The sequence below is a fragment of the Amia ocellicauda genome, chromosome 10 (assembly GCF_036373705.1).
Source record: "Amia ocellicauda isolate fAmiCal2 chromosome 10, fAmiCal2.hap1, whole genome shotgun sequence".
NCBI classification, from domain to species: domain Eukaryota; kingdom Metazoa; phylum Chordata; class Actinopteri; order Amiiformes; family Amiidae; genus Amia; species Amia ocellicauda.
The window spans coordinates 30,720,890-30,865,068 of NC_089859.1; the positions used below are offsets into that span (position 1 = coordinate 30,720,890).

The 144,179-nt window shown below is 38.8% G+C and overlaps 4 protein-coding genes across 11 annotated transcripts in view; 3 read left to right on the forward strand and 1 right to left on the reverse strand.

The window, feature by feature from the left end:
• The first annotated feature begins 578 nt into the window (after nucleotides 1-578).
• pag1 (phosphoprotein membrane anchor with glycosphingolipid microdomains 1) lies at nucleotides 579-36,152 on the forward strand. The gene is made up of 8 exons (XM_066715892.1): nucleotides 579-846; nucleotides 22,114-22,145; nucleotides 23,980-24,200; nucleotides 24,656-24,707; nucleotides 26,513-26,609; nucleotides 26,939-27,504; nucleotides 31,028-31,054; nucleotides 31,409-36,152. Exons 3-8 carry the CDS (start codon nucleotides 24,058-24,060, stop codon nucleotides 31,748-31,750), a joined length of 1,227 nt encoding a protein of 408 aa, XP_066571989.1. The 5' UTR covers nucleotides 579-846; nucleotides 22,114-22,145; nucleotides 23,980-24,057; the 3' UTR covers nucleotides 31,751-36,152.
• Nucleotides 36,153-37,875: 1,723 nt separating this feature from the next.
• Nucleotides 37,876-76,051, forward strand: znf704 (zinc finger protein 704). 3 transcript variants are annotated; one of them, XM_066715889.1, is made up of 9 exons: nucleotides 37,876-38,788; nucleotides 44,905-45,110; nucleotides 64,337-64,440; nucleotides 65,408-65,649; nucleotides 68,878-68,978; nucleotides 69,543-69,810; nucleotides 70,218-70,325; nucleotides 71,269-71,366; nucleotides 71,628-76,051. In XM_066715889.1, the coding sequence occupies exons 1-9, from the start codon at nucleotides 38,531-38,533 to the stop codon at nucleotides 71,737-71,739; spliced, it is 1,497 nt and encodes a 498-aa protein (XP_066571986.1). In that variant the 5' UTR covers nucleotides 37,876-38,530; the 3' UTR covers nucleotides 71,740-76,051. The 3 variants fall into 3 exon arrangements, with proteins under 3 accessions (XP_066571986.1, XP_066571987.1, XP_066571988.1); XM_066715890.1 differs by having other exon boundaries at nucleotides 37,876-38,737; XM_066715891.1 differs by lacking the exon at nucleotides 70,218-70,325.
• Nucleotides 76,052-90,623: 14,572 nt separating this feature from the next.
• Nucleotides 90,624-130,303, reverse strand: tpd52 (tumor protein D52). 5 transcript variants are annotated; one of them, XM_066715897.1, is made up of 8 exons: nucleotides 130,158-130,303; nucleotides 99,946-100,064; nucleotides 99,606-99,769; nucleotides 98,959-99,060; nucleotides 97,707-97,733; nucleotides 96,025-96,066; nucleotides 94,394-94,442; nucleotides 90,624-94,180 (listed from the first exon to the last, which is right to left on the reverse strand). In XM_066715897.1, the coding sequence occupies exons 1-8, from the start codon at nucleotides 130,174-130,176 to the stop codon at nucleotides 94,058-94,060; spliced, it is 645 nt and encodes a 214-aa protein (XP_066571994.1). In that variant the 5' UTR covers nucleotides 130,177-130,303; the 3' UTR covers nucleotides 90,624-94,057. The 5 variants fall into 5 exon arrangements, with proteins under 5 accessions (XP_066571994.1, XP_066571990.1, XP_066571991.1 ...); XM_066715893.1 differs by lacking the exon at nucleotides 130,158-130,303 and adding an exon at nucleotides 106,448-106,707; XM_066715894.1 differs by lacking the exon at nucleotides 130,158-130,303 and adding an exon at nucleotides 106,448-106,693 and having other exon boundaries at nucleotides 99,621-99,769.
• A 3,207-nt stretch (nucleotides 130,304-133,510) lies between these two features.
• zbtb10 (zinc finger and BTB domain containing 10) overlaps nucleotides 133,511-144,179 on the forward strand; it is a 17,804-nt gene continuing 7,135 nt past the window's right edge. Inside the window, exons 1-2 of one of the 2 annotated variants that reach the window (XM_066715899.1) lie at nucleotides 133,511-134,536; nucleotides 143,131-144,043. In XM_066715899.1, the coding sequence (XP_066571996.1) occupies nucleotides 133,790-134,536; nucleotides 143,131-144,043 (1,660 nt within the window). In that variant the 5' untranslated portion in view covers nucleotides 133,511-133,789. The remainder of the gene's footprint in view (nucleotides 134,537-143,130; nucleotides 144,044-144,179) is intronic. The other variant, XM_066715898.1, reaches the window with a different exon arrangement.

A 144,179-nucleotide genomic window follows, 5' to 3' on the forward strand; every position in this document is an offset into this window, starting at 1 on the left:
AGAATACAAAATTCAATTCTGTATCTTTTTCTAATGAATGCATTTGCAAAGTTAAGAGTTCAAGGAATTTAGCTTAATCAACTACTGGTAATGAAAAGGAAGTGGCTGTTTATCCCACTCACTAATGTATGGATTCCTGCCAATGTCCTGCATCACTCCATAAATCACACTGGAATGTCCACTGAGGTTAAGGAATTCTTCAGGAGTATGTAAGAAGTCTATTGTATTTCTACAGGATTGTTCTACAGGATTGTAATAATAATAATAATAATAATAATAATAATAATAATAATAATAATAATAATAATAATAAGCGAAAACTCTAATTTGAGGTGCTAACTGGATAAGAGCTCCAGTTTCATTCATGTGCGATTTAGCAACGTGCATTTCTCTTGACATACTGGTGATGTAATCGGATTTACTTGTTGGATTGTGTTGGGCGCCAACACGTGTGCCGCTATAAATAATTTGAAAATCAGGCAGCTCGGCGAGACTACATTTCCCAGAGTCCACAGCGCGCCTCCTTGACAGACGTCTGCGCCACGCCCCCTCCGACCGCGCTGGAGGACAGGAGGAGGGACACACACACACACACACACACACGGGCTGAATGGCAGCGTCGGTGTGCAGTGTAGGAATCTGCATGTTTGAACATATTATAGTGTACAGGGCTATCAGACGCAAGTCCTTGTCATTGAAGTCGAATATATTGATACTGATCGTTGATTGCTTTTAATTTTTTTTATATGAAGAGCAGGTTTCTTGTGGACACCCCTGGGCTGGAAAAAAAACGGAGTTTAAACTTAATAGAGTAGCCGACTGCAATTGCACAGACTGTCGTTGCAGGTAAGAGGTGTTTTTTTTCCCCCTCCTTTCCCATGATCCAAAAAATGCTTTTCAAACTTTTGCATAATGGAGACACTGACAAAGATGTCGCGTTGCTATGGGAGCACGGTAAAACCTGAACTTGGCGTGCGGCTGTGCGGCGGGGCGCCTCGGCGGGCTGGCCGGGACGAGTACTGGGGGGGACGGGGGTCTGCATGCACTGTATGGTGGGGATTGAGTGATGGAGTATTTGATAATATCAAGAATCGCGACTGGGGGTGGGAAAAGGCAGACTTTCCTTCTTGCGGGTCTTCGGGTTGTCTTCTTAACCAGACCGTGCGGCGCAGCCTCGGTGACCACGGTGGTGCAGCTGCAGGTTCACGATTTCCGTTTTTGTGCAGTTTTCCGTGCGTCTTCGTACCCGTTGTCACTGAGTGAATGCACTTTTTTTGACACGGTTTGCCAGGGAGCAATCGACCCCCCTCCCGCGCACAGACGCATGTATGACACACACACAACCCCACCGTGAGCACTGGACGATACTGTACAACCCCCCCTGGGATGCAGGCAAGAGATATGCAGGAGTTTTGGGCTGAACTAAAGAAGTGCTTACCAATGCAGACCCTACAGCTGTCCTGCATGATCTGTGTTTTCTGTTTAAAAACATTTCAATTCATAAAACCAGGAGCGTAGTAGTCTACTACAGTCATTGATTATATCATAGACTATCCCCAGAGTATATGTAAATGATGCACTCCTTTTTTATGCTTCTCATTGGTTTTATGTATGTATTTATTTTTTGTAGCTGTAAAGCACTGCTATATATCAATGTTCTTTAGACAAGTAGTCTTTTTTTGGAATCAAATGAAAATGGCCAGGCTTCAGCCAGCCACAGCCATTCCTGTCCTATAGATCCATGCCCACGCATTTCTTATAGGATTGGGCTCAGACTGGAAAAGCCAATCCAGTCTTCTTCACATGTTGTGATTTTGAGGTCTTGTTGATTCAGGCGGTGTCTCTGCTTCAGGTACCTGTCAGGATGAAATGTGAGGCTGCTTTTTGATGAGTCTAACCGCTGGTGTTCGTGTCTGTATAGATAGTCTGTGGTCTCCTGTCACTGTCACTCTATTACATGTGCACTTTTGACTTTTACCCATTGATCCATCAGGTATTATTGAACTGTTCTGCAGCTGACTACATTTCCAGTAAATAACTGTTTACTGCTGGTTAGACTAGGCTTTGTACCGATCCCTAAAACTGTATCTGCCATGTATCTACGGCTGGCTGGCGATGTATGTATGTTTGTTGGTACTTAAGTGATTTTACAAAATATTTCTGCTAGTCCAATACAGACCATCAGTAGCCTATATTTTCAGTGTTAAAAAGTAGGCTTAGAACTCTTTCAAAGTTTATTTCATTAAATAGGGAGTTATCCACTGATGACTAATTGATTTTTATGCTGTAGGCAGGAATTTGAGAGATTTACAGTCAAACCACATGAACAATTCAGTTAATATGCAGCCTATGTGCTTTTGTTCATTTAGCTGTTCACACGTTATTGCTTTCACTGGCAACTCTTTATTATACCTCTTTACTTAGTCAAAATTTTGGCATTTTACTGCGATGACAGTTAGGGAAAGTTTCAATGTTATGCCAGGGAGTGTCGCTTCTGTTTGTGGATACACATTTCCATCCATAAACTGCTATGCAAGCTCAAAAACAGCAATATCATTCATGAAACCCAAGAAGATGGTGCTTTACATATTGCAAAAGAGTGATTTGTTTTTACACTTATTAGGATATATTTTAAATGCCATGTCAAACACTAGTGTTGATAAATAGGCCTATATCTTTTTTTATGTAAAAAGAGAAAAGACCGAAGATTGTTTGACTAAATATAATAACTAACTATTGAACAAGATGCATCTCTGATTTGAATTTTCACTTTAATGTTCAAAACAAAACAAACAAACAAAAAAAACCCTCAGCAAATGCTCTGATGCACCATTTAACAAGCTTCTCTGATGATAACACAGGAACCTGTTTGAATATTTGTTGGTTGCTGTATTAATGCTGAGCAGTCGGCCCCAGCTGGAAAGTCTTTGTAAGCTTTCCAATAAACCCAATGGATAACTAAGTTCAATCAAGATCTCCAATATTATGGATGGATAATGTATGATAAAAATAATACGTTATCCATACCAGTTAATCATTATGAAAACACTTTTTAAACAAAGCAGGAGCAGTGCCAGATGACATTCTTATTCACTGTACCTTTCAAATAACAAAAGAGGAAGTATTCAGATACAAAGTTATTTCTGGAAGTATTTTCCCTCAACTGCATTTACAATAACGCTGGCTAAGCGTTATGTTTTGTTGCAATGGGTGGAGTGCTATAAATCCTTTTGTCCACGTCTTTTTATTCATGTCACCCAGCGTAGCTTATATAATCTTTGTTTGGAACTCGGCAGCACAAAGAGACAGTTTAAAAAAAAAAAAAGCATTGATTTGCTTAGAGCTGTTAAGCACATGGTAATGTTGGACCTCATTTCAATTACCATGATTTATATTTGAGATCCTGTGCAACATGGTATTACTTTTGACAGGATGAAGTGATGCTGTTTGTTAAAGTCTGTTCTTTGAAAACATTTTGTTACTGGTAATAAGTCATAGTCATCTATTATATCATCATATAACTGCATTCAAATCGATTACAATTCTTCTATTTCTTGGCTAGTATGGGAGAATCTCTAGGGAGCTGAGAGGAACATATAGAAGGAAATCAGCTAGTTTGCAATGCTGGCCAGAATCCTAGTATTCATTTTTGCTTTCTGTGTTTGCTTTCTTTTCTCACTGTGACATTCAAGGTTAAGGTTGCAGCCCCATTTCCTTTTAAGATGAGACACAGTGAAGGAATAGTGATGTGAAATCTGGGTTGTAATTTGTGAAACCAGGATATATGGAATAATGTCATCTTTTCAGACAAGTCCTTTCTCAACCTGCACTGCAAACATCAGGATTAAAGAGGCATCCTCCGAGTAATATTCTCCCTAGGAGCACTGGCGCAGTGTGACTGGTGTGTGATTGATTACAGTGTTGTTGATTCTCGGGGTGGATTATCAGTGGTTAGTTGGCACTGAATCTTTCTCCTGTCAAAATGTTTGTGGTCAGGAGCCTGCCCATGAAAGACTCGTAGAGCTATAATCATGCTGCAACTCTCTTTCACCTTGCACTTGATGGTCTACTCTTTATGCTGAACTCTGCCATATTGTAACATCATCTTTGACATCAAGATGATACAGCTGTGACAAACGGACAACCACAAAATAGCGCAGACAAATATACACACACACCCATAAAAAAACCTTCATATCGTGTAGTTCCAGCTTGTGCTTCACAATTGGACTATTGCAGACTACTGCTCTCTGAAGCCATATGTAGACCATGAGTAAGGAAGTACTGTGGTGAAACTGAACAATTCCTCTTTTGAACCTTCTTGTTTTAATACACCCAGACCCTGTCAGAGCTGTGTGCTGATACCGTCCCCACAGCTGTTATGACTATTCAGTGACACTCTCTCCTCTTTCTGGCCACATCTGTGCAGGGCTGTGTTGAAGTGTAACGTATTGACGTCTCGTGGTCTTTGTCAGACTGTCTGCATGTTGATGCTTGCCCACAGTGATGAGTATTGAGGACATTGTTTTTATTAGCCAGTTTTCGTTGCATTTCATTGGATCGTGTATGACAATAAAGCCATAACCTCTACATTTTACTGTCGTACTGCAGTCAAAAATACCCTCAGGGCTCTGGACTCTGGCACAGGGAGATGTGGGTTCAATCCCAGGTGGGAGAAACACTGCTGCTGTACCCTTGAGCAAGGTACATTAGCTCGATTGCACCAAGCTGTAAAAATGGGTAATTGTATGTAAAAAATTATGATATGCAGTAACAATGTAAGTCGCCCTAGATAAGGGTGTCTGCTAAGAAATAAAATAATAAAGAATTCTATATCCTAATTTGGCCATTCAACAGAATTGGTTTCAAAATAAAACGTAATTGAAAGCAGTAGCGGTATTATGCACCATTTTAATAATAGCAAGTACTCACAAATGATGGGTTCTGTGGCATGTTTATTTTGAAGCTGATAACTGCTGTGCATACACGTCCAGCCCAACACCTGCTGCTTGTCTGAACTCGTCTTTACTCTCTTATCACTGGGCCCTAAGCAATTCCCAGCATAGAAGAATGAGCTTGTAATCACAGACTAAAGTCACCACTGCAGTGTGTTTGCCGTGCGTTTCTGGAGTGATCCGTTATTACGTTACAAAGGGCGGAGTGGTGGTGGTGGGGTTGTGACTTGACTGTCACACATCAGCCGAAAACCAATGGAAAGTGCCACAAGAGAGAATTCCTCAAGGTTTCTGTAACGTGAGTCTTTTCAGATAGAAGCTAGTGGTCCTCATGGGAAAAGCCTGTTTGTTACAATTCCAGTAATATCCTCTCCACACAGTATGTTTGTGTGGCATAGGGGGACTAGTCTAATAAGTGTAATTTGCTGGAACCATTGAGTCATGTATGGTTTGAATTAATAATCAGATAAAGTTCAGTTACATCCAATTTTATTCACTTCTAACGAGAAACCTTTTCTGACTTGAGCATGGTCAATCTGGTTCATTTTCCGTAGAAGGGTGAGTCTCAATCAGTTTTGCTTTTTCTTCTGCAAAATATGACACATTTTCTTTGCATTTTCCTCCAGCAGTTGCATGAGGTTTTCTTTTTTTTCCCCTCTCTCGCCCTCTGTTGTGTAGCTATGGTGCCAATTGTGTATTGTGATGTAAACCCTTCCTCTTGTATGGCGCTGAGACTTGAGGGCTTGTATTTCTTGTGTTTATGGAGATTGTGAAGATAAATACACTGTTTGTCATTTTCCACATTCTGAGTCAGTTGATATCCTTGTCTGCTGCACAAATGCTGGAGGATAGAGATTTCAAGATTCAGTGATTTGATGTGATAGACCAAAGGCACAAATCCCATGCATATTTAACTCAGCAATTAAGTTTGCAAAAACAAAACGTATGTATGCATTTCAAGTGGCCCTGGTGTATTTTTGAACGGTTATAAAATTAGAAAGATAACAATGTAATATTCTTTATATGCAATAGCCTTTACAGTAAGGCTAATAAACACATTATTTCATTAAAAAATATTAAAACTTGCTACTCTGCTTGCTTATTAGTATTACAATTATGTGCTGTTTGAATGGTGTATAGAGATCTGCAGCTCAGCTACTAATTATTGATTATTCTAATGTGTCAAACCCCCGAAGGGATCTCATTTAGTTTCTACTGATATTCTTTGCGAACAGTTTGTGACATCACCCTTAATAAGCTGCTCACATTTCTCCCCCTGAAACAACTCTTTCTCCCTGTACACACTGCTGTGTTAGTGTTGAAATGGGGTGGAAGTGCCTCCTGAGAATGATGCCATAGTCATGTATGAGAGAATAATTTTCAGTTATGAGCAAAAAATAAATATCTGCACGTTGTCCTCTGATACGACTGTAGGGAATTGTGGGCTTTGCACTGGGAGGTGAAACATATCTTCAGTACAGTCTGTCAGGGTTTTGTTAGCACAACCCTTATCATATTTCTTCTGCAACATTTCTGGAGAACTTGTAATCGCAAGAATCTGGGAGGTTTCGGAGCACTATTTGTGTGGGCTTTGTCATCATAATTACCTTGACTGCTTCACACAGCTTGTATTTTATAATTAGTTGTCCCCTCCCTTTTCCCTTTCCTAATCTGTTGCAAGGAAACGGGTCTATTATTGTGCTAACGCAAATTAATGAAAAAAAAAGGAAAATTAAACAAACAATAGGCATTTTGCCAAGTACTGTGAATTAGTCGAGTATTTCAATAAAAAAAAAAAAAAAAAACCTTTCTATGGATATTAAGGGCCGCTACTGTTAGCAGTGTCATGATCTGTGTTTGTCATCTTAATGACAGGCGCTCTTGGTGTTGGAGAGAAGCTGCAGAGTCATTTGTTACATACACAGTAAGTCTGTGCTTGAAGGTAAGACTATTACGAGGCCCACATGGTTGTTCAGAAATGCCAGTCTGAAAGGCTTGTCCATGGGGCTCCACACAATTGATTGCCAAAGAGACGCTACTCTCAGAATAACAACTTCCTTGGGCCACAGCAAAGTGTTTGGAGGGAAACACTAAGTTCCCTGTCACTTTTGAAGTGCTTTGAATAGGAAAACGTGCCGCTCCTATGAATAAATCCTGTCCAGCTCTGAAGACCAGAAAACACCTAGATTTTGTTTTGAAGTGGACATCCATCTTTAGAATGATTGATACATTGCCTTTCTCTATCCCCAAGGAATGGAACTTAATATTAGCTTTCACACCAACTGGGTTTGATTTTTATTGATTGGTCAATTGGTTTGGTTCCCCCCGCCGATCCTCACTCCAAGTATTGAATCCCTTTTCGATAACTGATAGGCAGATAATTACTCCACTGATTAAAGTCAATATTTAAAGGCATGTTAAAATGACTGTAGACCTGTTTCTCAACTGTTAGATTCATGGAAAAAAATTGTTTTGGTAAATGTCACAAATAAGGGTTTTGGACCTAAAAACAATGCAAAGAGCAATTTTGTCTTGAGTAACAATTTGGATGCTGTGGTATGAAATCTTGATTACAAAGGAGCCTAAAACAACAGTATTGTTACTATGGTTATTTTTTTTCAAATGATTTTCCACTGTGGTTTCAAATAGCAGAATGTGTTATTGTTGTGTGACTACAAACATGCACAGTGGTAACTGAGGTTGGAACAACCAAGAGAAGAAAATGGACACCTAGCTATAACAGCAGGTTGCTTGGTCAATTTCAATGTAGGAAATGCCTTTAAAATTGTGAAACTGTTTTGCTTTTCATTTTAAACTGCTGTTATAGCTTTTATTGGACATAAAAACAATTAAAATAAAACATGCAGTGAAGAAGCATGGTGAATAAACCCATGACATGAAAACCATACTAAACAGACTCTCCAGAAATATGTTGAATCATTAGTGTTGCAGAATACATTCCAGCTTACAATGGTCTGACCTGAATACTGAGGCTGGGACTGTTCTTGGAGCTCGTGTAGCTGCTTGTTGACGTGTGCGAACAATGCCGTATGAATAGCGGGTCTATGCCATCAGAACACCACAAAGTTTTTTTTGTAAAATGTAGGAACAGGAGGAAAGTCATAGGTTTAATCGAGATGCCTTCTAAAACGTCAGGGCCATGGATACAAGACCATATCACCAGGACTGCAGACTGTTTACTCCCTTTATGCAACCCTGCTTTTAATGAGTACCTGTTTATCACTCAGTTGGAAATCTCTTTAAAAATGTGCAGCATATAGCCAGCTCTACAGACATGCGGTTTCGATTTTCATCTGAGCTATAAGGAGACAAACTGAATCCCTTTATTGCTTTTCTGATTGCAGTGTTCCCCATGGTTTTCTTCCAACTGAACCTTTGTCTTTGAATATTCAGATTGGTGTCTTTCTCCACAACAAGATGTAGATTAGCGCTTCATTTTCTGACCTTAATTGTAAATATTTCAGGGTGCTTTTTAAGAAAGACACCATGTCGTTAAAAGGAAAATGTTAGTCTATTTCGTTTGCCTATACGAACGTCTAAAAGAAAGAAGCATTGACAGGAAGTATATTTCAACATATTGAATGGCATCCAAACACAAAATGAAATGCAAATGTCAGTTTGTGTGTGATACGTTTAGGTGCTATTGTGTATTGATTGTATAGTACACATTTAAAATAAAGGGTAAAGGCAGAATGAATAAATAATGATCCCAGTAGATATAAATAATTGTAGAAATGTTTCCCTTTTTTTAAATATAATCTTACTTTGGCATTATTTAGTCAATGTAACTGAAACATTCAGGTCATGCTTTTTATATTTGTCTTCTGAGAATTTTTTTTGTAGAATTTAGCCTAATCTGTATATTATCTACTGCAACACACAAGGGAAGTTCTTATCTACATGTTCTTTTGCAATAATTATCATGGAGACCCAAATACTGAAATATTGATAGTCCAAGAAAAATGCAGTTTAGTGCCTTATGTCCATTAGTCGGAAAACTTTTTTTTTATCTTGGGGGTGTAGAATTTATACATAGATTTAAGTCTGTTAGCTAGCCCTAAATCTTCATCTATTTTTTTTTTCTGCCGGGGTACGGTTAATCTAGCCTGGATTAATACACTCACTGAGCTTTTCTTATTGCTCTATTAACGGGACAATTCATATAAGTTAATCATCTTGTTCAAGTCATATTTCACAGGGCCTCCTTTCCCATTGTTTCTACTAACTTGGCTGCAGTTTGTGTTTGACCGTGAGTACAAAAAAATGAAAAAAATAAACGGGACCAGAAATTGTGTCCTGGTTGCCTGAAAATCTAAATGGACTTCTGCATTGCAAATGCATCAGCCCAGTGTCAGAGTACTGCAGCACTTGTCTCGCAGTGTGCACACTGAGCTTCGTATCTCTTTGCCAGGCTTGGATAGAAAGTCCCTGGGGTACAAGGTAGTTACTGAAGCTTATTAGAGATATTTCACTTTGAAGCTTATGGAAACGGATCCCCACTTCCGACATGAAACGAGCTATCACTCAGCAGGTTTAGTTATGAGATCATTTTCTAAACATTTCAAAGGAATTGCCTTCTGACCTCTTTAAACCAGCTTTAATTTCCCCCTCCAGTGTCATTAGGAAATTCTACTGGGTAAGATCCAAGACACTTGGCCCTTGCAAAACGCATTCCGCTTGTCGTCTTGCACACCAGTTTATAAGCATCCATGCTGGGGAAGTAATAGTGAAATTTTCTCTCTCTCATTAGCTAGTGGTATAAAGAAGCCTAGCAAATCATAAAAGCTACTGTTTCTGCCACATTCATAGCCAATAATATGGCAAGCTCCTTTATAGCAGGTGTTACAGGAACAAATGAACATGGAAACTTTGGGAGCATGTTTAACACTGTCCGGCACCATAGTTTAGGATTGGGGCTGAAAGGATCGGTGTAAAATGTATAATATTGATCAGGCATTTTAGAATCTAAATTGCTCAAAGATGACGTATGCATTCTCTATCTCAACTATTTTCCTTTCTTTCTTTACTAATTTGGATAGTGCTCTGGCAACTTCCTATTGATCAATTTTGTTGGTTCTAATGTGATGTCAATACCAAGTGGTTTTTACTCTTGGCATCTCCCCTCTAATTGCACAAGACACATTAGTTCTTTATTTGGAACCAGAAAGTGCTGCTTTTGCAATTGTAAGCAATAACATGGTTTCATTTCTGATAATCGGTGTGGTCTGGCAGTTTAAAAAGGGACTTGATTTTTCACATGTGACTGCGCAAGGTGGGAAGCTTATGCATTGCCTCTGTGTACACCAAATTTCCAGAATTACCCTATAGCTTCAGTTTTAAATATGACTATGCTTTTTAGTCATGCTGTGAATGATAATTTCTTCTCAAACTATGTCAGTAAATCTTATATGCATGTGGTTAATGTTTTTCAACAGGCTGCACTTTATGGTTTAATGTCTTCTTACTGAAATTACATTTTGGTATGGTTTTCAAAATTATGTGATGGCACTAACAACTTATTTGCCTTGGAGTAAAGCTTTTCTGTGTATCCCTTCAGAGAAGTACAACAGTGGGAGATAAAATAGGCCACACTGACACATTCGGGGAATATACTGTATTTTTCAATCTATAATCATCTGCTAATTAAAGAATATGGTTGGAGGTTAACTTTTTTTCCTAATGGGTGAAGTTTAATATTGATTAATGGGCTTTCCAGTTCATTAAAGTGGAAATGAGCACTGGAGGGATACTCCATAGAGGCTGTTCAAGGTCATATGGAAATGTGAATAAGCAATAGACAGGATCTCCACACCAGTGATTCCACCTATATGAGTAACAGGTTATGATTTAGACCTCTGCTCTGAGCACTGACCTGATTTATGGTCTTGGCCTCTGGTTTAGCCTGCTTTCAAACCTGTGGGGTTATAGCTGGAGATTTTTTTTCCCCCTTCAGAATTGCTTTTGCTGTTAACATAATTAAAATAATTGAGAACATTCAAGAGATGTAGTTGCTAAGTTGTTTTTGTTTTTACAGTCCAGAATAGAGTTTTGGCCCACACACACATACCTATTTATATTTAATGCTGTGCAGATTACAGTGCTAATTGTCTTGTGTATTACAGAATCATAGGTTCGTGTGTTGATGGCATTAAGCAGCAAAGCATTAGACAAAGCTTCTGGAGACTGTAGACAGTCGTGTTGATAAGAGCGGCAAGGATTAGGTGAGTATTAAATAGACATAAATACAGAATTGCTCTGCCAGTATTGAGGTCTTAAGACTGGGCTGTATCTGGGAGCCAGTATAGGCGAGCTTACATGGTAACCTCCTGGGATTTAGCTGCCGTGCAAACAGATGAAATTTACTTACGATTGCTTTTAAAAATTAAGTAATTTACAGATGCATGTATTTTGAGCATTTGTTTATAATTTAGTTCATGATAGGTTAGGCACATAGACTGTGGTTGTACATAAGGTAAAGAGTGTTTTTTGTAATTTAGTACCATGACTCCCAATTCAGACTGGGACTCCTCTGTGAAATGATGGATGGCAGTTTATAGGTGGGGAGCAGAAAGACTGGGTCACCCAAGCAGGTCTTTACACCTCCCCATCTGCCTTTTGACCATGGAAGGTTTTCTCCGTGTTGACCATTAAAGTTACATGAAATCATCAAGCCAGTCTGTAAGAGGCCAACAAGAGACACTGGTGTTCTCTCCAAATGATCTAGTGATAGAAAGAGGTCAAAACGAAAGCACGCCAAAATGTATCTGAACAAATCTAAAAGAAACCACTTGTTAGATCTTGCCAGTGTTTCACAATCTTATCAGTTGCATTATGTAGATAAGACCATGAGTTGCTTAGCAGTGCAGACAATACAAAGATCTTCCTGGTCAAGCTGCCATGAATGTATTTCGAGTCCAGCTCAAGTACAATAACAAAGTTGTTTTTTAGCCCGGTGAACACCTGCATATATTTGTACCTTTTACTGTAGGGGTGTTGATTTTGGAAATGGTTCCCCTTAAGTGCTGGAGGTTCTTGCTTGTTTCACTCCATTTTGGATTGAAGCTTACTAATCAAATAGCCTACTTTGTTCTCCTTGAATTCATGCTCACACTCTGACCATCCTTGTGTTTCAGTCGTTTCTGGGTATACAAGTAATGTCCTTTAGGATATTTTATCACAATGTTCTGCATTATTTATTTATTGGGGGCGATGACTAAAGAAAACTCACTTATTGACCTTTTATATGGTGGTCATGGTGAACTGTTTTGCATTCAATGAAAAGTTAAAAGAATTCTGTGACTTATGTGTTCTTTGCATACATAACCAAATAAATATATTTACTAATCTATGAATTACAGCTGCATCTGGGGAGCTGGGAGGGCCATGAAAGCAAACCTACTCCAACATTTCAGAAATGTTTCAGAGGCTTTTTAAGATCAGCAAAGCTAAACAAAAGTCTTTGCCAAAATAAACATTTGTGTTAGACACAGCCTGAAGTAGAAAGACACAGATATGTATTTTCACAGCCTATGTGAATAATCTGGGACTCCCATGACAGTTCTGCTTCTGGGACACACAGCAAGCTCTAGGAGCTCCACAGATGTTTATGGTCATCAAAGTGCAGTATTGTACGTGTGCACAATAACATCATATCATTATTAAATAGTAACATCTATCTGTCAGTCTGAGCAGTGCACTTATGCTATTTTGTAAACTGAAACCTGACCGATCATCTTGAATAAACTTTCAAATTTACATTTAAAACGGCGATGGCCTTGTTTTAAAAGACTAATTTTCCTCCCAGACATATGGACACATATTAAAAGACAAGCTTCTGTTTGCTTAGCTTTTGCTAATCTAGTATATCTTTCTGTCCAAAAATACTATAAAATAATGGTCAACAATAGATTTCTTCATATGACTTATTACTTGTATATGTGTTTGCAACCAAGTACCAATATAAACAGTATATTTGTAATGTTCCAAATCTTGCTTTCTGTCATCCTATATCTTTTTATAGTCTGTCTGTCATTTTAAGAATAAACAAGACCATTAAAAAGGTTTCCATCAATGGCAACAAAGGAATGTTAATATTTCTTCAGCAACATCTATAGTGTAGGGCAAACGATTGTGTCGGGACAAGGCTCCTCAGTTCTGGTTGCTAAGGATTGTGGTAGGCCTGTAGGCCTTATTGGTCTTGTAATATCATGAACAGCTAAATGCCTGGTGAAGGGGGAAAAACATGCCCATTTAAGTAAATAATGAATTGGATGATCTCATTCAGAGCTCAGGTTGAATGAAAACCAGAAGCTCCTGCAGTCTTCAATTACTTTTAGTAATGGAGTTAAGGACAACTCCATTAGATCATGAGCTGAATTTAAGGTTATCACAGACGACACATTCTCCCTGTGGAGTTAGATCCTCTCCTCTCTCCTCTCCTCTTGCAAGCTACGTGTATGACAGGGAGTGGTGGCGGATCACAAAACATGCAGGTGCATTGAAAACCAGAACTGAAAACTACTGTACAGCAGCTTAAGGTCTATGTTAATTATAGTGTCAAGTTATGGTTTGATTCTACCTCTCAGACATTGAAAAGAATCAACAGAGCAGAAATCCAACAGGAGTACAGTGAGAACCACACCAGATTTGCTACAGTGGCAGAGGTCAACTGTTGAGTTTTGGCGCTGTGCTCATCTTGAGCCTGATCCAAAAACAGCACGGTTTTGATTTTATTGTTTAGCAATTTTGTAATGATTTGTTCAAGTGATTTGATAAGCAATCCACAATTTTAGGCTTTCTTCCTCCAATCCGTAGCAAATGTTGCTGACCATTTTAAACCGTGAACAGCAGATCTTATCATTAATTTAGGACATAGTTTTAAACCATTGCTGAAGAGTGTGTAACAGATCTTAAGGCCCTGTATGCTCCCCCTGGGTGTAATTCGCTAGTACAGGACTCTTCCCTAGTTGATGCTGGCAGCAGATGTGATCTTGGCATTTGAGGAACATTCTTTAAACCCTTCAGGATTCCCTTGCATTTCTTGGAACGTAGTGAGGTTTTATTTTTGTCCCGTTAGGAATGGTTAGCCAGCAGGTTTCCTCTACTCAACCTTCTGTTTCATTGGCTTCAAGGCCACAATTTTGTCGAGTTTAACCTTGAGAGTAATTCCTAGAGAGAGCCTTGGCGGAGCTTTCTGAGGAATGCTTCTTTAATCACCTGCACATACACCCTGTTGACAGCATCGGCGCAGGCAAACTCATCTTTCATCCTGTTTATCTTTATGAGTTCAAATCCACTAGGATTCATAATGGCTAAATATGCAGGCTAGCAGCTGGCCGTGCAGTGTATTTAATCCAATCAATATCTAGCTGTCACGGAAACAGGGCTCTTTTAAGGTGGTATACACAGCCTTTTTTTTTTTCCTGGTGTCTGGAAATGCATGATTTCTTGTCCTTATAACATTTAATGAAAGGATCGGCTTCATGCTAAAACATTAATGAAAATATTGATGACTACATGTGGGGATGATTGTAAAATATCCTTGATTCTGTTTTAGACTCAAGCTGCTTAACAAAAGAAAGAAAAAAAAAAAAAGAAGGAAGCTTTTTGACCACCAGTATATTCGGCTCATTTGGAGTTGTCCCATTGTGATACCCTCATTATAATTTTGTATGCTTTTTTAAGGAACTTGCTTTTATGTTTCTCACCATTGAATAGGCCATTAATCCCTGTTCCACTAGTTTTCTCACACTATCGGGGGGAGAAAAAAAAAAATCGTACATCCGCAAACTTCCCTCTCATTTGAAGGGGCGAGGCTGTTTTCGAACGTTCCTGTCACGATGCAGTACTATTTAACTGCTAGAGTACTGTGTAATATGTTTTTGTTACAGATCATGCTGTATGTCCCTGTGGTAAGGCTGTGGTTGTGGCCAAGCTTATGTGTACTTAACTTAAAAAACTCACATTGTACAGTTTGAGAGTATGTTGTGAAAAAAACAAAATGCTGTGAATTTCTGACAAATCTAATGCACTTGTACCCTTCAGTCTGTTTAACCAATCAGGGAAAGACCTCCTTGAATGTTCCTAATCTCCATTTTCCATTAATTTCCTGCTGGACCACACGTAACAATTCCTTCCAAATATGTGCACAGCCCCTTGCCTATCCTCAATATTCTGGAAAAGTCCCTAGTGGGTCAGAGCATTGCCTTTCATTGCCCTCCTGGGATAGATATGTAAAGAAAAAAACAGTCGATGGTGGCAAAAGCAGCGTGTGCATTGGGCAGTCTGTTTCATGTTTTGTTATTAAAACTGAAGTCTGGGCTTTGAGTTCCAGCACAACTTAGGCCTGTTACAAATAATTAAATAAACGAGTTATCATTTTGAAGCTGGAATATCTCTGAGTGATAAAGTGCAGGAGCCAAGCAAAGGTGGACCGCATGATTGCACTAATAGCGAATAAACTGGCTGGAGATGGACTGTTTTAATGGGGGAAAAACGGGCAAATATTGAAACATAATGGCCTTTTTAATGGGAGGATTTCTTGAGAGCAGTTAACGCATGGCCTTTTTGTGGATAATAATGTAGCCACTTTGATGGAATAACTGCATCACAAAATGAGATTGGGGCGATATATCAAGGGCAGTGCCATCTCGCAAAGTGCTGTAAATTTAACAGTAGGCCACTACAGAAATTAGCTTTTGTGGTCCATGAGTTGAAGAGTGAGAAAAATAAAATCAATACCCCTCTCTCTAAACATAAGTCCTGGAAGATATGCAATTAAATGAAAGGTCACAGAGTGGGAGTGTGGTTTTGCGTTAATGTAACTCCACTTGGGAAGCAGTTTGAGTGCTAAAAAATGTACAGCACACCTCCAGACAGTGTAACTATCCCTTTCCACATGTTTGATCTACTGGACGTGTTTGTTTTAATATTTAAACCCTAAACTTATCTTTTTAAAATACAAAGGTGCTCTGGGATAGAAAATCTTTAGATATTCCAAGAGTAATATTGTTGTCACAGCATTTAAATGCTTTTGTCCTGTTACCAAGATTAATGCAATTGGACAACACTGTGATTGGAGTAATGAATGTCAGATTGCCTATGAAAACATATCACCCACAGATGCCCACATTTCTGTTTACTGTGCATGAAACAGGCTGATGTTATACTGAGGTGTCACTGACCCTTATGTAAACATGCAAATTAAATAGAACTAGTTCCTTATCAGGTCATGATGCATGTTTTTTTCTCTCCCTCTGATCAATGGTTGTTTACTATAGACTACATGCTTGGGGAGTTGATGTCCAGCCATTAAAACAAATAAGCTCTATTCCAAGATATACATTCAGAGGCTTTACTTCTACATAGCCCTTAAAGGGAGATTGTTTTTGACTTGCATCCTGAACAAAGAATTGGTCTGGTGCATTATAAATTCAGCCTCTGTGACACCTCAATAATAAATCACATCAAGCAAAGGTCAGGAACAGCATCAGCATATTTGCGCACTATCTGTTCCCCCTCGATCAAATCAATCACAAGATCCAGAAAGATACAACTCTTGGCATATAGGACAGCCATGTGTCATAAATCATCTGGCTACTAATGTAGTTGAAGGGGCCTTGTAAAAAGTCTTCCATTTACAGTTAATTTGTCCGTATATGTTCACTCTCATTATTAATACACAATTCATTTTCAGTAATGTGCAGGAGATGATACAGAATGTAATATACTCTATACTGGAAATAGAAATGTGAATTCGGCATTTTGGCTCATTCTATCGTATCTCTTTTCTGAATTAACCAAGATCATTCTCCATTGAAAATTCAATGTATAGAACTCATTGCTAGGTTCTGCAAGGCACTGCTCTGAAACTTTAGCTGTTTTTTAGCTGACAATATTTACTTCCAATGTTGATCTCTCTGAGAAAATATGAGTAAAATATACTTTTGGGTTATAATGATGGAATATTCTGAATACTTCAAGTTAGTCTTAATTATGTTGACTGATCTTAATCTCGGCTCTGTTGACTAATGGATCCACGCAAAGGTCCTATGTTTTAGGTGAAGGATTTGCGGAACAGTCAGAACTTGAATTGAATTGTCATGCAAACAGTGGCAAGCTTTAATCATTTTTGAGATTATATCTTATCAAATAACTTTGTCATGTAAATGTATTCAATGATGAAGTCAGTCTGAGGGCCATCTTGCATAAAGTACAGAATTGGCCTCCTCAAACAAAAGATTACATGAATGTTTGCAGTACATTGATACCACCTTGGAAAACCGTGTAACAACCATAGAAGTATGTATGATTTCCTACAAGGTGGAATTTAGCATCTTTTAAAGCCTGAAAAAAAGTAGCATTGTTTATTTTTCTTCTTACATGCAACCATATATAAAATGTCAGCCCATACAAGAACTTAAACTTTAAAAAGTCTTTTGACTAAATATTTCCAGCCCATATTTTGTTCCTCCAAATATAACATTCAAATAAGCTTGTCCCATTCATAGAAATCTCCTCTGCAGGAATTTTAAATATCTTTGTCTTGCCTGTGTGGGCGGTGTTCTGAAATCACATGTGGATTTTCCCTGTGCATCCCAATCAACTTCCTCAGCTTAATGTAAGCCACTGCAGTTTGTTCCCAAGAAAAAAAAAAAAAAAAATCCTATAAGCAAGCTGTGTATAGATTTGCTTAGGAAAAGTATGTTGGATAATTTCCTTGCTATGTTGAAGTGCCAGTTGGAAAATGCTCAAGTCTTAATTTGCGTTCAGCATGAGGTAATCATGGTGGAACAGCTTCGAACAGCTGTTGAAAACAGAAGTGAGACTAGCTGGGACCCAGAACACAACAGTGGTTGTCGTCTTTTTCGTTTGTTTTCCACAGTTTTGTGATCAGCTACCCTTTCACACATATTAATAGAAACTGCTGTTCTCATGTGTGAGGAACTCTGGTATATGTAAGAAATGTCAGAGCACAAAACCCAGATTTTCCTCTGTGGAGCTGCATTGACTGCTGCCACCTGTTGAGGTAGATCATAGACACAGTACTTTGTATAAACCACAGGCATTAGGAATTCCCTTTGAGGACATGAAACCTAAAACAAAAATGTTTTCACAAAGGAAGTTGGGAAGTGTGAGTCTTGTGTGCCTTATATGGATCATGGTCATGTGCAATGTTATGGTCGATGCTTGCTTTGAAATCTGCAATGCTCATCAAGTTGGTTTTAGCAATTCAGTTCTGAAATGAAAGTATTCTGACCAAGAGTTATATCTGTATTCATGTGACCTTGATTTTGTGTACTTTGAGAACAACATCCAAAAAAAGATTCCCTTTTGACTTTGTCACCGAAGGACCCTAAGGAAGAAAGTAGCCTAAGTCTCTGGGAACAAACATTGAGCTATGGGCGTTGGTAGAAAACACGATCGCAGTTTTCCACTGAGGGCTGTGACTTCCTGTTCTCGGCTCATTTGGGATTGGCCACAGCAGGGAGGCTGCGTTGTGGATCTGACCTACTGTAGCTGTCTTTTGGTTCAATAGCTGTCTGGTTTGCATAGGTTGAAAGGGCATATGAAAGTGGTTAAACAGTAGCTAGTATTATAATCCATTGTTAATTTTGAAGAGTCCTTTCATTACACATTAAAAGGCTGGGAATGACTAACTGAAGAGTCAGAGCCTTTCTTTTTTTTCCACCCTGGTCGAGAATTTCCGCCCAATTTAAAAACCTGAAATTCTGCTCTGCCTCGTCTCTTAAGTTGATTGTATGATACACAGACCTCCAAAAAGTTATGTTAACTTTTGCCAACTCTTCTTTTTCTTTAACCCTGAGAGAAGAACAGATTATCAACTCTCAACAGTACATCAACACTTGACACAGACCACATTGTTCTGCAAAACTAGACCGAATAAGGAGCTGGTTGATGTTTTGCATACAGAACTAGAGGCTGGAGATGGAGCAGAAGCACAGACACATGCACAGAAAATATGTAGGTTCTTCAAAAGATTAGCTATTAATATCTGGCCCTTATTTGTGATACTTAGGTTTCAGATAGTACTTTTTAAAAATATCATACTGATGTGACTAATAAATCCAAATCAATGGTTTCTGCATAATTCGAGTGTAAATGTGTCCTTTAACCGAAACCGATAAAGTTTCTTACTATTCCACAAAATGTTAAATCAGCTGCAATGGCATGAATATAATGATTATTTGAACAGCTTGTGCATTAAGAAGGGAGTGAAAATCATGTGTTTCTGGATGTTTGTGTGCAAATGTATGTATTTATTTATTTTGAGGCAAGCATCGGTGAACTTCCTTCTTGTTTTTGAAAGCATTGTGCTTCCTTGTATTTGCGATATATTCTCTAATCCAATTACTTCTTAAAGGTCAACACAGCTCAAAATATTAAATCGCTACGTAACACTTTTATTCTTATTAAGTTGAAATTAGTTCAACTTAAAGTAAAACATTAACTGAATTAAAAACTGCAGTTAAAGTTGGCAAACATTATTAGTTACACATTAAATTGTACTTTTGGATAACAGTATAATTTAACAGTTTGTGCGTCATTTATTTATAATTTATTTTTAAAAGTCATGATTGTATTGACTTTTATTAACTAAATACTCATTTTTCCTCCACAGCTTTTCTCTATCTGTTGTATTGTTTCAAAGCTCAAAGGTTTCTCTGATAACCAGCAAAAGGTTCTGAGTGCCTAGATCTTTCAAAACTCTAGGCTAAGGTGCAGTTTACTTCCTTTTACATAATTAGACTGCAAATAATATCAGTTCCTGGTTGGACCCACAAACAATTGTTTTTTCAAAATACCACACATTTGCATAACTGAATTAGAATTGTTGCTATCATGTCAAATTGCTAGGCTGAGTGTTGTGACTATACAGAAAACAGTTGACGACTCACAGAGAGTCAAAAGAGGCAACAGAACGTTAACGCTCCCAAAATATCTTGACTTCTTGTGCTACACCAAGTCTTTTCAGCAGGAAGCACAGATGTACAGAGAAACCGCTTTTGTTTTCGACTTTGCAATCGATGGGTGGGTTTTGAGTTAATCTGGACATATGTCATGTGAACTGAATTTATTTATTTATTGGTTTATTTGTTTGTTTATTGTTAATATATCGGCAGCATCCTTGGAAAGTGGTCTATGAACTTGAACAATTGCTGTATTTTAAAGAACTGCGTGCTGTTGTGCACATGATACCAATCAAACCGAAAAGCAGATGTCACGCAACCGGTTTTGATAAATTACAATAACTTGTAAAATGGGAAACGGCTCAAACTATGAGAAGGACAACAGAAAGGCATTAATTTTTGAAAAGCCATTCTATTTTGAATGAAAAGGGGTTTATTTTCCCATTCATTCATTCAGGCTTATGGCCAGAAGTGTGTTAATATTCCTCATCCTTAATAGGCTGTTAACATTAATTCCACTCGAGAGACGTGCACAGAAGCCTTTCATAAATTTGGCCCAAATTAGTGTTTTTCGTTTGTTTTTTTTTTAATTGTGGCAAACCTTTTTTTAATTTATGCACATTTTATATGTAAGGGAAATCTAATTTCATGCTGGGCAAGTAATCAATGGGCTGAGCGTTATCAAACCCACAACATAATGTCACTTGATTAAAATAGTCTGTGTTAATTGCAGAACTAGCTGTAGGCTGAGGACTGTGGTATAGTGGGGAAGGGATGCCCAGGCAAAATTGACCAAATACAGTCAAAACCCAAGGGAGGGCTGGGAGGAGGCACATAGGAGGGCTGTGTCCCCTCAGCTGCACTGAAAATATCAGAAGAAATTAAATTACTTGCAGTTGATTACATTACCGTGATTGTATGCTGTCAGATGACTCTGGAGCACAAACTGACCTACACAGAGTTTCCCCGGGGACGGTATTGAGCTTTTCGTTACAGGACTAAGGTGCAGGATTACCCCTGTGCAATCGCTAATGAAAAGATTACTGATGGTGCCTGCACAACGTGGTAATGCATTGATGAATTGCAGAGGGGAGTGATTTGCATGTCATTGATTAGACTGCTCGCCTGACCTCCCAGAACTGATTTATAAAGGCCTCGGCAAACAGGATGTGTGAAGCAGCTCCGCAAACTGCATTTATAACCGCATTCGGAAATTGGGAAATCTTGTCAGGTTTTGCCCTTTTTCAATTTGATTTCAATTAAACAGACGAGCTTAAGTTCTCGAAGGATAAACACGTACAAGTATACAAGTGATACAATTGGGGTTTGCAATGGACCTGCTGTATGTTCCTGTAGAATACCTTACAGTAGATGATCATAGAGCAGACGTTTGGACTGAGCTTGTCGATCAGAGTTAAAAGTACATGAGAAACTATTTGAGTTTTTGACACTTGGTCCCATGGCCTCTGAGTGTAGCTGTTCACTTGTCTGTTTTGTTTTGGGTTTGTATTATTTTTTTCACATGAGAATAGAGCTCTGGACATGTTCTCAGGGTCTTCCAGCTGTGCATTCCTAATATCACAAAGCTTACTTGGCTTCTTCAAAACTGCCTCAATGATACACTCTATGATTGTTCACTCGGCACATCTGAATCCAATCAAAAAGGCACCCAGTGGTTACTGCCACACTTTGGTAACAACACCGGCTCGTAATCTCTGACTCAGAGGGAATTACATGCAGGGTGTTTTTCGAGTCTGTAACAATCAACATTCAATGTTTATTCTCGGGCCATGCAGTACTACACTAAAGCAGCTGTCCCGGATGAGAGAACTAATAAACCTACCACTGCTTTTTGCTAACTTCTTTAAAACACTTTTAATAATAAGATAGGCCAGGGAACAGGAATACAGAGTGAGGTAATGCATGCTGAACAAGAGAATCCTTACTCACTCAAGCTTGTTGAACTTGTAGTACAGTAATAGTCTTTTTTTTCTTTTCCAGCAGCTTTGAAGGAAGTGCTTGTTCACTGCATGGTAATTAAGGGAGGGATGTGTCTCCAAAGATATAATGCAGCATGATGTCATTCTGTTATCATATTGGTTCCTGGACGCATTAATTGCAGTGGGTGAAACATGTTGCAGGAGACTGAGCCACAAAGTACTTTTAATCGGTTGGAGTAACTTTCTCTTGTTTCTGTTTTCCTTCAGGAAGGGAGATCCTAAAGGTTATTCATTTGAAGGTAAGATCATACTTATTTATATAGGAGTGTGTGTTCCTATATGAGGTATATCTTTTGTCAAATGTGTCCTGGTTTATGCTGTTAATGCCATTTTATTTTTCATGTTTGTTGATTAACTGCTGTATTTATTTGTGCCAGCGATGAATTATACTCAAGAAGGAAAACTATTATGGCATTCCTAATCCCAAACAGCTTGTGCAGGAGGCAAAATGCTTTCTGTTTTTAAAGTCATTATCCTGCTTTTGAATATTAAATGTTCTTATTTTACATCTGGATTTATAGTATTAAACGCATAGCAGATGAGATGAGATAGTTGTTGTTATTTTGTGAGGATTGGAAGGTGTTGGCCGGACCGCAGTTTTATTCCTGCAGTATAAATATGATAGTTGCGGTGCAATTGTATGTCAGGTTGCCTTGTGAAAACATGCCTGTGTAGCAGGATTCAAACTGAGCTTTCGAATATGTCTCTAGCTGGGGGAACCTGGTTAGTGACCTTGGATCACGGTTGTAGGTTTTCACCGTTCCCTAGCAGGGCCCTGTAACAGTAGTGACCCAAACGTCAGTGCGCACATGACTGAACACCTATTAGTTTTCAGGCATCAAAAGCAACATCGGCAAACCCATGGATTTGCATAGATCTGCTGCAAAATAAAACCCTGCCCCTGCTCCATGTTGTTTGTTTGCAGGGCAGTTGTATTTTAATGCTTTTGTTTGGTCTGTGCTCAATTAAAACGGATAACCCCTTTCACTGTTATCTCTTTTAATTTGATCATCAGGACGTCTTTCCATTCATACCAGTGACAGTCAGTGTGTGCTGCTCAGGGTATCAGTTTATCTCAGTTTTATTGGTCTACAAATTATATTGGATGGGGCTGGAAATCGTCAATTTGAATAATCTAATCCCATACCTCCTATGGACCTGAACATCAGATAATCAGCTCTGAATACCACTTTAACTTTATCTTTTGGCCATCTTGGGACTTTGAAATGACAATAAGTCTATTAGTGAGGAGGCTCTACTGTATAATGTAGCCATTCAAATTGATTTTTAAATACCAGTCCATTTGATTTGTATGCTTATAATGTTGCATTCTAGAGGATCTGTATCTGGAAAGTCCTAAACAGATTTTGCATTGTGCAGAGCTCACAATATCCCCAGATATCGGAGGATCGTACCCAGTTTTTTTAAGAGATGTTTCCAACAATTATGTCAAAATAAATACATACTTGTCTTACACTCCTCGTGATCAGTTCAAATAAAATAAACATGTATCATTTTGGTCAAAATCAAAACAGCTGTGTATGACTAAAAAATTATGTATATAATGTTATAGTATTTTTTACAGTACACTAGTATGTGGTATTACAGTGGCACTCCATTGCAATCCTAAAAAAACAAATTTAAGCTGTGCTGACCTCTTGTGGACAAACATGCAATTAAAATCACAGTTGCAGGTGCGCCTTACTTTTAAGAACATACTGAGAGTCTATAAAAAGTTCTCCCCAGGGCTTATATTGCAGATGTCTGCAGATTGTTACTTATGGTTGTCTTACTCTTTTTACTTTGTGTGGTTTTAAAACTACAAAACTGTATACTCTTGTGTTATGAGGCAGGGTAAAAGATACTAAATGGCCTATATCATTTAAAAATAAATGTAAGATATTTTGCTGAATGAAAAAGGAACGTTTAACTTTTCATTGGGTGCTGGTTCATGTGAAGTTCTGTATTTTCAGTTCTTTTAATGAATCAATAGGATTTTCTCTATTTTATTAGGAAGCATGCATTTTCCCAGCATGTTCAATGTATGTATTTATTTATTTTGCTTATTTGTAGGCATCGCCCTGTTGGCACAGCTGTAGAGCGCTCTCCACTGATGTCCGCGTTCTCCAGCAGTTTTCCTGCAAGTCTCTGATGGCTCCTCTCCTGAGTAATGTGATTGGAGCGGGCGCGGGGGTCCTGGGCATTGGGCATGTGGTGGCCGTGGGATTCATGACAGCAGTGTTTGCCGTCCTCCTCCTGTCTCTCCTAGTCCTCCTGTGTGCCAGCTGCCAGGGGTAAAAACATCCACAGTTAAAGCTTACCCCTTCCCTTCAAAATGCAATCTAGGTTTCTTTCTGTAAACTTGTTGCAATCGAAATAAATTGTTGTGCTGTGTAGACCTACATCAGGAGATCTCTGTTGAAGGAAAGAGTTCTGTTTGGTGCTTTGACTTTCAGATTGAGTGAGAGATGCGCCTCTTATTAGTGCTTAACACTATTGTACATGAAGCTGGAGAGAGAACTATGAAGGATGTAGATATGAAGGTTATGACATGTAATAACAGTCAAAATCCCATTCCTATATTAAGAATACGTAACGTTCTGTATATTTGTTGACAAAGACACTTGATTTTATATCTATATCTACTGTATATATGGTGCACCATTATAGAAATGTTTCTCCTTTTCAATACCTTGTTTCTCTGAACCTCAGTGTTGATTGATTTCTTTTCTTTTTTCTTTTAAATTAGACAAAAGAAAAACAATGGGCCCGTTGGAGACCATGAAAATCTGATGAATGGGGTTGGTGTTTCTTTCAAACTTTGAAACTATGTCTTTTCCTTATCGCTTATTGTCTATCCCTGTTATTTAATGCTTACTCATCTTGTGACTTAGGATTCCACAGGGTTGAATATTATTTAAAAAATGTTGTGGAAGTTTCGGTGGCAGTGACATCTATACTAGCGTTACACTCCTTTGTAGCATTTTGATAGCCTACCCATGTCCAATACATAAGACTGTTCAGGAAATCACTCTCCCAAAGTAGACTGATTTTTCTATCACACTTAACCTATCATACTTAAGTAGATGTTTGAAATCCAACTGTCCCAGCCAGTGGGCAAATGAAAAGCTCTCAAGGTGTGACAAAACAGGATGAACGGTTTTCTCCTGTATCTAATGCCATTGAATTGTCACACGGCAGCTATAAGGACCAAAGTGGTTTGTGAAATGCTAGTTCAGTGCTCCAGTCATTCAGCAGAAAATTGAAGGCATTATCTGTGCCCAACCCGTTACACAAAGTGTTTGATAAGTCAATCTAATCTGATCTTACTGCATTGAAAACGGAGCATTTCACAACAGTTTGTCTTAAATGCTTAATTAATCATATGTACATTCATTTAATCATTTTGGTTAAAATAGAATTGATATAGCACTCTTGAAACCCCCAATATATGAAACCTATTTCCTATTTTAAGATTTTTAAGACACAGAAGAACATCTCATGTCAACTTAAAACGGAAAGTAAGCTTATTTTGATTTTGAGCCAAGATATGTGCGTCTTCTCAGTGGTTATCATTTCTATCGAAAGAAAATAAATATTATTCATTCATAAGTTTGCATAAAGAATTTAACAGTTTAATAAACTACACACGGATGGATTTAATGGTTATGGAACATTACATTACTTGGAAAGCCTTCATGAAATCATGTAGACTAATAAAAAACAGAAGAAGGAAGAGCAATAACTCTCTAGTATGGTGTTTTATAGATTAAAGCACAGCAGTAAAAATATTCCTAACATCCAATTCCACACAATCATGTGAAAAGCTCTACTGAATCCAAGTAAGCCCAGCTAAGTTAAAAGCAATTGATTATGGTGTTGTGCACACTGTCATAAACTAGAACAGAATTTCTTCTTATTTGATACATCCTGGTATTAACTCTTAAACATTCTGGGGAAAATACAGCACCCCTGGACTCTTGTACTGTGAGATTGTACAGCCCCATGCCCCACTGTCTGCCAATTCACCAGCCTCACACACCTAGCAGACTGTAATTTGACAAAACCACAAGAGGGCACCAGATTGATGCTTTAGCACATATACTTGCACTTGCATTGACCTCAGAAACACTGACAGGAAAATTGCTTATGATTATGCATAACAGTGATATGTGAAAATACATTATTATTTAGCACATTCAGAAATGTATCGCCTTTAGAAATCAGCTAAAGGACTTAAAGTAATTATCTTTAAAAGGCTTTATTCCATCAAAACGTGGAGTTATTACTCATGCTTGCTTTGGCCTACTGAACTATAAAAAGTAATAGACCCAATAATAATGGAGTATTAAGCATTGTGTATCCTTAAGAAGTCTGTGCAAATCTTGAATATTAATCCACACCTTTGCAACTTTTCAATTAATAATCAATATGTGCTTGTCATGCATGATTTATAATTGATTTCTACCTCCACAATTCACTTTATTATCCTCATGTCCATTTTGACCAACAAGGCATTTTTATGTTTTGCTTTTGTGGTACCCCCAAGACCGTACAGAAACCTAATTCTGACCACATCCCCAGTAACTGACCTCTCTTCTTGCAGGTGTCCGAAAGAGAGAGACCTAGCAATTCTGCTGAAAGCCCGGGAACTGATATGGTAGCAAGTAGCTCCCATAATGGGCCATTAACCAGTGGGACCGGTGAGTTTAAATGTCATTTCATACACACGGTATTCCAAACATCTTCTTAAAAGTAGCTCCCTCTTGAGAAAGTCTATATCTAGAGACCAGTTTCTATAAACATAAAACCACAATCGTATGCATTTTATGTTAAAACTGTCAGTACATGGGGATTTATTTAATTAAATGTCTTGAGTCAACCTGTTTAACTGGTAAAAGTATAGGTTTCAGAATTGCACTGGTTAATCCTATTCACCTTTTTGGGGCAAAGACGTTGACTGTCATGTTCCGCCCTTCCGCCCATCGGTCACATGACACAGAAAAATGTGTTTATAGTCTGTTGTCTCCAGTTCTTTCAGAAGACACTGAAGACAACAGTCCCCTGCCGTCTGAAGAAGGGGTGTCCGACCTGCCAGAGGCGCAGAACAGCCTGGGAAAGTCCCTGAAGTGCCATCAGGATCGAGAGCTTCCCAGGATTCCCCCTAACAGCACTCTCGAGGCCGCTGTGCCTGCGGGTACGACGGGCACGACCATGGACACCACGTACGAGGTGGTGAAAGAGAGCACCTCCCAGGATGCTAACATTGAGGACTCCTTGTACGAGACTGTGAAGGAGATCAAGGACCAGGGCCTGCTGAGTAACAAGTGTCCAGCCCCAAAAGATGATCCAACAACTCACCTGTCTCTGAGCCCTGGGATGCCCAACGGGGTCCCGGGGGCAGTGGCGGCAGAGTACGCCTCCATCGATCGCAACAGGAAGAGCCGCCACAGTCCCAATTCAGAGCATCTGTGCAGGACCGTAGAGCAGGTAGAGGAGCAGCCGCCACCCATCCCGGACAAGGCCTTGGATGAAAATGAGAACCAGCAGGCGCCCGAGACAGAAGGTGCAGGACTGCAAAATGGAGAGCCAGACAAGGTGAGACCCTCCTCAGGGTGGAAAAAAACAGTCTGCGAACTGTGGAAGTTGAGCTATCATCTTAGCTTGTTTTAGTTATTCGAACTCATCTCCCACGTAAAAAAAAAAAAATCTTGCCTGACTGATTGTGTCGGTTCTACTTCTGTCATTCGGTCTTCAGGTTTCTGCTTTGAATTCTTAAATGTCACGGCTAGCACGGGAGTGGGCCACTTAAAAAAAATCAAAGGGCAGCAAATTAATATGGTTTACATGGTTCGTTTGACTTGAATGCACGTCAAAATGCACCTTTTCCTGCTTCCTTAAAGGTGAACTGAAAAAGTGTTTCTTTAAAAGCGTACTTATCAACAAGAGACACCATGGTACCTCATTAGTAATAAGATTTATTACCCTTTGTCTGATCACACGCTTGTGCATTTTTATACTGCGCATGGGAATAGAGGTTGAGGCTTTCCTTTCCGTGTGAAGCGACACCGTCGAGATCAGCCCGCGTGTGTTTCAGCAGAGTATGGTCACTGGAGATGTACTTATTTATGAATCATTAAATGTCGAGACCCAGAACGTGCTACGGCAGACGAACGCGGCATCATCGCAATACCAGCGAGAGGAGAGGGCCTTCTCTGTTGATTGTTTTTCCGAGAAGTACGGCTCAGGTGTCCTTTGATGATACCTGTAATTGTGATATGAATGGTAGCCGGGGAATAACCAGAGCATAAGTCATCACTTTGGTGTCGCGGAAAATGAATTGCTTGTGCAGGGGGCTCCTACTTACTTCGAGTAAGCCTTCGGGGGCTGTATAATATATCATATGGCATTTAATATGGTGGAGCTGTCTAGTTATACACTTGGAGAAGCAAGTGCTTTAGCGGTTCCTGCTGTGCTTCCCCCAATGCCTTTCTTTATCTGTCTATTGGCTGTCATGCTGTTCGAAACATGTTTATCTGTAAGGGCCAAAAAACTACCAGTTTTAAAATGGGACTGGCATTGGCCATATTGCCATAATATTTAGGATTATTATATATTATAGCAATATGCCCTTACTGCCCTGTACTTACATTACAGTTTATCTTCCCCATAATTAAGTATAGTAAGCAAATGGATTTTGCTATACAACTAGCATTACATTCTGTGAAATTAGTTTAACATACTGTATATGCTCTTTTCATGTTTTTTTAATACTTCTAATTGGAATCCAGAACACTCTTCTAATTAGCTAGACAAGGTATTCACACTGTAATGTATGCAAAGTGCTTTGATGGGTTAATTGTGAAAATGATTAGGTGAAATACAGCCAGCCCTTTTGCCCTTGAGCCCTGGTCTCCTGGCAGCCTGTGAATTAATGGAAGTAGTTTCCGTGACCCTATGTGAGGTTGGAGAGGAATCAATCAGTTAATGGTTGATGGATTCTCTGTGATGCACCTCAAACACATCACTTGGATATTAGGTATGGAAAAAACAAAAGGAGAAGTAGAAATAAGCAATTAACTTTTGTGTGTATATGCATTATAATTACCATAACCATTTCATAGAATGAGGTCTTTATTGAATCCCGTTCTGTGTTGGCCTATGCATTAAATAAGATAGTGACAGAAAAACACACTTGCTTTAATGATAGGTGGTGACCTAGACCGAATCAAGATTTGACCCTGACCGTCAATTGCAAAATTCCAATTCCAATCTTTGATGGCAGTTTATTGTTTGGATGTAGATGCTTCTTACTGCCTAATACAAAACTGTCAATGAGCATTCTGGTTTTATTTGAAGTGGGCGGTGTTGGGCTAGGTCAGTTTGTAGGGGGTCTGGCCAATCTGTTGTAAAGACTGATAAGATAGTTGTATCTTGTGTCTTTCTCTGGTGGTCATGGGTTTTCTAAGATAAGCAGGTTTTGCTGTAGACGTGTATAGAATTATCTGAGGATTTATATATCCTCTCAGAAATCAATGTCTTCTTGTGGGAAGAGTACAGGAGTAGCAAATTACTGTTGCACTGCCAATTTAGAGCCATTATGGTGCAACTATGATTCACTTCCCAACAATATGCTCTCTTGGCTCTTGGTAGGCCTTGAGTGGTGGGAGGAAAAAGGATTCTTAATTGTGCAGTAAAAAAAAGTAAAAACACATCTGACACTGATGAAAGGATATGTCTGGTTAACTACTAATTTAATTGAAATAAAACATTGTATTTAAATGGATGTCAGCTTGATTCACATTTCATTCAAGTATAATACAGTGATACAGTTCTGTGGAGTGACAGAACTGTAATAGAGCAATCTCTTGTACTCAAGTTCTGTTGTGTGAGATAACTCCGAGGAGATCGCAATAGGAGACCTCATCTTCGCTCATGCTCACGCCTGGAGAATTTCAGCCGCCATCATTTGCATTCCTCAATGACAAAAGAAACACATTGGAGAATGGTATTCAAACCCGTTTTTGCAGTCTACACAATTAGCCAAATTAGACAGCCAATATAATTAAAGAAGTCTTGACAACAGACCAAGGTTGGAGGGATACTGGGAGCCAGGCCAAAACCGGCCCCCCACGGGATGACAATGCACACACGGTGGTGTTGTGGAGACGGGGGTCATTTTCAAAAGCAGAGCATGCCAGCATTGGGGCCATGCATTTAATTAGCACAGAACCTCGACAGAGAGGAAAACACAATTGCTGTGGAAAATCATGTCAAAAATAACTACACAATTAGTGCAGGAAAAATTCACCTTAAATGCAAACCCCTGCAGGACAAGACTAGGGTAATTATTCAAAGCAGTGACATGCAGTACCTCCAGAAAGTAGAGGGAGGTCTGTGGCCCAGTCTTAAAACATGAATTGATGAGCGATGTGATTTGCTTTTGTTGTTCCACTTCGAATTTAAATTATGTGCAATAATTTGATAGAAACATAAGTTTCGATGTAACTTAGATAACGGTCTTCTTTGGCAATGTCATAAGAATCATGGATCACTTGTTCCTTAAAAAGTAAAAAGTAAACAGTTATTATTAATATTTATTTAACTGGAAAATTAGTCCTTAGGAGCAGAAGCATTTTGAATTATAGATACACAGCACATGACTGATTAAACATTTACAATGTCAAATTCATTCTTTTTATAAAACAACTTAATTTGTACGTATTAATAAAGTCCAAACCACTCGTAGTAAATGTTTAAACGAAATCTGTTCAAATATTTACCGTAAGCTTCAGTCTACCCAAGTACCACACAGTATATGACCTCCACTTTAAAAGCAGTCTACAGAGAGAAGAACCTCCTGTGATATAAATGGGTTAGACCAGTTTATGTTAATGTGTTATTAACATTTTGTAGAAACAAATGTCAGGTGATTTGTCTGCTTCATATCATAACTGAAATACTGTTTATCATTTTTAGGAATGTATTTTCTTTTAAAACCTTACCAAATATAGCCTACATTTTATTTTATTTCTCTGAGTAAATGATGTTAAATGACTGAATAGAGTGTTTTGTTGTTGTTAAATAATAAAACTCATCTTCACAATTCTCTGTTTTTCAGGGAAAGCTTTCACTTTCACAGGAAGAGGTTAGTTATTCATTACTTACCCCTTTGTTTCTTCAATCTGGAACTGAAACCAGCAAGAAATTAATTACGACAATTTAACATCACTAGTTATTGCGTCTGTTTTAAGGCACATTACCACATACTTATTTTTAGACTTCAGACGCACACAAAAAAAATCCAGTTTGTTTACTTTGTAGAATCCTTTGGACACTATTTTTGTTTACATGTTGATGTATATGAAATCATGAACATGAACTGAACACGGTTTTCCAAGACCTAGCTGAAAATCGGAACCAGTCATCTTGTTTTATTTTGTTCTTTTGTTTGTCTTTTATAGATACAAACAGACATAACCCTTTATTCAATGTTTTTTAGATCTCGGCCATGTATTCAACTGTGGTAAAGCCTTCCATCAGGAGGAGTGATCCAGGATACAATTCTATTGGCGAGATTAACCGCTCAAGACCTTTGTCCATGTCCAGCGATCTATATGCTACAGTGAAGGATGTACATAAAGAGCCTGGTTCTGAAGATCCACCCGCCTCTGAAGATTCGGCTGCAGAAAATGTGGATCCGGCCTACGAAACTATAGGGATTTTAACACAAGGGGGCAAAAGGACAGAATCGGACGCGGAGGTATCTGCCGGTGCACAGAGGGAGCCGGACTACGAGAGCGTGGGGGACCTGCAGCTGAGTAGGCAGTGCTCAAGACTCTGACACTTTTACAGTTCGCATGTGTTGGCCTGCATTTGAAAGCGCGATTTCTGTGCATTCAGTTATTCATCTTTCTAAATTGTGCTTCAGAAACGAGAACTCTTTTCAAGGCTGATTGTGAGAAAACCAGAGAGTTACAAGACACATCACATATCAGTCCTTCATCACCGAGCTTAGAGGAACCAAGAACTCTAATTGCTTTCCCCATCAAACTCTACGTCGACTAAGAAAATGGTCAATCACACCATAGCACCAGTGAGAAAGATGTATAAAAAGTACAAAGTCAAATGCTGGGAAAACATAGTTTATAGGAACTAGTGTAAACGTTATTTTGTTTGGTTTTGAACCCTGAACAGTTACTTTAAACCACTTCTATTGCCCCAGACAGACAAGGAGGACTTAATAGCAAGAGACTTGTCCACTAAGAACAGAAATAAACTTTTGGTTAGTGCATTTGGAAAGAAAGAATGAACAGTCAGAAAGTGCATACTATGAAGAGCTGAAAAAAACAGCAAATGTTATCTATATAAAAATGTGCCATTACTATCTTTGGATGGGAAAAGCTAGGGAAACTCTCCTGTTGAAACCAGGAGCAAAGAAACCTGAGGGCAATTGGTAAAGGAGTTATTTTGGCCACTCGGTGGGTACTGTATTGGAATCCCAGAGGTTTTGATGGAATTACCCCTGTATTTTGCTTGAGGGGTATGAAGAGAGTTCTAGTAGGGAACATGTTAGGTACGCTAGAGAAAAAAAAAATTGGATATTATAATGAGCTTTTTTGCAATTGTTAGTGTACAGAAACCAGATTTGCCACCTCTTTTGAAAAAGTGTCACTGGAAAATATAAGAATACAGTATGCAAACATAAACAAGATGATTATGTTAAAAGATTTGTATATTCCGATTATAAAAAGAGGCCAATTCAAGCTTGCATGTTTTTGTTTATCTAAGTTCTAGCATTTACTTGTTATGAATTGTATGATTTTTAAAATGCAAAGCTATTTGGTTTGTATGGGTACAATTATTCCTCCTGTTGGACTGAACTCCATTAAACTACAGTAGTTGTGGTACTGTATAAATGCACTATTCTTAGTTTGCGATGGTCAAGTAATGACAATGAAAACAATCTATATTTTTTTATTCTTCAAATCTAAGCTGTGTGTACTGGGGAGGAATGTATATCTAGATAATGAAAACTGCAAATAGTATCTTTGTTGGTTTGTTTATCCCAATCATTTCTGTGCTACACTGACTGGCTTTGTTGTTTTCTTATCTGGCCGTATGATTTAAAGGTGAAAACATAATGTCTTTCTTTGTAGAGCAGCCATTAACTTTGAAAATGTTATCATTATTATTAGTTTAAAGTTATAATGTATAATAAGTAGATTTAAAAACATATATTTGTGAGCTTTAAAGTGTTTAATTTCACAGGACATAACCGCAACATTAGAGATGCACTACTTTTCTATTTTTACTTTGACAGGAAGCTGAAGAATGATTTTTTTTCGACTATTGTTTCATCTTGGCACACTGACCCAGGATATAATTGGATTTCCCTGCTACTATCACCCCTTTGTTTTATGTGACTTTGAATGTGTGGCAACATAAGACAAAACAACTCCTTTTGCCTGACTGCCTCTATTTTATTGTTTTATTTGTTTCAATCACATCTTGGTACTTTGTGTTGTGGCAGTGGCCATCTTTAATTTATACTGCTGGAGAATTATTGTAATGTGAAGGTACTAAATGTTGTATTGTATTATTGTTCATCCATTATCCGGTCTTGGTTTCTGGTGTTTTCAGATGAATGCCAAACTTGTTTGATAACGGTGTATTATATTATCTGTAACCCAAAACTCATCAATGGCAAATCTGTTTTTTACTGATGTAATTGTGTTACTTCTGCACACAATCAACTGGTCCATATCTCTGTGCCAGCAACTTTCAGAGCGTTCGATATACACCGTGAATGAAAGGTGTGGAATGAAAAAGGAAACTGAATAAACAAGAAAATAGTCATTATTACATCTAATTTTCTTACTAAACATACAATTTTTGTGTTCCATTTTTAAAGGTAGGATTCCTTCTGATGATTCATAGCCATCGAAGGAGTGACCTTTTTGCAGTTTCCTTTTGCCCCTATATATAAAAATGCTACATGTTGATGTGACAATTTTCCATGGTAAAATTGATACCATGCCTTGGCTTTTAAATGGACTGTTAAAGCAGCGCCTATATTTTTTGGAGATAATCTCTGCTGAAAAATAGAAACCACTTGAGCTGTCTACATTAAGATCCTGGCGAGCAGAAGGTGAAATCGAAAAGCTCCCTGCATTGCAGAGTGCAGAGTAAGCGAGAGAGGACCTTTTAAACTGCAGAGTGAAGATCAAGTGTTTCAATTTAAAAATGGGGTCCATTTTTCTACCGTTGGCAAACTGCCTATCTAATTAATTTAGTATGAGGTCAATAGAGTGCCTTCAGTTTAATAAGTGAAAATAAGGCTATATGTTTATGTGAAATGTATAGACATAATAGGAAAATAGCTTATGAATTTAGGATATAAAATGTGTTCCCATTATTAAAACAAATATGTATTATAAGTAACGGAACTATTGACATATTAAAATGTCCGAATGACAGAGCCTTGGAAATGAAAACATAAAATAAAAGAATAACAGTTGTGTGGAAATGTTGTTCTACTGAATCAGATGCCAAGTCTACAGTAAAATATTAATCAGAAATGGGCTAGAAATGGCCCACTGGAATTACGATCACAAATTTAATATTTATACAAGTAAAAATTATACTATTGACAACAAAACTACATTCAGCCTGTAGTTCATACATGTTTATGTTCTATATTGATTTAAAATTAGTGTGTTTATATTGATCTAATAAAGTAAAACACATTGACTGGTCTTGAGAACAATAACCAAATCCAATGAGACTTGGCCGTTGAACAGGGTAGGAATCAAAAACAGTAACTAGATTTTAATTCCAGGCCAAAATATATATATTTATTACCATTAATTTGAAATTTGAAATATATAGCCATTTATTTGTATTTCCCCAAATGTCTGGAATTTACTCATATAGGCAAGTTAAATATATGTTCAGATTACAATTAATCTATTCTCAATGGGTTTGACACCTTAGATGATTAAATATTGTTTTTATTATCTATTTGAAAATGGTTTGATGGCATGCTTAAGCACAATGTTAATGCCTTTTCCAACACATGTATCCATATGACAACTGTATTGATGTGTTGTTGATCTTAAGATACATTAGTGAAGTATTAAATATTAACAAGTTCATGGAGATTGTAGATTTAATTCAAGTGCATATTTTAAGATTTTGGTAAGTCTGTGAAATGAGAAAGTAATTGATTAATATTGTGAAACAATATTTAATAAAATGAGAGGTACAATGAAACTCTACATTAAACTTTTTTTTAATAACCCATCCAGTACAGCAGTAAATGGACTGCATGCTTTGACATTTTCGCTATGGCTAAGATATGACGAACACAAACCACATGGCTATTGCCACTGTTAAAGTGTGTATATTAGACCTACAGCATGTGTAGAATGCATAACAGATTCAAAAAGGCATTAAAACATAATTGGGTTAACAAATCTATATACTTGTTTTAAAAAATACTGTTTCCTGAGAGGAGGATCTGTTTTTTCAATGCCGGTACGTAATTCAGATTCACTGTGGTACGCTAGATTGTCATTGTAAGTTATACCATAATTTTTATTTGCAGAATCATAATAGTAACACCTAGTTTTGCATCTGAAACAACAGTCAAAATGAAATGTGCTCAGAATTCGCACTCATGGCAAGATGGAAACAAGCAATTATGACCAAACACTTTCCAAATGCAAAAACCACACAACCCCAGACAATGCCACCAGTTCAGAAGCCAATTCTTTACATGTACATGGTTATAGAAACTATGGCTAATCATTTTCCTTGTGAAAGGACTCGGCTCTATTTGTTTAAATTTGGAACATTGACTATGCATTAGGAATGGGGGGGAAAACCATAGATTACATGATTTAAGGAGTGGGGAATAGCTGGGAGTTTCCATTTGAGCTGGGCAATCCAAACTGCGGTAAAAGTTACAAGACGTTAAGTCTGGAAACAAAGCCAACTCACTAAATTAATATAAACTAGTAAGTGGTTTAATTCCTTGTGTGCAGTGTGCCAAATATAAGTTTCAAACAAACCACTAATTGATTTTGTTTGTATCATGCACTGCATTAGATGACTGTACGTAACATAAGAACTTTTAATTTGAAAATGTTTATAGTGTTTATCATGTTAATCAACTTGTTTGTGTTTTGGTTGGTTTGTTTTTGGTTTGTTGTAGTTTATTAAAATATTTTGCAGTAAATGAATACTAGTCTTGGTGTGAAATGTTATTTGCAAAAGGATAACCTTTTCACAACTCTGTTGGATGGGGTGTGAGGGTGAAAGTCAATATGTTACGTCAATTAGTAATACTAATAATTAAAAAAATGCAAATGACTAATAAATATAAAGAAAAAAAGGGTTTAATAAAGAAATTGCATCATCTGTCATCAAAAACAGGCCTGCATTTAAACCTATATGCACATTGTGTAGCTAGTGTTGCACATTTACGATTTATTCACATTCAACATGTTTTTTGTATGCATAGCAACCAGTTGCGTTGTTGTGAATAAGACTTGTATTCAATGTGTCCCTCTGATGTTTGCTCTGTGTATTTATCTCCTAAAATAATGATATATATCTAACACACACTCTCAGGAAGACTCACGGCCAGCCTGCAATCTAGAAAATGTATCTATTATATTTCAGATGGAAGAAATGGTGTGTTATCAGTATAAAATTCACATCGTTGAGTGGATTGGGAGCTATATGTGCTTATTTCTTTGATAGGAAACCACCAGGCAGTGCACAATACAGAAAAAGCTTTTATGCGGATAAGGGGGTCTTTAAAAGATAGGTCTGGCCTGATTCAATGAAGTTAACATCATACAGTAGTCACACATGCTCAACATTCATACAAAGCCCAAAACAAATTTCACCCTGATTTCACATACAACAACAAAAAGTGTGTGTGTACACGTGTTTGTCTTTCTGTGTACCCAGATGTGTCTATGCTTTTACAGCCATCATTTTGTTGAAACACAAACTTTCCCCACAACATGCCACCTGCGGGTACTGCATGATGTTACAGAATGCAATCTCTGAGATCATCTCTCAGTTTCAGCACCAGCAAAACAATCCCAAACCTGCATGTCACCTCTCCCACTGTAGGCACTAGTCTACACAAGAGAGCCTTTTGACCAACCTTCTTGGTTAAGTGCTCATTCTAGGCTTTTTTTTTTTTTTACACATTTTCCACACACAAAGGATTCTGACATGCAGCTCTGCCCATCATATCAATCAAATACATTTGTTTTTTGTATTACTGGTTATGATCTAGTTCACTAGATCGCAGTGTTGAGCCCTATGATTTGAACTGAATAAGCAATAGATTATTATTATATTTATTATTTGGCGATAAGGTGGTTTTCTTTTTCTTCACCCCGTTCAATTCTTCCCTTTGCAAAAGGACAATGCATGCACATGAACACAAGGACGTCAGATGCACCATACGATGTCCGATAAAATAATTCATTTGGGTTATGGACGTGGGAGGCATTACGTAATTTTATGACAACTGCATTTGCATTCGGAAAAACTAGTGTAGACTTCTGAACAGCTACTGATTTGAGCAGCCAAAATGTAAATAATAGATGGATCGTGAATTGCGTGCATGATTGACAGCGTAAAAATGACAATACAGTTATTATTATTGTTGTTATTATGGCCCCCACCAGCACATTGCTTCTCAACAGGCCAGAAGCAGCGCCGCACGCCGTTAAACCTCGCCTAACACCTTTGTTTTCCTCCTTCCTCTGCTTGCTCTCTTCCACTCTCTCTCCTTGCGTCATTGTTTTGAATGAAGCTTTCCTTCCCATTTTCTTCCGCCGCCGTTTGGAGGGAAAATGACGTCGCGGCCGGGAGGAGTAGGGCGGTGGGGGCGTGGCACCGCCGGCCAATGAGCGCGCCGCCTCCCCGCCGGGCCGCACATGTTTACAGGCAGCATTCCGCCGGTGGAGGTGCACACTTGTGCGGCCTCTCCGCGGCGTGGAGTCCCCGCGGCTGAACCGGAGTCGGGGGAGGGAGCGGGCGACACTTCACATCTGCTTTCAGCGAGGCCTGTCGCGGGATTTGTCGGCGGAGCCGCGGGGAACCAATCGGCTCGGCTGTAGCGTGTCGTTGGAGTCAAAATCGCGGCGCGCTAGGCTGCTTCCGCCAGGTCCAGTCCGGGATGCACCGGGCGCCGCTCCGTGTTTTTCTCACGCAGGAGCCGGGCTTAAGGGAACGGCTGGGGAAACAAACAGGTCGACAGAAGAAAGATCGGTAGCCGGTCGGAGGAAGGGGCTGAGCCGCACATTGAGATGAGACATTGTTTCCCACAGTGTGCGGACTTGTGGGGCGCCTGCTCCAGTGAGACGGGGCTTTTTGTGTTGTTGTGTTTGGCAGCGGCAGTCATGATGTCTTCCTGCGCTCGCCCTGGCATCCTGCAGGACATTACACGTGTTATTTGCGTTTTTAGACCAAGTCTGTGACCGACTGTTATTGCTTTGTTTTCTGATTACAAAATCATCCTAACTGGGACGCATTTCGACCGCTTTCCAGTCCCCGTAGAGACCAGCGCTGAGGGAAGGGCGGCAGACGCGGGATGCATTCGCGGCGGCTGGTCAAGCGCTCTATCCTCGGGAGCCGCGTCTGTGCGCCGAGCCCGGCGGGGGACGGGGCGCTGCTGCCCGGGGTGGTCCAAGCTGTCAAACAGGAGAGCCGGGATGCCGCGACCGGAGCCCGCCGGAGTGTGTACACGGTGCTGATGCAAGACGGGAGCTTGCGAGAATACCCCGAGGATGACATTATCGTGAGTCCCGGGCAGATGACCGCGAAAGGACCGCTGAAATCCTGCTGGAAGGTGTGTGTGTGTGTCGTTGTGCTCCATGCACGCTCCTACACCGCAGGTCGCTTTCGTGTGGCGCAGATTCCCGCAGTTGTGCGCCGATCTGCCCTGCTCCGCCAATGGGAGCGGCGGGATTGTGCAGAAGTGCGGACGTCTGCGCGAACCCACAAGGCGACTAAGTCCTGCGGTGCGGATCGGCACCATGCGCGCTTCCTTTCAGGGGACGTGGGGGTGGGGGGGTGCAGCAGAGCCGAGGATGCATGTGCAATATCAATGTTTGAATATACCGCAGTGGTGAACAGAGAGAGAGAGCGAGAATAACAATAGGGCTTCCGTCCGAGCATTATAACTAAGGCACGCATTTGCGGGTGTGTGGGAGGGCCTGCGTCTCGGAGGGTGGGGGGTGAAAACACCCATTGCCAATGTGCTGTGCTGTGCTGTGCTGTGCTCTGCAGCGGGGAAAGTGCACTTTTGCAGCTGCACCGTGCGTTTGTGTGCAGCCGCCGTGAAGTCATTTGCGCAGTTGTGTGGTCCGGCGTGGCAGCGCGGCTTCCTCTATTGTAGTACAGCTGCTGCTGCCCGCTGCTGTATGCATTGTTCCGCTTAATGCATCTCTCTGCCCCACACTGTAGCTCTAATGCAATCGCCACCGATCATTTTTCTACTGCGAATAACAAAATGTGACGCATTTGAAGTGATTATATGATGCAGTATTATGTTATTTGTCAGCGTCATACGCACTTTCTGCGGCGCAATGAAGTGGGGGCAAAGTAATGACGTGTGAATTGAGAATACCGCGGCATGTTTAGCACGATGCAACAGAAAGTTGGGTACGATTGATCCATTATCCATTTATACATTTTAGACCATACAACATGTGCTATTGCTTTTGACAGATGTCGCCTCAGTCTTTAGACTGATTGGACCCCTCCTTATAACACACTAAGGAAAAGTGTATTATTCATGAGTCAGGTTGAAAGTTCTTGTAAACGCATAGATTGATGCATATTTACAAAGTCAGGGTTCATATTTTGAATTACAGTTGCAGTCTTCATCATCAATGGGGTTGACGCCCTTAGGGGCTGACCACAGATATCATAATTATATAAATGCGTAACCGGATGAAAAACATGAAATGATGTCCATTAAGTTAGGAGTTGAATGGTAATTGTTTAAGTGCGTGTGTGTATACGAGTCATCATGGCTTTTATCTCAGATGTGTTATGCATGGAAGGAATTTAAAAATGTATACTGTATTCTTTAAGGTAAGTAACTGTTGCAAAGCCTAATGTGCAGTATTTCTAAATTGAACTAAAATTTAAAATAAATGAACAGGAAAAACAAACCCATGGATATTTGATCCTGTGCACCAGCCTGTAGGGAGTGCATGTTTTATAGGAAACATGCTGGAGAATCAATCACTGCCTCCTTTTATGTTTTCTTCCTACACTGCATAATGATTGATTTAGCTGGAGCTGTGCTTGTGGTTTCAGTGGTGTTAAGGAGATCTTTATGGAGTGGTTGGGGGGCCTAATTAGCCAATCATTTGATTTTTGTTTTCGGAACCTAATCAGGGGGTCACATCATATTGATCGAGGCAACCAATTCTTTCTTCTAGAATTTGTTTCTTAAAAAAAGTCAAATGAATCAAAAGTCAAAAGAAAAATCCAGCAGTGAATAATAATATACTAGGCAAAATATATAATATTGCTACATTACATTGCATAAAACTGCTGTACAGAGTGGTTATGAAATGGGGGGGAAATAACTGACACAGTGAGTCAGTTATGAAATTATATAAATAGTGTCAAGCAGCATACAATGTATTTACATCCCAAGAAGACTTAATTAATGAGGAAAAAAAGCTAATTGCTTCACAATAGGAGTGTGATACAGAATCAAAATCAACTGTTACTCAAGGAAGGCAGAGGTTCTGCAGTGGAGACGGGTATTATAACAAGGTCTAATGCTGAGAAATGTAAGCTAACCGGTTGCACTATTATAACCAAATCAAGATCAAGGCTTAATAAGAAATAAAAACCTAGAACAATCTGTGAATTTCAAATTACAAATTAACACACTATCAAGTTTAGCTAGTAGTGCCTAATGGTTTGTTTATTTCGTTTATTTCGTTTATTTGTTTTTTTTAAATCTGTAAAGCACTCTGTGGTTACGCTGCTAAGGACACTGTACTAAATAATGATCGATCGATTGATTGATAGTAGGAAGTGGCCTCGGACAACAAAATAAACAAGTGATTAGGTACAAGTTTGTAGTTTGCAAAAGGTCAGGGTTTTGATTCTGTCTAGGCCATTATTAAACAACAATAATTCCCAAGAAACTGCAGAATGGTTTGGTGCAATCTGAAAAATTATCTTCAAAAAGAAAAGGACAAAAGATGGTGGAAGAAGCTGCAGGCCCCTTCTTGAGAAAATACAGAAACTGAAGTGTACAAATGTACAGCTTCTTGTAGTTTGACGAGTCAAAGAAAACACAAATGTTTCTAAAGCAAGTACCAAGTAATATGGAGAAAAAAGTAGAGGCCTATTATGAAAAGTTAACTGTACCTCCTCTGAAGCACAGTGGTTTTTTCAGCATGATTTGGGCCCGAGTCAGTGCCTCAGTGATGGGGAAACGTTTGTGTGACTAAAATTAACCAGCTGTCATTGGAAAGAGCAAAACACTTTCAAATCAACAACAGGATTTCTGAAGACCAAAATGCTCAAAGTAATGTTACGGCCATCTCACTCAACCTGAACTAAATTATATTAGAATATTATGCTTTGTTCCAAGCTAGCTATTGCTTATAAGAGCCTAAAACTTTGTGTAAATCTATGACATTGTTTTAAGGATATGTGTTTAGTGTCTCGCTGTTTTACAAATGTTTCAATGTTTTTAAAATTATAAATCTTGGCAGATGGATCTTCCCTGTAAACAAGTTGTTGACATAAGTAAGTAAATCGATCGGTAACGTGAGCAAACAAACTTAAGATTGCTTTATTTTGTTTTGGGTCACCAATGCCTTTGGTTTAAATAACACAAGTTGTATTTGAATATAAACAGGGAAAATATGATAATTGTGTACATTACATATTTTGGAAGCCGCTCAGCTTAGTGTTGTCAGTATAAACTTTGTTGGTCAAGGAACCTAATCGAGCCAGGTTTTTAAATGGTTCGATCCATTTAGTTAATTGATCAATTGGTATGGTCTAAGAACACCTAATTCGGCCATGTCGAAAGCAAATGTTTACTACTATAATAACCCTAAGCAGGTGGATTATTGATTCCAGCTGCCTTGCATAAAATTAAGACCTAAAGCACAGAACACAAGCGGAAAACTAATTGGTGAAATGTGATGGGAATTGATTTAACTGTAAAATTCTCAAGAGAGGGAAATTCGGTCCTGAATCACTCTAGGGATGTATTATCACTTCAAATCCAGTTGGTGAAAAAACACCCTTGATAGGTTCAATTGTAAAAATAAAACTAGCAATATAGAGCACTAGTACTTCCCCTATATTGTGTTGAAATACAGGAAATGGAAAGAAATGACTTGACTAAGGGAGAGACCAAATCAAAACTTTAACCTACCCATGAAAGTAAATTACAAACTTGTACCCTTTACAAAAATTACAAACTTTTGATGTACAAGTTATTAGTTATTAATGGACACCAAAGGAGCACGATGGGTCGAACGGCCTCCTCTCGTTTGTAAACTCTTATGTTCTTATAAGTCATAGAAACTGTTTTCTGGCAAATTAAAACATGATGGGGTACATGTTTGTACTTTCCTTCACAAGTAGGTTAAAGTTTTGATTTGGTCTCGCCCATAGTTTAGAGACCGATTTAATCACATTTCCATCTAAAAAAAAAAAAAAAATCCATTTGAATTTAATAACAAATGAATTGTATTTTCAAATGTAGTAATCTAGAAATAAGATGAATAATCTGTTTCCTTAAAATGATGGTACTACACATTGTTCTTAAATTACCGATGTGACAATAAAATGGTCTACACAGCTGTGAAATTTCATTTTTTGCATTTTGTTTAAGGTTTATGAACTACAGAAAATGAATTGAGAGAATTTGAATTTCAGGTCAAAGGTAGATTTGGTCAGATGTGTAGGTATTGACTCTGTAAATGTAGGCAATTCAGTGGTTGGAGGGTGTTTTTTGGGTGAAGCTGAGAATGGAAGAAAGAATGAGTTGTTTTTTGTAAATGAGCATTTCATATATTCAGCAATTCCAAATACACTGGGATTTCTCATTATAACTTTTCTGCCGTTGCATTCACACCTTCAGAACAGAGGGTGCTGTAGAGTACTACACTTGTAATGTATCAAGCATCTAAAGACGACTATCTTTTGTCTTCTCTCGTTCTGTGCTTGTTTTACACATTAATTGGACTTTTGTGTTTCTCTGTGAGGCTCTGTGAGACTGCTGAGGACAGCATTCACAGGAAACTTCTCAATTATTTTTCAGTATTAAAGCTCTCCTTTAAAACACATTTTTATACCATTAAGGTACTTGAGGGTAAGTCTACAGGCTTGCAGATTGGTGGCAACTGCCAAATTTCTAAAGCAAGAAAAGAGACAATATCTGAGGTACAAAACAAAATATATTGCAGTACAAGTAACAAATGGGTAATTTATGAGTTATGCAAGTAGAATTGTGTTCTAAAACGAAAGGCACCACATTCAAAGGAACTGGAGTAAGAATGACTTGATGACAAACGTTATTAAAGTAGTTTCACAAATGTACTATGAGGGCTGAGAATTTCCAGCAACAATTGCTGTTGAGAAGTAGGCAATACTAGTTTACTAGGCTGCATAGTCCTAATTTACATGTATTTTAATATTCTATTTTTGTATTTAAGATGGATGAAGGAAGAAATTCATGTTCAATATTTCCTGTTTATCTTTTTGTGCTCAGATGTTAGATATTAAAAAAAATTCTCCTTAATTTCCTGATTCATTAATATAATCAAAAATACTTTGGTAGTCCATGGCTGTGTTTAAATACTTGTTAATAAGTTTATCTAAGGTGATTATTTTCCCTGATTTTAAGTTTTATTGCTAATAATAAAAAATAAAAAAACTGAAGTAGGAATGAAATTTAATATAGTATAATTAAATGTAGTAATAACCAAAACACTCTAATGGTTGTGTGGATGGATTACAATTGTAAAGATGTCATGACACTATCTCTACAGTCATCACTTTTTACCAGCAGGTTAACTTAGCCAGTGTCAGTTGATTTTCTTCCTGGGTACTTCAGTATCTGTGATTATAATTGTGATTATTGATTCGTTCATGTTTAGCTGCAGTGCATACAGATTGCCTGTCTATCAAATGGTTAGTTTTTTCTTATCGGCAGTTTCTGTTAACCAAAGAATTCTTAAGTGATCAAAATTCTCAATTCACGGTAGAGGATCTAATTTTTTGATATGTGAGCAGAAGTGTATCCGACTTATTTTTTAAAAGAAATTGGGTAACCATAAGGCATCAACAACGATAAAACAATTTCTCTCTCTAACTATCTATAAAAAAGATTTTGAATGTAATACTTGTTCAGTAGGAACTCTTGACTAAGTAATTTAGAGTAAATATCGTTTAAAATCAATTTGATTTGGCATGTAATAGCAACTGCTTTGGGTTTGTTGTAAACTTTGAAATGTGTAGTAGACTTGCTATCTGTAAGGTGCTGTAGTTGAGCTAGTGCTAGTTGGAGTACAGTTGTGGAAGGACAGGCATGATTTAATGAGACTGTTATCAATGGTGAGAAGCACAACTGTTGTCCACTGTAGGATATGAGGACAGACGTTGACAAAAACAACCAAATTGACCAATGAGCCCATTAAAAAAAATATATATAGTACCTTAAAAAACAAAAAGAAAATGGATCAAACAAAGTCTGGTTCTACAAGAGTGTCTGCCTGGAAAGATATTTCATATTCTTTGTTGTCATTGCTTGGTCAAGCAGCCAGTCAGGCATCCTAGCCTTACTGAAGGCCAAGCTGAGTTAATGTTTGTGCCAGAGTATGGTAGCATGGTCTAAAAACAAATCTGTGTGACTCTACTTCAGTAAAGCAGTGGGAGCCTCATGTTGTGTGTGTCCTTTCCCCTCTGCAGAATGCCTGCAATGGCCGGGATCTCGCCACTGTGGGCCAGCAGGAGCAGAAGGGCGATGGGCCAGAGCAGCAGGAGGAACTCCGCACACAGGACGCCAAAAAGAGCAGCCGGGCCCCGGAGACTGACAAGGAGCCTCCTCGTTCGGTGTCCCTACTGGAGCAGAAGCGCAAAGTGGTTTCATCCAGCATCGACGTCCCCCATGCCAGGTAGGCAGAGCTTCGTTAAAGCCACAGTGAGGATCAGGAGGGACTGTGGCATCAATGTTTCTCAGGAAGCCAAACATCCTGCCCCCCCCCCCCCCCTTTTTCTTTCTTCAACAAAGCATATCCTGCCCTGAAGACACACAGCTTGTTCACTACCAAAGTGATTGGCGTTAATGAGCCCGAACCAAATCATATGAAACCCTTAGCAGTAATTGCAGATGCTGTCCTTCCTTAGCATTAATCCCAGCACTAATTTTACAGCTTGTAAGCAAGCTGCTAATACATTATAATTGTATATGCAGTGCAGCAAAACCTGAAAGGCCACAACTAACGTACACATTGCAACAGTTAAATAGTACACGTTTCATTTCCCCCATTCAAACAATTCCCCCCCCCCCCCCAATCTAAGTGCATGAGATGCCCAGTTTGTTTAGAGTTGTGGTTAGGGTTCAATCAGTCGACTGTAGGTTAACACCGCTTCATTAAGGATGTAAACGTTGGGGATCCCCATTGCTGCTCCACACCCACATTCTGCTGCTAGATTGTTGAAATGTTGTTTTGCTGCTAGCATCTCGGAGCTTTAACATTGCTGGATAATTTATGTACATGTATTTTGTTGATGTTTATTGTGTGGCCTACAAATGGGTATACTACTCTGGCAGTTTTATAATCCAGCGACAATTAAATAATTGTAAAACAAGACGGGCAGCTATCTGGCACATTCAATCATTGTTTTTCTTTGTAGTTTTTGGGATCTTGGAATTTTATCCAACCATTTCATTAAGGAAGCAGAGAGTCAACCTTAATGACATGGATGGATTATTTGTTCCTGACTCTTGACTCTTGATGTTTAAATCACTGTCTCTTCTTAATAAAAAATTAACAACAACATCTGGAAAATTGGATATGTAAAATGTTTTAGGAATTTGGAGCCACATAGTAAGCTAAGTCTATTTAGATTTTTCTCTACTTGGGCTTCAGCTGTATCCGTTTTAATGAGGACACTGAAAATGATAAAGAAATGCTAAATATTGCAAAGATATGAAACTGTAGATAACTGGCCAAGAAATGCCCCAGACATGTATTCTATACATTCAATAATGGGATAAAGAACCTCAAATTATCTAGTGAAACCAACATAAATTAGAAGTCATGAGAAAGATCTGCTATAAAGGTAAAGCCACTGACACTCTGACACTATACTACCTTATAAATTGATATTTTACAGAAGCTTAATATTGATATATTTAAGCTTCCATGCTTTCTAATGTGGCTCATTAAAACCATGACCAGCTTCAGAAATGTATTGTGTGATTATGAGATGATTATCCCAGGATCTTGTTTTTGCTAGTTATCTTATGATCACAGGTATTATTAATCTCGATCTCGATTATTATCATTCCATTATTGCTTGATCACAATATAAATTCTCTCAATCTTGAGATAACGAAGCCCTTTTTTTATTTTGTCATGGCCTCAATGAGGCACCGTAGTTATCAAAAAGGAAGCACATTTTGAAAGAATGGAATTGTATCATGTCTACAGATAGAAAATACTAGCCTTATTGAGATGGGTATGTGAAATATGTATTTTGAAACACAAATCGCAAACATTAGGCCTTGTTGTTAAATTAAACTTAAGCGGTTTAACATAAAGCCTCTTTATTGAGAAAACAAACTGAAATACCAAAATTGATTTATTTTATGTCTGTCTTTTGGGCATTTATTGAAAATCCATTAGGTAAATGCAGATGTTTTTTCAGCCATGTGAGGAAAGAATATATTTTTTGAGTTAACTGCAGGATCTTTGTATATGACTATTGACATTATATTTTAGATAACTTCTCTCTCTTCACAGACTTTCTGTTTGAGGAGGTTTTTTGATTTGATCATGCAATTTTATTGAGTTCATGTTTGAGGGTTTGCAATCATTGCAGTTGAATTCAAGTGAACAGGCTTCTGAAGTAAAACAGAATAAAAATGCTTTATAGTAACAGATTGATACATTCACAACATAGTTGGTATAAAATGATCATTGTAGTCTATTCTTTAATCTTTCTCTTTTTGCTTTTTTTGTTTTTGTTGCTCTGTTTGTCATTGAACTGTGATGTCGAATTGTCTTGGTCTTTGGTCACTTTATAGTTTATGGAAAGTGGGGGAAAAAAAAGAATGTATGCAATGACTAATGATAATGCAATTATATGATCTGTAGTGCAAATGGGGATTTTGATTGGATAATCACTTTCACTTCATGAATATTCAATTATCATGTTAATGTTCATAATGGGTTATATAATAATGATGAATGATGTAATCATGTTTACGGCTATGCTGACACTCTTGAGGATACCTTAATTATGTATACAATTTATTTGAAAGCAAATTGTTTGTTATTGTGTTTGGAAAATGCAACAGTGATAATGCCTCTGAGCCAGTTACTTATGTTAATGTGTAACATAAAAACCAAAAAAATCTATAACCTTGTCAGAAATAAACGTGTTTCTCAGTACTGAGTCGTCAACAACAGCTCCCATCTCCATTGTAAATCAACTAAAGACTTATTGGGAAAGTGTTTATTTAAATTAGGGAAAGATAAAACTGCACCATCATCAGGGTTCCAAAATACAGAAGACTCGCATAATGGCATAAACTTGTGAACAGCTGCCAGTGAGAATCTTTAAGATCATTAGATTAAAATAAACAATTAAGCAGCAAATTGCATAATCTAACTACTATACTCAATTGTGAATGTACTAATACAACATGTATAAGTAGTGCAAGAAATTTTTAATTTTAAAATAAAAATTAAACCTTTTTTTTGTTGAAAATAAAATCAATAACACTGAATAATAAAAAAAATACTAATTATCAACATTATGGATTTAATGAATAATTACATGTAATTTATCCAGAGTACCTCACGCCTCTTCTTAAGTAGTTCCAATTTACCAGATTTTTTTAATTATGTTTACCAATGTATGAACAATTAGAAATATCATTAGCTTATACAAATTGTACAGCAGTATTGCTTGTATCAACTGTTGTCTGCCTCAGCAAGCTCCTTACTCAGCCTCGGTAGTATTCAGGGTTTCCTAGAGAACTAGCTCCCACACCCAACTGTGTGACCTAAAGGGTCTATTTGATATTAATTTAGTATCTTCTACTGTAAAGAGTATTAGATTGTATTATATATATATTATGACCTACTGTAACATAATGCAGACACTGCATTTCCTGAAATGTAAATTATCAATACAAAAAACTATGTCCACTACAAAAAAAAAATATATATGTAAAAATTATATATATAAAAATAACATGAACATATCACTTAGCCTAAGCCTTCGATAAATCTAAACAAACTGTCAATGAAGTTTTTTTTTTTTTTTCCACATTAAGGGTAATTCTACACAGAGAGTAGCACTGTTTTGAATGGATTTTAGCTTTAATCAGGTTAATGTGGTCTTTACCACATCTGTGCAGTGTGATTTGCAGACGTATGTCCTGCTGTTTTCACCATTGTAATGGGAAGCTTTCCACATATTTTGGCTGAACCAGTTTGTTCAAGATGAAAATGGGTGTTGTGCTTGTATTCAAAATAGAATTGGGGCGTTGCTTGTTTGGAGTTCCTCTAAATGTTTTTACTAAGCCTGCCTTTTATAGTGCCCTGTGTTTACATACTGTATGTCTACTCATGTTGCTTCCAGTTGAAATGCAGAGCTATTTTAAGATGAGGAAAAAGAAAAAGGTCATATACCAATCTGAAAGAATACATGAAACCTAGCACTTTATTACAGAGCTTGATAAAGCTTTTGAAACTGAAGACTATTCAAGACTTTCAATAAAGCTTCTTAAAGCCACTGATCCCACATAGCCATAAGCTGAAAAGAGGAACACAAAGGCTTGTTTCAGGAATTGGTTCTTCTAATGAAAGTTGGCATGGCTAGAGAGCCTGTTGACTTTCTGGTTTTTGGATACATATGCTTGTCTCTGCAGTTTGTGTATGCTAACAGATTGAATGAACAGTTCTTTTTTTTTTTTATTATTATTATTTTTTATTGTATGGTTTATTTTAAAAATATTTTAAAAATATATCCCAAATCTTAAAGAAGCCTGACTGGATCTGAACAGATATACAGCATAATTTTGTGAAGAAAAGCACAGTCCATTTACATTGTAGTGCATTGGTTAAAATGGACTCGTAACAATTCCATTCATATGGTTTACAAAACTGGGATGTATGTTTAAAATACAAGATAAATAAAACCTTTTGGTGTTAACAGTCAGATTGAGATTCACAGATTCGGGACAAAATGCTCAACAAGATTGTATTTTAAGATGCAGGGGGGTATTAATTGACTCATGTACGCTTAGTTGCTAAAGAGGCTTGAGGTTGACTTCTGTGACCTAATACAATGCAAGGCATGTGTTAATAACACTGAGTCTATTTTAGATGTACTTCTATGCTATAACATCTGTCTGCTGCTTTTTGTCCAGATTTAATGTCCACTGAGCTGTTCATAACTCATCTCCTAGTTAATTTGATGGACACATTACATCAAAGCATGGCAAAGTGCTTTTCTATATACGATGTTCTTTTGGTATTACTTTGTACTACATTTTAAATCTCGGTACATGGTTTCTTTCACTTGAGTTGATTGTTGCTATTTGTTATAATTAATCCAAGATAAATCGCTGTGAAGGAGGACGGGTTATTCAACTGGATATCATATGTCACTACTGTCATATGCATCGCCTCTGCTGTAGTCAATCAATCAATCAATCACTCGCTGGCAATGTGGTTCAGCGCAGAATTGGGGCTGAGTGTTTTACTGATGTCTTTCATTCGTGACACCAGTAATTTGTAGTTTTCATAATACATGCTTTTGAATTTTCACAGACCGGTCAAAACCGTGACCATGAACATAGTGGCACCGAAAGAAAGCACCGACGGGTTGGAAACTGACATGAATTTTTAATATTTGATCATTTTCTCTAAATTTTACTTGTGAAATATTCTTCAATAAAGTTCTATTCCAGAAATGATTAGGAGCTGTACCTTATTCCAAGAGTATAAAAAATTAAATCAAAGAGATATTGCTATGTAGATGAATTTCCTGGGAATTAATGTTTGAAATGTACTGCTCTTCTGGGATGTCTTCTTCTTTTTCTAATATAGGAAATGGGTAATGTTTTCTGGCTTCCTCAGCACTCTTGAAAAGTGACATATGGAAGACTGTTTGTGGACAGAGGAAGTTAAAGGGTTGCAGGAAATAAAATAAGGTCTGTAACACAAAAATAGTATTCTATTCAATAGATCCTAGGATAATATGGTCTGCAGAATTCAGTAAACTATTAAGATTGTTTTGGAAGTTTATAATAATCTGAAGACTTTAACACCCGTGTCAAATGTATAGTATTGGGATACATGCTTGTTTTGTCCAATGATGGGTTGCTGACCCCACCCAATATGGCAGCCCAGCGTCATCTTTTCACACCACCTGGAAGGGCTTTGTGCAGCACCTTTGGGAGGTGGCTTAGTGTCCTCAATTTATATGCAGGGTCTATATTCCCTTCTCACAGTTAAAATAGACTGCCTCGATATTAGCACTGATACATCTGTTTTTTTATGAATGTGCTGCTAAAAATTTTTTTATCGCAGTGAACTCTATACAGATTACATTTTATTTCCACTGCATGTCATGTGGAATTTTATAATCATGATGCTTATACACAAATCTGTAATGGGGCTTTGCAGAATCTATGAACAATATGTTTCCAGTAGAGCTATTTGGTGTTGCCAAAAAAACAATGCTCTTTAGTGAGAGTTGAGGCTGCTAGTTTACAACTGTGTGATTACCATCTGAAAAGCACTCCTCTCTGTAGAATACAGAAATCTGCTGTGTTGGACAGCTTCCAGCAAGCTGAAAGTAACTTTGATTATAGATGTGTTTTTTTTTTTTGTTTAGTTTTTTTCCATCTCCGAGTTCTGCTCTTATCAGATTGGATATGGTCACGGGCCGACTTTCTTGACCTATAGTTGATAGAACATATTTCAAACTCGTATCTGATTGGCTTCATTGTTCACCGCTAAGAATGTATAAGCTGAACGTTTACTTTGGAGAAGAGTGAGCAAGCTTTGTTATAGCTTGTTTTGTATATTTTTTGCGCATAGATTTGTTAAACATGCAGTGAGAAAAATAGATCATTGTGTTCCAGATCAAATAAAATAACTATGCATCTGTCCCTGAAAGCAAAAATGGTATTTCCATTGTTTATTTATTTATGTATTTATTTATGTATTTATTTATACGTTTATGAAGGTGGAAAGATTAAATCATGCACTTTGCAGGGGTGTCCTGGAAAAGAGAAGCTGTAGTTCAAAGCAAGTGGAAACATCTTGGAGAGTCCTTCATCCAGCAGTGGATCTACACTCACCTAAAGGATTATTAGGAACACCATACTAATACTGTGTTTGACCCCCTTTCGCCTTCAGAACTGCCTTAATTCTACGTGGCATTGATTCAACAAGGTGCTGAAAGCATTCTTTAGAAATGTTGGCCCATATTGATAGGATAGCATCTTGCAGTTGATGGAGATTTGTGGGATGCACATCCAGGGCACGAAGCTCCCGTTCCACCACATCCCAAAGATGCTCTATTGGGTTGAGATCTGGTGACTGTGGGGGCCAGTTTAGTACAGTGAACTCATTGTCATGTTCAAGAAACCAATTTGAAATGATTCGACCTTTGTGACATGGTGCATTATCCTGCTGGAAGTAGCCATCAGAGGATGGGTACATGGTGGTCATAAAGGGATGGACATGGTCAGAAACAATGCTCAGGTAGGCCGTGGCATTTAAACGATGCCCAATTGGCACTAAGGGGCCTAAAGTGTGCCAAGAAAACATCCCCCACACCATTACACCACCACCACCAGCCTGCACAGTGGTAACAAGGCATGATGGATCCATGTTCTCATTCTGTTTACGCCAAATTCTGACTCTACCATCTGAATGTCTCAACAGAAATCGAGACTCATCAGACCAGGCAACATTTTTCCAGTCTTCAACTGTCCAATTTTGGTGAGCTTGTGCAAATTGTAACCTCTTTTTCCTATTTGTAGTGGAGATGAGTGGTACCCGGTGGGGTCTTCTGCTGTTGTAGCCCATCCCCCTCAAGGTTGTACATGTTGTGGCTTCACAAATGCTTTGCTGCATACCTCGGTTGTAACGAGTGGTTATTTCAGTCAAAGTTGCTCTTCTATCAGCTTGAATCAGTCGGCCCATTCTCCTCTGACCTCTAGCATCAACAAGGCATTTTCGCCCACAGGACTGCCGCATACTGGATGTTTTTCCCTTTTCACACCATTCTTTGTAAACCCTAGAAATGGTTGTGCGTGAAAATCCCAGTAACTGAGCAGATTGTGAAATACTCAGACCGGCCCGTCTGGCACCAACAACCATGCCACGCTCAAAATTGCTTAAATCACCTTTCTTTCCCATTCAGACATTCAGTTAGGAGTTCAGGAGATTGTCTTGACCAGGACCACACCCCTAAATGCATTGAAGCAACTGCCATTTGATTGGTTGGTTAGATAATTGCATTCATGAGAAATTGAACAGGTGTTCCTAATAATCCTTTAGGTGAGTGTATATAGGCTGATGATGACGGTGATGCACACAAACACACAGTGCCTATAGAAAGTCTACACCCCCTTTCAAATTGTTCACCACCCATCCTAGCCCATGACTTCCAAGTGAAATAAATATTCTAGAAAGTTGTAGAAAATGTATTCAAAAATAAAAATGGTCTTGTAATGATAATAATAATTAGCTCAGGTGTGTTGAATAAAATGAGTCTTCACTTAAAGCAACAGCAAAGCAACAACAGTAGAAGTACGAAAAGGTCAAAGATCGTTTACTGACAGTTTGCAATTTTGGCAGTTGCTAGAACAGAGAAACTGTCTCATCCATTTCCAAATACCCCTATACCTGTCCACACCAAAATCTGAAGACTGTTTACTTTGTTTCTACAGGTGTAACCAATCAAATTCACATACCATGTTAAGTGTTAAATTGTAGTGATTCACATGATTTCAGGATAAATTCAGCAGTTCCTGTAGGTTCCCTCTGGTGGCTAGTGCATTATAAAGCAAGAACTCCAGGCCAAAGTTCTTGAAAGCACAGATCAGGGGATGGGTTAAACCATATCAGAGGCCTTGAATATTCCTTGGAGCACAGTCAAGACCATTAAGAAGTGGAAGGTGTATGGGGGCACTTGTCAGGATAGAAGGGGAAATGAATGGAGCAAAGTGCAGAAAATATCTTGAGGAGAACCTGCTGTCCTCTGCAAGAAACATTAAACTGGGACCTTTCGACATGACAACAACCCGAAGCACAAATCCAAAGCCACAATGGAGTGGCTAAGGAACAAAAAGGTAAATGTCACCGAGTTGCCCAATTAGAGCCCCGACCTAAATCCAATCAAACAGGTGGCATGACTTGAAGATTGCTGTCCATCAGCGCTCCCCAAGGAACTTGACAGAATTTGAACAGTTGCACACCCATATTTGACTATATATCTGCAGCAGCCTATATCCATCTACTACTGGATGAAAGCTTCCTCAAGATGTCTCCACTAGCTTCGGTCTACAGCAGCCCTTTTCCATGTCACACCTGCAAAGTTTACATTTACAATATATAGATAGAGATATTAAATGATTGAAACCCGAATTACATTTTCATCTTTTGTGTAAGAATACCTTTAATAATGTATTTTTATGAACTCAGCATTCCCATTAATTTGACACAAAAATGTCCGTCATAAACTAAATTTATCTCACTGTTACATAGGAGCTGAGAAAGAAAGAAAGCTTTCTAAAACACTGAAAATGCTGTAAAACAATAAGAAATGAACTAAAACCTGTATTTTGGTCCACAGATATTATAAATGTCATATTGTGTCACTATATTGAAATAACTCCAATTAAAATGAGTCCCGTGTTTTCATCTTTTCTAATTATACCCATCAATCTGAACTTTGGTTGCTGGTGTGAATTATTTATTTCAGTCAAGATGACAGGATTTATTAATTAAAATGGAGACGCATGCTAATTAAGTGCTCTGTGCGAATATATCATAATTGTATCAATTTGAATTTGGTCTTCACAGTTTAGAACGGCAACATTTAAAGGCTGTAGGGTGAAAGGAAGGCAAATTGTTCCAAGGATGAAGTGGATACAAGGCCTGCACAATGCCAATGGACATGTGACGCATTTTCCAAATTGAAACCATAGGCAAGCATCTGACTCTTGCTGTTTAAATTGATGCTTTCTAATTATTCAAACGGAGAGGTAGGAATAGCACTGTGTAGGAATGTAAATAAGTGGTTAATCTGTTAAATCATCCCTTACATTTATACCTAGCTGCGGTTGTGCCCTATATTTTCTGAAAGTTTTGACCTGCATATCACTGAATTACAAAATGAATGGATTCTGTAGCCTGTGATTAATGTCCTTAAACTGTGAAAACCTGAAAACTGGATTCCCAGCCTCATAAAGCTACCTGTTATTAAGCTGCCGTTGTTATCAGTGTTGGCAGTGTTATCCAATGTTAATGCCTTATGCCTGTTTATGCCAGTGTTCTGTTGGCTCTGTAAAAGACCAGATGCAACCAAGCTGCGTTCTGAGGACTGCGTTCTGAAATGAATAGGATCTTTAATAATTCCTGGGAGGAGATTGTGTGTTCCTAATGCACAGCTCTTTGGTTTGCCTTGCTGTCCTACTGGTATTCTGTTGCAGGATATATTCGGTGGCAGGGGATCACAATGGTGTGGCTCAACTCTCAATGTAGCCTGAAAGGGGGATTGGATGCAAAAGCAAAACAGAATTAGAGGGAACCCAGGCACCTAACTCAAACCTACCTTTGGGAGGCGGGTGGGAGAGTGTCTATGTTCGGCGCCACTGCTTCCATAAACTGTGCAGTAGTTCCAGCTTTGGCAGACCTAACCTTGCTTGTGTTCAACTTTGGTATAATTCTATTACACAGACTTATCTTTCCCCCGTGTAGAAGCCTTCAGGCCTGAAACATTCAAGACATAGGAAGTTTTTTCTGTAATCCCCATCTTTTTACATCAACTTGCAGCCGTATTGATCTCGCTTGTGGAGATGGTGTTGGCGGGAGGGGTGGGGCGGCTCTGTAACGGGAGATGCGCGTTGGGGAGCCGCGCTGGTGCATTACCTCACAGTCTCTCTCACTGGAGGGAGATGAGCTCATCGCAGCTCGGCAGCTGTGCCTGCCCATCACTGTCACGGCCACACAAGGGCAATGTCTGCCTGAGTTTGCCGAGCCCGAGGAAGGGGACGCCATCTCTACCCCCCATCACCCCTCCTAATATATACACACACACACACACACACACACACGGGGAATCGCAGATGTCATGCCGAATAAATCGACGCAATCTTCTGAGACTTCCTGGTGATAAATATTAGCGAGGAAGCAAGCACTGCTGAAGAGAGCCTGTACCCCCACCCGCCTCCCCACTCTGCTCAGACTGCTAATTTCCATGCCCTTCCCGTGGGAATCGCCCAAGCGCGTTGCCTATAAACACTGTTCCTTACCTCCAGCAGGTTGAAAACAATAAATTAATCCCTCAGTCTTTGCAGCGACGCCTGTGCGCAGAGAGACCCCTCGCCTTCCCTTTGTCTCGCTGTTGAGATGTTTTTCCTGGTTGCTGCATTATTTTTTTTTCTCAGAGAGAGATCTTATTATTCAGCTGCTCAGGGGTTTGCAAAGTGCATCGTTGCCTGGGCAGATTTACATGATAAAGCAGTTGTGCTACATTAGTAGTGGCGCAGTATAGGTACATCCTATTATTTTTTGGCAAGCGCATGTAAAAGTGCATTAGATATTCCCTGGTTGATTGGTTGTGCAAAGAGTAAATCAACATATTGTTTTGTGAAAATGGACGGAAAGTGCAATTAAAGGGTTGTATTTTTTTTTTTTTTTGCATTAAATACTACATACTTAATACATGCAGTCAAATCATGGTAATTCTCTACTCTGAAGTCTTCTGTCCCTATTATATTATGTTTATGGTAAAAGACTATGTAGGAAGTACAAATTAGGCATTTGTTTTATTTGGATAATCCAAATATCATTTTGTTTAACAATAATCTACCGATAAGTGAACTCACTATGGAAAACATAAATGTTTTTTCCTGCTGAATATGATGATTAAATTATTTGTATTTTTCAAAGATAAAATTTCTTGGCAGCCGTCATCAAGCAGAGTACTGCAATTATAGCACTTCTAAGTCCTCTTCCTTTATCTTTCCCTTTTCTTTTTTCCTGTTATGGGCCCAAGAGGTCCACTTAAGGCCTCTCACTGTGTTTGTGAGACTATTACAGCCGATGGGGCTGAAGTTTTTTGAGGGTTTTAATCAAGCCTTCTTGACTGCAGCCTTTTGGTAACATTTAAAGCAACAGGAGCCCTTTGGAGCCAAATCATTTCCCCCACAGTGGTTCTGAAACTTCACGACTTAGAGAAGTGCGTGTTCACACATTCACCTGCAAGCAAGAGGTACAGCCTTTATGAGCTTCTCTCCATCTTGTGGTTTATCTGAAAAAGCATTATCCTGTTGGCACTCTCAGGGTATCCTCCACAGTATACCACTGTCACCACTTGTGTACCTTGATAAAGGAGCAATAACATCACTAACTTTTTTTAATACTTTTGGTTGTTTGCTAAAAGAGACGCATCTAGGTTAACAGCATTTTGACTGAATAATGGTTACATTGAAGTTTAATGCTTTGTAAGGATTGGGTGCAATTTATTTTATGAGCAGGCAGGTGAAATTAACAAGGTAAAAGAAAAGTCAAGGTTAATAATTAAAAACAAATAAGAAAACTAGGCCTCTGTATTATTTTACGGAGAGCTCTAGCAGCTCCTAGACATCGCAGTCTGGTTATTTCTTAACTGCTTGTGTCCTTCCCTGCATTTTAGTGTCCAGTCTCACATGCACACTGTGCTATTCCTTCACTAAACCAGAGTCTAGTATCTCAAGGATAGCTTATTTCTGTGGACAACCGAACTCGCCGCAGTTAAAACTCGGAATTTTGCAAATTAACCAATATCACCCTAGGTAATATCGAACCTAACATACCTTTAATAGAAACTGCTAGGAACATTATAGAAGCAGGATCTAATTCACTGTCATGTGCCTTAAAATCAATGTGTAATATTCTGTTGTATGAGCCGATTGCAAATGGATCTCAAAAGCTCCATAATTGAAAGCTATACTAAAATAGGGTAATAATATGTGTGCTTTATATGGCTTAGCCTTTACAACAGAATGTTCTCTATTTGTTAATATTTAATATTGTTAAATATTATTCTACTAATGTTACACAAATATTCCACTAAATGAGGGCTTTCTGACTTGCATTTAGGCTTCAACTCATTCCAGTACTTGACTCTAGCCCAGTGCGACTGCAGTCTGCAATCGGATCCTAATGTAATCCTGAATATTTACACAGGGATCAAAGCTCTGTGAATGGTAAATTTAGCTGATATCAATATCAGTGTTTGTTTGCTTTTTACGGATAATTCTGCTGTTTCCTGGTTTTTCATTAAGATGATTGGAAAATAAGTGGTGCCTCAGTACATTTTGTTTTTTAAGTATGATTTAATGTAATCCATCACAGTGCATTTTGGGTGACTGGTCCTGTTTTTCTTTATTGTTCTAATTAAGTATCACTGAGGAAATGGGACGAGTCAGGCATTCACGGATTCATCATACTTTTACCCAGGTTATTGTTACTGGTGACCTCAGCAACCCAGTGCCAGACAGACAGTGTTTATCTCTGGGGATCCAAGTGTTTGTTTGGGGCTCTCATAGGTTCGTGTGGGGGTGGCTTGGATTGAATGAAATGTTTCTGAATTATGGCACATAAGTGGGAGATTGTAAATGTTTTAACATGTGCTTAGCCACTGAAACACTGTTTACAATTTTGTTCCCCAAGTTACATTGTAGCACTGCTTACAGGCACAAATCCATATAAAAATAATTGTACAGTATTACTCACTCAAGATAAGTTGGCAATACAAAGAAATGTCAGGTCAAGCTGTCGCAGGAAAAAGGTTTTTTTTTATTTAAGATTTAAAAAGAAAAAAATATTGTTTTAATGTATGTTAATAGGAATGATTGCACACTACGAAAACTAGATACTGGAAAACAAAAACAAAACGAATGTTATTTTTGTCATGGTAAGGGCTGCACATGGTGAAATGAACGCCCCCATATAAAACGAAACAGTCCTTCTCTTGAACGTGACCCCATTCTTGCACAGGTCACCATCAGCTTACCTCCGGGGCATCAGTTAATAGGCCTTCATCAAGGCAGAGTGAAATAAAAATACTCCGGATGTCTTTCAATCGGCAGTTCAAAAAGACGAACCAAAAACAATGTACTGATGCACTATAAATAGCGCCAGATAAGCTGATGTACAGTATTTTGTCTGTTTTCAGATTAAAAAGTAAACGGGAGTATCAAGGAAAGTATTAAAGTAAAATTATTGTCTGCCTGTGGGTTTACTCTGGCTGGTAGCCAGACTTCTCAGCTTTCATTTATCTTTACTAGAGGGAGCAGGGACTGGGCCTGGCACGCTGCCAGACACCGTGATTACAGTGTTGTGCTGCACTGTGTTACAGTGACCGACAGTAACCTCCTTCCCGTATCTGCTGTGTGGAGGAGCTACCCAAACGAGCACAGCACTGTGTTAAAATGGAGGATGTGGAGACGATGGCATGCAGAACAAAGAGGCTGTTTATTTCACAGCTAAAGCACCGTCTTTTATCCACAACCAATAAATATCGATTTGTAGATTATTTTCGATTCAGTATTGAACCAAAACCTTTTTCTTTCTGTGTGGTGTTTTCTCCTCTGGAATGGATGAATTCAACACGTAAAAAAGCAAAGTTTTTAATCGCCAGACTGCAAAATGTTGGCTTCACTGATTTTAACGATTGAATGCTTGATTGTACAGAGAAAGCTTTCATTAAGGTTAGCTGCAGGGGGATTCAGAAACGGAGGATGGAGTAGGATGCATTTGTACACCACTATTATAACTCTTTGGCAGCAATGATTGAAACTTTCTACCAACCAGATGGTGCTAAAAATTCATATTTTGAAGAGCATGTAAAGGTAATTTATTACACTTTTTGTCAAAGCAGCGGCAGAAAGAGCAGGCACGGAGGTTTCAAAGCAAAATAAAGTTTTATTGAAGCAGAGGGGCACATTGTTTAAAAAGGCGGCCTCTTGCTCTTCCAGTAGTCTTTGATGAATTGAAGTGGGCTCCCAGGCCTCCGGATTATAGTGAAACAGAGGCTCTCCAATCACTATATTCATACAAATAATGGCAGCAAGGTAACTACTCAGTTGAACATCACATTTCCAGAACAATGTCATGGCCTATACAGGAGTACTTTAGTGCTATACTGGATATAAAAATGAATAGTTCTGTATAATATAATTTTCATTTGTTCTTGAATTGTGTTCTGCCTGGTTTTATAGCATATTGGTTTTTTTTTTTTGTCTATTAACAAAGTTACTTTCCTATCGAGAACGCTATCCAGAGGCAAAAACTGCAAAGTGCCCGAGCTTCTGCATTTTGTATTGGGACAGATTGTGCAGTCTCCTAATTTCAAGGAACTGGATGGCTTACAGAAAAATGAGCAAAATAAAGCTTTGAGGAAAACAATTGTCTGTAGATTACTTTGAGGAATCATCAGGTTGCATGAAGCAAATTATCTTTCAGGAATTCTGTTATTTTCTATTATATCTAGAAAATAGATTTTACAATGTTAGAAAATACAATGTTAGGAAGAACTTTTAAAGAATGTAATTTAATTTAGGACCATGCCGTTTCTTTAATGTCATGTGTGTTGCAGCATACTGAAGTCCTATTTAGTTGTGGCAGTTTATGCAGAATACATAAAGGCCACCCCATGGAATTACAAACTCTGTGGCATTATTAATTGAGCATACCTAAGAGGCAATTCGGACTAATGTTACATAGTTTTTGGCTCTTCTGTGCAGTTACATTTCCTTAAGGTAGTTCTTAAAGATTTTCCTACATACAGGTGATTTATTTTATTTATTAGTGGTGCTGTTAATGTTACTGAATAGAGAGATACAAGAGGAAAGGTTAAATCTAGCCTTTGAAAGATGTGTGCCTCCCAAACAAAACGGCTGTCAGGAACTACTGTAAACGTATTTACTTTTTAGCTGCTGTACTGAGCTTAGACTCAAAGAAAGGTTGAGAATAAGGCACAGATCTTTTTCTGGTCACAGCTGGGTGCATGTTTGGAAGGGGGGGTTCTTTGTCAAGACTGAGCTGTTATGGTGGAGCTATGAAAGGTGACTCCAGTTGGGAGTGCTTGCACTAAAGCTGCAGGCAGCATGATTGTCCTGAGATCTTCATGAGCAACAGATCTTAAACAGGAAAAACAACAATACTAATTCCTTCACAATGCAGTGCTGTATTGAAAGGACAACTGCATTAAGGGGGCTGTAACCTTGTCCATCAAGAATTGGTGTGAGATTTAAAGGCTTTTGAATTGTCAAAGATGGGAAAAGTGTCTCCGATTAAGCTGCTTTGTGCTGTCCGTTGGTTGGCAATTTTATCGTGAAGAATGTTGACAACCACTTTGTCTATAAAGACTCTTTGAAAAGGGCAACTAGCTTTGGTGTCGGTGCCAAAGGCATTGCATCAAAGGTTACAAAATGGAACCTGCTGTAAATGTACATGTCAGAAAAATGGCACCAGTGAAAGGAAATAAGACATTTTAAAGGAAAATAAGAAAGATTTGGCACAAGAATATGGCTAGCTGCAATAATAATCTGTCAGATTTATTAGCTGTTATTTGCAAGGAAATTGGTGGAGCTGTAAACGGGTGATGGATTACTTGCTGGCCAGCTGATGTCTGCAAAAAAAAAAGTTGTTTTCAAAACAAAGCTTTCAAGTGTGCTCTGCGTAGTATAAAAGTCACTTACATTTATTGTAAAATGCTTAACTTGCATAATTCCTGATTCGGACTAGGCATCCAGCTAGTAAATGGATCTGAACAATGTTACTTTACTTCCTACTAAATACACTTAACAAAACTAAAGCAATTACAGGTTACTCAGATTAACTCTTTATTTTGTATTCCCTCCAGTAATTCTCTCAAAGAATTGCATTGCCCAAATAACCCATGCAGAGCACAATGTAGGCTTAACACTCATTTCATTCATTAACATATTTGTGGATCTTTTCACCTGTATTTTGTGCAGTAAACTATAGGTTTTATAAAATGAATCATAAAGATAATCTCTATTCTCGTCATACTTAATTAATTGTTTAGATTTTAGAACCCTTGTGTGTATGTAGAAAGAAATTAGGCCTGTCACCCTCCTGAACCCTGGAAGAGGTTGGCAGAAGTAGGCCAGACTGATACAGAAAAAAACACATTTAAAAAGGTTCTATTAAATGAGAGTGGTGCTATCAAAGTATATTATATTTCACTAGCTGCCCCTAAGACATCTGTCTTCAGAGCTTAGCTTAAAAGTTGGCACATCTGTCTAGTAACATGCAACAGATGTCAGAAACATGACTTCTTTTGCAGGCCAGTCTCAAGTTTTTGAACTAGAATTTAATCCTGATAATGACAATAACGAGGGGACTAAATCATTTGGGTGTACTGGATCATGTTAAGTGGCTGATATCCTGTTCTGGAAAGAAAGCCACATTGGCAGTGTACCTAGGCCTTTGCTCCCTTATGTTATATTATTGTGAAATATAGTGAAGCCTTATTGAAGTCATTTTAGTGGTGGTATTGCCAATCTGCACTTCTCTAACCTGCTTATAAGCTCTCTATTCTGCAATGTTATATAAAAGGTAAGAACGTCTAAACCTGGTATGAATTCCAGTGAGAGTCACATTTCTGACTTCTTTTGCAACGTTTGAAGACTTGGGGAAAACAAAAAGGCAGAATCTGAATTATGTAATGTGTTTTTAATCTTTATACAAAATAAATAGTTATGTTTTAAAATGCCAATAGCAGATAGACAACTGTAACTGAATATTTGTTTCACATTGAATATTTCACATACAAAAGAAAAAAGTGTGCTCTTTAATAACATTGAAAAAAACATTTATAAACACAGAAATGCTTGATATAATTTGTATTGGAAGTGAGCCCAGCTGCTTTTAAAGACAGTGACAATCCAATGTTAATTATATCCTATGTTGTAACATTACAACAATAGTGCAACTTTTGGGTTCTATTATATGCAGCATGATTTAGGTGTTTGGATAGTATTGGGTGTTTGTGTGTGTTTTCAACCTAATCTGGAATCCAAAACAAAAACAAATCATGTATCATATGTTTTAAGTTTGTTTCGCAATAGAAAAACACTCTAAATTGCACAGTAATCCTGGCACCATTATGACTTTAAAGCTACCAAAGGAATGAGAATCTATATGAGTTTTTGAATCTATACACCGATCAGCCACCTGCCACCTTGACCACCTGCCTAATATTGTGTAGGTCCCCCTTTTGCTGCCAAAACAGCCCTGACCCATTGAGGCATGGACCCCACTAGACCTCTGAAGGTGTGCTGTGGTATCTGGCACCAAGACGTTGGCAGCAGATCCTTTAAGTCCTGTAAGTTGCGAGGTGGGGCCTCCATGGATCGGACTTGTTTGTCCAGCACATCCCACAGATGCTCGATTGGATTGAGATCTGGGGAATTTGGAAGTCAACACCTTGAACTCGTGATTCATCAGACCAGGCCACCTTCTTCCATTGCTCCGTGGTCCAGTTCTGATGCTCATGTGCCCATTGTAGGTGCTTTCGGCAGTGGACAGGGGTCAGCATGGGCACCCTGACTGGTCTGCGGCTATGCAGCTCCATACGCAACAAACTGCGATGCACTGTGTGTTCTGACACCTTTCTATCAGAACCAGCAATTTTTCAGCAATTTTTCTGCAATTTGAGCTACAGTAGCTCGTCTGTTGGATCGGACCACACAGGCCAGCCTTCGCTCCCCACGTGCATCAATGAGGCTTGGCCGCCCATGACCCGTTTACCGCTTTTCCTTCCTTGGACCACTTTTGATAGGTACTGACCACTGCAAACCGGGAACACCCCACAAGAGCTGCAGTTTTGGAGATGCTCTGACCCAGTCATCTAGTCATCACAATTTGGCCCTTGTCAAAGTCGCTCAGATCCTTACGCTTGCCCATTTTTCCTGCTTCTAACACATCAACTTTGAGGACAAAATGTTCACTTGCTGCCTAATATATCCCACCAACTGACAGGTGCCATGATAACGAGATTATCAGTGTTATTCACTTCACCTGTCAGTGGTCATAATGTTATGGCTGATCGGTGTATTTTAACAACTGTATTCACAAAATTCACTTACTGAACTATTAAAATGTGACTTGTCTCCCATGTATCTTGCACTGGTTAATGTCATTTTCGTAATCCATTTGAATTACTTTCTCTTAATAATCAGGGACTGCACTACTGGGGTTTGATAAGAGGTGCTAATGACAAGTGCAATTTGGGGCTTTTGTTTTGTGTGATAATATATCACATCTTAATTATACCCAATCTAGTGCTATTATAAATTCAGGGTACATAATTGATATGCAGAATCAGAAAGCTAAAACTTGCCATAAAGGACACTAGGCCTATATCTCTCTCCCATTATTGCATTGTACAGTATGACACAGCCTTATGCAAGCAATATTGGATCAGGAAGCACTGTTACTGTATCTAGGGAGCAACGTTGCTAGCCCTACATAAATGGGCTAGTAAGTGCATGAGGTAATTGAGTGATTTATTTAAAATGCATAATGACATAATTTTTCTTCATTGAGAATCAGTAAATTAGGCCCTCACAGAGAATTCTCTGTTAGCTTTTTCTTTCTTTTTTTTCTAATTATTCTCTTTATTCTCTATTTCCACTTGGAAAGATTAACTGCTATTCTATGTAGTAAACTTGTTTTCTGTCATCTTTTGCACCTCAAAAGATACACTGCTGCTGTGTTTCCTGTCAGTGACATGGCATGACTAGAACATACCGAATGAGGATTTTATTTTTAAGTAGCAAGTTTTCTGGGGACAGTTCAGAGATGTGTTTTGTGACAGCTGTGTGTGTTGGATTGTGTTGCAGGAAGGCCGCAGAGGAAGCAGACATGGACAAAGTGACCGCGGCCATGGTTCTGACCAGCTTGTCCACCAGTCCGCTCGTCCGCAGCCCTCCAGTCAAAGTGGGGGGTGAGTAAAATGCAGGTTCCAGTTTTGCTGCAAACCAACTGGGTTTGCCAAGGGCTCCCAAGTGGTGGTGTCACACACAGCCCTCTGAACACTACTGTTTTGGGTGTGTTGAATACAGCAGGGGAGTGTTTGGGACCAGGTACCCCTGTGGGCTGCCGGGACACAGCAAGCTTGTGTTAGCGGCGAGAACTGCATAAGCCCTCTGTTCCACATGAGATTTACACTATTTTGGATGGTTTGATGAGTATTCACATTCGCAGAAATACATGAACATGCTTTAATCTCTCCTGGGCCGATGTGGGGATTCTAGCATTGAGCCAGCTTAAAATTTTAATTGACTGATCCAAAAGCAGGGAAAAATTTCACTTGTATTTATTTATTCTTATTTTTTTAACATCAGATTGAGGAACTTTAGAAGCTTCCAGCACAATGCTCTTCTATTCACACTTTTATAGAGTTATTTCAGGTTATGAGAGAGAGTCCTGCCACAGCAGGGTCCAGCTGAAGTCTAGCTGGAGTTAAAAGTTATATAAAACAGCTTTTTTTCTGTAACAACCTTTTCTGAAAACCGCTCTTCCAGATCCTCCCCCGTTTTTTGTTCTTCAGCTGTCTGTCAGGACAATCTTCAGACAGTACAGTGGTTGGTCCTGGATGCTGAATAGGGAACCCCACTCACTTCTCTGGCACTGGCAGTGTGCACAGTTTTAGGGTAACCAAGGAAATGTATTCAAGTGAATAAAAGCCCCCATTACAGGCTAGATTACAGGTCACAGTACAATGCATTAAAATATATTCATATCACATGGATTAAAATGTTGAATTTGTGATTGATCAGTAAAAAAAACAAAAAAACTTTCATGAAGGGATACAGTTAAATGCATGTATTCTGTGACTGTGTCAGAGCGTTGTGTTTACCAAACTGTTGATGATGTGTTCTGGTTCCTTTCTTCTGGTCTGGGTGCTGCAGAAGGTGCCAACGGCTCCTGGAAAGAAGGGGGATTCACACCCTCCAGTTACAGCAGCAGTGGCTACTGGAGTTGGAGCGCTCCTAGTGACCAGTCCAACCCCTCCACCCCATCGCCGCCCCTCTCTGCTGACAACTTCAAGCCGTTCCGCGTCCCCAGTGTCCCCAGCCAGCCGGACGATGGCATCGACGAGGCCGATGCCAGCAGCCTCCTCTTTGATGAGCCAATTCCTCGGAAAAGGAAGGTCAGTCTGTTTTCTCCTCTCACTTGAGTGCACTATTATTAACATTCAGTTCGTTAAGTTCCCCCCCCCTCAGTTACAAGCACGAATTAATCAAAACTTGTTCACTAGAAAAGCTTTCATAGGTATATATATTTTTTTTATTATGACTGGTGATTTGCGTTATTGGTTTGGTCAGAGAGTGGGGAAGTTCTCTGTTTAATGTAATCATTTTCACAGTTTGACTTTTTACACTTTTTTGTCCTTTTGTTTAACTGTTTTAAATGGTGTCAGTTTGTCATTTATCATCGTGTCCTGCATCACTTTTATTCAGACCTGGAGAGTCTTTGTAGTCCTTCTGATGTTTAGGTGCTTTAGTACAAAAGGTATTCAAAGTTAGCAGTATCTAAGTACCGTATTTACAAGGACGGATATTTAACGCATCACTGTGCTATTAGGTTTCAGCAGATGCAAAACAAGCTGTAAATTGTTTACTGATTTTTTTATAGTATGCCAGTTTAAATGAACAAACTTATTTGTTATGAAGTTATAAAGACAGCATTTTATCACAGTAATTTATAAACGTCAAAAACGGCAAGCTTTGAATTGTAAATTAGCAGGAAAATGGTAAATGGTTGTTATAATTACTCTGTCAAACACTCCAAAGCACATGTATTGACACAGTGACTCTGTATTCAGACGTATTCATTCATTAAAGACAGGCAGCAATGGGAGGTTAGACTCTGTTCAGAGAAGCACAGAAACCTTCAGCCAATTCACTGAGAGACATCTAATCACAGAGAGCTCTTACACAAATGAGAAGCTCCATCATTTAGATCTGTCTTCATTCCTTGTTGGGCCAGAGCAACATTTCAACTGAGCATGTTGACCAAGGTTGAACTATGTGATATGTTCCAATACTATGTAACATGGCAACAGAGCAAATTGGGGGCTATTTAGGAGAGTGCAAGGCTTGCTATTTAAAAACAAATATTGACACTTTGGTTTTGCACTTCTGGCAGAAGGTTTGAAGCACGTGGGTAGCACAGGAAACTTGTTTTTAGATTGAGTTCCAACTTCACAAAACTGAGACAGCCTGCCATAGTTTTATGGAGGTTTAGGGCAATTCCTTGTCATGTGTATTCATACAAGAAGCTCCGTCATGGCAGCCTGGACTGTTTATGTTCAAATAGGAGGACAGATGAATGAATAGAAAGGATAGATGGTTTTGCAACTAATGCCTGCAAGTGTCATTTTAATATTTGAAGTGACAACCGACAAACAACATGAAGGATGGATGTAGTTGTTCTGTGCGGGGCGCAGCGCAGTGTGATCTGCACCTTGAAAGATCCCTTTTACGATATCGGACAGGGAAGGAGAGTAGAGAGGTCATGTTTGAAACCAGATGTCTGCTATGTCTTGTAGGTTTATTTGCCAGTCAGATAATGTGTGCACAGATGATCTTATCAGCCTGGCTTTATGTATATTAACATTTATGTTTCCCTTAGCTTGTTGTTGTCTAGCAAAACGATCTGGCTAGCTCCAAGGCTTCCTGTGTTATCTTTTGTTAATCATTTTCCTTTAAATTACTCTATCTTTCAGGTAATTTATTATTATTATGTTATTACTTTTGCAGGCATACAAATCCACCAAGCATTAAAATGAATGATTTGAATGTTTTTAATGACAAACATTAAAATGCAATCTGTTGTTTAGATCAATAATAGCAGTCTGATGCACTAGGAGCACTGTGATGTTTGCATGTTCCTGTAATTGCTCGGCAATCCTAAAAAGAAAGCAAGCCCTGTCAACGCTCAATTTAGAAGGTCGAGGTGGCTGACAACATAGGCAGTGCAGAGGCATTTTCTCCGAGATGAATTGCATCGACGGTAGGAAAGCTAGCTTACAGTCTGTGGGAAGAGAGTGGCGCAAAGCATGACATAATTTATATGAAAACGAATGGCTTCCCCCTGTCAATATTGCCTCAGAAGCCTGTATGTTTTATTTTGCTTCAATGCTCCAAAGCACTGAGTAGTTATTATGCTTTTGGGTTCCCTGTGATTTGCGAGTCGTTTTGAATCGCACTGCTTTTATCACTCAGTGGTATCGGCCTAGGATTTCCAGGTCCGCTCTTTTGGAAACAAAAGCATGCTTTAATAGGATGATAACCTATTTTTAATTAATCAAAATGGCTAAGAGCAATGAGTAGCAACTGATTAACTAATTTAACTAAAGTAATTTAAAGGAAAATGAGGTCTGACTGTAAAAAACTGTCACTGAACGGCTCAATTGCAGAGGTTCTTTGAGGACACACATTAGCTCCTGTGGTAATCTTTTTGGCACAGACTGCGCTGCTGTGTACCCAGTACATCTGAGTGGACTCAAATACTCCTAGTCTAATGCAGTGAATCAGAGTATAATCAAATGTACCTCAGTAAACAGCAGTGGCATCAGTGCTGACAGTTACATAATGTGCCAGACTCCCAGAATTCCCACTGTAGCTATGAGAAAATGTTGCTGTGTGTATTCACATTTTTGCAGAAGGTGAATGCAATTTCAACAAAAACAAGTGTCTATCTAAGTTTATGTACATGCTGCTTCTCACTTGTGACTTATTTAATTAAGGGAGCACTGTAGGAAAACATGGCAAATTACAGGAGGAGCAATTGTTTTTCACCACAGTATAAAGAAAGCACAAGCAAGTTGTTTATTTGGGACAGTGCAATGACACACAGCCATGACCTGCTGTAATGAAAGTCTATTCTTTCTTTACAACAATGGATTTCTGTTCTGCACACTGAAGATTAGTGAGCAAAATACAACATTGGAGGAAATAAGACCGCCTTCTTTGATTGGTCACAGTTCCTTTTGCTTGCTGCCTGGACTCACATTGTGCTTGAAAATAACCAAACTTTAGGAAGACTTTTGGAGCTTTTTGAACAACTTGCCTTCTACTTTTTGAGACTCTAAATAAACTCCAGCTAATTGTGCTAAATTATACAAAAATAGATATTCATTCCCTTTCTCTTAGAAAGCTTTTTCATTTAATTTGAAGAATTGTTGAACTGGCCAAAAAAAGCTTAGAGAATTATCCTGCTATCAACAGCTATTAACATTGTGGGTTTCAAGGTCAGCAAAAAATAAACAATTTAGGCTAATTAATAAAAAGAGATTGATTTGACTGACGTGTTGCAAAATAAAACCGTAATCTCTTAAACATCGCTTAAAACCTGTTCAACTAATATTTTTCAGAACTCCATGAAAGTGATGTTCAAGTGCTTGTGGAAGAACTGTGGGAAGGTCCTGAGCACAGCAGCTGGAATCCAGAAACACATTCGCACTGTACACCTGGGGTAAGTCAACCACCCCGGCTCAGCACTCGGCTTCACATCACAACGGAGAGTTTATAAAATGTGACACCTGCAGTCTGTTTCCGCCCACGCTCACCGCACACCCCAGGGTGCCTGTTCTTCACAACCCCAAACGATCCACATAGGCGATGTGCAAGTACCAAGAATTTGTCCTTAATATTTGATCACAAAAGTTTACATGGGCATCTATAGATAAGGTCTGGCATTAAAGCATTTTACATGCATTATCAGAAGAGTTCTTCTTCTAAGATCTTGTCATCTGTGAAGAGACACCTCCATAGACCTTGTTTAAGTCTGTGGCCAGTTATATAAAATTTCTTAGTATTGAATAACTTCATTATCAAATAGAGCAGCTTTTCCTTTCAGTGGTGTTTTTACTTTAGTGTGGTAAGCTGCTTTGGGCAACACCCTTAAACTCCAGAGAGACTTAATGGAAACACTAAGGGGAAACTACATGTATTATTGAGATTGATTTGCAATGTTGCAGTGGGTTTCCCTGCATGTCTCTGGAGGTGTTAACAAGCCCCCACTCGACTCTCCTCTCAGGCGAAACTGTGACTCTGAGTGCAGCGACGGCGAGGAGGACTTCTACTACACCGAGATCAAGCTCAACACAGACTCCGTGGCCGAGGGGCTGAGCAGCCTGTCGCCGGTCTCGCCCTCCATGCTGTCACCCCCGCCCGGCCTCCCCAGCGCGCCCGACCCCGGCCGGCAGGACAATGGCCACGTGAAGGGCGACGGCAAGCTCACCACCCCCCTCAGCCGATCCGCTCCCAGCACCCTCTACCTCGTGCACACAGACCACGCCTACCAGGTACCCCCATACAGCGATACTTAAATCTGAAGAGCCAAGGAATTCTTCTTCTTTTCAGTGTTTGTCTGTCTCCCCCTTCTCTCCCCAGCTGAAATGGTTTGCCTTTGAAGAGTGTGCCGTCGTGAAATGTTTGTAATGAAACGAGCAGTTGCCATTCAGAAGTAATCTGGAAAGAGAAAAAAGGCAGCATGCAAATTAAACATAAAACGCGAAGTCAAGCTAAGATTTCGTTATCTGAAATACAACAACAAAGGTGCACAAATAATAAAGAAGGCTCAAAACATTTCATTTGTAACTGTAAACTCTGTGTGACCCTTTCTTTGGCTGCCGGAATGGAAACCTGAACAAAGCCTCTTGTGTTGTTAGTTCAGTATTTGTAATCTTAATCTACCTCCTGTTTTCCCTAGGCAACAGCACCTGTTAACATTCCTAGCTCGACCAACTTCACTCCGAGCAGCAGCAGCAGTTTCAGTATTTCCTGGCAATCTCCACCAGTTACCTTTACAGGCATCTCGGTCAGTTTCCAGCCTCTGTTGGCCCTGGCACCGGTGGGGGGTTGGGGGGGGGTTTGTGCTGAACTGGTGGTGACCTGTCAGCCTTCAAATTCCAAATGCGACGAATTCCCTGACACAACATCTCATTATTTCGGGTATACTGTCAGTGCCTTTGAAAGATTCTAGACAGGTTGCCAGCAGTGCCCTTGGACATTTACTATACCACACACCGACTTGCCGATGCTACAATTATGTTACGTAAATTATTTATTTTTATTTGTATAGTTTATATGCTTGCACTTCTTTTAAATTAATCTCATGATTGAGGTACAAGTTTCTAATTTGTACCTCAATAATAACTTTTTTGCATTTAGTTTATCTTTATTTCTTTATTTATGATATATATATATATATATATATATATATATATATATATATAATCTTCCATCATGCCATGTTTGCAGTATGTGGGGGTGTTGCATTCCTCTCTGGTGTTCCCTTTTGAGCCCTTCATGGGAGAATGTGATTTATTATCATTACCCACATCCCTGAACTGGTAACGCAGATGCAGTGACCCATGATATAACAGAGGGTTGCATGCAGCGTTTGTTGGAACTGTGGGGAACCCAGCTGTCATTCTTGTGTTGTATTGTATCTGACAAAAAGTATTGTGAAACATGGCATTTTTGTTTGTTTAAAGAAAAATACATAAAGGTGTCCTTACTCATTAGTTAACTATGTAACAATGTAAAATAGGGCTTTTAGTTAATACGTCTAAGTACTTAAATGTCTCACTTATTGACTTTAGATGGCCTCTGATAGCATTTTTATGGATGTGAAGTGGATTAACAAGCGCTGCAGGCAAATGTGAACTCTCCAGAGGCACTGTTGATATGTTTGTTGACTTTGTTGGTCTCACCAACACACAGCCATTAATATGGGCATCGTTTACTTGTATCTGTAGGCCTCCCCAACACACAGCCGGACACAGGGCTTTGGAGAACAGCGTCCACTGGCCAACAATGTGCTGTCCTCCCCTCCTAGGGCTGCTGTCGGTCTCAGGTTTGGATTCCTTCTCTTTGGAGGAGGTTTTGTTTCATTTCTGCTTTTCTGTTTCTAGAGCAGAAGAACTTGGCATTATCTACTGTACACCGGTGTGAGAGTAATGCAAGATAAACTTTTTAAATCTTAATTCAAACTGTAACTATATATGGAAAACAAATCAAAAACAGGCACTGCAATTCATGTAAACTGATACAAACATTTTACCTGGAGATAACTATCTACCGAGTTTTCATTGTATTTTTGATTGTTATTGGACAGGAAATCTCGCGGAGAGGGGAAAAAGTGCCGCAAGGTTTACGGGATGGAGAACAGGGACATGTGGTGCACGGCCTGCCGCTGGAAGAAAGCCTGCCAGAGGTTCGTTGACTGAGCCACTGGGACCTGTGAATCAGGACCAAAATGGTTCAGGCAGCTACACGGCACCCAGCCATTTCGCTACAAACGTAACTGGTCATGCCACCCAAGGGGGTGGATCTAAAACGAGCCCACATGGAACATGAACCATTGTGATGATGCCATCTGTGAGGAACAAACCAAACATGGGAGCAGCTAATTGTTTACTGTTCTCCTTCCATTTTTCACCTTTTTATTGATAAGCTATGGGGAAAAAAACAGTACTAACTTGTATGCACTTGGGATTAGGTGGTAGGCGACCATAGCTGTTCTGTGGGGTCTTCTTTTGATTTTTTTTTGTATAAGAAGGGGAAGACCTTATCCCAGAAGGAAAAAAGTGAATTTCCACTTGTTCGTTAAGGGGATGCCACATGTCATTTTGCTTTTTTCTAATCTGTGTGCTCCCACACCATCCTCTCTGCACTGAACACCACAACAACCAATCCCCTGAATGGCAACCAAGAGTGGCCCCAGTGGAATGTATTCTAGTGTTGGGGATCAGAAAAGTTGCGAGGGGGAGAGCAGAGTTTATGCACTATTTGCAAAAAAAAAAAAAAAAAAGACTACCTGCTAAACTCCCCTCTGCCGCAGTCTCTGCAAGTGATTTCACATGGAAAACCAAGATTTTTATATGTCGTTTTTATATGTGTTTTACTAATAAGACTTCATTTTCAGGGAATTGCTCAAAAGAAAAAAACCAGCAGCTATGTTTCTATTAGACTGATCTCAGCAGCCAACTGATTTTATCACATGAATACTCAACTTGTTACAACCAAAAATCTTTTTTTAAATAGTTTTTTGCCCGCATTCTGTAGTTGCTTTTAAATACAATAACTGTCATTCAACACCTGAAAAAAAAAAAAGCAAACAGAAGCTCAAACGAAAAAGGCAATGATGAAGCCAACCGTAAAAGGGCCATATTTCCTATTCACAGGTGACTCTTCTCCTGCTTGCACTACCACCGCGGTTTGCATCTGATATAACCTTTATTTTTTTTTCCGTCCACAACATGCAGAAATGCAATTCACCAGCTATACAAAACTTGTCACGCTTTGGCAAAAAAGTACATCCCATAATGTTGTCATCATAAATGCACAGTATGTCAGAAAAGGCTGAAAGATCTCGTATACAAAATGTGTCTGAAAACAGTTTCAAAAACCCAAACCTGTGTAAGAATTTAGGGCTAGCTATCTTTAGTAAGGTCTAAAGCCATTCTGTAAGATACCATTGTTTTTATATGCACTGTTTATACATGTACACCTGGTCTTTCTTTATGGGTTACTTTTTCATGTTTGCTGATAATAAGTCCATCATATGTGAATTTGGACAGAGTTCCTCTACAAATGACGTTACCTTGTTGAAAGTGAGCAAAGGTCACTGATGCAGGTAGGAGTAAATAGGAGAGGACAGATTTACAGTGCATCTCTTTCAATGCATTGTTTGCATTTTGTTTTTGTTTTTTTACATACAAATCAAACTTGTACAAGTTACATAAGCTATTTTTTAACTGTACATTATGAGCTTTGAAGAATTTACAAACTTTCTCAGAAGAACAGCACCTTTTTTCAGTATTAATATGGTTTGGGCTGTAAGCAGGAAAAAAAAAATCTCATTCTTTGAAAGTCATGGACTTTCTTAGTCTGTAGTGTCTGTTGAATACTTAGCCAGTGTCACCTTAACTTACAAACCACACAGAAGAAAATGCACACCCCTTAAGGAATGACTTACACATAAGGACAGTTTACAAAGTCTGTGTTTTTCTCTAAGTACTATATGAATACCTTGAATTAATGATGGCACATTTATCGCAGCCTATTACTGCTCCCCAGCAAATGTACTCAAGGTTCGATTCCATGGGAAGTGATGAATACATATTCTTATCCCTGTTACTTGCATTGGACTGTTGATGTATGCTGTGCCCACAATTAGTATTTCCACCAAGTGGTCCTGGTCAATCAGCTCCCTTTATCGAAAATGTATTAGTTGTGCACATACTTATTGGAACCACCGTAAAGACCGACCAAAGAATGGAGTGAAACGCAGTTGAAATGAAAACGCAATTCGTATGAAACCTGGGTTACACTATCCCCAATAAGTATGACTGCACTGGTTGTACTGCACATTTATCCTCTGTGGGTACAGTAAAGTGTGGATGAACATGTGAATTCCAACACCTATTTCAAACTTGGTTTATTCTACAGCATGTTAGGACATAAATGGAAATGTAGTCCAAAGTGATTCAGATCTTACACAAGTAAAATATTTTATCATGCCATTAATACTTAGTCACATCTTACATTGTTCTGAGGGGCCAAGGAGCATTTTACATGGTCTAGACATTTTCTGCTTGGACAAACTAATGAAATTTAAAGGGGCCTGCTTGGCAATCACCTGACATGATCTGTCATCGCTTATACTCCTAATTCTTCTACTATCTCCTCAATCACTGGATGAGTAAATTGATTATTTTGGAGTTCTTAATGAATTTATTGGCTTTTTAACATAGGAAGGCTGTTATTTGATGAGAATCTCACTGAATTCCTCATAGCTGGATGTTCCCAAGCGACACTCAATTGGATTATGGTTGTGATTCATTTAGGATTGTTAGCAGCTGACCAGCACCAACTATTAAAAAATAAAAAACACAAATTCTGACACTCCAGCAGCACACTATGGACCGCTGTGGGACTGATTTTAAATTATACTGTATTTAATATTTAAAAACATTTTATTTAATGATATATGCCCATTCACTTTACTGATTTAATTTGAAGAAAGAATGTTGCAGAGGAATTAATCCTAATTTAATTTATATAGCCCCATGATCAAGCACTTACCAAATCTCCCTTTAAAGGCGCCATTTGCAATGCAGCATTAGTTTGACTGTATTTTCGTTTTGGAGAATGCAGTTTAAACAAGGATATTCTATAAATGTATTGCTAGCTGTTAGCAAAAAAAAAAAAAAAAAAAAAAAACTTACAAGGGGGATAAAAGACTTAGTTTCTATAAGGCTTAGGTCTTTCCAAACTAGCATTTTGTTTGTTTGAAAGTATTATACCTGTTTGTATTCCTCCTGTGATGTTTCTGTGAAAGTTAAGATGTATTCTAGTAAGAGCTGTGGAAACTGGCACTGTACACTGTAAACTCAATCAGTCGATCAATCAATAAAAACTAATTATATATATATGCACACACTGGTCAAACAAATTGGAAACCCCTTCATCCAATTGTTTTTGGAATTCCCAAAGCTTGTGTACTTGAAATAGATGGTCATGTGATTGTATTAAGGGTTCTCTCCTAAATAGTGCAGCTGGCATGCCACTCGAGTATCAGAAGGCGGCAAGGATGGGGAAAACAGATGCCTCCGACTTCTGGAAGGGCTTTATTGCGGTGGCAGCCCAAGCTGAAGCAACCATTGAGCAGATGATGGATGAGATTGCACAGGACCTACAAGGTGACCATTTGACCGGCATTGAAGCTATCATGGGTGGCTGGAAAACCACATCCAAGACTGCCACTTCTACAGGACAGATGTTGGTTAAGCGAAGATTGTGAGAGTCAGCAAGTGTCAAGCTTTCATTACGGGCAGGAGGAAGGCATTTCTGTCCCGGCCAGGCACATGCAACTTCGTAATGACTCTGCAGTTTTGCCTGTCCCTGGAAAACACGGATCTTTGGAAGAAGTGTCTCACAATGAGGAATGGATGGTGGACAAAAATAAAAAATCCATGTGTGATGAGTCAAGGTTACATTATTTCAAAACCACAGAAGTTTGAAAATGTGGTGCACATGAACTCATGGACTCTTGATGTGTCATATATTATTTAGGCTGCTGGGGATGGAACAATCATGTGGGAAGTGAACGTGGACTTTGATCAGTGGTACACCTAGCATTGTTACGTATCTCCCCCAGCAGCAATTGGTGCTTTCAGGTTGAAGAAGATAACATCTCATGATGGGCTTAAGACCATGGCCCAAACCTCATAGTCTCTCCTGCCCACAACTGTCCTATGACATCAGTCCTGCTAAGCATTATTCATGTGTTGTGGAAAGTTTGGATTGGGTATCTGATCACCTACCATCACTCGCGTGGCGTTGGATGTGGGATTACCAAGGTCAAATGGACCTCCAAACCTTTAGTCAAATTCATGCTGCAGGACTGTTGAGCTGCCAATACAGAACATGGTGGGAAACACTATACTGAAGAGATCTTTCGATTATTATTATTTTGCCATTGAGTGTGTGTATGTGTATATATAAATATGTACTACTAAATTTCCCAAACTAAAATCTGACTGCTTTTTTTTTTTTTTTTTTTTAAGTAATATACCCGTCATGCAAGAGAAAGCATTGGATCCTGAGGCCTAATCTGGAAATGTCTCAGAAATTAATGAGGGGTAGGCCTTCCTCTGAAGAAAACCCCAAAAGCCAGTAGGCCAACATGTTGACGGTGATTGTTGTGTCTCAAAGCAGTGCCCTTGTTCTGATGACACTTAACCAAGGTCCCATTATTATAACACTTAATATATCTAAATTCAAGTCATAAATCATACCTACATGCACCATACATTACATTCATATGAAAGTGTCTTTCCCCTCATCCCTTTCTCTAACCCTTTCTCTAACCCTTTCTCTGATCTTTCTGCTGTGTGTGTTGTTGGCGCACCATTGTTGCTGTATTCCCCCTGTGAGCCGAGTCTGGCTTTTACAGGAAACGTGATGCTTCACAGGCAGGGCTTTGGCATCCTTGCATTAGTGGCTGTAGTTATTTTTATACAGTAATGTCCAGTGGTGTCTGTAATTTTGACGGAAGAACAGAACACACCGGCGGAGTTTTGGCAGCGCGGTCTCATTATATGGCATTTTCTACTATGCGTCCAGAATTGTCACTTTTCTGAAACTTAAAATCACAGCTATTAGAACGCATTTTGAAGGTTGCTCAGGAAACAAAACTATTAAAACTGTTTAGACATAATGGCAACGTGGTAACACAAAGTTGTTTAATGGCCATTACTATTCATAGAACTAGTGTACACAGTAATTTATTATTTCTGTGTTATATAAGTATTAAACTGAAGCAAAGGTATTCTTTGAACTTTGGGCTATTACAGATTTTAAAATGATTATATAAGAGCATAAAGACTAATAACACATTACACATTTATAGCATGGTGACCAGAGGTAAAATATGCTTAATACAAGGGCAGTTTAAATGGTTCATTAAGGTAGGAATGCATCTAAGTAATATTAAGAGACATCAATTGTTTAATTGAGTTGGACATGTCAAAATTAGGCTATTGAATAATCTCTGCCTTCTAAAGACAATCAAGACTTAATTTACTTTACTCAACAGAGATTAAACTGCCTCTTATATACATGCTAAGTTGGCTTTTCCTGCTGTTCGTACATGTTGTGAAACGTTGCCCATCCTGTGCAAATGCTTCCATGTCCTTGGCAGCTTTTTAATTGTTCTCACTGTAAATGGAGTACTTGTATCATTTCAAGCTTTCAGTTTTCTGAAGGGGCAGAACAGGACAAAACTAGACCTGCTAACATCTGACAAAGGGCAGCAAAACCAGAACCAGTCAACCTTTTAAAATCTGAAGCCAGCACTCCTGGAAAGTAAGGCTTAGAAATGCGTCTGCTTGCCCCTTCTAATGTTTCATGTGTATTCAGTGATGCATAGAAATATGTATTGCTATTACATTTAATTAATAGCTGTTCACCCACCTGGTGTAGTAGATAAAGAGGCACAAAGGATGGTGCAGTACAGGTCCCTGTTGTTCAGATGGAGATGGGTGTTTGATATGAACAAATACGACAACAATGGCAAAACTGCAGCAACGGCAGAAGTCAACTCAAGCACTGTATGTTTAAGGAGTGAGACTAATGGAAGTGAGAAGGGTAAGGAGGAACTCCGTGAAGATGTAGAAGGTAGGCCTATACAATGTTCTCTTTTGGGCCCAGGTGATCAGGCTACTCTTGTCATTCTCTCTGGTCTGTGGTAAGAAGGAAAGAATAGTTCACACCTCTCCCAAGAATGTATACGGAAACGGGAGGCTGTGCCAGGGCTTCGGTATGGTTCTTGTTTTTTACTGAATTTATAGTGGTTTTTAGTGTGTTTCTATTAAGCGAAGGAACTAATTTCTGTTACTCTTTAACTTGGGATATAAACGCTGAAACTTATTTGAAGTACAGGGCTTAAACTGGTATGAAGGCAACCAAGGTGTAAGCATTGCAGAAAACATAAATCCACTTACTGCGTTTTGGATAGCCAGGAATTTCTTTATAGTAAATAAGTGAGATAATCCATTGTAAAGATTGTAAAGACTGTTATTTAAAAGGTTTTATGTAAAACAAAACATATATATATATATATATATATATATAAAATGTTTGGGAGCCATTCATTTCCGGTATTTTCTGCAGTTTACTGAGCTCTATACAGTTTTACCTTCACACCCCTGTATATTGGGGAGAAATGGTACCAGAAGGAGCAAACAAAGTTCAGTTCTGTCCACATCTGTCCACATTGCTCTCTGTAATGCTCTGATGCTTTGAAAGATGATCTGTGAATGAGTGGTTTGTGGCAGATTTTTAGGGATAAATTGGATAAGTCCAGTGATCACTTTTTTATATTATCTCATCCTTTTTACAGGTCAGAAAATATGTAAAAAAAAAAATATTGAAATTACAGAAGACTGAAACGCTCATCTTTGTTTATTCTGTTTAAATGGTTTTCTGTTTCTTAAGTGGGGACAAAATGTTCCTACAAAAATGTATTGTTAGACTCCAACATCTCCCCATGTTTGCTCATTTCTCCGTAAAATAAAAACCCAGCACCTCTGTTTTTCCAGGATTGATGATGGATTATCTCACACTTTCATTTCTCTTTCCCAATAAAGAATGTGTTATTTCTCTGGTTTAGATGAAAAAATCGCAGGTCGTGTTCTGGATTGAACAACTATTCCAACAGTCTGACTTATCTTTTTCATACTGCATGTGCATGATAAGAGAAGAAAAATAGAGTGTAAATGTTTTATTTTATTACCAGCTCTTGAGGTTTTATTCAAGGAAATTGTCTTTTTTTGTGACAAATGTGTAGAGGCGGGAATTGCATTGTAAGCATTCACACCAGGGTGTGTGTGTGCTGTGTATTACTGATGCGGTTGAAGCTTTCACCTTGTTTTTTTTCTTGTTTCTGCATTCGAGACAAGCCACTCCGATCAGAATAGATTCTTCTGCGAATAAAGTACTCTGTTGTACAGCTCCGCGGGTAATGAGAAACAGTGCTTCGGCATTCACATTAACAGACTAAAATTTAAAAAAAAGCTCAGGATGTCTTTCCAGTAAGCTTGATGAATAGCAGGGAGGATTGAAATAACAAGCTTAAGCCATAGCTGATAGTGCTGTTATTAACACTCTGTTTCTGGTAACTCAGGATATAAATTTGTTTCAAGCATTGAGAGTGGGTGTCTTTGTTTTTGTAAGGCTGCACAGTGTTTGTTAATTTAACCAACAGTGGTGCTTTAAAGACTGTACCCTTTTCCCAGTTGGACTGGACACTTATTTTCTTACAACAAAACAACACAAAATGGATCAATTTAGCTTAGCAAATGCCCACCCAGCTAACAATTTAACTTAACGACTCACAACTTTCTGCTTATGTGAATTTCTGTATGGACAATATGAATTTGTAGACTCACAGATATGTCCGTACAATGTTGTGTTCACTGCTATGAGAAAAGAAAATCAAATCGCAACATTTTGGCAACCATTCACTGATAAAGTTGTAACCATGTTGTTAAATGATCAGCAACACTTAAGTATTTAAAACAATCTTAACTGGTATTACAAAATTGATTTGATTACAGCATGACAATTACAGATATATTTATTATAGATGTTTTTCCATTACAGATAATAAATGTGTGTAAATTACAGTGCAGTTGAAATAACATGTATAACGGATAGTGTAGCTTGAAACCAGCTGAAGTCTCTTATATTTCTATAATGTTGCAATACCTTTTGTCTCACAGAATCAAATCAACATTGTATAAATGTAGCAACAATGTTAGATCTGCCACAACTAAACCTTATAGCAGCTCTTCGGAAATGTGACACCATTGTGAGTTAGCTGGGAGGTCACCAGCCCACCCTTGTTTTGTGATTTGCGACTTGCCTCCCATTTTAATGGGTTATTTAAAAGTGTATTGCCTTGGAATCTGCAGAAGGAATCCACTTAGTGGTTCAAAGAAACTGATAACTGAAAGGTTTTGTCAACAACAGTGACATTGGCAAAGACCAGGCTGCGTTTTTGTTTCTCTGATCACAAGCAAAGAGACACAGATTCAAAATTAAGCAAATTAGCACAATATTTAAGAATGGCAAATGCTAATATACATTCCTACTTCCTGCTTCCTGTCTGTGAGAAGTCTTAAGAGAATTATTTTTTTATTTACAATAGTTAGCTGGTCGATGAGCAATCTGAGCAGAAGCAACCACAGATAAATACAGGAAGAATAACTAGTCTAGTTGTACACTTTTTGTAAAGATCAAACTTTTGTCTTGGAAAATCTGTGAATGAATGTAAAATGCTGTATATGGCGTTTCAGTCTGAATCTGTAGATCGGCTGATGTAAGGTTTTTTCCGACTCCCTAAAAATGCTTGATTCACTGTGTGTTGCCAAATATACAAGTCTGAAATGCTGTTCACACTTCAAGCAAAAATTTGACAAAGTACTGAAAGCTTTACAAACTGCCCGTGGACTCATCAGTGCATTGTAAGAGTTCAGCTGTATTTGATAACTTGCATTATATTAATGTAGAGGAATTGTTTCCTTCTGAAACAGAATACATTCCCAGTCTGGATTCTCTTTAGAGTGCTTTTCAATCATGTCTGACCGAAATCAGAGCTGGTTATTAGAACTATACCCCTGCACTGTTCTGTTAAACTTCTTTATAGACCCTTTGACACTAGCATCGTCTGCCCAGCCAGACCCTTCCCGGATTATGGTATGGTGTCAGGCAGGTCGGCTACGCACTTTCACACTGCAATTTCAATAAGTGCGCAGTGCCTTTTGTCTCGCTCTCGCTGGGTCAATGCTGGCCGACCCGCCTCCTGCGCTTGACCTGGGCCACTCTTGACAACTTTCAATGGGTGTACGTGCTTTCATACTGTTGAAAAACATAACACTGGTTGCTAAAAATTGGGGTCAGAACCTAGTGTGCTATTGTGAAAGGGGCTTAATTATGGCTCGCTGATTCATTTTTGAAAAATCTTACGATCCAGAGCTTCCATTCTCTCTTCTAAATGAAGCATCGCTGTAAATGTACGAGTACCCAACATAGAATCCTCCTTTGAGCAGTTTGTTTCCTGTACTTCTTTATTTACTCATATTCCTGCACTGTGTACCCCAGTTGGTCTTTGCAGAAGCGCCCCTGTTTCAGGTCAGGTCAGGTCAAGATTAGGCTAAGAGACTGTTCAATAACAGTGATGCAAGGCATTCTCAGGTGACATATGAATAAGGAAGGAAAAGGAAGCCTTGGCAGAGATTTAGACATTTCATTCTCCCTGACAGTTCCAGAAACCCTGCAGCAATAAGAGCGTTTAAGCCGTTTTGCTTCTGTTTGATTGGCAGAAGTGTGCGAAAAAAGGTCAGAGGAGAGGTCGGGTGAGGTTGCTGTACATTTCGTTGGAAAAAGATCTCTTCCTGGTAAAAACAAATTGCCTGGGTCAGGTACAGTGAGGGATAAAAGTATTTGTTCCCCTCATGATTTTGTATGTTTGCTCACTGACAAAGAAATGATCAGTCTATAATTTTAATGGTAGGTGTATTTTAACAGTGAGAGACAGAATAACAACAAAAAAATCCAGAAAAACTCATTTCAAAAAAGTTATTAATTGATTTGCATGTTAATGAGGGAAATAAGTATTTGACCCCTTCGACTTAGTACTTGGTGGCAAAACCCTTGTTGGCAATCACAGAGGTCAGACGTTTCTTGTAGTTGGCCACCAGGTTTGCACACATCTCAGGAGGGATTTTGTCCCACTCCTCTTTGCAGATCCTCTCCAAGTCATTAAGGTTTCGAGGCTGACGTTTGGCAACTCGAACCTTCAGCTCCCTCCACAGATTTTCTATGGGATTAAGGTCTGGAGACTGGCTAGGCCACTCCAGGACCTTAATGTGCTTCTTCTTGAGCCACTCCTTTGTTGCCTTGGCTGTGTGTTTTGGGTCATTGTCATGCTGGAATACCCATCCACGACCCATTTTCAATGCCCTGGCTGAGGGAAGGAGGTTCTCACCCAAGATTTGACAGTACATGGCCCCGTTCATCGTCCCTTTGATGCGGTGCAGTTGTCCTGTCCCCTTAGTAGAAAAATACCCCCAAAGCATAATGTTTCTACCTCCATGTTTGACGGTGGAGATGGTCTTCTTGGGGTCATTCCTCCTCCTCCAAACACGGCGAGTTGAGTTGATGCCAAAGAGCTCGATTTTGGTCTCATCTGACCACAACACTTTCACCCAGTTCTCCTCTGAATCATTCAGATGTTCATTGGCAAACTTCAGACGGGCCTGTACATGTGCTTTCTTGAGCAGGGGGACCTTGCGGGCGCTGCAGGATTTCAGTCTTTCACGGCGTAGTGTGTTACCAATTGTTTTCTTGGTGACTATGGTCCCAGCTGCCTTGAGATCATTAACAAGATCCTCCCGTGTAGTTCTGGGCTGATTCCTCACCGTTCTCATGATCATTGAAACTCCACGAGGTCAGATCTTGCATGGAGCCCCAGACCGAGGGAGACTGACAGTTATTTTGTGTTTCTTCCATTTGCGAATAATCGCACCAACTGTTGTCACCTTCTCACCAAGCTGCTTGCCGATGGTCTTGTAGCCCATTCCAGCCTTGTGTAGGTCTACAATCTTGTCCCTGACATCCTTGGACAGCTCTTTGGTCTTGGCCATGGTGGAGAGTTTGGAATCTGATTGATTGATTGCTTCTGTGGACAGGTGTCTTTTATACAGGTAACGAGCTGAGATTAGGAGCACTCCCTTTAAGAGAGTGCTCCTAATCTCAGTTCGTTACCTGTATAAAAGACGCCTGGGAGCCAGAAATCTTGCTGATTGATAGGGGATCAAATACTTATTTCCCTCATTTAACATGCAAATTAATGTATAACTTTTTTTAAATGCATTTTTCTGGATTGTTTTGTTGTTATTCTGTCTCTCACTGTTAAAATACACCTACCATTAAAATTATAGACTGATCATTTCTTTGTGAGTGGGCAAACGTACAAAATCATCAGGGGATCAAATACTTTTTTCCCTCACTGTATTTAGTTTCGCTTAGAAAATCAGCCTCTGAGTTAAATAAATATATACACATTTACACGAATCGGTAACAATGTGTGTGTGAGGGTGCTGAACATGCTGTAGAACACAACTTTGTTCGTTGTATCGCAGGGAGTCCATTAATACCACAGCAAAGTTACCTGACTGAAATGTTTTACAGATGCTTTACATTTTATTATGAAGATTTTGAGAAGGTATTTTTGCAAAAGTCTTCAGGGTGCACTCCACAAGCAAAAACAAGTCTGTATGCAACACTCAGTCAGCAATTGTAGAAAGTGTTGATTTACTGAATTGAAATCTTTGTTTTCTGTGTTTTGCTCAGACATATTGGTGTCTGTTTTGGTGTACAATGTGACGGTTTTGGTGAATTATTTGCTGTTCTTTTAACAACACTAAGACATCAGGATATGTATGGCATCAAATAATTAAATTCAATGTCGTTTTTTGGCAGTTTAGTGAAGTTTTATATTTACTCTTTGAAAAGGGGACCTGGTAACACTTTCCAAGTAAAGACAATTCAGGCAGCATTTATGTGATTTTGGGGATATATGTAAATGATCATCATATGATCAGCTTCATTTGTTACAAGAATGTCTTCAGAACTTGAAGGAAGTGCCTAAGATTCTTATGTTGATCCTCTGATATTCAGTCAATGTGATTTTGGACTTGTTTTACTAGAGTGCAATACAGGGACACTATTGGCTGGTTTCAAATAACTTGATTAGCACTAGTCTAGGACTACTCGACTTAAACTAACACTAGGTAGGCCATGACTAGTGCTAATTTAAGTCTGTGAAAGCAGCTCTAAAAGGTTTAGAAAATTAAGCTTTGAAACTGTAAGAGAAGGTCTGCTGGTTTCCCGTGACCGGGAATTTTGTCTGGGAAGCAAAAAGAAACACTTAAATCAAACACTCAGCCTGAAAGAAAGGGGAAATCTGTAAAGATGACTGGCTTCACATATACAAAATATGGTATTTGATAAGATATCTATATATATATATGTGACATTTTCTACAAAAAGTACCACATCTTATTCAGCTGTAGTGGTCTCCCGCTGAAGCTGTTTATTAATTGATGCTGACTGCTGTTTAATTAGTTTTCTGGCTTCTCAAAATTCTGAAAACCAAAGTGATGTCTTCTGGACAAGCTTCCAACCACAGCTGGTTTACACAGCAGGGGTCACTTGAAAAAGCTTTGTTGATGCTATATTTGAAATGGCTTTTTTTTTTCTCAGTGTATCTTGCAGAGATGTTTATGTTTCTGTAAAGCCACAGAGGTCTGGTTTATTGGTGCCAGAAGGGTCTAAATGCAAAGCGGTATAGAAAAAGTGAAGAGATTTATTTACCAAGTGAACATTGAATTGGTCTATACAAAATGTATACATATATTTATACATATATAAACTCTGTTTAAAGACACTTGCTGTACATGATGCACTTCATACATCTCACAATCTTCATTCATTCCTCTCCTGTTACACCTTTTCACATTACAATATTGTGAATTTCCAATAGAAACAAAGGCAACTGGTGACTGTTAACTTTCACTTTGCTGGCTGTACTAGTTATTTCAAACAAACTGTATATAACTCTGGACATGGTGTTGTGTGATCTTGTGGTGATGTCCTTAAGGTGCTTGTAAGTACAACTGTTGTTCTTTGGTGTAAGATCTCTTCGTGAGACTTTTGTGTTACAATCTCATAATCAATCGCTGAGAAAAAATAAATACTTTTGGCAGCTGTTTACCATGTTGCATCAGATGTATTTTATCAAGTCTTTACTCCATAAATATTACCTATAGAGGACACATTTAACACATTTTGACATGTATTGCACACACAACTACAATTCTCAACCACAATAATACAGTACTGTGCAATCATTTTAGGCAGGTGTACTATAAAAAATGCATATCTGGCACTGTCCTTGACTGGTTTAACGCCTGGAGAGAAAAGATTTTGTTTCTTTGGTGGGGTTTTAATCTACTTCTGGGTCTGTTTCTTCTGGTGTTCCTCAGGGCTCCATACTGAGACCAAACCGTTTTTTGCAGATACATACTTCTAATAGGTGAATTATTTGGTGGTGGTAATTTCCATATTTATACTGAAGACACTCAGATTTACATACTAACCACACCTGACTTTGACGTGGTTATTTGCGTGCTCACTAACAACATTGCTGACATGAAGCTCTGGATGCAACAACACTTTCTCCAGTTAAACAGTGACAAGACTGAAGTTATGCTACAAGGTACCCCACATCAGCTGCATAAACCCAGTTACCAAAACCGGATTATTGACTGGGTTGTAAGGTGCTATAACTATATATGTATATATATATATATATATATATATATATATATATATATATATATATAATCAGTACTGTGCAAACGTTTTAGGCAGGTGTGAAAAAATGCTGTAAAGTAAGAATGCTTTCAAAAATAGACATGTTAAAAGATTATATTTATCAATGAACTAAATGCAAAGTGAGTGAACAGAAGAAAAATCTACATCAAATCCATATTTGGTGTGACCACCCTTTGCCTTCAAAACAGCATCAATACTTCTTCCAATATGTAGGTTGAAACACAATCATTAACTGAAACAGAAACAGCTGTGTAGGAGGAATAAAACTGGGTGAGGAACAGCCAAACTCAGCTAACTAGGTGAGGTTGCTGAAGACCGTTTACTGTCAAAAGTCATACACCATGGCAAGACTGAGCACAGCAACAAGACACAAGGTAGTTATACTGCATCAGCAAGGTCTCTCCCAGGCAGACATTTCAAGGCAGACAGGGTTTCCAGATGTGCTGTCCAAGCTCTTTTGAAGCACAAAGAAACGGGCAATGCTGAGGACCGTAGACGCAGTGGTCGGCCAAGGAAGCTTAACTGCAACAGATGAAAGACGCATCGTGCTTACTTCCCTTCGCAATCGGAAGATGTCCAGCAGTGCCATCAGCGCAGAATTGGCAGAAAACAGTTGGACCTGGTATACCCATCTACTGTCCAGAGAAGTCTGGTCAGAAATGGCCTTCATGGAAGACTTGCGGCCAAAAAGCCATACCTCTGACATGGCAACAAGGCCAAGTGACTCGACTATGCATGGAAACACAGGAACTGGGGTGCAAAAAAATGGCAGCAGGTGCTTTGGACTGATGAGTCAACATTTGAAATATTTGGCTGTAGCAGAAGGCAGTTTGTTCACCGAAGGGCTGGAGAGCGGTACACAAATGAGTCTCTGCAGGCAACAGTGAAGCATGGTGGAGGTTCCTTGCAAGTCTGGGGCTGAATTTCTGCAAATGGCTTTGGGGATTTGGTCAGAATTAATGGTCTCTTCAGTGCTGAGAAGTACAGGCAGATACTTATCCATCATGCAATAGTCATTAAAAACTATCTTCAGCATAAGAAGAAAAAGGAGTCCTGGAAGTGATGGTATGGCCCCACAGAGCCCTGATCTCAACATCATCGCGTCGGTCTGGGATTTCATGAAGAGAGAAGCAACTGAGGCTGCCTAAATCCACAGAAGAACTGTGGTTAGTTCTCCAAGATGTTTGGGCCAACCTACCTGCCGAGTTCCTTCAAAAACTGTGTGCAAATGTATGTTGAAGAACTGATGCTGTTTTGAAGGCAAAGGGTGGTCACACCAAATATGGATTTGATGTAGATTTTTCTTCTGTTCACTCACTTTGCATTTAGTTAATTGATAAATATAATCTTTTAACATGTCTATTTTTTGAAAGCATTCTTACTTTACAGCATTTTTCCACACCTGCCTAAAACTTTTGCACAGTACTGATATATAAACACTCACCTAAAGGATTATTAGGAACACCTGTTCAATTTCTCATTAATGCAATTATCTAACCAACCAATCACATGGCAGTTGCTTCAATGCATTTAGGGGTGTGGTCCTGGTCAAGACAATTTCCTGAACTCCAAACTGAATGTCTGAATGGGAAAGAAAGGTGATTTAAGCAATTTTGAGCGTGGCATGGTTGTTGGTGCCAGACGGGCCGGTCTGAGTATTTCACAATCTGCTCAGTTACTGGGATTTTCACGCACAACCATTTCTAGGGTTTACAAAGAATGGTGTGACAAGGGAAAAACATCCAGTATGCGGCAGTCCTGTGGGCGAAAATGCCTTGTTGATGCTAGAGGTCAGAGGACAATGGGCCGACTGATTCAAGCTGATAGAAGAGCAACTTTGACTGAAATAACCACTCGTTACAACCGAGGTATGCAGCAAAGCATTTGTGAATCCACAACACGTACAACCTTGAGGCGGATGGGCTACAACAGCAGAAGACCCCACCGGGTACCACTCATCTCCACTACAAATAGGAAAAAGAGGCTACAATTTGCACAAGCTCACCAAAATTGGACAGTTGAAGACTGGAAAAATGTTGCCTGGTCTGATGAGTCTCGATTTCTGTTGAGACATTCAGATGGTAGAGTCAGAATTTGGCGTAAACAGAATGAGAACATGGATCCATCATGCCTTGTTACCACTGTGCAGGCTGGTGGTGGTGGTGTAATGGTGTGGGGGATGTTTTCTTGGCACACTTTAGGCCCCTTAGTGCCAATTGGGCATCGTTTAAATGCCACGGCCTACCTGAGCATTGTTTCTGACCATGTCCTTCCCTTTATGACCACCATGTACCCATCCTCTGATGGCTACTTCCAGCAGGATAATGCACCATGTCACAAAGGTCGAATCATTTCAAATTGGTTTCTTGAACATGACAATGAGTTCACTGTACTAAACTGGCCCCCACAGTCACCAGATCTCAACCCAGTAGAGCATCTTTGGGATGTGGTGGAAGGGGAGCTTCGTGCCCTGGATGTGCATCCCACAAATCTCCATCAACTGCAAGATGCTATCCTATCAATATGGGCCAACATTTCTAAAGAATGCTTTCAGCACCTTGTTGAATCAATGCCACGTAGAATTAAGGCAGTTCTGAAGGCGAAAGGGGGTCAAACACAGTATTAGTATGGTGTTCCTAATAATCCTTTAGGTGAGTGTATATATATATATATACACTCATCTAAAGGATTATTAGGAACACCATACTAATACTGTGTTTGACCCCCTTTCGCCTTAATTCTACGTGGCATTGATTCAACAAGGTGCTGAAAGCATTCTTTAGAAATGTTGGCCCATATTGATAGGATAGCATCTTGCAGTTGATGGAGATTTGTGGGATGCACATCCAGGGCACGAAGCTCCCGTTCCACCACATCCCAAAGATGCTCTATTGGGTTGAGATCTGGTGACTGTGGGGGCCAGTTTAGTACAGTGAACTCATTGTCATGTTCAAGAAACCAATTTGAAATGATTCGACCTTTGTGACATGGTGCATTATCCTGCTGGAAGTAGCCATCAGAGGATGGGTACATGGTGGTCAAAAAGGGATGGACATGGTCAGAAACAATGCTCAGGTAGGCCGTGGCATTTAAACGATGCCCAATTGGCACTAAGGGGCCTAAAGTGTGCCAAGAAAACATCCCCCACACCATTACACCACCACCACCAGCCTGCACAGTGGTAACAAGGCATGATGGATCCATGTTCTCATTCTGTTTACGCCAAATTCTGACTCTACCATCTGAATGTCTCAACAGAAATCGAGACTCATCAGACCAGGCAACATTTTTCCAGTCTTCAACTGTCCAATTTTGGTGAGCTTGTGCAAATTGTAGCCTCTTTTTCCTATTTGTAGTGGAGATGAGTGGTACCCGGTGGGGTCTTCTGCTGTTGTAGCCCATCCGCCTCAAGGTTGTACGTGTTGTGGCTTCACAAATGCTTTGCTGCATACCTCGGTTGTAACGAGTGGTTATTTCAGTCAAAGTTGCTCTTCTATCAGCTTGAATCAGTCGGCCCATTCTCCTCTGACCTCTAGCATCAACAAGGCATTTTCGCCCACAGGACTGCCGCATACTGGATGTTTTTCCCTTTTCACACCATTCTTTGTAAACCCTAGAAATGGTTGTGCGTGAAAATCCCAGTAACTGAGCAGATTGTGAAATACTCAGACCGGCCCGTCTGGCACCAACAACCATGCCACGCTCAAAATTGCTTAAATCACCTTTCTTTCCCATTCAGACATTCAGTTTGGAGTTCAGGAGATTGTCTTGACCAGGACCACACCCCTAAATGCATTGAAGCAACTGCCATGTGATTGGTTGGTTAGATAATTGCATTAATGAGAAATTGAACAGGTGTTCCTAATAATCCTTTAGGTGAGTGTATATATATATATATAATTTTATAGCACCTTTCATAAATAAATATGAAGCACTTTACAGAGGAGTAAATGGGTAAAATAACTATAAAAACTAAAATGCCATAATCAAGAAAACATAATGGTAGACTACACAATTAGACTACACAACTGGATTTATGCAGCTGATGTGGGGTACCTTGTAGCATGACATGTTGTTGCATCCAGAGCTTCATGTCAGCAATGTTGTTAGTGAGCACGCAAATAACCACGTCAAAGTCAGGTGTGGTTAGTATGTAAATCTGAGTGTTTTCAATATAAATATGGAAATTACCACCACTGAATAATTCACCTATTAGAAGCATGTATCTGCAAAAAACGGTTTGGTCTCAGTATGGAGCCCTGAGGAACACCAGAAGTAACAGACCCAGAAGTAGACTAAACCCCACCAAAGAAACAAAATCTTTTCTCTCCAGGCGTTAAACCAGTCAAGGACAGTGCCAGATATGGTAAGCATGTTCTCCAATCAAGCAAGAATAATACTGTGGTTCACAGTATTGAAAGCAGCATTAAAGTCTGCTACTAATAATGGAAGTTATTTGTTTGAAATGTCAGTCATGTACACTTTACAAGTTGTTCTCTGAATTGCTTTATTGTTCCCAATTTGAAATCTTTTTCATTCCCACCAATTTTGAGTACCCACTTACCATTGTACACAGCTGAACAGGGCGTTCCCAGTGAGGTGAAGCCAATTTCCAGTCTTTTGAAATGGGTGCTGCCAATCTATTTGCAGTTTCTCACCTGTGACCATTCTTTCACTGTACTGTACTTTTAATCACACAAAAATTGTTCTACTTCATGTTTTATGCATAACAGGAAAAAATGGCACCCACTTAATTACATCAGTACACACTAATTTCTTGTTAATACCTTTACACAAATTGCATCTGAAATACAGCCTTGAGCCACTTCCCTGTTATAATGACCAACCCATCAGCTCTAGAAGGGAAATGTGTTGTATATCTCCCTCTTGTGGAGACGTGGGATATTACATATCAAAACCAATGAGCAAATACTACAAATGCATATCAACAAAATGTGATAAATCCCTCTCTTTAAGTATGTACTACTTAAGTACTACTACTTGTAAATCTAAAAAATAGAACTTCAACAACATAAAAAATACAGTTAGAGATCTATCAAACACATTTCAATTGTTGATGTTCCAGTGTAAAGTTTACAGCTACTCAGTCCTGTTAGGAGTTAAATATGACAGACACATGAACTAAGAAGGCACGATGCATTTTATTGTGCTTTATTTAGCATTAGACATATAAACAATAAATCAGGTGATTGTGCTAACAAAGCATTAATCCTCTCAAATGCTGCAAACATTTTTTTAGCATTTAAAAACAAACAAAAACAACTTAAACTCTACATAAAGCAGAAACATTCAGTGTTTGGAAACAGGCTTTACATTCATTTAAACCTTTGTGGTTTCACATATTGAACTGGAGACCAGCCACAAGAAAACCAATGGAAACAACAGAACATAAAGTATATCATATAGACGGAAAGTGTCTGTTAAAACAGTTTAAACAAACCCTGAACAGTGGGCCAACACTGAAACCAAAACTACATTTTTACAGATTTCCAATTTTGTTTTGGGTTAGGTGCACATTTCTGGGGAAGCCTTGAACATTCAGTTTGGGTTTATAGTAAATGAAAAATCTCCACAAATGAACTGCACAGCAAAGCAAGTGTTCATTCTCTCCAGTCCCAGTGCCTCACAGTATACAGGAGCTTACTCCCCGTGATCCGAGCCTCTAACACGGATATCTGCTCGGCCTCCTTAGACAGATGGGGGGGTAAGTTTTAGGCATTATACGATTATGAAACCTCTTATCAGGATTAAAACCATTTTTATTACTGCCCTTACTGCTGATATCCTAAGCACAGTTGAACAAGGCATCAGGATGCCAGTGTGATACCCTAACCTACCACTGTGTTCACTAAAGCAAGCAGGAAAGCACAGCCCCCAAGGATCTGATGAAGAACATCCTTGTGCTTTGCAAGTGGACAGTCCCATATCATGTTCATACATACAGTGCAATAAAACCAACTTGCACAGAACAATATTAAACCTTTGACAGCCAATTAAAGTGGATTTTGTGTGAGGAGACCATGCGTGTCTCACTCAATACAATTTGTTCTAGTAATCTGGGCAGGTTTGTGGTACATAAACTCGGATAAAACTGAACTAGACGAACATGTGATATCCGATTACCTTAACTGTTAGAAATATGTATACTTTTCTAGTTAAATAAAAAACGAACCCAAACATTGAAAACCCAAGTTAGATCAATAGTTTTACGCACAGAAAGCACACTGAATTCTTGCCCGCCCCCTGAAAAGCTGGGCTGGGTTATGCAGGCAATTAGCATACTATTCATTATAAGTACCTACCTAATTGTAGGATTCAATTTAAGCACTTGCTTACAGTGGCAACTACAGTAGAGCTGTGCATGTGGACCAGATGGTTCTGCTGAGCACTGGCACAAGCAGTAGGCAGAAACAACTGGCAACACTGCTTTAAATTTGACAAGGCTTTGGCAGACCTTCTTAGTGACAGCATTAATATACCAATGTCTGCCTATTATCGAACTGAAACATTTTAAGAAGCGAAACAGTGGAAACAATTGCCACAGTTTTTTTTTTTTTTTTTTTTTTTTTAATACCTCAAATCTGGTATTCCAGTGTAAATTTTACTCCAGATTATTGAATATTATCATTCATAATTTATCCGGCTGCTTTAACAGACATTTTGCTTTGCAGTATCAGATTTGTCAGCGTTAATTAAAAAACAATCAAAACAAAACAACTCGTCTGCCAGCAAAATACGACCAAGTTTGCTGTTCCTCCTACATCCTCTATGACTGACAGTTCTAGGCTTACAACATGGAAAAGCACTCTCCCATCCCCTAAATCAGAAACCGTGTGAAATATCAACATTAACCAAAAGAAGTAATAGCAATTTGCTTGAATCTGGTTCGCTAGTAACATGGAAATCTCACTGTAGACAATAATCTGAAAGAAATGCCTATATGAACCCTCACTTTTGCATTTTGGAGCAAACCCAGAGATAAAAATGCATTCTTGTATGTTCATCTTATTTCTGGTATGAAGATTGCTGCTTTGTTGTTATAGAAACGGCTCCCACATCAGCTGTTAAATATAAATAAGCTTTTATAAAAGAAGCATAGTGGTAGATTTCTCAAACTAACTATTTGGATACTAACTAAAACAAAATATCAAGGCGTGCATTGGGCCCGAAGTTGAAATGAATAGTCCAGAAGCTGGTTTCTATCATTAACATACAACATGTGATTTACAAGCTGTCTGACAATATTTAATAACTACAGCACAGATTGAAGACGTACACAAAAAACAAGTGGAGCAAACCTAGAAAGAAGCAATTGGAACAGAATACTAAGCATGACAATATTGTGGGTGGGATGGGGGAGTGGAGAGCTGTTAATAACAATAGTCTGCAGTAATTCAGGCCTTTTCTATCAGATCTAAAGTGATTGTCAGCGTTACAGTTTTTCTTTTGAACGTAAATCATAAAAGCAAACATTGTCACAGAAAAGTTTGAATCAACTCAAGTAAAACATGTAAATGTAACATCCTGTGCTTTTGTAATTGTTTTACAGTGTCCTTAACTAAATATGAGATGAAAGCATTGCTAAACCAGCAATAATACATCTACAGTTTAGGGTAGGGGATCCACCATCTTAGTCCTGGAGGGGTCACAGTCCAACAGGTTTTCTAGCTCTCAAAGGAAGTAGTTAAATTGGTTCTAAAAAGTCAATAATTAGTTGAGGGCGCAGGTGGAATAACCTGAAGATACTGCAGCACTCTGGGGCCAGGACAGGGGAGCCATTCTTTACAGCTCCTTGACTAAGATCTGAATTAGTTTGTTGGTGTGTGCTTAGTTCTATGCCAACGTTAAATCCCTCCTTCAGATAAGACCTCCAGCTGAGGAAGGGGAGAGAAGAATACAGTGACTTCGACCACTTTTCCTTTTGTAGGCACCAAAGAAACTGAATAAAAGATTCAATGTCAAGTGCCTTACAGCTTAAAATGAAAAACAACAAATGCACGAGACAGTTGTATAACGCATAAGAAGACTGTCTGTTTTGTTTAGTTTCTTATTGGGTGTGGGGGGGTTCATTGGTGGAAATTCCAAAGAAGATTAAGAAGTTCAGGGGATTCTCCTTTTTTTGGTGGCTCCCACTTTCAGTTACAAATATGCTTCTTGTCTACTTCTTTGTTATTTTCTTTCATATTTGTATATTGTAATATGTAATTACTAAGCACCCCCCCCCCCCCCGCAACAAGAAAAGGCAAATCAAATTATTTTACAAATTACAAATTAAAGTGTTCTGTTTCTCTTTAGTTTCTCCCAAGTGTTATTCAGTGTTTAATTTCAAACCAAGCAGTTAATATTATACAGAGACTGGGTTCTCTTTTTCTTCCCCCAGTCAAGACAGCAGGACAGATGCTTCGACTGAAGCGTTTACAGTAGGACTAGAGGAGGAGAGGTAAAGCAGCGGGCGCGCTGTCTTGGTTGGCAGACACACTTGGCAGTGGGTGAACAGGCAAAGGGATGTGGGGATGGGATGGGATGGGATGGGATGGGATGGGGTGGGGGTGTAAATCAGCGAGCACCCTGGCGGTCCGCAGGAGCCTCTTCAGGCTTGGGGTCCATGGCACTGGCGCTGGCAGTGGAATTCAAAACCTCATCAAAATCCCCAGTTGAAGGCTGGTTGGAGACCTTAGTCTGCAAGTGGAAATATATGTCATTGTGTGACAGGAAACCACCACAATGGGCAGTCAATGAAAAACACACAGTAATCTGCACACTAAATTAACTAAAATCATTGTGTAAATATATCATATTTCATACAAAAGACTACAGTTAGATACATCACTGTGCTCGGCTAAATCAAAAGCTCTCATAAGATCTTATGTTTTAAAATGTTATATTCCTTACCTTTAGAGTTTCAACTTTCTCTTCAAATGACTTGAACGTCGGGGAATTCCTGAAGCAAGAAAATGCATTAGTGGGAGGCACTGCTGATGAAGTGTCTAGTGTTGTATGCAGCACAGAGTTACTTTGGTCAGTATCGGTCATGCCAATTAAAAATGTGCAGTACTGAACATCTGAAAGAAAGCACATACATTTCAGAAACATGCTATGTATAACAAAGCAGAACTGGATGTATGTAGGTTTTTTGCAGTGTACATTATATTTGGGTCATAGAACTTGTAATGCTTTCAGACTTCGCAGTGGCATATCTTAAAAATCTATCTGAGCTGGATTATAATATACTGCGGAAGTGCATTAATGGTTTCTACTTTCCCCAAACACAAATAATAGATAGCTCTGATCTTATATGGCCAGCTGGATGTGGTAGATAAATGAGAATGAAGCCATTATAGAACAAAAATGAAAATAATGCAAAATATGTGAGATGTCAGCACAAAATCTCTTCCTGAACACACAGATGCTGATTCAGAGTCTGTCTAGGCACCTATGCATTACCTAACAGCACTATTATAAGACAAATTACAAATATGTGTGTTCATTTGACGTGATAAGGAACTGAATTTACTAGAATGTCAATTCTGCTAACACTGAAAAGTGACAGTAAGATTACACTGTTCAATTACAATTTCACGCAGACCTGATGTTCAACGCCATCATTTTAATTCTGTTACTCGTTTTCTGAAGAGCGACAATAAGATTACCCCGTTTGCTTTCATTTCTGCATCGACCCGAAAGGACTTCTGACAAAAAACCCAGAGAACACAAAGGAATCCCCTCTCAAAGACTTGGCTCGTCTGCACTGACAATTCCACTGACGGAAAGTCAGTCTCATTATAGACGATTGGTGCCAAATCATTTTGGATGGTTGTATTTAAAGCAAACAATATTAAACATGGCACTACTTTGGGGGCCACTGCTGTACATAAATGAAAGATATTACATTGTGTTCTCTTGGGTGACAATTAAAATGCTCTATGTTTCTAGCTGACAGGTTGAACATAATAGAAAGGGAACGATGATACGTTCCACCAAGTCACTGCTCTGACAAATATTTCATAAGCATATTGTTCAAAAGGGAGGCCTGGACATCACTTAATAATGTCCTTGTAAAAAGACAGAATACTCTCTAGTGAGACCAGCTGTTTGTTTACTCATAGTCAGGTACAATATAAAGATATATTGCAATCTATTCAGAAAGTTATTTTATGTTTCCAATTTTAAAAGGAAATACTCCATGACATTCCAGTAAACTAGCAATTGTAAATTCAAGTTCAATATGATAACCCATTGTTCCTCTTCTGTTTTTCCAAGGCTAAACTGATCCAGGAGGTGTAAACAATCGCCAAAAACAAGAACTGAACGATAATAAACAAAGGAAGATAATCACAAAAGTAAAACCATGAATAAAAAAAAAAACACTGTGGCATATAATTGTGATCCACAAGAAGAACAGTTCGCACAAATTGTGGAGGGTATGTGTAGAGAATGAGTATGAAAGTCTTTATTAATAAGCATGGAAATTAAACCTCTGCAAGAATCCTTTGTAAGAGAAAAACTGGTGCGTCATACTTTACCTCATAGCAGGCATGCTAATTGAGTGCTGTAAGGAGCGTATACTTTCGGACAGCAGTAAAGAGAAGGTCAGAGGTTAGTCACAGCAAAGACACACATTTAAAAAGCAGTCTCAGGAGAAAGACGATAACTTACGGCCTGATTTCCCAAAGTTCATAGGGGATTGACTTGTGAATAAGCACAGAACATGTTTATTGTACTGTAATTAAAATTAAAAAACAAATGCAAAAGGATAAGAAATTGTATGAAAACTTGGGTCTCACTCTTAACTAAATCTTTTACCAACTTTGGAAAATCAGGCTCATAACCTGATCTGCATTTTCTTGGTTTCATGGAACTGGAGTTTCTGGAATGGATGGAGAGTGACATTGCACAGACTTACACTCAATCACAGACGAGGATGCATTGCTTATCTAACACAACACTGGCACTCAAAAGCAAAGAAGGGGTCCACCGTGTCCTCCCGCACAACAGCTCACCTTATGTGTTTGTGTGCCATCAATCAGCCATTGCTCCTCACTAAACTAATACAATTCCTCCTTACATGAATAAAGACAGCAACCTTATCACTATCAAATCATTATAAGTTCTGTGTAAGGGATCAGAGCTAGGCAGGAAGGAGTTAAAAGACAGGAACAGCAGAGACTGGTGTATTGCCAGTACTCATGGCACAACTGCTAAGAAGCGCCCCTTCCTCAAACTGGAATATGAGCGTGAGTGACAGAGAGAGTATTAAGAGAGACTGCCAGAGCCCTGTGGTCACACACATTGGCCTGTATAATGAAGGTGGGTAATAGCATTGCATGAGGAAGTGTGTCAGCAAGTACGAACCACATTAAGCTTCAATTGTCTCACTACAAACAATGGAGTACACCACCGAAGGCAGCTGCTGCATGTCTTCATAGGGGTACACAAGTATACATGAATACACACAACAAACACATGCACACACAACACTCATTACAAAGTGAAATGGTCACCACAAGAAAAAACAATTGTAAAACACAACCCTTCCACAATATGGTAATTACTGAGGAGGTCTTGCTGAATGTCAGTATTGCAAAGAGTGTCATATTATGCAAGACCCTATTTCCTCAGTTATCGGATATCCCTTCTTGCACCCTGTTCTTCACTGTGTGGCATCATTCCACAAACAAATATATCACAACCAACCCCTTGGATTTTAATCACTGGGGTTTCTACAAGTTGGAAAGAAAAGTAAACCATACTAAAATGTTGTAAAGTGGGTTCTACTGGTTAGACACTGTGTGCGTGTCTGATTGGGTGTATACAGCGTCTACAACAATAAGGGTCATATTTTCTGTCATCTTCCGTAAAAAATTTAAAGGTTGCCGTCAAAGAGAAAGTCTACGTGTTTAAGTTCAGGATATACTCAGGTGACTGATATTCATAATCATCATCGTCCCTTGTAGACACATTATAGTATGCAGACACACACAAACAACCTCTGCTGCTCAACAGGGAGGGAATAATACACAATGGACAGCAAAACAGTGATATGGTAAAATATTAATAAAATTAAAGAGTGATAAGGACGCTGGTTCATAAGGACAATGACAAGTCTACAAGCTCTAACAACACTACAACTACAATGGCATGTATAAGGTGGCAGGATGCTCAGCTCAGCCCAGCACACTTGGCTTCGGTGTTGCAGCAACCTTACCTAAAGGAATTGGAAAAGGCCTGTAACCTGCAAAGAGCCGTTGCAAGCATTAAAGAGAGACAAAAATGAATTAATCTCCATTGTTCTGTACTAATGCATCACCTCAGCATCCCCCTGCACGTCAATTACTCATCCATGTGAAACGTTTAATTAAAATCAACGGCACTGTCTGTAGACCGTGGTATGTGGTTTGCTGTTGGGTGTTGTGGAAAATCACAAGAGATCTGAGGCTGACGACATCTAAAGGAAACAACTGAGCTTTGCAAGCCGCTACCGGTAAGCAGTTAAAAATAGGAACTGGATCCGACAGATGACCAAAGCAGGGATGGCACCTGGAGGGAGAGTAGGGAGAGGCGTGATGCCAGACAGAAATGGAAGGTCATTGACTGCCATTAATTGCACTCAGTAGTGATGTTCTTAGGGGCAGTGTTGATGATAATCACTTCAATGAACCTGGCACAGCACTATTTTACTGCCCCTGCACACATCCTGACAATATATATTCACTTTTATTTTCATAGCGTTGCAAAAACAGGTGTTTAATATGACACCAAGTATTAATCATTATCAACAACATGACTCAAATACAACACATCACATTATATGCAATGATTAAACCTCAGTAAAAAGACATTCTAAAACAACTCTTTTGTCAGTCAACTTCAATTCTCATATGCAAGAATGCTGTTAATAAAAACGGGTTTCAATATTTCAAATGCATCTTCAATAAAACAATATAATAAATATATCATTTGTTCAAGTAAAGCAACAACCCAACATTTCCTTTTACAGATTTTAATAATATACGTTTTAACGGTAATGGTTTCAGTGTCATAAAAATCTATTCAAGGGACGAGATATGGCACATAGCATAGTGTCTCAAACAGATCTGACACGGAAATCTTTTGACTGAGATGAAACCGAAAATTTCACACCGCACTGCAATCCTCATCAAAGTCAGTCATTCATGAAGGGAGTCCCACAGACACAGCTGCATAGATCGTCTCCAGTGAGTGCTAGGTTATGTAGTTCTTGGATTTACTGAACGGGTGCAGCAAAGATCAAAACAGACAAGGCCAAGAGTGTAGTGGAGTCATTTAGTAAAGGGATTAGTAAGCAGTTAGTTGTGTGTTATGTGTTATTTCAGAAAGGAACTATGAATGTAAGAGGGCATAGGAAACCAGGTCAGGTCCACTCCAGTTTAAAAATTAAGAACTTAAACACTAAGGTTTAAAATACAATATCATCTTACCTTACATCCTCCAGCTTTTTGCTGATGGCAGAGCCCACAGTAGAAAAAGCTGCAGTGGCCTTCTGCCCAGCCTGACTCAGAGTTTCAGATGTCCTCTTGTATCTGTATTACAAAGAGAGACATTTGAGCGCAACAAACCGCAGTGGGTTATGAAGTGAAAAATACAAGGCGATGTGCTGCAAAACATACACGTTGCACTGCATAGAGAAGTCATTATCAGGTTTTCCATGCATTAAGGTTAAAAATAAACTAATTTTATCACAAGAGGATGATGTTTATGTCAACTTTCTAAATTTCTCCCCTGAAAAGTTTATTTAAGAAAAACAGAAAACAGACAGAGCCCTTCAAGTTCACTTAACGAAACTTCTCTTGATACTCTTGCTGGTTTTTCACACAGCCTCTGGGACCTCCAATCCATGTGACAGATTGTAGATCATGGGGCAGGCATTATAATGCCCCAAGGGAGATGGAGTCAACCGAACAACAATTGTCCAATCCAGTAATTTGCACTCAACTTCATCAGTTCTCTTTCCCCCGATTTGGTATTTGGAATCAACCACTTAACCAGTAAAAAACTAAAAAAAAAGCAAGGGACACTGAACAATTAGGACAATCTGTTCTAGATAATAGTTAAGAACTAGACCGACATAGATGGCACGTACGCCGTCGATGTGGTAACATCCTGCCAGCCCTTGGTGATGTTCTGCTTGAGCTCGTTGAGTGGAGTGATGCCCAGCTTCCTTTTCATTTCCGCCACATGCCTCTCTTTAGCTGCCAACACTTGAGAAAGCGTCTGAATTTCATCCTCTACCTGCAAGACAGAAATTGAGCATGTACGTTTTCTAGTGAAATAAACAAAACAAACTATTATAAAACTCAAATGTTTTCCTAACTCCCACGGCATGGCAAAAAAAGATATCTAATGAAGGGTCAAGCATCTCTGGAGCTTAAAAGCATTTCAAACCCAACAGAATAAAGACGCATCACCTTGGCAAGCTCATTTCGGAGTTCTTCTTGCTCCTCCTCTGTCAAAGAAGTCGCTGATAGGCTAACAGTGGACGCGGCATCTTCTCCAACCTCCGGTATTGTCTCTGGCCTCGATATACCTTCAAGACAAAACAGAAAAAAACGTATGTGCCTCAGTGGCAGTATTATCTGAACCATTTGATGAAATGCAGTCAACATTCTGCGGAGTGCTTTTGTCAAGATAGCTTCTTGGCTCAATACTATTTTTTCACCTCTCGAAACCTGGGATTAAATGAATGCAGGGTGTCAACATTAAGATCCTAATTTGCCTTTGGAAATGCTATAAAAATCAGAACAGGTAATTTAAGAGGATTAATTAGTTGCTAATTAAGAGGTTTGCCAGTCAAGGAATGGTTTGAGAGACAGATTTTTCCTGCTGTTCCTGATCATTGTAACCAGTGTTGGGAGGGTTACTTTGAAAAAGTATTATTTTACCGAATATAAATTAGGCCTACCTTCTGAATAAAATAATCTGTAATCCAATAAAACACTCAACATCAGTCATTTACAGTTAATATACTTTATTTAAACTAATTTAAAAAGTAAAAACTCCCACAACAACAGAAGTCAAGTCCAATAAGTAAAACGATACGTAAATATCTTCTATATTAAAATGTATTGTACATAAAATAGAAGACTGATTAAAGTTTTGCTTAAAACCATCGTTTAAAACCATCCATTTAAAATCTACTGAGCTGAGCTTTATCTGCATTGTGTTTCATATAAAAGTCATGCAGTGTCTTGCATTAACCAGAGTATGGCGACTGGCACATGTTCTTGTGCAACCTTATCACAATGACTCCAGGAAGATTATAAAGAAATGGACTTCCATCGAGTAAACAGCCTATTTGGGTAATACTGTACACACTCCATTTGATTTTTCATTTCACATGCATTTATCCCATTTTAATTTAGTTATAAACTAGTTTGGATATTTGTGCTTGTGTTATTTAGCTTATTAATCTTTTTAATGCAGTTCATATTTCAGTATTGTTTTATAAGTAAAATCATACCTCCAGGTGGTGTACAATAGCTTATTGCTACCACACAGATTTATTATGTTTTTGTTGGAAAAATTTAATAAACATAAGACTAGGCAAAAATAGGCAAGGTGCTAGCACAAGGAAAGAAAACGCACCTGTCCCGATTCCACTAGTGCTGCATGTAGTTTTTAATGTCTCATCCCCAGTCAGCCTATTAACACAGTTAACTGCTTTCAGCTATTAACAATACATTTTCTGTAAGCGATTAAGTGAGTGATTACTTATGTACTGTAGCTATGCCTTTATAAAAACAATGGTAGAAATAGAGCAAGACTAAAGATCACTGATTGTTTAGCGAGCATGTTTAACAAAATCGGATCCAGCTATAGGCTTACACAAAATGTGTTTCCTGCTCCATTCCTGTCTCCTTGCACATTCCTTGAAAATCCTGAATCATCAAACTGGTTTAAGAACAGGTAGGCTTTATGAATGGTTATACATCAGTTAAACACTACACCCACAAAATCTTTCTTTAAAAAAAAAAAACTGCCAATTAGGTGAGGTTAATATCATTTCCCCAAATTTTCAGCTTCAGCCACATCGCTGGGGAGTTTGTTACAGATTCAGACGACTCTGTGTGTGAAGAAGTGTCTCCTGTTTTCTGTCTTGAATGCCTTGAAGCCCAATTTCCATTTGTGTCCCTGAGTGCGTGTGTCCCTGCTGATCTGGAAAAGCTCCTCTGGTTTGATGTGGTCGATGCCTTTCATGATTTTGAAGACTTGAATCAAGTCCCCACGTAGTCTCCTCTGTTCCAGGGTGAAAAGGTTCAGTTCCTCAGTCTCTCAGTAGGACTTTCCTTTCAGACCTGGAATAAGTCTGGTTGCTCTCCTCTGAACTGCCTCTAGAGCAGCGATATCCTTCTTGAAGTGTGGAGCCCAGAACTGTCCACAGTATCCAGATGAGCTCTAATTAGTGCATTGTACAGTCTGAACATTACTGCCCTTGTTCTCAATTCTACACTTCTGACAATATACCCTAACATTCGGTTTGCCTTTTTTATTGCTTCCCCACAATGTTTGGATGAAGAAAGTGACGAGTCCACATAGACTCCTAGGTATTTCTCATGCGTTACTTCATCTAGTTCTATTCCTCCCATAGTGTAATTATAGTGGACATTTTTGTTATCTGCATGTAATACCTTGCACTAGTCCACATTGAATTTAATCTGCCAGGTGTCGGCCCACAACTGAATATTATCCAAGTCCCTTTGAATAGCCTGTGCTGCCGAGATTGTATCTGCTGAGCCGCCTATTTCAGTATCATGTGCAAATTTGACAAGTTTGCTAACTATCCCAGAGTCCAGATCATTAATATAGATTAGAAAAAGCAAAGGCCCTAGTACTGATCCCTGTGGAACTCCACTAACAACTTCACTCCAGTTAGAAGCAACTCCTCTAATCGACACCCTCTGTTTCCTATACATCAACCAGTTCATAATCCATCTAATTACATTGCCCTGAATGCTTACAGCTTCCAATTTGAGGATCAGTCTTTCGTGTGGAACCTTATCAAAAGCTTTTTGAAAATCTAAGTATATCATATCATATGCTTTCATGTGATCCACAGCTGCAGTTGATCTGCCTCGTCTAAATCCATGTTGACTATCTCAAAAAATATGGTTTTCATTAAGATGCTCCTATATTTTCTGTCTAGCCTTTTTTTCCAACATTTAATAAGTAATGCAGGTGAGACTGATTGGTCTGTAATTTCCTGGCTCAGTTTTGTCCCCTTTCTTGTGGATTGGTATGACATTTGCCGTCTTCCAGTCAGTTGGCACATCCCCTGTTCTAAGTGTCATTTGGAATATTTGACTTAGCGGCCTATAAATCATTTCCCTCATTTCTTTAAGTACTGTAGAAAATATACCATCTGGCCCAGGTGGTATATTTTTAATTCTGCTAGTCCCTTTAGTACTTCCTCCTCATTTATCCTGATCTCTCAGGGTTTCACTGGATTGATTGTTAACCTGTGGCATGTTATCTGTTTTTTCTTTTGTAAGAACCTCTTTCAAATACTCATTTAGAACATTTGCCACATCTTGTTCGTTTTCCAAGATACTTCCATTTTCACTTCCTCCTTATTGACCTGTTGTAATATTGAAAAAAACGTTTTGCATTAGTTTTAGCTCCAAGAGCTATGTTTCTTTCTATTTCCCTCTTTGCTTTCCTGATCCCTTTCTTAAGATCTCTTTGCAGTTTAATGTTTAATCTCTATGCCTTTTGTATGTGCTATACAACATTTTTTTTTCTCGATATTGTTTTTGCATACTTCTATTAAACCATTTTGGCCAATGTTTGTTGGTCCTCAATTTGCTAAGTTTTGGTACAAATTTATCCTGAGCTGATATCCTTAAAATATAGCCATCCATTTTCAACCGAATCTGTATCCAGTGTGCTCCAGTCTAACTCTTCTAAGTGCTGCCTCATACCTTCAAGGTTTGCTTTTCTAAAATTGTAGACCATTGTTTTAGACTTGGTCCTTGTTTTTTTTAAAGTATGCCTCAAAGCTAACCATATTGTGATCACAGTTTGCCATTGGTTCTCTAACTAGTGTCCCTCTGACTATCTTGGTCATTTGAAAAGATCAAGTCAATGCATGCTTTCTCTCTGGTTGGTTCCCTGACAACTTGATTTAGAAAGCAGTCATTTACCATCTGATTCTGTAGTCCCAACCGGGCTGTCCCAGTCTATATTTCGGAAATGGAAATCCCACATTATAACAGCCACATCCGTACTACATGCAACATCTTTCTGAATATCTGAGTTGGGTGGTCTGTAACACACTCCTACCACTAATCCTCCGGATCTTTTATTCAAAAAATTAACCCACAAAGATTCTGTTCCGTTACTGGGATCTAATTTGAGTTCTTGCCTAATGCAACCCCACCACCTCTTTGATTTTGTCCGTCTCTCCTAAACTGTGTGTATGCTTTCAACTTGTGTTCATCCCCATCATTTTCTGTCACTCCTACAACATCATAGTCACACACCAGCACTGTGGCTTCTAGGTCTCACATCTTGCTCCTTATACTCCTGGCATTGAGGTACAAATATTACAGGACTTTCCTGCCAGCAGTTTCCCTTTGTTTTCTTGTGCTGCTACATGGCAAAAGGGAGCTGCTGGGGAAATTAGGGAGTGTTTCCTTAATAACCCAGAACACAGAACTATGAAATACACACCCTGTGAATGTGCTGAAAAGGCTTCCAAGGCCATGCAGCACTTTGACACTTAAACCAGAGGGAGAGAGTCCTCTGTGACTCCCCTCGTTTCTTTCACTCTGCTTACTGTCTCACACCCACACAAATATACTTAACTCAAATGTGCATAGACTGGTGGTACTTAGTATTAGGCCACATGTACATTCTTACTGAAATACGATGAAGAAGCTTGTTTTGTCATAATTATATTCCACCTTCCATTTTGAATGATACGTGAAATGAAAAGCAGGTAAAAGACTATATAAAATGTTGTGTGGGGCTGTACACTATGCAAGTAATAACATGCAGGTGTGATCTGCACAGGTGATAAGAGTAAAAGAGCAATATCACTCTGAACCAAGTCACACAATACTTTCAGGATGGGAAATTTCAGGGAGAGGCGTTTGGTTTTCAGAAACCTTTCAAGCACTGAGTCAGACAATGTATCATTTAGAACATTAAGAACAATACAGTACCAGTCATCCCAGTTATCTGACCCTAAGCTTGTTGACTTGGTGGAGGAGGAGCTGGGCAGATGACAGAACAAGAAGGAATATGGAAAAGAGAATATGATTGAATGACTGGATACCTGTGTAGTTGTTTGTTAATGGGGGGTGTACTGATAAACCAAAAACCTTTGTTTCTTTAGATAAGCTAGAATAGATTTTAATATGAATCATCATTTTTTGCTGATCCCTCTCTTCACCGTTTGTATTTCAGTGAAAATGAATGTTTATATACCTAGATATCCTCAATTTGCTCCTATTACAGTATACTGCATGTGTAGGTGTATGAAAATATATGGAGATTTTTAAGTGAAGTTTTGTTAACTGAGCTCAAGCTATTCAGATTTTTTTAATACATCTGCCTTAAAATGCTCTGCATTTTAAATCATCTGGGGCCTGGAGGCTAATGTTCTTCACAGGATTCACAAAAATGCCATTTCCACATACATCTGTTTATCACTTCAGTTTCTGACATTCAAAATACCATAACGTTTCATTTTTTGTAGAGCTTCAAACTGAATAGTCTTGCTGAATCTTGCAGTCCAGCACTCTCTCAACAAAGACATTAAGGGTGAAAGATAATAATGCGTAAATTTACTAAAATTCGTAGTACTATTCCAGCATTCAAATGTATTTTAACCGTCTGTGAAGCCTGCAGGATTAATGACATTCGTAGATAAGTATTGTCTTCGCATTGGAAACCACCATAAAAGGTCAGCAAAACGACTCTGTCAAATTGAGTTTGAGGAATGCTTAAAACATGTTTTTCTGTCTATGAAGGGATCGGAAGTACAAGGCACCCTGCATTCTGGCGGGAAAAAATGCTCGAAATAACTTTGCGATGATCTGTTAGTTATTTGTGTATGATTAATATCTAATTCAGGAAAATGACAGGCTTTTGACATCTTTCAGAGAAAAAACACCCTATCTGACCCTCTAAACTTCATCTTTTTATGTAAGTTATTAGGGTTAAACATACATAGTGGTAGTGAAAGAGGCCAACAATAGTATGTCCTACAAGAATAATCTCAATGTTTTTAGTCTATTTTGTTGTATAAACATGTAGGTTTGCATCTATTCAATTACTTTTGTGGGCTAATATACTTTCCTCATACTTGACCATCTTCGTGACAGAGAGGGAGAACCTTGAATTAAAAAACAAATTTAAGTGTTTAAAAATGCATGCGTTTTCTCTCAGTATTTTACTTTCAAGCAGAAAGAACAAAGAAACGGATATCAAAAACAACTAGCCTAACTCATAATTTATTATAAATAATATCTTAAGTATTACATGCCTACAGTTGACCATAAGGCCCATGTATTACTATAAACAGAGTCCATAAAACCCAACAACATCACTAATTCCTGTTTTCCTTGAAGCTTTTAGGATACTTTAGCAGAATTAAACTGCATTCATTTCCAGTGATAAGCAGCAGTTAGTCTAAGCCCAATGTTTATTTAATGGGCCTTTCCCCAATTACAGATATCCCTTTTTAAGTACAACCTATAGTGTAATCACCAGGACTTGTGTAAGGCACACAGGCAGGGCACTATAAGCCTCCTTTACTGCCAGGCATGATTCAAAATGTTTTCCTTAAGACAACCCACTGTGACTCTATTACATCTATTACAGACAACAGTAATCTTAAGCACCCAGTTTCAATCAACAGGTTGAGACGGGAGCGAACACAGATAGCTCCGAAATGGACACCATTACCTTTCGCCGTAAGCCCCGGTGACCCAGGGGGGGTGACACTGAGGCTGGGGGAGAGGTACAGGTAATTTGCGTTGACGCCACGCTCAAAATCAAAAGGCGACTTGTATTCTTCCTGAAGATCCATGCTGCTGCAATCCGTCCCCAGCCTAGGCAATTGCCTTCATGTGCTTTCCAGCATGCGTCTCGGTGAGAAAAACATCAAAATAAATAAATACAAAAATACTGGGTCTTCCTTTTCTCCTTATCCTCCTCCTCCTCCTCTTCTTGCAACCCAGCTGTCCTGCTGCGAGGTGGCTAGGCAGCAGAGTCACATGACACAAAGGCTGAGGCGGCACTTCCTTAATAAGTTACCTTTGCTCAGCGGCTCGCTCTTCATCAAAATCAGATTCAGGGTTTACCATAATCCCAAAGGTCACAGAAGGACTGCTGCCAGGCTGGTTTACAGCTTCGTTACATGCAGTAAAGGAATAGAGAGCAGGGATAGGCCCGGAAATCTGCTAAGGTCTTACACACCTTGCTTCATCACTTGAGGTTCTGCCCCATTCCTGACATCCTAAGACTTGAAAGTAGCCAAAGGTAAATAAGGGCAGTTCACCACACTGTCACATGATCCACCCCCCCCCCCCACCAACACACAGGCCACTGCTGGAAATGTGTAATCTGCTGAAACCACAAACGGATTAAACTATTAATCTATTTCACTCTGCGACTATCCCGCATGTAGCGTGAGGTAAAGATACAGACGTCTCTGTGAGCAACAGGAAAGATGTGCTTATTCCAAAGTAGATTTTTTTTTTTCTTTTCTTTTAGCCCCACGGGCCGAGAACAATGGACTGCAGGTGAAGCGCTTTTATTATCCTGTGATACAAAATCTTTCACATGAATCTTTTCAGATCACCTGCTGGGAAAGCTGTATGCTGACAAACAAGGCAAACTTCATAGTTTAAAAAACAAAGAGAAAATGCTCCTGCAAATATCCTGTAAGTCCTTCAATTCTGGGAACAAGCAAAAGACGCAGAGCCATCTGTGGTCATCTTATCGCCATCTGGCTTAAAATATAAAGTTGGTAGTTTGTCTTTAAGTGTAAGATCTTCTTTGCTAAGCAAAGGTTCACAAAATCCAAAATTCACATAAACATAAATAAACATTGTCAGCCCAACAAGATCCTCTAGAAAATGAAGTAATGGCTACTAGATTAAGCACTGAGAATCTGTTGGAAAGGAGACTGAAAAAACAGAATAACCTTTAAGGTATTTTATAAACCATCCTGCCAAGTAAACTACATTAAAACAATTTAAAACTGAGAAGGGTAGAAATTTATTTGGAATATCTAGTAGATTATGAGTATGAGACAGCAGAACATGGCCTCCAGCTATTAAATAAAACTCAAGGATGTCCACATTTCTTTATACAATTAATCTGATATGCAGTAAAGCACTGCTTAAAAGACAATGTTGCTTGGGGAAAATGAAGATATTGTTAAAAAAGTTGTGAACAAGTCAGCATTTCAAAAAGAATTTCTGCAATGTGTAGGATAGTTTCTATGACATGCTCTAGGAACTTCATTAATCTGACTTGGGGTCAGCCAAAGCATGACCCAGAAACCCCAACATCACTGGGCTCCTGCATTATACACTGAACTGCTTCATTAATATGATGTCTTCCTCTCCGATAACATCTTATACAGAATCGTCCTGTTTTTAACGACCACTAGCTAAGTTAATTATAAATACATTGCGACTGAGCACACTTTGATAATTGTATCCTGAGGGTGATAGGACCTAGGGAGTTAAAGAGCTGCCATCTTTCTTCACAACAAAGGGAGTGCTATGCTTAGGGTCTCTGCTATGGGCGTCCATCTTGAGTTAGTGCAGGAAAACCGGTTTGGCAGGCCTAATTTTCGCTTGCCACATGAAGATTGTTTAGCACAGTTGACTGAACTCAACAGTCCTACATATGGATACCATATGCTTTTGCTATCTCCCTAAAGGAATGAGACAAAAAAGGTGAAAGAATCTGAAGCTGAACTCTAAATGATATAGAGTTTTTACGCTGTTGCCAACAACACAGTAATAAAAAAGCAAGAGTGCAATAATCCCAAAGTTAACTAACCTGTCAGCATTGTCTTCATTTTGCACAATTTATTGAGGATTATACTTCAGCCTTTTATTTGCTTATCTGTTGAAATTATTGTAATGGGTTATATATTTTGTTTATTTTTTATTTTTTTACAGTGTTCTTTAAGCACACAACATGTATAAGAAATCATGACATTTCTTTTGGAAACAAAAAGGTAGCATTTGTTGTTCATACCTACATCATAACATAGTTTCATTCAAATTGACTTAATACTTAATTGGAGAAAGTGTATGTGTATGTGTGTGTGTGTGTGTGGGGGGGGGTCTCATGTTCAAGTTGAAACACTTTTGTTCTGTACTTCAAATAAGCTTTTCAATGCTGATAAAATTCATCATGTTAAAATACAACACTTGCACTCCTTTAAATTAGACCACATTGGATTATTTAATAATATATACAGTACTGTGCAAAAATTTTACGCAGCTGTGAAAAATGCTGTAAAGTAAGAATGCATTCAAAAATAGACATTTTAATAGATTATATTTATCAATTAAATTACATTCTGTAGTCATAGTCAGGTCTATGATTAAACAATTATACCAAACAGGTGCTAATGATCAATTCATATGTAGGCTGAAACATAGTCATTAACTGAAACAGAAACAGCTGTGTAGGAGGAATAAAACTGGGTGAGGAACAGCCAAACTCAGCTAACAAGGTGAGGTTGCTGAAGACAGTTTACTGTCAAAAGTCAAACACCATGGCAAGACTGAGCACAGCAACAAGACACAAGGTAGTTATACTGCATCAGCAAGGTCTCTCCCAGGCAGACATTTCAAGGCAGACAGGGGTTTCCAGATGTGCTGTCCAAGCTCTTTTGAAGAAGCACAAAGAAACGGGCAACGTTGAGGACCGTAGACACAGTGGTCGGCCAAGGAAACTTACTGCAGCAGATGAAAGACACATCATGCTGACTTCCCTTCGCAATCGGAAGATGTCCAGCAGTGCCATCAGCTCAGAATTGGCAAAAAACAGTGGGACCCTGGTATACCCATCTACTGTCCGGAGAAGTCTGGTCAGAAATGGTCTTCATGGACAAAAAGCCATACCTCCGACGTGGCAACAAGGCCATTGACTCAACTGTGCATGAAAACACAGGAACTGGAGTGCAGAAAAATGGCAGCAGGTGCTCTAGATTGATGAGTTAAAATTTGTTTTTTTGAAATATTTGGCTGTAGCAGAAGGCAGTTTATTCACCAAAGGGCTGGAGAGTGGTACACGAATGAGTGTCTGCAGGCAACAGTGAAGCATGGTGGAGGTTCCTCGCAAGATTGGGGCTGCATTTCTGCAAATGGAGTTGGGGATTTGGTCAGAATGACCAATGCTGAGAAGTACAGGCAGATACTTATCCATCATGCAATACCGTCCGGGAGGAAATTTATTCTGCAGCATGACAACAACCCCAAACATGCAGTGACAGTCATTAAGACCTATCTTCAGTGTAAAGAACAAGGAGTCCTGGAAGTGATGGTATGGCCCCACAGAGCCCTGATCTCAACATCATTGAGTCTGTCTGGGATTACATGAAGAGAGAGAAGCAACTGAGGCTGCGTAAATCCACAGAAGAACTGTGGTTATTTCTCCAAGATGTTTGGGCCAACCTACCTGCCGAGTTCCTTCAAAAACTGTGTGCAAGTGTACCTAGAAGAATTGATGCTGTTTTGAAGGCAAAGGGTGGTCACACCAAATATGGATTTGATGTAGATTTTTCTTCTGTTCACTCACTTTGCATTTAGTTAATTGATAAATATAATCTAATAACATGTCTATTGTTGAAAGCATTCTTACTTTACAACATTTTTTCACACCTGCCTAAAACTTTTGCACAGTACTGTTTTTATATCTGTGGTTAAATACATTAAAATTTTCAAATAGAATATACCTGTTTTATAGAACTATGCAAGGAAAGAAAACAAATGAAACAGACAAACAAAAATAATCGTGCTTTTATGGCCCATACACCCCCACACAATAAGCACTTAAGCAAAAATGAAAAATAAATTATACAAGTATGTATACAAAAAATTATTATGCAGACAAGTCCTAAAGCAGTGTGTACTAAGGCCCCTGTGGTGGAAAACTAATGGGAAGATGGTACTATCGAGTAAACGTATGCAATTATTTGATTACCCATTCATTGTGATGGCTTTTGAGAAGGGCATCTCCAGCAGTTTCTGGACTGCCACAATTCATTTTCATGCTGCAGGACAGGCTACGTTCACAGACCTACTCAATAAATAAAAGAGCGGGACAGTGTTCATAACCCATTTACCTACCAGCTAAATTGACAGCTGATTTATTATTTTATTAAGAGTCCAGCACACACTTGAAACATCAATTTAGACTAATGCTTTAACATTCAGAGTTTCCTCATATGTATATTCTGGGTATGGACACAGAACAGTGGTAGGAGATATAAGCTATATTAGGCTATAGGCTATATTTAGCTGAAGCACAACCCACTTGAGAGGTGGAACATTCAAGTATTCTTATTGATGTTACTACATTCAATTAATAACATTTTTAATACATTTATTTCAGTATTGATAGCTTTGAAAAGTCTTAGAGAAGTTGTTTCTATCACTGGATAATGTGAGATATGACTAATTGACAAACTTTTCTTTTTCCTAATTATGAGCCAGATTTTAAATGCATGAACTCTCCATATAATTTAATACAATTAATAACTGGAAGGTGTAGGTTATACTTTTTTTTGTGAGGGAATGCATTGTATTTCGAGGTCCTGACCAATTCAGGTCACCAACAAGCAGACTGGAATAGGAGATGTATATAATCAACATGTTAAGCATGAGGAAGTAACTTTAAATTGAGGGAAGCTGCTTTTCATTTTCGTCCGTTTGCTTCAGCATGTTTTTCCTCAAACTGAAACTGTATGACTTGCATTTAATCTTGAATCCGGGGAAACAGCTCCATTGACAGGACAAAGGGAAGACTTGAACTGGTTAATAACAGACTGCAGCTAATAAATTAGCAGATTACTTTAAGTAAGCGTTCAATGTCACATGGCGGAATTCAATGAGTATCATAAGACGGAAGGGATTCGCTTAGTGATGACTGCAGCCGTATCTGGCCATCAGTTCACAGTCATCAAGCAAACAGAGACAATAGAGTACCATTGATTAAGGGCTGGCCTCCGGACATTGAAAAGGGGAAGCCATTCCTCTGATCTATACTAAAGAAAAACTTGTTAGTGATAGGGTATGTACACATGTACATTTGTAGACCATGGCAGAGAAACTCACGAAACTGGAGTCTGGCTGCTGTTGCACACATTGGCTTACTTGAGATCTATGTTACAAGGCCATAGACATGGAGTCAACATTGGGGGGGACCAAATCTGCTGGGGGGTCTGGGGTCCCCCCCCCTGAACTTTTTTATTTATTTTTCACAATAATGTCTAATAGTGCAATGATGGTCCTGGAGCAACATTAATTATGATGTCATAGGAACAACACCAACACAGGGATATCAGATCAGTTATCAATATTTGCTGCTTTTCTCACTCACCTCCATGTCACCTGCTCTCCCTGCCCTGTCGGCATCCTCATGCTCTCTCTCTCCCTCTCTCTCTCTTTACTCTGAATGCACCAGAGTGAACATGAAAGAAATATTATCAGTAAACAAGTGGTGTTTCTTGCCATGATGTTCAGGAATGGATTACTAACCATTTCTGATCTGAATGGCAATGATTATTATATCAAGAAACATTGACTCTGACTGGTACTCATTTTCTCACTGCTCTCAACTTTTCTTCTTTTCTGAGGCTGCCAAAAAAACTGACAAATGTCACTGCCACCTTCCTCTTGCTCACGATGACACTGTGATTGAAAGCTGACTGTAATAAAACTGCTTGCACTTTAATCAAACAAACACTAATAATGCTATTTATCATAAGCAAGCTCAGCTATACCGTATACTATACAAATATGCAATAAATGAAAGCTACTGCTGTCTACATCAATTATACTCGCTGCACAACATAAATGATCGACTTTACTCAGATTTCACGTGGGCTTTCTCACAAATATAACGTAATAAAGACATTGACGCTAGTTGAACACGCCTGTGAGCACCATTGTTGATGCTGGGTGAATGTGTGGCTAATTAACTTTCAGGTAACTTAGCTATGAGAGCTAACGTTAGCGATGGTTGACTGATTAGACCTCGCAAATTGGACCGTTTTCACCAAAAACTTTTGTTTCCACTGCATGCAATTACTGACATTTTTTAGCAAAATATTATTTATTTCCACAATTACAGTTCCAGCACAAAATGACGTATCAGTTACATTCTAGTTTTCCACTTTTAATACATTTGAAAGTAATGAAATAGAGAGATAGTACAGTGTTTGACATTGATTGTACCTATATACCCACAGCAGTCGAGCAACGGTTTCTGCTGGGGGTACGGCAACACCACTTGGACAAACCACACGCAGAACTGCAGTACACCGCAATACTAGAACCGGCAGTAATAATAATGGCAATGTGTTAAGTTTAGTTATGATTACATTTGCTAATGATTATTTCGGACGGTGGTGCATGGTTGCCCGTCGTAGCATAGCACATTTTTATTTTAGTTATATTTTTTATATCAATATATTGGGGGGGACATATTGAGCATATTTGAATATTGGGGGGAATGTGTCCTCCCCAATATATATTATAATAATGGCCCTGCTATGTTTTATAAAAAAATTAACTGAAGTTGTGGATCAATGCCAAGGATACAGTTCAGTACCTGCAATTATTATTATTATTATTATTATTTTTATTATTATTATTATTATTATTATTATTTTCTTGGCAATACACTTGCAATACACTTACTGGCCAATACTTAAAAAAAGACAATTGTATTATTGAGAACAAATTCATGTAATTTTTGTTTTGTTTTCCGAATACACACTCCATGTATTTAGGTGGATGGAAGCTTAGGAACCCCAGCTAACTCCACCACAGAACTGCACTCCGGGAGTTCCTGGCCACTGAGACTAAAGGCCTATCCAGAAATCAATCTACCCACCTCCAGGCTATACTCTTCCAGCTACCTGACTGGAGACTTGTAAACAGAGGAGCCACTGAAGAGCCCAGGTCTATAAATACATGAGTTCTATATAAAATCTGAAAATTACTGGCTGATTTGGCCAAGCACAGACAAACTCTGTTTGAGTCTAAAACATATTTAAAAAAATCCCCACATTTTTTGGAAGACTTTCTAAAACAAGGTTTTTGACGCAGAGGAATGGTGAATGCCCATTTACACCACACAAAAGAGAAAAGGGGGGATTTGCACAACCTGAGTAATGTGTTAATTTACCAATACAACATTGTGACTAGAGAAAAGGCTAAAATAGTTTCTACATTGAGCTTTATCATACATTGTCAGTGAAAGATGTGTGAATCAAAGCCTATAAGAGCCTTAAGATATAAAAACTAGTTAAATTAAGAGATCAAGCCTTAAAAAAAAGTGACAGGCAAGTCATAAGATCCTAGGTGTCTCTTACAAAAGGGTAACTTTTCAATACTTTTATTGTATATTCCAAAGTATTGTTCAGTGATGGGTTAAATGCATTTCTATCTCTTTAATCATATTTTGCACAGTTCCTGACTGTATATTTAACATCATTAGTACATTTTTTCAAAATGTTGGATTAGTGTTTTACTGTTTCTAAGTACATTTATAAGACTATGAGCCACAAACTCAGGAGTAAAAAAAACAACAAAAACAACACGAGGGCTGAAAAACTATGCCAAGCATGGATTTCTATTCTCCAAAATAATACTATACACAGGAGAGTTTAACCTAAAACAAAGCACCACTGAGTAATCCATTGTTCATAGAAAAGGGCAAGTCTGCATTAAACAATAAAAGGGATTTGGGGAATATTGTGTTCTAATTCCTGAAGTGAGTGCAAAGGGTAAATAGAGTAGAGCTTTGTGGTATGTACTTAATTTAATTTTAATGAATTCAACTTTTGGGCTGTAATGACCGTTGTCATTAGCAAATCAGACACACAAACCCACACAAATACTACAAAAATGTAGTGAAAGGCCTGGCAATATATAAAGCTTGAATGATTTTATGCACTGAGCAGGAGTAAATAAGCTATGGTCTGTTTCTGGAGAAACTCTTAGCACCTATATCTACTTCAGAAGCCATACCTGCAGTCACTGTGCAAAACCAGTGTTAAACAAAGCAGCCTTCGACACTGAAAGACCCTCAGTCTGACCTCACTTCACTAGCACTGTTTCTGGAAGGATCCTATTATGAAGTGTACTTATTGATTTATTACCACACTGTAGCTGGCATTTCCCATGAGGCTGTATGTTTAAGTAAAGCATTATCAAGCACTTTTCCACCAAGTCAAACAAAAGAAGTTGCAACAGACACAATCAACTTGTGTTGGCTTACATTATCCCTGGTGTATTGATATTTCAAGGTTAACCCACAGTACGTTCACAAACCCCAAATGAAAACTGAAAGTATAAGCTTTATCCCAAGCCATGACTTGGATAATATAATTAAAACAGGATGTTTTACAGGACCTGCCCTGAAAAGGTGGGTGCAAGCCAAAGAAAACAGAAAATGGTTTCAGGAATGACTGGGAAGGCAACACACTGCATTACTGAGAGACACCTTAGCTGTTGGGCACTAACATAAATACTAGCCTTAAAGCATTAAATTCTGAAGCTAATTGACATTTAACCTTTTCCTTCCAGTCATGACATGGAAAACATGTGCAATTAAGAGAGCAAAGCAGGGATGGGGGTTTTGCATCAGATTTGCAATAGCAGCAGCATAAGCTGAGAAAATAGTTTAACAGCAGTGTTATAACTGGCACAACATAATATTCTGTAAAATATCTAAATGTGGGCATGTCCTGACGCAGTGTTTACCAAGATCTCATACGAAAATGGTACAATCAACCAACTGCGACTTAATAGAAATCCTGAAATTGTGCACGGCAGGCATTTTAAATGACTCCGATACTGGTGTTACAGATGTTACAGTCTTACATTTCAACTGCTTTCAGTTATTTACATTTTTTTCAAGAGGAGACCTGCACTGTGGGGGGAAAAGATGTCCATACAGCACACCACACTTACTCCTGACTCCTGATTTAGCACATTCTCAAACTGAACACCAGCATAATAAGCATACAGACCTATTACTTTCTCTCCCTAATTTTCTCACCAATCTCCTATCACTTGCCTAGCTAGATCAGGTCAATGGATCAACACACCAACAACTTAAAAGTGTGAGGGGACCTTTCTTTAAAAAAAAAAACTTCAATATTATATTTTTATCTAAATGTAGAACTGCCCGACTGAGATTGATTGACCAAATCAACTTTTTGAGGAATGAGACATAGCACCCATCCCCATTTGTTAATGCAATGTGATATGTTTCGGTCTGCAATCCCAGAATGCCCTTTGTCCAGCTCTCAAATCAATTTCAGGGCTTGATGCAGGAGAAACAGTCAACTGACCAGCCACAGGAATTGCTCATGTGCAGCAAATCTAATTTTCCCCAGAAGGCATATGCCCCCCCCCACACACACATACACTCCTATTAAAATATTAACCTCAGGATAGAGGAGTGTAAAATAAGTGGGTGAATTTAAATGTGACGTTTGCACTTTGCCCAGTTTTATTCCAAATACAACATTCAATGTTATAAACAAAACAGCTCTTCTCTACATACTGTACTGCGATTCATTGTATCATCTGTTTAGTAAAGATTTCTGCTCTAAGGTATTATCAATAAAATATAAATTGAAAAAAACATTGGCAGATCCTCATTCAGTGGGTTCCACTTGTATGAGAATGTGAATTAATAAAAATGTATCTGTAGAAGTACTGAGGTTCACAGTAAAGCCACAAGTCTCACTCTGCAGTGAGAGATATTACTTTGGCTACTCAACTAGGCTAGTCTCGGGTCTTAACAGTGAAGGGCACTGTTAATCTACAACATAACAAAACATAACATCCTATACACAGACTGTATTTGTTTTATCCTAGTTATTTTTAAAATATGTATTAGTTACTGTAACTCATTAAAGGTAATACATTCTCATAGAAGTTTAAAAGCACACTTTCAGATGATAGAAAACTTCACACTTTTGAATACAGACAAAAAATATAAATTCTAGGAAAAAGGAACATTTTCTATGTTTATGTGTGAGTTACAGTAAAAATGCATTAATATCTGAAGCATTTTACACATTTTATAAAGATCAGGCCTAAAGTGGATAACTGTCATAGCATTATTTACAATATAAGAGAAAATAATATTTTATGCAATTTCTCCTTGACAAAAAAGTGCTGCAAGTAAAAAGATATAATTTAATTTGATTAAGTTTGACAGTGAAAGCATCCCTGCTTTTGGCAAAAATTAAAGCGTTATTTTATATTTTTCATAACTGAGGTAAAATGACAAAGTGGTTTAATCAAATGCTGTGAAATGAAAAAAAACTCATTAAATACTTATCATGCAAATGTTTTCTCCCGTACATTTGTAGAGTGTGGAGTGTGGAGTGTGAAAAAGGGTTCAGGACAAAATCACCTGTTAGATTCAACACTGTAGTGTACGTCAACGGCAGTTCTTGTGAAGTGTACTGTAATCAATGTAGATTAAGGAAACTCACAACGTGTCAAACAGTGTTAATGCAAATCACATAGGGGCTTTGGGTACGGTTTTAACTGAACTGACCAAACTCTACAGCACAACATTCCTACTTTCTGCAAACTAGGAAGACCACAAATTAAACTACAAACACAACCTCCAGGGAATACAAATGCTGAATACTACATCCTCTTTTATTTTTATTTTTTATGAAGTCATTTTTATTTTATCCAAGGCAAATTACATGGTTTAACAAGCATAAAATGTACTGCATACACACAATATTAATACAAAGCTAACATCATCACTATAGCACAAAATCATCCACACAGTACAGTGAATGACCCTAAGGTATGAGGCATTTGTTTACAGCTCTCGCACTTTCACTGTCAGTTCAGATAAAACAAAGATTATTCCATGACCTTTCACGTCCTCTTAAAGTAAGTGCAGATTACACACTATACCAACTGCAGTTCACGAGCCAGGAGACCATTTTAATTATGCTTTAAATTACAGACCTCTGAGAAGGAGGATAAATATTATGGCGGATCTGGAGGTTTTTTTGTGCGCTGCTGGCAGTGACAAGCTGCAGCGGGATCCTGCCTGTGTCTTCCTGTAGTTCTGTTGGCAGCCAATGCCTTGTGCCGCCTCCAGGGCCGATTCCAGCGGGCTGGAGGTGTGCCAGCCTTCAATGACAAATGAACCTGACCGGAGTGCAAACAATGCAAGCCAGCAAACCCAATCCAGGGAACAAGGGAAGGGATATTCTTAAAACCTGGTTATGGAAATAAGAGCATTCCTTCCGCATCACTCAGATCCCAAGATCTAGAACAAAGCCTGCCTCACAATAATTAGAGAGCTGTCTTCTACCAAAACACAGACCAGGACAGCCTGGAAAGCATCAAACAAGGTGAATTTAAGTAGATGTGATACTTCAGTTGCTTTTCAAATTGACAGGAGGTTATTGGCCGGTTGGTTATACAACGTGAAGCCCGCCACACATATAAAAGCAGATGTAAGAAAGTGAGGTTCACATCTAGTAACTATATACAAAAACCGTTTTAAACACTTTTGGGTTTCTTATCAGTATCCTTCATAAGAGCAAACTGTAGTATCTGATTAAAAACATAAATTATTTTCCTTTAAACCCATCTAAGGGCAAGAATGTATGCGGGAGAGGAAAGATAACAGAAGCCAAGTAAACAAAATAAATACCATTACCCAGAAGAAGTCTATTCTGATCATCTTTTGCTTTCTTGGCCACCTACCACAAAATACAGTCAGTCAGTCAAAATACAACAAGAGTTTGAATAGCTGATTCAGATTTTTTTTAATTGAAATGATCTGAATTATCTACAAAACCAATCCAATGGTCCGTCAAATTGTACAGGTTTTCAGGACACCAAAAAAGCTAAACTGCGTCTGAAAATTAAAACAGATACCACAATTCTTCTGAATGGTCCAAACACTGGGGAACTAATGTTAGAAAAATGACTGTTAAGATAGCTAAAACTTTACCAAATGGCCACATTGATTTATTTTATGTTAACTTGTGACATGCACAATTTTACTTTTAATGTACACACATCAGTCAAATAAATCTTTATATAGAGCTCAACCTAACTGGTTTATCTTTCATACTGCCAAGATGAGCTCACTTTCATATTGACCTTTTACTAAAATATTGTCTTTAAATCAGTGAAGACAGGTGTTTAGGGAAAGTAAGATTTGACTTTGTATGGGTTCTCGAAGATCAGAGAGCAAATCTTGCCTGTGATACAACAGATAAGTAGTCTACACATCCATTGCACAACTTCACCAAATTAGGACATAGCAGTGTTCATAGGCAACCTGTTGATTTTATTGGTTTAGTGGAAGAGATAAGAGTCTTTGGTTTGGGTAGAAACGTGGGTGACTTCAATAGTGCAAGATACCAGTCAACTGCAACACAGAAGCTGACATTGATTTAAAAAAACTAGACTAAGCCAGAACAGAAACAAACACCAAAGCCCCAATACAGAAGAGCCAGGCACAATATGTTTTACTTTACGCATTTCAGTCTACCTGTGGGATGAAGAAGTTGGACTAAGCTTCACAAAGGAAACACATTTAAATAAGAAGAATGAAAAACATGGGACCATTTTCTTTCCTTAATACTGCAAAAGGGCCTGTAAATAGGTGTTGTCACATACCAACTTTTTTACAATCCATTACATTGAAGGATTCTGCTTGCTAATTGTTTAATCAATATATAAACACCCCACCTGAATCAATACACCACTTCCTGTACCAAAATGCTGATGGTAATGGATGGGAAAGGGCTGCATTTCACAAGCCCTGATGAATACTTTCCTTGAAGACTTAATCAAATCACTTCTCAAACATGTCAACATTTTGTCTTGTGGATGTTGCCCTGAAGATGATTTCAGATGGTATCAAATAGTACCACTTAGGTCACAGGTGCTTGACTAAAATATTTTCAAATTAGATACTTGGCACAACAGAAGTTAATAGGAGTTAATGATTTGTGGTGCTGACCTTTGTCTTGCGTAAGACAGGCAATCTGTAATAGTCCTGGGAATGTGGTTCCATTGGGCTGCTTTTACAGCCATAGGTCAAGGAAAGTTCATACCTGATCAGCTAGATTGGTGACAAGTGATGCATTGTGATTCTCAAACTCTTACTTTCTTTACCAATACCTGCATTCTCACCCTGTGTGACAGTAGCCAAACCAAATCCTTTATATTCTCCGTAGGTCAACGGCCTGAAAGAGGCCATATAAACTCCACTCTCTGTGGTTTTAAGTCTCAAGCAGGTATTTACAGGAGAAAAACAACTACTGATTTGTGACTTCTCTCTTTGAGGTTTACTATTCTTGTCAGTATGTGCAGCATTCACTGGGAAAGAACAATCACCTTGAAGCTCTCAACACCATAGCAACTGCACCCACTGAGCAGATGTTTTGTATCAGACACAAGTCTCCCCTCTCACCAACACAACTGTAATGCCAATTAACATTGGTCATCTGGAGGGAAATGAGGCCAATTACATCATAAATAGATTTTACATGCAACCAAATTATGTTTGTTTATCCAGAGATATTTATTTAATGTGGATATCTGTCCTTTTTCCTTTCTACTGCGATACAAATTGCAAAAACGTAGTTTATGACCAAAAAGTGCTATCGGCCAAATGTGCAAAGAAATGTGGAAAGATCCAAGTATAAAAGCTTAAAGTGAGAAAATGCTTAATTCTGTGGACCATTAAAACGCTGTTGAAAGTGCTTTTGTATCATTATTTATAATAACCTTGATCATGACAAAGCATGATTAATTGCTTTAGCCAAAAGGTACGAAAGTGCAGTGCAGTTAAGAATGGTAATACAGCATTGTTCACAATACCTTTGCTCATCATTGCTTTGGTAGCAAAAAAAAAATCTTGGGCTACATAATTAGACACTCAAAATGCATCGAGGGAATTAATTATGGTTTTTCTTCAGTTCTGATGGATCTAAGTTTGAAGGATTTTTTTAACAAGATTTCAAATTGATCTGATTTGGTCTATGCGTTTCTAATTTCCTCCAACAAAGTAATTTCGACAAGGAAGAGTACCTTGTAGAGATTTTCCCTGAAATGGAATAAAAAATATAGAACAGTGAAACTATTTCTTGGCAGTAGCCATAATAAAGGCATTGTATTCTGTTTAATATAAAAAGCAGTGAGCTAATTTCTAGGGGAAAGGATGTTTATTTGGAGTTTTGTCAAGTTTAGAAACAAAACCCTAGACTATTAATTATATGGTTTTCTCTTGAAGTGTCTGCTATAATAATTCACAAAAGTCCACTGTGACACAGCTTTTACAATAGATTCAACATGACTTCTCTGCAACCCATTTTTGATTAATGGCTCAAAGCTGCAATACAGGTTTAAGGCCTCTGCTGTGTACCATGAGATGAGATTAGATGATCTCTTCCAGGCTGGATGCTATCTTTGTGTCAGCCAGTTCAACATGTGTTGTCCCACTACCCAGGGCCTAGTGTGATTAGAATTGCTGCGATAATGACAACCCTAAATGGGTTAGCATCTGCACTGGCGTGTGGCTCCAGGCGAACCCGCCTTTATCTCAACTGAAAACACAGCACAGGTCATTGTTCCCTTTAATGGCACTTCTGCTACAGGCAGCTTTGCAGACTCAACATTTGAAGTACCTTTCTTTACTCCCCCTGCCACCATCCCCCACCCTTCCCCCAATGTTTTTCTTTTTACACTTCAATAGTTAATACAGTGTTGCTAAGGGCAATTCATGAATAACTAAGTGGAGTTGTACATAATTTTAGCAATTAGCAACACTGAACACACGTTTGCATACATATAAAAGGTTACAAGTCCACCCTCTTCCCCAATACACCTTTTGCAGGTACTCTGTGAAATATACACTTCAGCTATAAGTTCTGAGTTTATAGTCCTTTAAGCCTTTTGAAGCATATGATCATTAAGAAATCACATACTTTTATGTGAAATACTCAATAGGAAATGTTGGTTTTGCATTTATTTGTCTTTGATAATTCAGCAGCCTTTTTTCAAGGTCCAAATTTGCCTCTTTGGCTAGGGTCCCTATGTCGGTCGTCTTCTAGAGAGAAAATGTTTTTCGAATGTGTAGGTATTTTAGGTTCTGCTTTTCCTTTTTTCGAAATACTACTGTATGACTTTATGAGGAAGTTGCTGCAATCAAATGACAGAAAATGCTGTTATTTCCATAGACTATTAATTAGCAGAAGCATTATTAAATGTAGTACTGAGAGCAGCTTCTTCAATATTTAAAATTGCTGTTCTGACTCCACAAAATGAAATCTAATACATATCCTACATGCCCCCATTTACTTTTTATTTATTTTCCTGAGACTCTTAGCATCCCTTATCATCAGTCACCTGTAACACAAGAGCCACTTGCAGCAGATTCTCTGTGGGTTGTCATGACAATCTTGGAGAGAGAAAAAAACAAAGCTGAATTTATTTTATTCAGTAAAGCAAGAAATGCACAGCCAGATTGTCTAAACTTTTCCAGGCTGGCCTTAGTGTGGGGAGCTACTAGAAAAAACAGTTTTGTACAGACACAGCTTTGAGGTGTTTTTCGTCGTTGTTTTTTTTTTTTTTCCTTTCACCATCTTGTATTTCCTGTAGTTGTTTTTTTCTTTCTCAAGAAGGATTGGCTCAATTTATGAAGTAAGTTCAGACACATCAGTGTGCTAGTTGCACAATTTCAATGTGATAAGTGAGAAAATAAGAACTGTAAACTGAAGTTTATTTTTGAAATCCACAATCAAATTATTGCTTTCTAGGTTTAGTTTTTTCCCCTTCGTAAAACTAATTTCCTTTTCTGCACAATGTGGTAGGTTGAGTGCAGGCAACATGAAAGACTAAATCATGAAAAAAAAAACATGATCAACATTAATACCACAAATGCTGACAATTTCAAGACTTTATAGAATTACTCAATCAAAACTCAAATCAAAAACATCTAAATTTCCCCACTAATCACAGAGCATGTAATTAAATGAGACAGGAAAACTGACATTGAAGAGTATGGTCAGCAATTTAAATAATATTGGAACATCAAATCAATGATGTATCAGATAAAACCACCATCTTGTTATACACAGGTAAGACACCTGCAGTTTGCACCTGCAACACAGCATTTGCTTTGTTTGAAGTCCTTTAAGCAGGCAGCCCAGGAGAAAACAGCCACATGGTCTCTTTGCCATTTCCTTTTGCAATATCTTACAGCACATACACTAATGGTAAGTTGGACTGCAAAAAAATTACCCTGGCATGTGTAGCAAAAGGTTATATTCGGATATGGTGCTAAAAAACAAAAAAACATTCATCATTGAATTCTGGTGGAATAATTACAAAAATTTAAGACACAGTGGGGAACAGAAAAGTAGCTCTTTGTAAAACTTTATGTGTGCCTTTAAATTTAGCCGTGCAGAACTTTATCACAATAAGCACAACAAATACAAAAAGACGTCACCGTCAAAATATCCTCTGTGCTTCTGTTTGAATAAACATTGACAGACGGGCACTCTGCAGAAGATCCACACGGGGGTCCACTGTCTGTTGGCCTCAAATCCTTTGTTAAAGAGGGGTTTCGGATATTGTAATAGAAGTAGGCCTACACCTTTGGGTCGAGGTGAAACGAGAGAGTTGCTAAGGTTGACAAGAATGGGTGCACTGGGGAATGGGGGGTGAGGGGTGAGGGGGAAGCAGCCCTGAAATGTCAATCATACTTCCTGAACTGGGAGCCACTGGCTTATCAACTATGAGCTGGTGATGCAAGGCACTCAAACGATAAGCCCTGTGGAGGACCTTCCCACCCCCACCCTTTCCCCCTCTGGGATACTACTGAATTGTGCGTTTTCTCCTGAACAGCAGCCACATCTTTAACATGACAGTGGTGTTGAGGGCTAGACATATATGGAGGCACAGAGGGAGGGGGGCTGAACCTTTTATCACTAAAAGGACTGTCTCTACTCACTGAGTTTCACTGGTAGTTGAACCAGACTGGGACATACAATTTTGAAATTAAAAACGGATAAATGATAATACTTTTGTACAAATCGGCTGTTTATATAATTTGGAATGATTATAGGCAATTACCAGTATCAATAAATGCAGAATGTTTCACAAAAAAATGCATAGGCTACTTCACAGTGTAAATCTCCTTTTACTTCATGTAGGCCTATACTTCCATTGGAAATATAGACACTTATTATAAAATGTCGCTAGGATAATTCACATAGAATAACTACATTATCTATCATTAAAAAAGGTCATACCTATATTGAACATACAATCTACCATTGCTCAACAAGCATTTTAATGTTTTGGTATGATGATTTATGTTATGTTTTCCATAGTTAAGCAGCAGCAGGGACCCCTTTCAAGTATTTTTGAAAGAGAAAAAATGCAAGAACAACGCAATATCTACGGCAAAGAAGAAGACCAGTGAAGTTGCCTTTCCAAATGGGGATCAGAGAGATATCAATGAAAGGGCAGAAGCACATTATCTTGTCCACCTTTATTTTCTGCCTTCAGAAAGGTTTCACTGTGGAATGTGGATTTTACTATAATTAGGAAGTGAGTGTCCTTTCATGACAAGAGACGAGAGTGAGGTTACAAAGCAAAAGTACTGAAGTCAGTAGAATGGCACCTGGATGAAAATTAGATCTGATGAATTCCTGATCTGAGTATCTACTCTTCCTAGTAAAACATATGCTATACTTATTTGACACTTTATTTTATTAGGAAAAAGCAGATTGCTTAAGGAGTCACATATTTTCAGTACTTCTCGACTCATACAGAAAAACATGATAGATGTTCCTGTTGTTGCATATTTTTCAGTTTATTTTAGCTATTCAAACTAAATAAAATGGAAATACTTTTTCTAGTCTCATGTAAAAGCCAGTTCAAACAGAAAATGTACACTCACCTAAAGGATTATTAGGAACACCATACTAATACTGTGTTTGACCCCCTTTCGCCTTCAGAACTGCCTTAATTCTACGTGGCATTGATTCAACTAGGTGCTGAAAGCATTCTTTAGAAATGTTGGCCCATATTGATAGGATAGCATCTTGCAGTTGATGGAGATTTGTGGGATGCACATCCAGGGCACGAAGCTCCCGTTCCACCACATCCCAAAGATGCTCTATTGGGTTGAGATCTGGTGACTGTGGGGGCCAGTTTAGTACAGTGAACTCATTGTCATGTTCAAGAAACCAATTTGAAATGATTCGACCTTTGTGACATGGTGCATTATCCTGCTGGAAGTAGCCATCAGAGGATGGGTACATGGTGGTCATAAAGGGATGGACATGGTCAGAAACAATGCTCAGGTAGGCCGTGGCATTTAAACGATGCCCAATTGGCACTAAGGGGCCTAAAGTGTGCCAAGAAAACATCCCCCACACCATTACACCACCACCACCAGCCTGCACAGAGGTAACAAGGCATGATGGATCCATGTTCTCATTCTGTTTACGCCAAATTCTGACTCTACCATCTGAATGTCTCAACAGAAATCGAGACTCATCAGACCAGGCAACATTTTTCCAGTCTTCAACTGTCCAATTTTGGTGAGCTTGTGCAAATTGTAGCCTCTTTTTCCTATTTGTAGTGGAGATGAGTGGTACCCGGTGGGGTCTTCTGCTGTTGTAGCCCATCCGCCTCAAGGTTGTAGGTGTTGTGGCTTCACAAATGCTTTGCTGCATACCTCGGTTGTAACAAGTGGTTATTTCAGTCAAAGTTGCTCTTCTATCAGCTTGAATCAGTCGGCCCATTGTCCTCTGACCTCTAGCATCAACAAGGCATTTTCGCCCACAGGACTGCCGCATACTGGATGTTTTTCCCTTTTCACACCATTCTTTGTAAACCCTAGAAATGGTTGTGCGTGAAAATCCCAGTAACTGAGCAGATTGTGAAATACTCAGAGCGGCCCGTCTGGAACCAACAACCATGCCACGCTCAAAATTGCTTAAATCACCTTTCTTTCCCATTCAGACATTCAGTTTGGAGTTCAGGAGATTGTCTTGACCAGGACCACACCCCTAAATGCATTGAAGCAACTGCCATGTGATTGGTTGGTTAGATAATTGCATTAATGAGAAATTGAACAGGTGTTCCTAATAATCCTTTAGGTGAGTGTATATACCCCCACAACATTAACTACAGACAAAGGATATGATACAAAAGTATTGGAGAGAACAAAATTAAATCATTTGCATAAAACATCTAATGCAAACATTTTTGGTGAGGATAGTCAGGAACTCCAAAAATGCTGCATTGACACTTGAAATCCACAGATTAGGGCCTAATTAATTTATTTTAATTGACTGATTTCCTTATATGAACTGCAACTCAGTAAAATCTTTGAAATTGTTGCATTTATATTTTTGTTCAGTGTATATTTGTGAGGTTTAATATTGTGGTTTACCATTTACAGGTTATTAATATCTTACTTGTCAACTCAATAAGTTACATTATAAGTTACATTAGATTGTCCGATGGGAAGGCTGGCTATTGTACTTCCTACTGTAGACCACAGAAGCAATAGTCCAACCAAACCATGTATTAACAGTTAGATATGCAAATCTAATTTTAATCTAAGTTAATCTAATATCCCTGAAGGACAGAAGGGTGGGCAACAATACTGTGTACAGTGCAAATAAGAGGAAAAAAAGAGGAACATCCACCCGGAGTAATTGACATTACAGCTTCACCAGAAGACTCTACCTGACTTATGTCAACATAAGAGCTGAGGCCACAATATAAAAATAGAAGAGTTCACAAAAAATCAATGATGCTGAAAAGGCTGTTTCTAAGCTCGAAGTACACTTTTCCACCACAGCACTTTCAGTAAATAAAACGCCTTTGTTTTCAGTAAAAAAACAAAAATAAGGGAAGAAGGAAAGGGCAAAAGATCCAATACCACTCCTTTGACAGTTGCTGATTTTTTCAGTCTGGCAGTCAGAAAAACAGTCTCTTTGTGCACCTTCTTTATCGATTCAGGTACTTTTCCAGAACATTTGTATGTGAAAAAAAACATGCCCTGATAACTTAAAATGGAAAAACACAAGTCAGAGGTCAACATGAAGGTCATTAAGAGTTTCTTACAGATACCGCTGAAAAAGAGAGCTATCTTAATCTAAATGTTTTTGTAACTATGGCAGCTGCTCTGTATTTTTTTCAAGATAATCATTAAAAATATATTGGATTTATAATTCAACATATAATATTGTCAGCAAAAATGAACATTTTCAAGGTAATTCCATTATTAGTTTGGTGGTCAGGGTAAGTATGACCAGTTGCACAAAGGAATTTATTTAACTGTGCAAATAAAAAATATGCCCCTTATATCTTCCAAGACTTGTTTTATTACAAAAATAATTACTCCTTGGTGAATCTCATCTACTACAAGTGTTAAGCTAGCTAGCTAAGTATAGCTGGCATGAATCCCTGTTCTTTCAATGTAATTTCCCATCAGTTTAAAAAGGGAAAGAAATGTATCATTAAAGTTGGTTTTATGTAATTACACTCATCACTACCATCCTATGTGTGAACATCCATATTGTACAGAAACTAATATTTTACATTCAATCCAACTTGATTATACTGTCAAAACTCCATCAAGCACTTTTACTTAGCATAAGAAAAATAATCATAAAATCGTTTACCACAAAAAGTGGTAATACTCCCATGTAATGTCACTGATGCATGCCCTGTGGAATTACATAAAACCCATCAGCACACATTACATTAACTACACACATGCTATGATCACAAATTTAAATAATGACATCTTGCATCATTCATGAAAACAGTCTATTATATCTATGTTTTGAAATATCCATACTGTGTAAAAGCTCTATTAATTTCTGTGGAGTTATCTATCATTTACATGTGAAAAGTTAAATCCCAGTAGTACTATCAGACTATTATTGTGCACAAACTTTTCTAAAATAACCAAGCATTGATAAAATGGGAGGAAATAATCCACATCTACATCATAAAGGAATAAAAAGTAGGACAAATATAAAAAAAATACTGCTTTATGGGGCTGAATATTTAACCACGGAGTAAAGCTACTTTTCAACATACACTATTTATGATGGAATGCATTTTCTAACATGTTCCACAGTTGCCCTTTTAATGAAAAACACAAAACAACAACATGCGTTTAGTGCTTCAGCGCCAAGGCTGTACGTTTTAGGTCAAATGGATTATTTTAAATTCATGTTTATAACACATACCTCTTATATTTATTATTTCAAAAGTTATGTATATACACCTATCTGAACTCAGGCTTGGAGTATCAAGAGCATTATTTTACAGTGCTTCATTTCTGAAAGCTTCCTGCTATAGCAATCAAGACCAGGACACAAGAGTGCTTGGCTTTCACTGTAAAGGCTCAAAGGCATTGATTGACGGTGATATTGACGGAAACATTTAGAAGCTTGAATATGAAGAACTCAGTCCTGCAGACTTCCCAAGGTGCGGGTTCCCGTTTATGGAGTCAATACCTTTTGGGAAGACTGCCATGCTCAAGCTACAACCTGTCTACAACCTTTTAATGAGCATTACTCATCTGAGAGATGACCTTCAAAATGCAATTAGATTTGCCATTTCTATGCAAATGCTTCACAGATGGCTTCACAAGTCTGGTATAAGGTCCACAAGCCTATCTGTCCATCTCTTGATCATTTTGACAAATGGACCATGATTGTGTGAAAACATTTTGAATAGCTATTACCAGGTCACGTTAATGCAGAAGACATTAATGGTGTCTGCTATGGTGTGGTCTGAAATCTGGATACAATCAAGCAACCAGGACAACACTGTCACTGGTTTTAGATAACCGGATGAGCTCCTCCACCTGACAGGGATACTGCTGAGACAGTTGCTCAAACTCAAACAGGTAACAACTGACAGTACAGGTTGACCAGTGATAACTATGTGGAGTCTATGTCTGGGAAACTGCATTCACCCTTATCCAAAATAATGTGTCAGATTATTAGAAGGGCCATGCATGGTTCAAACATACTTTGCAGCTACTGCTTATCTACAAAGCAAGTCAAACTTTAAAACAATCAGTACCGGACACAGTATATTACTGTACAAATAAAACAATGAAAAAGGTCAGACGTATGCAGGTTAAAATTTACGATTCTTAATTTCATCATACAGATTAGGGCCTCGGTTGTTGTTGTTGTTGTTTTACAATAGCAAATACCGGTCATTATGTTAACCATATCAGTCAAAAGCATGTTCAATTAGTTGTCCTTTTGCAAAGAACCGATCAGGATTTAACACACTATCCACTTCTTTTGAACGTGGCAGTGAAATGATTAGATTAACAACTCAATGCAATGCCTCCCAATGTGAACTGGATAGACAGATTAACAGTGTAAACAGGCTGCACTGTGGTTACAGTTCGTGCGTGGCACTATTCAAAACGAAAACCTAAACTTAATGTGCTCTTCACAAACGTGTAAATGAGTCGAGTTTCAATGAAAATGCACGTATAAAAATCAACCCCCGCTTTAAAGTAAGTGCTGCGTACGTACGCTGTCAGTACGTACAGATTCCGCGCTTTGCAAAAGGAAATTCCAACCCTTAATTATGAATAATTAAGTACATTTCGAGTGCAAACCGATTCATGCGTCAACAGTATAATTGCAACGTTTGGATACTTGTAACTAATAAATATACTTTTGAACCACAAACGTCAAACAATATTAATACCAAATTGAATGCATTCAAGTAAAAATAAGAAAATATAAATAATGCACGTATCACAAAGCAATAAGAAACGTGCATTTGCTGGGCCAGCAACCGAAGCAAGCGTGAATAAAACACGATTGTGGCTTATTTACTGCACACTATACTCAATGCAAAGTAAATATAATTGATTGCATTTCCATTGCAAACTAGAACCCACCTCAAATCCGACCGATGTCGGTATTTAAACAACGTGTTTCAACATGACTCGTAAGTAGTTAGGTGGCAAATATGAAAAAAATAGAACCTGTCAAATGAATCTCTCCAAACTTACACGATGTACTTCCAGCTTCAACCATATGTTGCAATTCATTCGTTGTTGTCACATTTTCAGCGGTTTAGACATGACGGCAAATAATGCATCGGCACTGTGACACTGTGATCATTTTAATGTGCACTTTACAGCGGGAATATCAGTAGCTAAACAGCATAAGCAGCCCAGTCCACTTAACCACGAATCCCACAGCCTTAACGTTACGGATTTGACGAACTTTAACAGAAGCATCCTCAAACACAGTGACGTGTTTATTCGGCATAACCATCCGACATACACCTCACTCTGCATGCCGACATCAGAAAGCGCTTACCTTTGTCGGCTTCCTCCATCCTTGGATGATGCACCCTGATCCCCGCTGTACTTGCGATTCAAGGAGTGGAGCTCTCGCCTCTTTTCTCGCAGACTCTTCCCTTCACACGCTGTTTAGTCACTGCCAGTCATGGGTGGGGTCCGGATGACGTCAACGCGCAGGGCACGTCGACATGTAAACAGTACAACGCACATGGGTGAAGTTGGAGTTTGCTGCGTGGAAGAACAAACTGGAAGGCAACGACTGGGGTCGTATACTCAAAGTTCATAAAATAAATATACTTTTCTAGTGTTTCCTAAAGAAATAATCAATCAAACCTAACTTTAAAGATTGGTTGATTTGTAGCCGTCAATATCCTGGAACGTCATAGTTTTTAAGCAAGTCAGGCTCACAAATACCGGTATATCCGCTTTTTCTGGTGACGCTCCTTAAACGCATTTTCCAACAAGTATTTATTTGAGATGAAAAGGGGACAATTTTAAAATAAGAGTGCATATAAACCGAATAACCTGCATAGTTAAATATTATAAAATGTGTATCTATAGCAATGCAGTAGGACAATGATAATCATAATTTGAGAAATGTATTTTATATATTATACTCTTTATTTTTAAATTCCTCTTATTTTTAAATTGAAGATCACCTTTGTTTAATTTGATATGTATCAATTATTCTGAGACTTACCCCTACAAGTTCTGCTAATCCACTGAGCATGTCTTCCCATGGATGGAATTAAATATCTTAACACTTTTTTTTCATTTTAATAAAGAGTGAATCAATCATTGTATCTTTTATTCAGTGGTTTGTGTTATTTTTCATAAGGCATACAAAAAAGTAATTGTCTGGTTCACTTTAACTGTGCACCCAGATGGCTGGCATATAGCATGCATTCATTTGTATGAATATATTGATGTGCTGCAAAGTCCGGGAAGATTCCTTTATTTGATATATATTTAAATCAACAAACAATACCAATAAACAGATTCAGTTAAAAGGTTCTTCTAATAAGTATTAGCCTCAGGAAGTGGTCAGTCACTCTAAATTGATGATTAAGGTTTGGGATCCCTTAGGGAACAACAACAGCAACTTACATTTAGCACTTTCTACCATAGTCAGTGATCCCAAAGTGCTTTACAGTGCTGTGCATCCGAACCATCAATTTGTCAGCTGGCTATAGAGTCAGCTATGGCAGACTTTATGCAGTGGTTAATCACAAGACACCCAGACAACCACAGGCAGAGCTTGAATGACAAGTGATGTAGAAAATATTTAACCTAAACTAAGCCTCAGATAATTTATATTAATAACATACAATGGGTGTAGCTGTTACAAAAAACACTAAAGGATCTTGACTGTCAAATAGTCAATGTTTGTTGTCAGGAGGGAAGAGTGCCACCTACAGGTCCCCCCCACCCCACCACCACCAAAACACACACACACACAAACAGCATTCATAGAGGTCTCTCATCCAAATACTAAAAACCCTACTTAATGTCCGAGTTGTTTGTTTTAAAGTTGATTTTTTTGCATACATCACTTCCCTTCACAGTTTAATGTAGGTATTTAAGTATTTAATCACAACTCGCACTAGAGCAAAAGCCTTCAAATATTGTTTCACAGTAGATAAGATGTAGTCTGAGCTACATAATAAATTATCTACGTATCTCATTCAAGGAGAGACAGTCTGTCTCTGTCAAGAGACGGTGTCATGGGTTTTGCCCTGTCCTTATCAACCACATATTATTTAGAGCAACTCTCAAATTATTTATTCTTCTGTATTCTCTAATACACACATAATACATACACTCACCTAAAGGATTATTAGGAACACCTGTTCAATTTCTCATTAATGCAATTATCTAACCAACCAATCACATGGCAGTTGCTTCAATGCATTTAGGGGTGTGGTCCTGGTCAAGACAATCTCCTGAACTCCAAACTGAATGTCTGAATGGGAAAGAAAGGTGATTTAAGCAATTTTGAGCGTGGCATGGTTGTTGGTGCCAGACGGGCCGGTCTGAGTATTTCACAATCTGCTCAGTTACTGGAATTTTCACGCACAACCATTTCTAGGGTTTACAAAGAATGGTGTGAAAAGGGAAAAACATCCAGTATGCCCCTTAGTGCCAATTGGGCATCGTTTAAATGCCACGGCCTACCTGAGCATTGTTTCTGACCATGTCCATCCCTTTATGACCACCATGTACCCATCCTCTGATGGCTACTTCCAGCAGGATAATGCACCATGTCACAAAGGTCGAATCATTTCAAATTGGTTTCTTGAACATGACAATGAGTTCACTGTACTAAACTGGCCCCCACAGTCACCAGATCTCAACCCAATAGAGCATCTTTGGGATGTGGTGGAACGGGAGCTTCGTGCCCTGGATGTGCATCCCACAAATCTCCATCAACTGCAAGATGCTATCCTATCAATATGGGCCAACATTTCTAAAGAATGCTTTCAGCACCTTGTTGAATCAATGCCACGTAGAATTAAGGCAGTTCTGAAGGCGAAAGGGGGTCAAACACAGTATTAGTATGGTGTTCCTAATAATCCTTTAGGTGAGTGTATATGCACAAGAACAAATACATAAAAAAAATATTGTTACAAATAAAAATAACACTAGCCTATACACCATAACACCATGTTGGCATTTGGTTTAAAATGGCTTCCACCACTACAGCTGACACACTCCAGGGGGTTCTGAAGTTTGGCTGCTGCACCATATTTGTAAAACATTTTTCTGTCCTTGAGACAGGCTGTCTGAGGAATGAAAATAATCACCAATCCCATTTCAAAGCCAAAAAGCACATGTGTTTAATAAGTGCAGAAGAAACCATACCTGACACACCCTTCACCTATATGAATTTTAGTGTAAGTGATTGTATGATTCTGTTGGCAGGGTGGGTCCTATAATAAACCAAAATACATAATAATAAATTATACCAGTGAATTCTATTGGATCATCATCTTTCTAGTAATTCACACACCTCCTCCTCCTCCTCCTCCTCCTCCTCCTTCTTCTTCTTCTCCCCCCCCCCCCACCCACCTCTAAGCTCCCAAGCACTCAGCTTACCTGCCTATTATTATTCACTCATGAAGAGCAAACACAGCAGTTAAGTCGGGTGCACGCAGGGTCCCTGTTAGTAACCTGTCTCTGGTGCATTGAATGCTAAGTCTAACCCTGCGCGGCGGGGGGGCTGCGGAGTTGCACACATTGAGTTCTGGTTGCAAAGGTAGCAAAAGTCAAAGATGAAAAGCGTGAGGAAAATGGGTGCAGCCACCAACACAAAAGACCCCTCGCTGTCAGCGCACCCCCATCTTCCTTTAAACGAGCCCCCTCACCCCCCTCCCTCGGGCCGAGATGCATTGTGGGGAAAGTCGTTGCCATTCGACCTCTGCAGGGCCTGCGCGGACGCCGACAGAAGAACCCTGAAATTCATTATGCGTTTAAAACCTTTATTTATTTCCGCATAACCTACATACTCTCGCCAGGAGGCCAAACGCGAGAAAAAAATAATTAAATAAATTTGACAAATTGGACTATATTTATAGAAGAAGAGTTTATAGATCTTAATTAGCCGGCAGGGATTTTGTAAAGAAAGTGTAGATTCTAATTTATTAAGAAATGTCCGGAGAAAGAAACCGCAGGTCGCTGGCTTTCCGAGGAGGTGGATTAGCCGTAACCGGCTCCAGTGGTGTCGGCAGCGGCCACAGTAACAGCTGGGAGGCCCAGGCCTGGCAAGAACGACATTTAAACGGGAACAGGCCGGAGCAAGAGGAGGAACGGGATCTGGGGGCGAAAGGAGCGTCGCTGGGGAGAGTGGAGGGTGGGGGATCGATCAGCGATAGCACGGAGCCGGAGGCGGAGGAGGAAGAGGACGCGGAAGGGGGCAACTGGGGAGCCGGGAACAGGGAGGAGGACCGGGTTGGCAACACAAGCGCTGACGGCAGGCTCTCGCAGGGCAACGGGGAAGACGATCGGAGGGAAGGCTGCAGCTGGGGAACCGGCAATGGCCTGAACGACGAGGACGGCGCTGGTGTGGGGAGCGGTGGCACAGGATCCGGGGAGGACGATCGGGGCGAAGGGTGGAGCGCAGGGGACGGAGAAGAGCCAGGGGCCAGGAAAGCTTGGGTAGAGATGAGACCGCAGACCCTGCTGCAGAAACACTCGCTCTTCCAGGGATCCTGGCTGCAGGAGTACCCCTGGCTCAAATTCTGCCAAGAGACGGGGCTGATGTCCTGCTCTTGGTGTCACAACACGGGCACCAGCTGTAACGACGAGCTGGCTAAAGGAAGCCGGAATTACAAACGGGCCTTACTGCTCAGACATCACCTGTCCGCGGAGCACGGCAGGAATGACCCTACAAAACAGGTAACTAGACTTATATGTATATACAACTGAGTTATTTTAAAGTATGTACACTGTTATCACCGTAGCAGTGTTGTTTAAACTGTAAAACCTCTATACGTGTTTACCTTTTTATTGCAGACCGTTTTATCACATAATAAGAATCCATATGAAGTGTGCATGTGGGATCACATTTAATCACTGCGCATTTTATTCCGAGTTTGAGTTCTCCGTCGATACCTTTTTTTTAAAAAAAATATATTACTGGAATCAACAATTAACTATACACACGCACAAACACTGCACCCTTCCAAAATAAAACAAATACGTAAAACTAAATAACTTTAAAGTGTTCATTGTAATCCTGGGTCTTCGTCAGTAATGCACTGTACGCGTCCAGCTAAATTCTTCTCTGCTTCAGTAACTTGATTGCCAGAGGTCAAAATGGCAAGAGCTTGACCCGAGCGGCTTAGTTTTTTTTTTCGTTTTCCCCGTTTCCCCCCTGTTCTGCCCCTTGCATCTGATCAGTTGCACAGTGACCTCTGGCGCATTGCAGCCTCCTGTTGGGTAAATAGGAGGCATCTTGTCGAAACCCGGGGCAGAAACACCGCCTGGCAGAAAGCAGAGGGAGCGTGTGTGTGTGTGTGTGTGTGTAGCCCGGCACGCATGTAAACACAGCATCGCACTCCGGCGGCGGCCCGGCTGCTGACATGCACAGCCATGACTGTGGGAGCAGCTCTCCGGGATGAAGGATATGTGAAAGAGTTGTTGTTTTTCGTCGAGGAAACCGAAAACACACATTTCTCTCGAAACGTTATACGACCGACACGTAGAAGTATCAGCTTTAGCAGCCATCTAGTGTTTATTTGATGTCATCTCGCTACTTTGACACATCGGCTGTCAGGACGGAAGAGATCCAAACTGTCAACATGATGTAGATAAACGGGTGATTTGTCCAGTTTGATTTACTTTAACACATTAATAATAATATGCATATTATGAATTCTATGTGTTTTTGTTTACCATAAGTTGTTAAAATGTCGGAATGCTGTTGCTTTATAGCCTGTTCAAACAAACAAAAAAATGAATTATTGTTCACGCAAAGCAAGCTGACCATTTAGTTTAGTGTAAACTATAATTAATTGAATACAAACCTTTCATACATCTTCAGCAATATATATATATATATATATATATATATATATATATATATATATATATATATATATTATATATATATATATATATAATTTTAAGTAACGATTAAACACAAAGTATATACATTTATACCACATTTGTTCATATCAATAGCAAGATTGATTGTGCTTACAGCTTAGGCACCTTCATTAAACTAGGGTAATTTTCAAATCAACAAATCGGCACATACGATATTAATGCCACCGTTAGTATTCAGATAATTATAGCTTTTGAAAAAGGAGGTTTGGGTCAATGCAATAACATGAACTATGTCTCACACACTTGACTTAAACATACATAATGTTACTAAGACGTTTTTGTTGACTGGTCTGAGAATTGCAAATTCTTATGAATCCAGTTCTAAAGTGTATTCTACAACTACAGTAATTCTACAGAATTAATTTTGGTTAATCATTTAATTTGTAATGACCCGTTGAATAAAAGATGAACATGCTATATGAGGCTGTATTCAAGTTTATAAAGTGCAAAAAACAATGATTTTTATTTATTTAATGTCTGCAAAACAGGACATGGTTTATTCTATAGGGCTGTACAGTACAATTACGTTTGATGGTCAGGAAGTGGATGTGCAACACTTAAATAATAATTAAGGCAAAGACTTCAACAGGCCAGCACTGTTTAAAATTTACTAAACCACAATAAATGTTAACTTAAGCAGATGATTGGTCCCCTCTAGTAACTTACAGGAAACTTGGAGTGAAAATCGTAAGACAATGGAGTGTTGAGAACCAGAGTTTGGAAGTCTTGGTTTAGACGCCAACCTTGTTGTATTCATGACTGTTGACACCCATAATCATGTTACCTAGCAGAAACCTAAACAATGGTGGAAGTCAGCATCCCACTGATATTATTGGAACAGGCTACATTAATAGGGGACTACAATTTACATCTCCGTCTTTCATTGTATTGTCAATGCATACTGTGGAAAAATACAATAACTAAAAAGATAATGTTTTTATGGCACATAGGCCTAGGAGGCATAATAAAGAGGTCTGTAAAGAAAAAGCATTGTGGTTTGTCACCCACACAGCCTTGCTCAGTCTACACTTTCTTAGCCTTCAGATGCCTAGAGAAGATTGTGAATAGAGGGGTGGCAGCTACACTAAGTAGAGGAGTACTTCTATTCATCACAGCACTGGGCGGATACATTTGGCTATACTGGTAATACTGACTGTGGAGTTGCTGTAGTGCTGTGGCCTTTATGTCGGTTTTGTTGAGAATACCAGCAGATTACATGATAGTGCCAGTGGGCTGACTAGACTGCATTATTCAAAATGGTGTCTGCTTCTGAGTGTTATGGTAAGACCCTGAAGTTTCCTTCTACCAGGTGTGCAGAGTGTGCCAGTACAAAAGTGTGTGCCAACCAAGACTGGGTTAGACTGGGATTATATGACCTAGTGTGTTAAACATTTTTTTTTTTTAAACCTCTTAAAAAAGTATTTTGGCCTACAGTAATGTCTTATTTTTTAGTATATGAAAACCATTGAAAACTGTAATGTGTGTGTGTGTGTATATATGTGTATGTATATATATATATATATATATATATTATATATTATATATTATATATTACAGTTAAGTACTGAATAAACTAGCTGAGAGCTAATTAGGAGTGAAAAACAAAAGCCAGTTGAGTTGCAAGTACCAGGTCTGTGGAATGTTCACTTTAAAGTCTGAGAGCAGTATGGGAGTAGGTGTCACAAAATGTTAACACAATGCATTAGTGTCTAAGCAGTATGTTTTTGAAAGGACATTTTATGAATATCTGGGGGGAAAAAGTTAAAACGCCAGGATTTCAAAATCAGCCATCATGCTTTGCTTTTATTAGTCTTATACTTCTACTTAACTTTGTGAAGTTGGGAGGGACTTTTTTTTTGACACATGTCAAATTGCGAAAGTCTAAGAAGGAAAATAAAATTCCATTCAGGAACTATTTGCCCACATTTACATTGTCCAAATGTCCATGCAAACTTCCCTCCCACATTTCTTCCTGATAGAGAACAACATTATTCACCGTTTTGAAAGGCGGGCAAAGGAATGATACTTTATAGATGCATATATAAAAAAAATAATGATCATCATCATTTCAGGGGCATATACCATAGTCTACCTTTTTTGGAATAGTGCAGCATGGATTAAGCTGGGTTTTTTCCCCAACATTTTGGCAAATTTGAAGAGTCATACAAGTAGGTTTTAGTTTCAAAAGTGTTCAAACACATTTGATGTGGTTCTGACATTTTCCAGTTTCAGAAGTGGTATGTGATGGCAGCAGAAGTTGTGGGTTTGACGGCTTTAGAAAATCATATCTGATACATATAGTTGTATCTTTTCATGACAATCCCAGAGCACATGATAAGAAGATGGCTATATAGAAAGGCTATGCTCTTTTTTGTTTTAAATTGAAAAACTGTTTCTGTTTTAAGAGGATCTGTACTCGGGATGTCTTGCAATGCCAGCAAAATTCTTGTGACTTGTGCTCTTCCATTTTAAATTTACCTTACTACCAGTGTTAGATTCACCTTTAAACTTTTGATGTAAACAAGGTTTTCTCAGGTTTCCCCTGTAAAGAACAGCATGAGCTGGTGGAATGCTGTACAGTGTAGACTTTTGAAGAAAAAAAAAATAATAATCTCTGCCTATTTCTTGGAAAACCCTGCATGTGTATGCAGAGCACCCACCATCATGTGTATACATTCTTGAATTCATTTTCAGTTACCAATGTAAATTATGTGCCCCTGCCCTGTTTGCATTGTCTGAAGAAGAGGCTTGGGCTTTGTTTGTCAGGACTTTAAAATACATACTGAACATGGAAATCAAGTGTCTGCACTTTGGTTTTTGTTTTGGTAATGGTGTAGTGTTTGGAATCCTTCTCTTGTAACTGTATACTTTTGTTTTGCTGTGTCCAATATCCACACACTGTTTTACTTGACCTTCAAAGTATTAGACAGCTTTATGCAGAATTATTCTCATATTCTCTTATTGTTCCCAGTCTTGTTAGAATGCTCCACACTATTTTCACCCTTGCTCCAGTCTAATATGGACCTGGTGTTTCAAGTCACTGCTAATTCAGAAATCATTATTACTTTCGCCAACATCCCTGACCATGATTTAATAGAGATCCGTTACCCAAAAAAATGCCAGAGCCCTTGCCATTTTCCTTTGTATTCTATTTGAAATAGTTTTTCTGGAACAGGTTGAAGGGCACATCAAATGTGTACACCATGTCCCTGGAACTGAAAATAGTGCATGGTAGAGGACATGATCTAAATGAAGCTGGACACATTTAAAGCTTTCACTGTATATAAAAATGTGAAATATTAAGAACAGTTACAGGTATTTGATGTAAACAGGTGTAGCAACACGTGGGGAAACCTTTTTAGAACCTGTGAGTTGTTGCATAATTAATTAACAGCAACATCACTTACCTAATGGAGGGATTCATTTATTTAGTTTAGTCTTTTCCTGGAGTGTCTTACTCTTGTTGTCAAATAACTAGTTCAGATCATGTGAAGAAATCATGCAGGGGTTAGGGGAGTTACACTGATTAACAGTCACAGTCACTATAAGCTGCCATTTAAGCTAATGGTTTGTATTTCTGACCATCACTACTTTAAGTTATGCCATTTACACAGTTCAGTTAGTGAAGCTCACTTGATCCTGTTATCTATGTATTAATGTGAGTGCCAAGAGGCTTCAAACACCGGGTATATCTTCGTCAGGAACCGGGATGAAAAAGCGCTTTCAGAACAGGAGTAATTTGCACAGCTATTCTGTTGCTCGTTTTATTGCTTTACCACATTGCCTGAGGGAAGACATTGACAACACACAGGCCCACAAAACACCCTTTTTCTTGAAGGGCTGGATTACCTATTTGATACATATACACTGGGTTTTAACGGCTTAGTTATCCTATAGATCTCCCATTTTACCATCATAAGATTCTTGTGTTTAATGAAAATGAATGATGATGATTAAAAAAAAATAAAAAAAAGAGCTCTACATTGTTTCTATGTAAAAGTCCTCTATTTGTACATATCAGCTTTGGTTTAGTTCAGTTGAAATTGTCACAATAAAGATTAATCTAATTATTAGATATAGCCCAGAAATCACCTTTCAGTCTATAAAATGTTTTTTGTGAACGTGTAATGGTTTCCTCACAAGAAGAAAAAAGAACAAACAATAAAACTTAAAAAGCATTCCAACCATATCTTTTGGAAAACGTCCCACAATATCTGCTGTAATGTAAAAAGGAATTTATACATTCCAGATTAGGAACATGCTACAATTTGGACAACTCTGGGAGTTGTCTGAAGAACTGGGACCTTGTAAGATCTAAAATTAAAACAAAATATATCTACATTGTCTTATTTAGTTTGTTTCTAGTGTGAAACTAACATGCCCTACACTTGAGTCCTGCTCTGCAAGTGTGTCATTGTCAAACCTGAAACTAACACCACAGTATTTGCATACCACAGTTTCCAAGCAAACATTTATTGAAGCATCTGTTATCGGCCTGTTCTCGCAAGAAACGTGGCACATCTGGAAGCCAATGGCATAAGAGAGGCTATTAAAATATGAAGTATGAAACGGATCTGGGATGAGTGCCCTTTCATGACTTCACATTAGTGGAGCTCGGGCTGCTATTTGGCACCACAGCCGCCAGATGTCTACTTAAGCCCTTGCAATTAAATTAACACATTCAGGAGGTGAGAATTAGCAACAAATTGACTGGAAAAGAGATGATTTAAATTGTGTGGACAGCCCTCAACACCCCCCCCCCCACTCCAATAAAAGAATAGCCCAATCTATTTAAAATTCAAGCTGTTGTTTCTTGACTTAATTAAGAGTTTCTGCTGAATTTTGTATGAAGATGGCCATAGTTTGCTGTTAACTTTCAGCTGTGGTAGAGACTTTGTGAATTTGTTCAAATGGAGACTTCATATACTCTGTACCTTTTTTTTTTTTTTCTCCCTCTTTAATCTAGTGGGCATTGTGGAAGGGGACAATGCCAGTGGGGGCAACTAGATAATCTCTCAGCTTCAACAATGGATAGCCTATTCATCATAAGTGTCTTAAGTATACCATTTAACAACATGTCTCTCCCCATCATGTATGAGTAACACATTTAGGACTTATAGTATGGGGGGTGAGGTTAGCTCTGCTTCGCTTTTGCATCCTCCCGTGTATTATGGTATCATCTTGTTTCACGAACGTTAATAATGAATTGCAAACAGTGAACAAAAACTGGGTTTAAATGTATGTTATTGTTTTGAATCCGATTATAGTGATTCATGTTTAGATGCTCGACCAATTCCTCCACTCTGCGTGATTTCTGCGTGAAATCGCTCCACTTTCATAACTGTTTGAAAGTCGTCATTGTAACTCTAATCATTGCATCCCCACCCAATAATAAAATAAATGCATCACGAGTTTCACTTTCCTCATCCTTTAATATATCATGATTTAGAAGCACGTCTTTAGAAGCACAGTTTTGAATTACTTGCAAACGGATTTAAAATGGTTCGATCTAAAAGGGCATTCTCCTTATTGCCCCAAGGACGTAAATACAGGGGACACTATTCTGCTGACAGCAGAATGACAGTGGTTTAACAATCAGCTAGAGCTGAAACTATTCTAAACAGCTGTATTTTTAAGTAAAAATGTCCATATTAAAACACATTTTGGCAGGTACTGCTGTATGATTCTCTTTCCTGTCATTTCTAATTTGCCTTCATAATAGACTCATTTAATGTTTGATTAAAGGTGATCCAATGTGAAGCAGCTTCTCCTCATCTAAAGTGCATTGCCAGTGGTACATCCTTTCTACTTTTACATTATGAATTCTGAAAATCCCACTGTGTATGGAACTTGTGTGAAAGGAAAACTGCTTGACTTACTTTCTAGTACTGAAACTGCTTTCATGTGGCCTTTTTGCTTGTTGAAGAGACTAGTTCAAGTTTTTACACTCTGCATGTCAGCTTAGCTCTTCAGAGCAACAAGCCTTTTCTTGTTATTGAGGTCATGGTCTGTCTTATGGTCCTAATACAACCCATCTATCTAGTCTGTGCGCTACTTTTATTCTATTTGAAGCCAAGTAGCACACAGACTATGTAAGACTTCTTATATCCAGTACATTCTTTTGAGATCTCTATGGAGTATGTTGAACATTTTTCTATTAAAATGTTTGATTTGTCATGACAAACAAACCAGTGGTGAAATAAACCTTGCAGTTTATTTTTCCTTGTATTTATGATCCCTGATATTTGGAATAGAGTATAATTAATTCCTTGCCGTCCTTCTGTTAATCAGAAACGACATTGGGTGTAAATATTTAAGCAAGTAAATTAACATGACACCAGGACACTAGTGATGCTCATCAGAAATTTGCTGGCCGTCTAGAACAGTTTTCATGATCTGCATTTTCCCACAGTAATAGTTTCCATTTACTTGTTTGCAAATTCCCCAAACTGTTACTGCTTCTGCTGTCATTTGCAATATGAGAGAAAAAATATTTTGGAGGGGTGGTTGGGAACGCATATAGAGCATAAGGGAAGTCCTATAAATTGATTTCCTACTGCTCTTTCTTGGCACTTGAACTTTCACAAGCTATTTTCATTGGGTTAGTCATTGAACGGGACAAATTATGACAAGCAGAAACTTCACAAATTACAAAGGACAGTGTATTATAGGATATTTCACAGTCTTGTACAGAAACTTGAATGATATTTACCTATGGTTAAAGTGCAGACTGTCAGCTTGCCATGAGCATTCACAGACAGTGATTTTTATGAGCAGAACAGAAATTACGAACCAAGACAAGTTCTGGTTAACACAATGGATTAAAAAAAATGTGCATTGCATACAATTCTACAGAAAAATTAGCTGTAAATATTTCATGATTTTATTTATGTACTTTGTTTCCAAGAGCTCCTTTGTGCTGAGAATGTGTGTTGATTTTGAGAATCTGGTCTGTGTGTCAAGAATGAACATGTGGAAAGGATATAATTGTGTGCATTATTTATTAATACTTGGGTGATGTACTTCTGAATGTTTTCCAGTTTTTCAGCATACGGTTGTCTTTTATGTAGCCTATACAAAGATTCAGATTACTCCATTCTGCCAATAGCTTTAAATGATATCAGTTGTGTTAATGAGCTGAATTCATAGACTTTTTAATCTCTTCTGTAATTTTACTCTTGGGGAGTGCTCTGGACTGCCTGGTAGACGCAGGCAAAGGCAGACAAACTCGCTGAATAAGAACATTCTAGCCAGGAACTTGATACTGGACCTGCACATGTCTATCACATATAAAATCAGGGTAGTTTCATGTAGCACATTTTACTATATATTTTTTTTCTCTTCAAGGAATGTAACTGTGTCACTTCTTGTCTTTGTGTCAGGAGACGGAGAAGTCGGGGGACATGGACGAGGAGGAATCTGAATACAGAAACAAGCCAAACGAGAACTCTTACTGCTACCAACTGCTCCAGGAACTGAACAAACAGAGAAAGAATGGCATCCTATGCGATGTCAACATTGTGGTGAGTGGGCAGGTTTTCAGAGCGCACAAAAACATCCTGGTAGCGGGGAGCCGGTTTTTTAAGACACTCTACTGCTTAACCAAGAATGAGAGCTGTGACCAAACCACCACCATCACTCACCTCGATGTGGCCGCCGTTCAGGGCTTTTCGGTTATCTTAGACTTTCTGTACTCCGGCAACCTCCTGCTCACAAGCCAAAATGCCATTGAGGTGATGTCCGTCGCCAGCTACCTCCAGATGACCGAAGTGGTCCAGTCGTGTCGTGCTTTCATCAAGGACGCGCTGAACATCAGCATCAAGTCGGAAGCCCCCGACTCGGTGGTGGTGGATTACAACAAAAGGAGAGCGGTCACAAAAGACGGCAAGGGATCAGACAAGAAACCCAGCAACTTCTGGGCCACCAGCATTCTCTCCAAGCTCTCAATCCAAGCCAGCACCAACATCAAGGAGGAGCCCAGTGACGTAGAGGGGTCCATCAGCGAGAACTACCCACTGAGCAACTCGGGCTGGGGCTATGACAACTCTTCGGAGTCAGCCGAGAACGAGCCCCAGGGCCCGGGCCCTGTGTTTGTGTGGAACGCAGCCGCTGTCCAGACGAGCCGGAAGGAGGTCAAGCAGGAGCCTGGCAGCGGCAGGAGAAAGAATCAAACCACCCGGCGGTTCGTATACAACATCCCACCAGAACCAGAAGAAGGCTACGACGAGGGGATGTTCATTCAGCCCTCAGCCTCTTACTCCAAAGAAGACCTGCAGTTCTTCTCAGAGAACACAGGTATGCATCCAAAACACTGATCATGATGTCTTTTATCATCGTAGTTGAGCTTTTACATAATTTAGTTAAACGCAGAAGATTTGTAATACTAGTTACACTGGTCCTACTAATTGGCTGGCCTATTACACAGCTCTTG

Coding starts and splice junctions, on each gene's coding strand:
- tpd52 (XM_066715893.1), bottom strand. CDS start 106,571: ATGGATCTTCAGGAAGAATACAAGTCGCCTTTTGATTTTGAGCGTGGC. Junction 97,734..98,958: donor AAAAAGCTGGAGGATGTAAG/GTAAGATGATAT, acceptor GGCTCTTTGCAG/GTTACAGGCCTTTTCCAATT. Junction 96,067..97,706: donor GCCTTTTCCAATTCCTTTAG/GTAAGGTTGCTG, acceptor GCTGTCCGAAAG/TATACGCTCCTTACAGCACT.
- znf704 (XM_066715889.1), top strand. CDS start 38,531: ATGCATTCGCGGCGGCTGGTCAAGCGCTCTATCCTCGGGAGCCGCGTC. Junction 38,789..44,904: donor CGCTGAAATCCTGCTGGAAG/GTGTGTGTGTGT, acceptor TCCCCTCTGCAG/AATGCCTGCAATGGCCGGGA. Junction 69,811..70,217: donor ACACAGACCACGCCTACCAG/GTACCCCCATAC, acceptor TGTTTTCCCTAG/GCAACAGCACCTGTTAACAT.
- pag1 (XM_066715892.1), top strand. CDS start 24,058: ATGGCTCCTCTCCTGAGTAATGTGATTGGAGCGGGCGCGGGGGTCCTG. Junction 24,708..26,512: donor ATGAAAATCTGATGAATGGG/GTTGGTGTTTCT, acceptor CTCTTCTTGCAG/GTGTCCGAAAGAGAGAGACC. Junction 31,055..31,408: donor TTTCACTTTCACAGGAAGAG/GTTAGTTATTCA, acceptor AATGTTTTTTAG/ATCTCGGCCATGTATTCAAC.